Below are 144,179 nucleotides of genomic sequence, written 5' to 3'. Positions count from 1 at the left end.
TAGACTTGAAGGAATGAATATGCAACGCGTTTCCTTTAAAATCCTAAGCCACCGCCGTTAGAGAGTTCCCACCATTTCTCATTGCCGCATCCGAATTCAACTTGATTGTTCCTGCTGATGGTCTTTTACCTCGAGTTGTGTGTAAAATGTTTAAAATTTTGCAAAAGAAGCTCTATATGCTTTGCCTTAGTGTGAGATCTACTTCATATAATGTGTTACTGATTCTTGAGAAAGCTAAAAATACAAGTAAAATTTTGAAACAATTAAACTCAGTCTATTTGATATGTCAATATATCACATTATGTGATAATGGTTTTCTTCTTTTCTCTTCTTTGAATTTGGCAAGGTTAAAAAAAAGAAAAATATCAATAAAATTAAACAATTTTTATTATTAAAATACCTGAGATTGGTGAATTCTTTCAAAATTTCTTTTCATGGATATTTATATTAAAGGATAACCAAGTTTAATAATTGACTTCCTTTTAAATTGATATAAATCAAGATAATTTCCGGAATTGATCCTTCTCAATTAGATAAGGTTTGTGTGGGACAGTAACGCTAATTTCCAGATAAAATGATTTTTAATATTATTTTATTTGATATACAAATTCACTGCTAATAAATGTCTTTTTAGAGTTAAAAAATTAAAAAAATAAAAACTAAAAAATAAAAGCCTTAGGCTCAATCTGTTAAAATGAGAATTGCTGGTTAAAGGGCCCAATTAACATCATTTGGGCCTGTTAATTTCATCTTACTTTAAAAGTTGCACAAGAATTTTCTTATGGGTTTTTTTGAAAAATAACTATTTTATAAATTAAAAATTAAAAAATAATAAAAAATTTTATTTTTTTAATAAGTAGCCATATTTTAGCCATTTCAGACAAAACCACCCTTATAAAACAAAACATCCTAAAATAAAAAACACCCAAATTCTCATTCTCTTCTCACATCTCCTTCACAGTATCCGATTGTTACTTCTTCTTCTCACATCGTTTCCTCCGCAATATCATCATGTGATCACACATCATCATTGTTCAATTTCGAGCCACTCAAGAAACAATCACGAACCCTTGTTGTCAGATCACAATCAGATCACAAGCAAGCCAGAGGTAATCTCACACCGTCGTCATCGTTACCATCACTCCGACCCAGATGTAATCACCTACTTTGTTCCTCATTGTTTTGCAGTGTATGTAGCTTTTTCTCTTATTATAATGTTAAAAGGAAAACCAAAATATATTGAAACCACACTTTTTTATATATATATATATATATTTTTCTGTAACGACAAATTGAAACCGCACTTTCTTCTTCTTTTTTTTTTTTCCCTCCTTTTTTGAAGCTATGGTTTAAAAATAAAAAAAATTTAAGAAGGACAAAAGGAGATCCAACAAATTTAAAATTTTTTAGTTTTTCTTTCATCTAATCCCAAATTGCAAACCTTGATAGTAATAGTTTCAATGGTTGCTCTTTTAACTCCAACACTAACGAGGTGGACAACCATTGCAGAAAGCATCTCCTTCTTGTTAATTTCAACAAAATTCATGTAAATTTCAACAAAATAAAATTGCTTATATAGCTCAGGATGTTGCAAGGCACATATCAAAACATCTCTTAGCCATTTTTTTTTTCTCACATACATAGGATGTCAGATATGCTAAGCAGGGCTGAAAGTTTCTTGAAATTTGAAAAGATATTAGAATCTGGCATTGGAGGATTTTTCTTTTTTCCTTGGCTACTGGGACTGACGTTTGGGTAGTGTCTTCCTTTTTATGAGTTGCATCTGGTCTACCATCTTAGGCTCTTCTTTTTTTGGAAAGTTAAGCTCTTCATCTGAGTCGCTCCTAAAGCCAACCATGTTATTGACTGGAGAGTGCAGCAAGCTTTCTATCTCCAATGTCGTCAATTCTTCTAGCTATCCATTCTTCACTTCATCCTAAAGTTTTTTGACCCGTTAGATTCGTTACAACCAACATCAGAGACCAATTTTGCCTTTAAATCCTTCAAATTTAGTCTTGTGTAGCTGTTGTCTTGGTCACTTTGTTATCAGAATTAGTCGAATCTTTGTCGAATTTTTGGATCAAATCAATATCACTCTTTGTTGGCTTCTCTATCCAATGGGAACCTTGCATGTGGTTTTAGATGGGTGTTTGGTGAGATGTCATTGCGAGTTTCGAAACTTTTTAAGTTTGTATTTCTTGCATTTCAGCTTGAATTGATTTGGCAAGTAAACGTCTCTTCCTCTTTTATCTTTTGATGATGAATCTAGCTTTCTAGTCAAGTTTTATGAGGCATGGAGTTTAATTTTTTCTTTTTTTTGGTAGAAATAACATAAACATCTAGAGCAGCTAGTCCATGCCATATACGTGTGCTTTAAACCAGCATTACTAAATTAAAACCTTGCCTCCACATCGACTATTGCTTTGTACCTGGTTTCAAATGCATAATCTTCAGTAGTTAAAGCTCAGAAATGGTCTAAATTTTGTGAACACTGCAACTTGCATCTCAAATTCAGAACTACCAAATTCCTACATAAATGTTTGACACAATATATATATATATATGTGAATAAATAAAAATCAATGTATAACTTATCAAGAAAAGACCAAAAATAAAAAGCCAAGAGGAATACATAAATAAGGAGCTTTTTAAGTGCACTTTTTAAATTGAAGAAATAGAATAAAAGCTAAGATGAGAGTAGGGAAAAAGTAAATCGTAGTAAGAAAGTCATGCTTATATGATCTCTCCCCACACTTCAATTATATTATTCGAAAAAAAGGTCAATAAACAATTATTTTTTTTCTGCTATTATTGTCAAAAAAACAATAATTTTACAGTACTTTTACTCTCTGGATGACCGTTATTATTGCAGCGACAACAATGTTTGTTCTACTGTTGATTGTCATGCAGGAGACAGATGGAAAATTGTCAGTTAGAGATGTAGTGAAAGCCATCTCCACCACAGAGTACTTGAAATTCAAAGAAATGCTATATGATGATAATGGTATTTATGTTTCTCGATCAAATCAATCTGAGTTCTTTCGTTTTTTCTTTTTTATTTCTATTGAATAAAATTTTCTAAAAATTTTGTAGTTGAAAAGGAAACCACATGAGCATATAAAAGCTTTTGGTTAACAACATTCTATCTTTTGATTTGCAAGGCAAGAGATGAAAATGCATTGGAGTTGGATTTTGCAGCAATTGAACCCGCTGTTCCTCACTTAACCCTGTCATCTTCAATAGGAAATGGACTCAGTATTGTTTCCATGTTGAGTGGAAGATTGGAAAATGCACAGCCTCTTGTGGATTACTTATTATCACTAAGTCATCAAGGAGAGGTATGATATAAATAAAAAAATTTAGTTTCGTTCTTATAAAAATATTTAATTTTTAGTTTCATTCTTATAAAATTTGTTTGGTTTCTAATTCTTGTTTTTCTAAAATTTGCAAAAATTAGTGATAAACGAAACCCTCAACATAGCATCTAAGCTGAAGTTTTTCTAGCATCTCTTGCCAAAGATACTCTATACCAAAATTTTGATTTAAGGTGAAAAACAAAAATCTATATTCTCATATTTCCTTTGCTGACCTTATTTTAAAACTTGAATTAACACTAAAATATTTCACAGATTTAAGGAGTGGGGATTTGAGAAAGGAGGGGGAAGTACTGTAGACAGAGTTAAAGAAACAATAAGATCTCTCTCTGAAGTACTACAAGCACCTGGTACTTTCAACATAGAGAACTTATTCAGCAGAGTTCCAACAATCTTCAACATTAAGAAATAGATTGTCTACCAATTATATCAAAGCATGTTATTATTATTATCTGTTATCAAGAAATAGCCACTAGCCCTTTGAAATCATGCAAGCTAAATGTCATAATGCATTTTTGTTCATAAATGTTAAAAGGGTTTATCTAGAATCTACTAGTTTGCCAGGGTCATTTGACATGAACTGTCCTTGCCCATTTCTTGTCATTATATTTGTAATAATTGTGGTATTACCTTGGCTTCCATTTATCCACCTTGGAATTTGTTAGCAGCTAACAATATGTCTGCATCTTTTTTTTTTCCCTTAATTTTTAAATTTTTAAATTTTTATTTTTTCTTCTATGGAAGGGTTGGATCTTGTAAATTCCATAGATGAGTTTATCTGTGCATTGGTAGAAAATTGCCCCCAGCAAACTAATAAGTAAAGTCCTTTAACACTTACATATTTGTTGAATAAATTTTAACTATTGAATATGATTGTAATTATGTTATTATTTTGTTGTAATAATAACTATTTTGCAGTGGTGATTGTGGCATTTTTTTGCTCAAGTGTATGTAGATTTTACATGCCAGATTACCATTGATTCCACTAAACAAGCGAAACATACATTGGCTTCTAGGGCACGTGGACTTGAAAGAGCATCATATGACTATTTATGACTCATATAAGGCTGTCAATCGAAATAGAGGAGATACGTATTTTAAGAAATTATGCATTATGCTACATTATTTATTGTAGTCTACATACTTTTATGAGGAACGGACGGATCTTGTAGACTCCGTTGATGAGTTTAAAGTAATGGGTAAAGCCCCTTAATACTTACATGTTTGTTGAATAAATATTAATTATTTAATATGGTTGTAATAATGTTATTGTCTTATTGTAATAATTGTCTTGTTGCAGTGGTGACTATGGCATTTTTACACTCAAGTCCATGGAGTTTTTACATGCTAGATTACCATTGAATTTCACACAAGATGATGTAGAGTCCTTAAGGAGGAAGTATGCTCATGAGGTTTACAATAAAGAACTAAGCATATGAGCTGAGTGGTGATGCATTTTTTCTTTACTTTTGTCATGTTTATAGATCCATCTTTTTTATTATATTTGCCTTTTAAATGTAAAGATAATGATGGCTTATAATGTTCATTTAACGAAGATAATGATGTGTTTTGATGTAAGGATAACTAATTTAGCTTATAGAAAATGTGCCATGTTTATTTATTAGAATTCTATTATGCACAAACTTCTTACATCTAGTTCAATTGCAGCTTATGTAAATTTTTCTGCTTGTCGGAAAATTTTTCTTCCAAGCGGAAACATTTTCCTACTGTCGAAAACATTTTCCTCTTGTAGAAAACTAATTTCCTCCGATTGGAAAATCTAGTTCCAATAGATGAGTAAATTAATATTGGGGTAAAAAAAGGAAAGTGGAGACAAAATACGTCACGAACCTAATGAATGGAGGTCCAATGGATTTAAATGTAAAGATAATTATGGATATTTTGATGTTTATTTATAAAAAATAATGATGGATTTTGATGTAAAGATATCTAATTAACTGTCTATAAAATGTGCCATGTTCATTAGAATTTCATTTTGCATAAACCCTTTATATGCAGGTCAATTCAAGCTTTTGGATAATTTTTCGTTTGTCGGAAAACATTTCCTCCTATTGGAAATTGTCGGAAAATATTTACTCCTATCGGAAACTAATTTCCTCCACTTGGAAAATCAATTTCTAAGAGATTATTTAAATTAATATTGGAGTAAAAAAATAGAGAGTGGAGACAAATATTATATAAGACGAATATGGATTTAACAAAAAATGTATTTCCTTTTAAAATCAATAACCAATTAAAAGAAAAAAATAATATATATTTGTTTTTCTTTTCAAAATCATTTGGACATTTTATTCTGTAAGTCACATTTGCTGCAAAATATCTGTCCAACTATAATGCTCTCACAGCTATTGAACTTCGATCAACATATGCCCATAGAACCGCTTTTGTTGCTCGATGATAAGTGGTCACTTGTAGCACGATGAATCCTAATATCATCAACTTGTTCATTGTTCATTTCAGAATGCATATCATTATTATTGTCGGACAACTCATGTTCGAAATCTACATCATTATAATCAACATCATCTAACTGAATGCTAACATCATCCCCTGCTGCATTGTAATTCTCATATTGATTAATATTATTCAACTGCTTATACTCCTCTTAGTTAGGAAACTGTTCTGCACAGTCACTTCCAACATCAACTCTTTCATGTATGTTAAATAATGTCCAAGATCCACGGACATTAACTTGATCTTGATTTCTAACCTGAGTTTCATGAACTATAATTCATGAAATGTAGCCTCAATGGGTTCAGGATCGGGAACTTATGGTACACGAACATCAATTGGAGCACGAGCAAAAGAATACTGATTACTCCCATTATCTGAAGCAAAGTCTGTTTGATGAATATTTCTAGATACACGTTTAACTTATGAAATTATCTCAACATACAATGGAGGTCGCATCATTGTCATCCCTCCATTCCTCACTTCTTGAAGAAAGTATTTCACAACCCTATCCTTGCGTATTTATATAGAATCCAACTTTTCTATACATCATCTATATATCCATTTTAGCTTTAGTAAATATTCATTTTCGTCTATCTCAATAATTGAAAATCTCATCCTCTAACTCTAATTTTGTGCATCTTTTATCGATGAAAACCATTATAGTTTTACCATTTTGATACTCCCAATGGCCACCATCACTTTGTACTAATGTTCCGTTGTATAAAACGGCAATTACAATATCATCGTTTTCCATTTTACTACAAAATTAAATTAATAACGTTAAAATAAATTAATAAATATATAAAAATATGAATAATACTTAATAAACATATTATTTGTCCCAAAAAATCGCTTCTGTTTTTTTTTTTTGGGCCAAATATAACATTTTCATACTGGCAGAAAATTAGTAAAAAACTAGAGAAGAATTAGCGGAAAATTGACAAATTGGCAGAAAATGGCGAAAGTTCATCTTTTTTGCCAATTTTTCTTCGTTTTACTGGTTTTCACGATTTTTTATTTCTACATCATTTTTCTCCCATTTTCATACTAGTTTACATCATTTAGCACCAATATTTCATCTAATAACAAAAAAGAGAAACTTTTTACCTGAGTTTTGTGTACAAAATGTCCAGTCCCAAAGAATGTTTGGGCAAATCATAATTTTGTGAGAGACCTTCAGTCCATAGGCTAGTGCAAGCTCACTGCTGTCGTGTTAAAGTCTTCTCAACTGTGACTATTTGGGCTCTATTGGGTAGTAAGATTCCAGAAAATACAAGAAAAAGGAGTAAGAGAAGATGAGATGCAAGAATTTTTTTTTTTAAGGGTGCAAAGGTTTTTTGACAAATAAGGAAAAAGAAAAAAGGTAAGAGAAAAGCTATTTTGTAATTTTCGGTTTATCTAAGGGCATTTCGGTCCACAGTTGGTTAGATTTTATAAAAAAAAAAATTTTTTTGCTATTTTTCAAGTTTGCATTTTGTTGGTGGCTAAAAAAACCCTTTTCTTATGGTGAATGATTCAAGTTATTTAATTAGATCAAGTTTACAAAGGTCCAATATAGCTTGTTTTAAATTAAATTAATTTGTATAATTAAAATTAAATAGACATTTTAATTTAGAATTAATTGGTTTTCAACCCATCAAAATAAAGGATTGTCAATTAAATTAATTTGGTATAAAATCAAATCAAATGTTAAATAAAAATATCCAATTGATTTTAAACGATTTTTATATCTGAAATATTTTAATAGTCCAATAAAATTGTAAAAATCATTAAAAAACAATTCGATAAGGGTTTTTAAAATTAGTAGTTATATAAAATAAAGGACCATTAAATAAAAAGTTGTTCAAACAAAAGGATAATTATTTTAAAAATTAAATATCAAACTATGGATTATTATTTGGCATATAATTCAAACAAATCAATAGTGTTAAATAATAAATTCAATAAATTAAAATTGTTTTACTATCTCTACAAAACTAAGAGTGGTCAAATGAATGCCACAAGATATTCGTATATGATTGAGACTTTGAAGGGTGCCAACCTAGTTGGAATATCTCTTTATTCTTGTAATGCATAAGTATTTTAGTGTAAAATTTAATAAAATTATTTCTCCAATTTTCCAAATCAAATAATGCAAGCAAATATTTTTAAGTTATTAGAATCAAAGAATCAAAATTTCAAAGTTTCCAAAATCTTTCCAATGAACTATGGTTCACTTGATTCCACAAAATATGTGTAGGTAGCTTAGTCCAATGCTTGGTGTGATTTAAATTCAAACAAATCATCTAAACTTCCAAAGTTCTAATTTTTCAAAATCAAATTCCAAATTTTCTAAATAATCAACAAAAATCTTTTGAGAACTACAAGTTTCTTGATCCCTTTGAAAGGGATATATGTATGTAGCTCAATATTTCCAACTAAGTGCAACTACAAAATATTTTTAAAACCATTTTCTTTAAGATATAATTAGAATCAAAGGGTATTCACTTTTACCAAGGGATTGTAATTAAGGGTTATACAACTTTAAATAGGTTGAATCATAATTTAATAAACTCTCATACCTCTAATAAAGTATAGGTGAAACCTTGATTTGTGGATGTTAAATTTTTCTCAATCATGGATTTTATGTGTACCATTACCTTACCATGGTTGTTGGATTTGATAGATATTGATACGAGTGCTACATTACTATCTTCTATTGATCCTATGTTTTATTAAGGTTAAATGTGAGGTTCTAACTCTATGGTGCCTTAGGTTGATAAGGGTTGTGAGACAATTTTCCCTCCCCATGGCTCTGCAACATATTAGATGCTAAATATTGATGCGAACCCGCCCGAGCTCGCACAACCGATGACTCACTGGGGTACTGATCCGATACAGATGAAGACTGGACCGATCACTAGGGCTCAAGCTAAGAGGTTTAAGGAAAACCTTGTTGCCTTTATCCAGAAAGTAATTCATTCTCAAAAGGGCTTGTCCATACCTGAAGATAAAAGATCTGTTTTAAGTATCCAAGTGGTGGAGGCTGATCCATCAGATACCATACATCGGACATTTTATATCGGACACCCTTGCCTCGGACATCTGACCTCGGACTTCAGACATCGGACGTAACTTAGCTCGGACAGACATCAGTTAGCTCGGACAGACATAAGTTAGCTCGGATAGAAATCAAATAGCTCGGACAGACATAAGTTAGCTCGGATAGACATAAGTTAGCTGGGACATCAGGCAGACATAAGTTAGCTCGGACATCAGACATAAGTCAGCTTAGTTGTCAAACTAGTTAACTCTTTTTCTGATTTGCGTTTGACTTTTCTTTTTGGGGTTTTTATTTATTTATTTTCTGGACAAATAACTTTAAGAAGGTTTTTATTTTATTCTTTCCATTTTAAATTAATTAATTTCTAATTTAATATAAAGGAATTAATTAATCAAACTTAGATTAGGAAAGGAAGTATAGTTTCGGCCAACTAGGTTTCTTTATGTGTGGTGGCCGGTCTTCTTTATGTTCTAGGGTTTTAAGTTGTCTTTTCAAAGCCTATTTAAGGGCTTATTTTTCAATAAGAATATAACTTTGATTTGATTGAGAAAATACTTGTGAGATTAATTATCTCTTTGTTCTTTGAGAACACCTAAAACACCATTAGAGAATTGGTTGTTTTAGCTTGACTTATCAATAGGTTTTCCATCCCCTATTGTGGCGTCTACATTATACCAAGGTTTTTAACCACAGGTTGGTTAGGGGTTGAGGTTAATTCCATTAAAACTTGAACTTAATTAAGATCCGGGCTAATATAATACGGGTTTAGGAGCAGGTCGTCCTAGGTTCGTATCATTTGGTATCAGAGCTAAATTTTGTTCAAGTTTCATCTATCTTTATTTGATTTATTTGTTTTTGTGTTATTCTGCAATTTTAGCATTAGGTTAAGGTTGCATCCATCCCATACACATTCTGTATCTGAAAAAAAAAAAAATTTCATTCCTAGTTGAATTAGGATTTCCTAGTTTTACCGTATTTTTTTTTTGTTTCCTAGTTTGTTGGTTGTCTTTCATCATTGTTCTTTTAATTTGGTTTTTGTTGATTTTTCTTTGCTATTTTAGTCTTAAATTTTTGCATTCATATATTCAAAAAAAAAAAAAAAAAGGTTTGCAGCAACATTTAAAAAAAAAAAAAAACTGCACATTTGTGTTTATTTGGAGGTCACGGGTTTGGTGTTTGTTTAGGAGTTGAAATTGCAATTTTGGTAATTATTCTTGCTACTGCAGTTGTTTATGGTCTGTGAGTGAAAAAAAGAAAAAAAAGAAGAAAGCCGAATATTAAAAAATATATATATATATATATATCGGTTTGTTGAAAATTGGTGTTGAAGTTTGTTGCTGGAAATGTCTTGTAATTGCTGCTGTGTTGATTATTTATTCCATATTTGGAGTTTCTGGAGAATTATTTTTGCTGCTGGATATTTGAGTTTGAGTGCTAAATTATTTGGAGTAAAATTAGTTAAAGGATTTGATACAAAAACTTGAATTGCAAAGAACAACAACCAACAACTTTTCTATATTTTTGTTCTCTTTGATTCTTGTTAGTATTTGAATTTCTTTTTCTAGAATTTTATTCTTGAACTCATAATCTATTACCATCTGGTGCAGTTTTCAAAAATTCCAACGTTTTCCCATTATTTTGTGTTTTCTTGTCTAGAAAGCCAAAAAATTAGGATTTATTGGATTCTTTCGGTATTGCCTACTTTTTGCTACTGTTTTGTTGATAGGTTTAATTAAAACATACTTGTGATCTAATGGCTATATTTAAGTGTGTTTAACTAGAACTTTGAGATAATTCTTGGAGTGGAAAAAAGGCAAGAGAGTGCGAGCTTAAAAGAGGGTAAAAGCCGAAACAAGTGTGCAAACATGAGTGTCGAGTCCTTATTTGAGTGAAAAACGTAAGGGAGTGAAATTGGTAAGGTCCTATTTTATTTTTATTGCATTATTATACTAACATGACAGAATCAAGAATGAGGAGAGGAGATCCACCCTTAAGGATCAATGAGGAGGAGTCCGTAGCATTCCATGGCGATGCCCGAGCTACCGGGAGTGGAGACCAAGTAGACATGAGAGCTGTTTTGGAGTCAATACAGCAGGTTAGTGCTCAAGTTGAGCATGTGAATCAAAGAGTGGGAAGACTAGAAGCCTCACAAGGAATACTAAATACAAGAAATAGGCAAGAATTCCATGGAGGGCAAGGCCGAGGACGAGGAGGTCGCGAGAGATCGAGAGAGGAATTTGATGAGGAACCATTCGGTGAAGACTTTGAGGAGGGTATGGATGAAACTTTTTCTGTTCAAGATAGAGCTGGCCGTGGAAGATATAGGAGGGAAGATACAGATGATGATTTGGGAAATATCAAGGTTAACACCCCACCTTTTATGGGTAAAAGTGATCCCGAAGCTTATTTGGAGTGGGAAGAAAAAATGGAGATGATTTTTGACTGCCACAACTATTCGGAAGGTAAGAAGGTGAAGTTGGTAGCAATGGAGTTTGGACATTATGCACTCCAATGGTGGCCCAATGAGCAAAATACCTGAAGGAGAGTTGGTGATGACTTGATTACAACATGGCGACAAATGAAAGGAGCCATGAGAAAGCGGTTTGTGCCATCACATTACCATAGGTTGCTGCATCAACAGCTTCAATCTTTGTCTCAAGGAAGTAGGTCCGTGGAGGATTATTACAAAGAGGTGGAGATGTTAATGATGAGGCTGAATATGAATGAGGATAGGGAGGCAAAAATGGCAAGATTTCTTGGTGGTTTGAATCGTGACATTGCCAACCAGCTTGAATTACAACAATACTTGGAATTTGAGGAGATGTTGCATGTAGCAATTAAGCTTGAGAACCAATTCAAGAGGAGGGGTGTTAGCACACGGTTAGGAGGAGTTTCTAGCAGTGGAAGGACAAGTTCAAGTGGCTGGAAAAACAATTCCACTTATGAAAGCAAGCTGAAGCCGAAACTTGGTGAAGAAACTACCAACCGGCCAAGAAGAGAAATTAAAGCCAAATCTGCATAAGCCATTAAAGGTGAGGTAAAATCTGAACCTAAACTTCAAAAGTTAAGAGAAATTATTTGTTTCAAGTGCCAAGGAAGAGAACATATAGCTAGCCAATGCCCGAATAGAAGGATAATGGTAATTAGGGGTAATGGAGAGGTGGAATCCGAAAGTGAGACTAGTGAGGCTGAAATCGAACAAGAAGATGAAGGACTTGATGATGAGGCCGAACCATTAAACACATCAAATGTTGAGCTAAATTTGGTATTAAGGAGGGTACTTGCTGTTTATAAGGATGAAGAACAAATTCAACGAAAGAACATCTTCCACTCTCGTTGTGAAATACAAGATAAAATTTGTAGCATGATTATAGATAGTAGGAGTTGTGCTAATGTAATAAGTAACCTTGTAATTGATAAGTTGGGCTTAAAAATAATAAAACATCCTGAACCATATAGATTACGATGGCTTAATGATAGTGGTGAGATGAAAGTAAACAAACAAGCCAAAGTAAAATTTTGTATAGGTAGATATGAGGATGTAGTTTTATGTGATATTGTACCCATGATTGCTGGACATATACTATTAGGTAGGCCATGGCAATTTGATAAAGATGCTACTCATTTTGGTTGAGAAAATAGTATTGTTTTCAGGTTTAAAGGAAAGAAGGTCAAGCTGGAACCATTATCTCCTAAAGAGGTTTACAAAGACCAATTACAAATGCAACAAAGGAGAGAAGCCGAAAAGCTCAAGGAAAAAGCAAGCATGGCACCAACGGTTTCACCATCCTTTCAAGAAGGTAAGAATGAGGTTGCTGATCAAGGTAAGGTTTCTAAGACTCATATTGAGTGGAAAGATCAAGGAAAAACCGAAAGAGAGGGGAAAGAAAGTGGCAAACCCGAGAGCTTGGAGAAGGAAGAGAAATTCGAAGATTTGCTCCAATCCAAGGGCAAAAAGGAAAAGAAAGAAAAGAAAGGTTAAGTAGCAATTTTTATTTGAGTTTAGGGGATATTAATAAGGCTATTGAGTGTAAGAAACCTTTGCTGGTCATGATTTATAAAGAAAATTATTTTAATGATCAAACTAACTTTGAAGAACTTGAATTGCCAAGTTCAATGATTTCTCTGTTGAAGGAGTTTGGAGATGTCTTCCCAAATGAGATTCCAAGTGGACTACCACCTATTTGAGGGATAGAACATCAAATTGACTTTGTTCCAGGGGCTACCATACCAAATAGACCAGCTTATAGGAGCAATCCCGAAGAAACAAAGGAGCTGCAAAAATAGGTAAGTGATTTACTTGATGATGCAAACCCGCCCGAGCTCGCACCATTGACAACTTGCTGTCTTTATCCAGAGAGTAATTCATTCTCAAAAGGGCTTGTCCATACCTGAAGATAAAAGACCTGTTTTAAGTATCCAAGTGGTGGAGGCTAATACATCGGATACTCATATATCGGACATTTTATATCGGACACTCTTGTCTCAGACTCGGAGCCTTACCTTGGACATCTGATCTCGGACTTCGGACATCGGATGCAACTTAGCTCGGATAGACATCAGTTAGCTCGGCCAGACACAAGTTAGCTCGGACAGACATCAGTTAGCTCGGCCAGACACAAGTTAGCTCGAATAGACATGAGTTAGCTCGAATAGACATGAGTTAGCTCGAATAGACATGAGTTAGCTCGGACATTAGGCAGACATAAGTTAGCTCGGTTGAAGACATAATTCAGCCTAGATGTCAAAGTCAACTCGTTATCTAATTTGCGATTGACTTTATTTCTTTTTGGGTTTTTATTTATTTATTTTTTGGACAAATAACTTTAGGAAGGTTTTTATTTTATTGTAAATTAATTAATTCCTAATTTAATATGAAGGAATTAATTAATCAAACTTAGATTAGGAAAGGAAGTATAGTTGCGGCCAACTAGGTTTCTTTATGTGTGTGGCCGGTTTTTCCTAGGGTTTTTAGGGTTTATTTTGTTTCTTTGAAAGCCTATTTAAAGGCTTATTTTTCAATAAGAATACAACTTTGATTTGATTAAGAAAATACTTGTGAGATTAATTATCTCTTTGTTCTTTGAGAACACCTAAAACACCATTAGAGAATTGGTTGTTTTAGCTTGACTTATTAATAGGTTTTCCATCGCCTATTGTGGCGTCTCCATTATACCAAGGTTTCTAACCACAGGTTGGTTAGGGGTTGAGGTCCATTCCATTAGAACTTGAATATAATCAGATCCGGGCTAATATAATACGGGTTTAGGAGCAAGTCGTCCTAGGTTCGTATCATTTGGTATCAGAGCCAAATTTTGTTCAGGTTTGATCTATCTTTATTTGCTTTATTTGTTTTTGTATTATTCTGCAATTTTAGCATTAGGTTAAGGTTGCTTCTATCCCCATACATGTTCTGCATCTTTAAAAAAAAAAAGAAAAAATTCATTCCTAGTTGAATTAGGATTTCCTAGTTTTATCGTATTTTTGTTTCCTAGTTTGTTGGTTGTCTTTTATCATTGTTCTTGTTAATTTGGTTTTTTGTTGATTTTTATTTGCTGTTTTATCTTAGATATTTGCATTCATATATTCAAAAAAAAAAAAAAAAAACAGAGAGAAGGTTTTGCGGCAACATATAAAAAATAAAAAAAATAAAAAAAAACTGCACTTTAATTTTTGATTGGGATGTCACAGGTTTGGTGTTTGTTTTGGAGTTGGAATTGCAATTTTGGTAATTATTCTTGCTACTGCAGTTGTTTATGTTCTGTGAGTGAAAAAGAGGAGAAAAAAAAAAGAAAGCCGAATATAAAAAAAAAAAAAATTATATATATCGGTTTGTTGAAAATTGGTGTGGAAGTTTTTTGCTGGAAATTTTTTTGTAACTGCTGCTTTGCTAATTATTTATTACATATTTGGAGTTTCTGGAGAGTTATTTTTGCTGCTGGATATTTGAGTTTGAGTGTTAAATTATTTGGATTAAAATTAGTTAAAGGAATTAATACAAAACTTGAATAACAAGAACAACAACCAACACTTTTCTATATTTTTGTTCTCTTTGATTCTTGTTCGTATTTGAATTTCTTTTTCTGGAATTTTATTCTTGAGCTCATAATCTACTACCATCTGGTGCAGTTTTTAAAAATTCCAATGTTTTCCCATTATTTTGTGTTTTCTTGTCTAGAAAGCTGAAAAATTAGGATTTGTTGGATTCTTTCGGTGTTGCCTACTTTTTGCTACTGTTTTGTTGATAGGTTTAATTAAAACATACTAGTAATATAATTGCTATTTTTTGGGTGTTTTAATTAGAACTTTGAGATAATTCATTTAGTGGAAAAAGGCAAGAGTGTGTGAGCTTAAAAGAGGGTAAAAGCCGAAACAAGTGTGCAAACACGAGTGTCAAATCCTTATTTGAGTGAAACACGTAAGGGAGTGAAATTGGTAAGGTCCTGTTTTATTTTTATTGCATTATTATACTAACATGACAGAATCAAGATTGAGGAGAGGAGAGCCACCCTTGAGGATCAATGAGGAGGAGTCTGTAGCATTCCATGGCGATGCCCGAGCTACCAGGAGTGGAGACCAAGTGGACATGAGAGCTGTTTTGGAGTCAATACAGCGGGTTAGTGCTCAAGTTGAGCATGTGAATCAAAGGATGGGAAGGCTAGAAGTTTCCCAAGGAATTCCGAACACAAGAAATAGGCAAGAATTCCATGGAGGACGAGGCCGAGGACAAGGAGGTCGCGAGAGACCGAGAGAGGAATTTGATGAGGAGCCATTCGATGGAGACTTTGAGGAAGGTATGGATAAAACTTTTGCTGTCCAACATAGAGCTGGTCGTGGAAGATATAGGAGGGAAGAAACAGATGACAATCTTAGCAATATCAAGATCAACATCCCACCATTCATGGGAAAAAGTGACCCCGAAGCATATTTGGAGTGGGAAGAAAAGATGGAGATGATATTTGACCGCCATAATTATTCGGAGGCTAAGAAGGTGAAATTGGCAGCAATGGAGTTTGGCCATTATGCACTCCAATGGTGGATTAATGAGCAAAACACCCGAAGGAGTGTTGGTGATGACTTGATTACTATATGGCGACAAATGAAAGGAGCCATGAGAAAGCGGTTTATGCCATTCCATTACCATAGGTTGCTGCATCAAAGGCTTCAATCTTTGTCTCAAGGAAGTAGGTCCATGGAGGATTATTACAAAGAGATGGAGATGTTAATGATGAGGCTGAATATGAATGTGGATAGGGAGGCAACAATGGCGAGATTTCTTGGTGGTTTGAGCCGTGACATTGCCAACCAACTTGGAATTGGAGGAGATGTTGCATGTAGCAATTAAGCTTGAGAACCAATTCAAGAGGAGGGGTGTTAGCACACGGTTTGGAGGAGTTTCTAGTAGTGGAAGGGCAAGTTCAAGTGGCTGGAAAAACAATTCCACTTATGAAAGCAAGCTGAAGTCGAAGCTTGGTGAAGAAGCTACTAATCGGCCAAGAAGGGAACTTAAAACCGAATCTGCCCAAGCCATTAAAGGTGAGATAAAATCTGATCCTCAACCTCAAAAATCCAGAGAAATAATTTGTTTTAAGTGCCACGGAAGAGGACACATAGCCAGCCAATGCCCAAGTAGAAGAATCATGGTATTAAAGGGTGACGGTGAGCTGGAATCTGCAAGTGAAGAAAGTGAAGTTGAAACCGAGCAAGAGGAGGATTGCAATGAAGATGAAGCCGAATCTGTAGATACATCTAATGCCGAGTTGAGCTTGGTTTCAAGGAGAGTACTTGCTGTCTACAAAGATGAAGAGCAGATACAAAGAGAAAACATCTTCCACACTCGCTGCGAAATACAAGGTAAAATTTGTAGCATGATTGTAGATAGTGGGAGTTGTACTAATGTGATAAGTAATCTTGTAGTTGATAAATTAGGCTTGAAAACAATTAAACATCCAGAGCCCTATAGGTTATAATGGTTAAATGATAGTGGTGAGATGAGGGTAAATAAACAAGCCAAAGTAAAATTTAGTATAGGTAGATATGAGGATGTAGTCTTGTGTGATATTGTTCCCATGATTGCTGGACATATACTATTAGGTAGACCATGGCAATTTGATAAAGATGCTACTCATTTTGGTCAAGAAAATAGTATTGTTTTCAGGTTTAAAGGGAAGAAGGTCAAGCTGGAACCATTATCTCCTAAAGAGGTTTACAAAGACCAATTACAAATGCAACAAAAGAGAGAAGCCGAAAAGCTCAAGGAAAAAGCAAGTATGGCATCAACGGCTTCACCATCCTTTCAAGAAAGTAAGATTGAGGTTGCTGACCAAGGAAAGGTTTCTAAGGTTCATATTGAGTGGAAAGATCAAGGGAAAACCGAAAGAGAGGGAAACGGAAGTGGCAAACCCGAGAGCATGGAGAAGGAAGAAAAATTCGAAGGTGTGCGCCAATCCAAGGGAAAAAAAGAAAAGAAAGAAAAGAAAGGTTAAGTAGTAACTTTTATTTGAGTTTAGGGGATATTAATAAGGCTATTGAGTGTAAGAAACCTTTGCTGTTCATGATTTATAAAGAAAATTATTTTAATGATCAAACTAACTTTGAAGAACTTGAATTGCCAAGTTCAATGATTTCTCTTTTGAAGGAATTTGGAGATGTCTTTCCAAATGAGATTCCAAGTGGATTACCACCTATTCAAGGGATAGAACATCGAATTGACTTTGTTCCAGAGGCTGCCATACCAAATAAACCAGCTTATAGGAGCAATCCCGAAGAAACAAAGGAGCTGCAAAAATAGGTAAGTGATTTGCTTGATAAAGGATACATTCGTGAGAGTTTAAGTCCATGTGCTGTTCCTGTTTTGTTGGTACCTAAAAAGGGTGGTTCTTGGAGAATGTGTGTTGATTGTAGGGCTATAAATAACATTACCATCAAATATAGGCATCCCATTCCTAGATTAGATGATATGCTTGATGAGTTGCGTGGTGCTTGCATGTTTACAAAGATTGATCTTAGGAGTGGTTATCATCAAATTAGGTTGAAAGAAGGTGATAAATGGAAAATCGCATTCAAAACTAAATATGGGCTGTATGAATGGTTAGTTATGCCTTTTGGATTATCCAATGCACCTAGTACTTTCATGAGGCTTATGAATCATGTAATGCATCCATTTGTTGGTAAATTTGTGGTTGTTTATTTTGATGACATTCTAATATATAGTCGAAATTTGGATGACCATGTGGATCAACTTAGGCAAGTTTTGGAAGTTCTTAGAAAGGAAAGATTGTTTGCTAACATTAAAAAATGTGAATTTTGCAAAGATGAGCTTGTGTTTCTAGGATTTGTAGTAAGTGGTACAGGAATCAAAGTAGACCAAGCTAAGGTGAAAGCAATTCAAGAGTGGCCGGTTCCTACTTCTATCACCCAAGTGAAGAGCTTTCATGGCTTCGCAAGCTTTTATAGAAGATTTTTCAAGGATTTTAGTACCATAGCAGCACCATTGAATCAAGTTGTCAAGAAGAATGTCGGTTTTAAATGGGGGGAAGTACAAGAAAAATCTTTTAATTTGTTGAAAGAAAATTTATGTAATGCACATTTGTTAGTTTTGCCAAATTTTTCTAAGACTTTTGAAATTGAGTGTGATGCTTCGGGTGTAGGTATTCGAGCTGTCTTAATGTAAGAAGGAAGACCCATAGCCTACTTTAGTGAAAAATTAAATGGAGCTGCCCTAAACTACCCGACTTATGACAAGGAGATGTATGCTTTGGTGAGGGCTTTGGAGACGTGGCAACATTATCTCATGCCAAAGGAGTTTGTAATTCATACGAATCATGAGTCTTTAAAGCATATCAAGGGTGAAGGAAAGCTCAACCGAAGGCATGCCAAGTAGATTGAATTTATTGAAACTTTCCATATGTGATCCGCTACAAAAAAGGTAAGGAAAATGTGGTTGCCGATGCATTATCCCGAAGGTATGTACTCTTTTCTACCTTAGATGCTAGATTGCTTGGATTTGAACAATTGAAAGAACTTTATGAGCATGATAGTGACTTTGGAGAAATTTTTAGAACCTGTTTGAAACATGGATTTAATAAATTTTACATATTTGAGGGTTATTTGTTTAAGGAGAACAAACTTTATGTGCCTAATTGTAGTATTAGGGAATTATTGGTTCGGGAAGGACATGGGGGTGGTTTGATGGGTCATTTTGGTATTTTGAAAACTTTATCCTTGCTGCAAGAACATTTTTATTGGCCTAACATGAGGAGAGATGTTGAGAGAATTTGTGAAAGATGTTTGAAGTGGCGAAAAACAAAATCAACATTGAAGCCGCATGGATTGTATAAGCCTTTGCCGATTCCTACCTATCCTTGGGTAGAATTGTCTATGGATTTTATTCTTGGGTTGCCTTGGTCAAGGACAGGTAAGGATTCAATATTTGTTGTAGTAGATCGGTTTTCTAAGATGGCACATTTTATTACATGTAACAAAACTGATGATGCATCCAATATTGCTAATTTATTTTTCAAGGAAATTGTGAGATTGCATGGAATGCCAAGAACTATTGTTTCGGATAGGGATGCTAAGTTCTTAAGCTATTTTTGGAAAACTTTGTGGGCTAAATTAGGTACTAAGCTATTATTTTCAACTACTTGTCATCCACAAACTGATGGACAAACTGAAGTAGTAAATAGAACCTTGTCTGCATTGTTGAGAGCATTAATTAGTAGAAATTTAAGAACTTGGGAAGAATGTTTGCCACATGTTGAATTTGCATATAATAGATCTTTACATTCAGCAACTAAATTTACTCCATTTGAAATTGTTTATGGTTTTAATCCTTTGACTCAATTCGATTTAACACCTTTACCTATAAGTGAGCGTGCTAATCTAGATGGAAAACAAAAAGCTGAATTTGTAAAGCAGATTCATGTGAAGACACGAGCAAATATTGAGAGGAGGACCGAGCAATATGCAAAGGTGCCTAATCAAGGCCGAAAATCAATGGTGTTTGAACCTGGAGATTGGGTGTGGCTGCATTTAAGGAAAGAAAGGTTTCCTGAACAAAGGAAATCCAAACTAATGCAGAGGGGCGATGGACCTTTTCAAGTTTTGGAGAGGATAAACGACAATGCCCACAAACTTGATTTACCGGGTGATGACTTCGATTTGAGGACAAGTCCTTTTCAAGAGGAGGGGAATGATGCAAACCCACCCGAGCTCGCACCACTGACAACTCGCTGGGGTACTGATCCGATACAGATGAAGACTGGACCGATCACTAGGGGTCAAGCTAAAAGGTTTAAGGATAACCTTGCTGCCTTTATCCAGAGAGTAATTCATTCTTAAAAGGGCTTGTCCATACCTGAAGATAAAAGACCTGTTTTAAGTATCCAAGTGGTTGAGGCTAATACATCGGATACTCATATATCAGACATTTTATATCGAACACTCTTGTCTCGGACTCGGAGCCTTGCCTTGGACATCTGATCTCGGACTTCGGACATCGGATGCAACTTAGCTCGGACAGACATCAGTTAGCTCGGCCAAACACAAGTTAGCTCGGACAGACACAAGTTAGCTCGGACAGACATCAGTTAGCTCGGATAGACATGAGTTAGCTAGGACATCAGGCAGACATAAGTTAGCTCGGTTGAAGACATAATTCAGCCTAGATGTCAAAGTCAACTCGTTACCTAATTTGCGATTGACTTTATTTCCTTTTGGGTTTTTATTTATTTATTTTCTGGACAAATAACTTTAGGAAGGTTTTTATTTTATTGTAAATTAATTAATTCCTAATTTAATATGAAGGAATTAATTAATCAAACTTAGATTAGGAAAGGAAGTATAGTTGCGGCCAACTAGGTTTCTTTATGTGTGTGGCCGGTTTTTCCTAGGGTTTTTAGGGTTTATTTTGTTTCTTTGAAAGCCTATTTAAAGGCTTATTTTTCAATAAGAATACAACTTTGATTTGATTAAGAAAATACTTGTGAGATTAATTATCTCTTTGTTCTTTGAGAACACCTAAAACACCATTAGAGAATTGGTTGTTTTAGCTTGACTTATCAATAGGTTTTCCATCCCCTATTGTGGCGTCTCCATTATACTAAGGTTTCTAACCACAGGTTGGTTAGGGGTTGAGGTCAATTCCATTAGAACTTGAACATAATCAGATCCGGGCTAATATAATACGGATTTAGGAGCAAGTCGTCCTAGGTTCGTATCACTTGACAAAGTTATATTCGTGAGAGTTTAAGTTCATGTGCTATACCTATTTTGTGAGTGCCAAAAAAAGATGGTACATGGAGAATGTGTGTTGATTGTAGGGCTATAAATAACATTACGAGCAAATATAGACACCCCATTCCTAGATTAGATGATATGCTTGATTGCATGGTACTTGCATGTTTACAAAAATTGATCTTAGGAGTGGTTATCACCAAATTAGGATGAAAGAAGGTTATGAATGGAAAACCGCATTCAAAACTAAATATGGGCTGTATGAATGGTTAGTTATGCCTTTTGGATTATCCAATGCACCTAGTACTTTCATGAGGCTTATGAATCATGTAATGCGTCCATTTATTAGTAAATTTGTGGTTGTTTATTTTGATGACATTCTAATATATAGTCGAAATTTGGATGACCATGTGGATCAACTTAGGCAAGTTTTGGAAGTTCTTAGAAAGGAAAGATTGTTTGCTAACATTAAAAAATGTGAATTTTGCAAAGATGAGCTTGTGTTTCTAGGATTTGTAGTAAGTGGTACAGGAATCAAAGTAGACCAAGCTAAGGTGAAAGCAATTCAAGAGTGGCCGGTTCCTACTTCTATCACCCAAGTGAAGAGCTTTCATGGCTTCGCAAGCTGTTATAGAAGATTTGTCAAGGAGTTTAGTACCATAGCCGCACCATTGAATGAAGTTGTCAAGAAGAATGTCAGCTTTAAATGGGGGGAAGTACATGAAAAATCTTTTAATTTGTTGAAAGAAAAATTGTGTAATGCACCTTTGTTAGTTTTGCCAAATTTTTCTAAGACTTTTGAAATTGAGTGTGATGCTTCGGGTGTAGACCAAGCTAAGGCATTAGAGCTGCTTAATGTAAGAAGGAAGACCATAGCCTACTTTAGTGAAAAATTAAATGGAGCTGCCCTAAACTACCCGACTTATGACAAGGAGATGTATGCTTTGGTGAGGGCTTTGGAGACGTGGCAACATTATCTCATGCCAAAGGAGTTTGTAATTCATACGAATCATGAGTCTTTGAAGCATATCAAGGGTGAAGGAAAGCTCAACCGAAGGCATGCCAAGTAGATTGAATTTATTGAAACCTTTCCATATGTGATCCGCTACAAAAAAGGTAAGGAAAATGTGGTTGCCGATGCATTATCCCGAAGGTATGTACTCTTTTCTACCTTAGATGCTAGATTGCTTGGATTTGAACAATTGAAAGAACTTTATGAGCATGATAGTGACTTTGGAGAAATTTTTAGAACCTGTTTGAAACATGGATTTAATAAATTTTACATATTTGAGGGTTATTTGTTTAAGGAAAACAAACTTTGTGTACCTAATTGTAGTACTAGGGAATTATTGGTTCGGGAAGGACATGGGGGTGGTTTAATGGGTCATTTTAGTGTTTTAAAAACTTTATCCTTGCTGCAAGAACATTTTTATTGGCCTAACATGAGGAGAGATATTAAGAGAATTTGTGAAAGATGTTTGAAGTGCCGAAAAACAAAATCAACATTGAAGGTTTTCCATTAGAGAACATTGGTTGTTTTAGCTTGACTTATCAATAGGTTTTCCATCCCCTATTATGGCGTCTACATTATACCAAGGTTTCTAACCACAGGTTGGTTAGTGGATGAGGTCAATTCCATTAGAACTTGAACTTAATTAAGATCCGGGCTTATATAATACGGGTTTAGGAGCAGATCATCCTAGGTTCGTATCAATGGTCATATAACAGCTTTGGTAATTGGTATAGTACAAAGGTATTGGTATTATTTGGATTATGATTTAACTACATTTTTCATAATTATTTTATGAAAGTATATTGATATTTTTTTATGCTATATTTAAATCAAGTTAATGTAATTTATAATATTTAAATGGTTTTATTCGGAAACACCTATTTTTTTATATTGATTTGGGTACAAATTGAGTTTTGTTAAATGATTTCAAAAGAGAAAATTTTTAGAAGAGTAGGATGCGAGATCTTGCGAGAAAGATGTACTAGAATAAATTATTATTTTCTTATTGTACCATATCATTTATTGAGATATCTTTATCTCATATTTTATTTAGTTTTAATCCATTCGTTTTGATCCCAAACTTTAACATATAGTCTACCTCGTCTATCACTTGTCAATTTTAATATCCTACAATAGCAGTAGTATTATATTATCTTCCGTTAATTTATCTTTATCTTTCTCTTGTCTTATCCTAATTTATCTTAACTCATTCATATCAATTGCATAACCCAAATTTATACATACTCTTAGAATGATCTAATTTAATTTACAACATAGTGACCATAGTATGTATATATGGTAATGACTTGTAGTACAATTGGATAAAGTTGTTAGTTGTATTTGAAAGGCATACTTGCGATAGTGCTTATGTATTATAAATTTATATTGAGGTATTATTTTACTTATATGCATTTGGTTTGTCCTTGATTTACATAAGGTTTTGCCTGATGGAACTTTTCTAGATGGGACCACTTGAGATTCCTAAAAGGGTCTCTGGGATTGATTCTATTAGCTTGGTATCGAAGCATTAGTTAAACATTTTCTATCTTTTTATGATTATGATTTCTTTTATTTTCTGATCATAAATCTAGACATTTGTTTGACTTGATTGTGACATTTGAGCTATAATTGCTTTTATATAAGAATTCCTTTGTGATGCGATGTGGATGAGGTAGACATAGATTTAATATGTATTTTGCTAGAAGTGTTGGAGGGTCAACTTATGGGATGATATTGTTGAGCACTTGGCTTAGTCTCTTAAAAGAGATTTTTTTTTTCTAGGTTTTCTTTTAGTCAGGCCCAAAAAGTTGTTGTAGTAAAGTTTAGTGGTTATACAAATCATAGCCTTATCTTAACTAGTAGATGTGGAAATGATCCTAAATAAGGGCATAAATTGCCCAGTTAAAGATAAGCTCAAAATAGCTAACATTTTTTCTAAAAAGAGATGCTTGGAAATGTTGAATGACATATTGGACTAGGATACATTATGTATGGGCACATTTCATAGGTGCTTTTAGTACAAAATTTTGTCCTTCAACTGAAAGAGAAATGAAAAGGTGAAAAATTGAAAGGCTTAATCAAGTTAATATGATAGCACCAAAGTACAATGGAGCATAAAAGGTTTCAGAACTCTACTCCTTTATAAACCCAGATGATGCTAAATAAGAGCATATTTGTGCTTCTTACTAGTTTTAAAGGATGCAACCTTAAAGATCAAGAGGCAAATAATTATGCTCAAATCGAGGTGCCAATCTTTTGGGAGTAAATTTTTAGTCGTATGTTTGTTTAGCTTCATCGAAGGGTTGCACCTTTTGGTAATGCAAGTCTTAGAAGAGATAGCTCTAAGTCAATGCAACTTACACGAGGGATCACAGTCAGAGATTGAGTCGACACTAACTGAAGAGTGATAATAGTTAGTATCAGAGGTCACAATATGAGAGCAATTATCAAGTTGCATGTGTTACCTATAATAGATATCACACGAGACCTCAAGAATAGATGGATGTTTTAATTGGGGACCGTTTGACCATTCTAAGAGGGATTGCCCTTTTTTGGCACATGATGACAAAAAGCTTTAGGATCTAACTTTTCTCATTAATAGTCCAGTGATGTAGGAAGGTAGGATACCTAGACATGATAGACTAAAGGTGTTTCACTTGACAATAGAGCACAATCAGCATCCATATGTGAAGGTTAAGACTTAATGAATGATCGTTGAGTTAAGCCAGAGCATTTGTTGTTTTACAGTAGGATGATCAAGCTACTAAGGACGTGGGTATACATATGATGCATACTCATTGGACTTATGCACATGTTCTTATTGTTTTTATAATAACTCATATTTCCTATGTAAATGATATGAACCTAGGACGACATGTGCCTAAACCCATGTTATATTAGCCCGGATATAATTATGCTCAAGTTCTAATGGTCACCTTGACCCCTAACCAACTTATGATTAGAAATCTTGGTATATAATGAAGACACCACAATAGGTGATGGAAGACCTATTGATAAGTCAAACTAAAATACTTATTCACTAATGGTGTTTTAGGTGTTCAAAAGAACAAAGAGAATTCAATCTCACAAATAATTTTCTGTATGAATAAAGTATTGAATGTTATTGATAAAACAAGCCCTTAAGTAAATTTAAAAGTTACAAAATAAAATCCTAATTAACTAGGTAAAACTGGCCACCAAAAGAAAAGGAAACTAGTTGGTCGAATTTTACACTAAGTTCCTAAACTAATTTGTATTAATTAATTCCTTTATTTTGAATAAGGAATTAATTAATTTACAATGAAAAATAATAAAATAATAACTTTCTTAATTTGATTTTTCCAGCCAATAAATAAATAAAAACAAAACGAAAAGTCAAATGCAAATCAGGTAACGAGTTGAATAGTTTGACAACTAAGCTAACTTATGTATGATGTCCGAGCTAACTTATTTCTGCCTTATGTCCGAGCTAACTTATGTATGATGTCCAAGCTAACTATGTCTACCTAATGTCCAAACTAAGTTATGTCTTGATGTGATTCCGCCCGAGCCCGCTCAACCGATAACCCGTTAGGGTGTTGACTCGACAGGGATGAAGACTAGGCCAATCACAAGAGCTCAAATTAAGAGATTTAAGGACAAAATGAGAGCATTTATATAGGGGGTAATCATTCTCAACAGAGCTTGTCCATACTTGAAGATACAAAGCCTATTCTAAGCATCCAAGTGGTAGAAGCCGATACGGACCCGGGTAGCAGTTTTGGTGCAAATATGGACAACGGGCAGCATGAAATGGTTCCAAGTCTTTATGGATTCAATACATATGTCTAAGAGGATATGGAATCAATTCAAGGCAGCTTCAAAGGCATTCAAAAAGGCATTGTATGGACAACTTCAAATTTGGCCTGTTTTTTACTGTATTTTGCGCTGACTTTACTGTATTTTGCTGAGTTGGCTTTTTCTTCCTCTTCCAAGCATGGGCAACGTGTGGGACTTCATATTCAGCTTATTTTTCATCCTACAAAGCATATTGAAGCTGATTTGGAGCTCAATTTGGTCAAAGATTGGTCAAAGTCAACTTAGTAAAAAAGCTAGTATTATAGTTTCCTAATTTGATTCTACTTTTTGTTTTAGGAAATTACCATTACTTTTTAGTTTTTATTTATTTATTTTTCTGGGACAATAATTTTAGGAAAGTTATTATTGTATTATTTTCATTGTAAATTAATTAATTTCTAATTCAAAATAAAGGAATTAATTAATCCAAATTAGATTAGGAAAGGAGTGAGAATTTCGGCCACCATAGGAAACTACTTTGTATGGCTGGTTTTCCCTTTGTTTTTAGGGTTTTATTTCGTGGCTTTGTAGCCTATTTAAAGGCTTATTTTTCAATAAGAAGGAAGCTTGGATTATATACATAAATTATTTGTGAGATTGAATATCTCTTTGTTCTTTTGAACACCTAAAACACCATTAGTGAATGAGTGTTTTTGCTTTGACTTATCGATAGGACATCCATCACCTATTATGGCGTCTTCATTATATACCAAGGTTTCTAATCACAGGTTGGTTAGGGGTTGAGGTGACCATTAGAACTTGAACATAATTAGCTCCGGACTAATATAATACGGGGTTTAGGCGCAGGTCGTCCTAGCTTCGTATCATGTCTGATGTCCAAAGTCCGAAGTCCGATGTCAGATGTCCAATATATGGGTGTCCGATGTATGATGTCTGATGACAACTATCAGGGTCCATATCAACCTCCACCACTTGGATGCTTAAAATAGGCCTTGTATCTTCGGGTATGGACAAGCCCTTTTGAGAATGAATTACTCCTTGGATAAAGGCAGCAAGGTTGTCCTTAAACCTGTTAATTTAAGCTCTAGTGATCGGCCCGGTCCTCATCTGTATCGGATCAGTACCTCAGTGGCTTGTCGGTTGTGCGAGCTCGGGCGGATTCGTATCATTCCCCTCCTCTTAAAAAGGATTTTCCCTCAAATCAAAGTCATCACTTGCAGCAAAAGAAGACAAATCAACAACATTGAATGTAGCACTAACATTATACTCACCTGGCAAATCAAGTTTGTAATGATTGTCATTTATCCGCTCAAAAACTTAAAAAGGTCCATCTCCTCTTGGAATCAATTTTGATTTCCGCTGTTCGGGAAACCTCTCCTTTCTTAGATGCAACCAAACCCAATCTCTAGGTTCAAACACAACTTGTTTTCGGACTTGATTAGCATTCCTTGCATATTGCTCGGTTCTCCTCTCAATATTTGCCTTAGTCTTTTCATGAATCTGCTTCACAAAATCAGCTTTTTGTTTTCCATCTAGATTAGCACATTAACTTAAAGGTAAAGGTATTAGATCTAATGCAGTCAAAGGATTAAAACCATAAACAATTTCAAAAGGAGTAAATTTAGTTGCTGATTGCAAAGACCTATTATAAGCAAATTCAACATGTGACAAACAATCTTCCCAAGTTCTTAAATTTCTACTAATTAATGCTTCTCAACAATGCAGATGAAGTTATATTCACTACTTCGGTTTGTCCATCAATTTGTGGATGACAAGTAGTTGAAAATAACAACTTAGTACATAACTTAGCCCACAAAGTTTTCCAAAAATAACTTAATAACTTAGAATCTCTATCCGAAACAATAGTCCTAGGCATTCCATGTAACTTCACAATTTCTTTAAAAAATAAATTAGCAACATTAGATGCATCATCAGTTTTATTACATGCAATAAAATGTGTCATCTTAGAAAATCTATCCACAACAACAAATATTGAATCCTTACTTGTCCTTGACCTAGGCAAACCAAGAATAAAATCCATAGACAAATCTACCCAAGGATGTGAAAGAATCGGCAAAGGATGGTACAATCCGTGCGGTTTCAACGTGGACTTGGTCTTTTGGCATTTCAAGCACCTTTCACAAATTCTCTCTACATCTCTCTTCATGTTAGGCCAATAAAAATGTTTTTACAGTAAGGATAAAGTTTTAAAAACACAAAAATGTCCCATTAAACCACCCCCATGACCTTCTCAAACTAGTAACTCCCGAATACTACAATTAGGCACACAAAGCTTGTTTTCCTTAAACAAATATCCCTCAAATATGTAAAATTTATTAAATCCATGTTTCAGATAGGTTCTAAATATTTCTCCAAAGTCACTATCATGCTCATAAAGTTCCTTTAATTATTCAAAGCCAAGCAATCTAGCATCTAAGGTAGAAAAGAGAACATACCTTCGGGATAATGCATCGGCAACCACATTTTCCTTACCTTTTTTTGTAGCGAATCACATATGGAAAGGTCTCAATAAATTCAATCCATTTGGCACGCCTTCAGTTAAGGTTTCCTTGACCTTTAATGTGCTTCAAATATTCATGATCCGTATGAAACACAAATTCTTTTGGTATGAGGTAATGCTGCCACGTTTCCAAAGCCTTCACTAACGCATACATCTCCTTGTCATATGTCGGGTAGTTTAGTGCAGCTCCATTTAATTTCTCACTAAAGTAGGCTAGGGCCTTTCTTCTTACATTAATACAGCTCCAATACCTACACCTGAAGCATCACATTCAATTTTAAAAGTCTTAGAAAAATTTGGCAAAACTAATAAAGGTGCATTACATAATTTTTCTTCAACAAATTAAAAGATTTTTCTTGTACTTCCCCCCATTTAAAGCCAACATTCTTCTTTACAACTTCATTCAAAGGTGCTGCGATGGTGCTAAAGTCCTTGACATATCTTCGATAAAAGCTTGCCAAACCATGAAAGCTCCTGACTTGAGTGATAGATGTTGGTGTCGGTCACTCCTTGATTGTTTGAACTTTAGATTAATCAACTTTGATTCCTGCAGCACTTACTACAAATCCTAGGAAAACAAGCTCATTTTTGCAAAATTCACACTTTTTCATGTTAGCAAACAACCTTTCTTTCCTAAGGATATTTAAAACTTGCCTAAGATGGTCTACATGCTCATCCAAGTTTCGGCTATACAGTAAAATGTCATCAAAATACACAACCACAAATTTACTAATAAATGGACCCATAACATGATTCATGATACGAACCTAGGACGACCTGCTCCTAAACCCGTATTATATTAGCCCGGATATAATTATGTTCAAGTTCTAATGTTCACCTTGACCCCTAACCAACCTGTGATTAGAAACCTTGGTATATAGTGAAGCTGCCACAATAGGTGATGGAAATCCTATTGATAAGTCAAAACTAAAACACTCATTCACTAATGGTGTTTTAAGTGTTCAAAAGAACAAAGAGAATTCAATCTCACAAATAATTTTCTGTATAAATTCAAGCTTCCTTTTCTAATTAAAAATAAGCCTTTAAATAGGCTTTGAATGAACAAATAAAACCCTAAAAGGATTAGGAAATTTCGGCCAACATAGAATCCAATTAGGAAATTGCCTAATTTCACATCCTTTCCTAATTTAGTTTGGATTAATTAATTCCCTTATTTTGAAGTAGGAATTAATTAATTTACAATCAAAATAATAAAATAATAACTTTCCTAAACTTATTTGTCCAGCAAATAAATAAATAAAAACCCAAAAAAAGTCAAACGCAAATTAGAAAACGAGTTGACTAGTTTGATAACTAAGCTGACTTATGTCTGATGTCCAAGCTAACTTATGTCTACCTGATGTCCGAGCTATTTATGTCTGTCCAAGCTAACTTATGTCTGCCTGATGTCTGAACTAAGTTATGTCTGATGTCCAAAGTCCGCGGTCAAATGTTCGAGGCATGGGTGTCCGATATAAAATGTCCAACGTATGGTTGTCCGATATAAAATGTCCGATGTATCAGCCTCCACCACTTGGATGCTTAAAACAGATCTATTATCTTCAGGTATGGACAAGCCCTTTTGAGAATGAATTACTTTCTAGATAAAGGCACCAAGGTTGTCCTTAAACCTTTTAGCTTGATCCCTAGTGATTGATCTAGTCTTCATCCGTATCGGATCAGTACCCCAATGAGTTGTCAGTTGTTCGAGCTCGGGTGGATTTGCATCAATTCATAAGTCTCATAAAAGTACTAGGTGCATTAGTTAAACCAAAAGGCATGACTAACCATTCATATAGCCCATATTTAGTTTTGAATGCAGTCTTCCATTCATCACCTTCTTTCATCCTAATTTGATGGTATCCATTCCTAAGATCAATTTTAGTAAACATGTAAGCACCATGCAATTCATCAAGCATATCATCTAATCTAGGAATTTGATGTCTATATTTACTGGTGATATTATTTATAGCCCTACAATCAACACACATTCTCCAAGAACCATCTTTTTTAGGCACTAATAAAATAGGAACAACACATGGACTCATACTCTAATAAATATAACCTTTATCAAGCAACTCACTTACCTGTTTTTGTAACTCCTTTGTTTCGTTAGGATTGCTTCTATATGCAGGTCTATTTGGTATGGAAGCCCCTAGAACAAAGTCAATTTAATGTTCAATCCCTCTAATTGGTGGTAATCCCTTTGGAATCTCATCCGGAAAGACATCTTCAAAATCTTACAAAAGAGAAAGAATTGAACTTGGCAATTCAGGTTCTTCAAGGTTAGCTTCATCATTTAAATAATTATCTTTATAAATCATGACCAGAAATTGTTTCTTACTCAAGATAACTTTATTTACATCTCCAAAACTCAAATAAAAATTTTTATTCTTTCTTTATTTCCTTTCTTTCCCTCTCTCTCTCTCGGCCATAACACACTTTTCCTCACTCACGAGTTTCTTGCCCAAGCTCTCGGGTTTCTCGCTCTAGCCCTCGGGTTTCTCATTTTTTTTCACTCCAATTTCAGCCTTCTCTTGGTTTTTTCCATCAAGTTGGGTTTTAGAACACTTACCTGGTTGGTCTTGCATGGCTTGGACTCCTTGGATGGGTGTTGTTGCCGTGGGGGCCATGTTAGCTCTCTCCTTGAGTTGTTCGGCTACCCTCCTTTGTCGTATTTCTGTTTGATCTTTGTACACCTCTTTAGGAGTTAATGCATCCAGCTTGACCTTCTTACCTTTAAATCTAAAAATAATACTATTCTCTCTATCATAATGAATAGCATCGCTATCAAATTTCCAAGGTCTACGAAATAAAATATGTCCTGCATGCATAGGCACAACATCACACAAAACCACATCCACATATTTATCAATGCTGAATTTTACTTTGGCTTTTTATTAACTTTTATCTCACCATTATCATTAAGCCATTGTAGCCTATATGGTTCTTGGCCGATTGGTGCTTTCTTCTCCCACCTTAGACTTTGGCTTGCTTTCATAGGTTGGATTGTTTCTCCAGCCACTTGGAATTGATCTTCCGCTATTGGAAACTCCTTCAAACCATGAGCGTACATCCCTTCTCTTGAATTGATGCTCCAATTTAATAGCCACATGCAACATCTCCTCCAATTCTATATATTGTTGCAATTCTAGTTGGTTGGCTATCTCATAATTCAAACCACCAAGGAACTTTGCATGGTTGCCTCTCTATCTTCATTCATGCTCAACCTCATCATGAGCATCTCCATCTCCTTGTAATAATCCTCCACAGATCTACTTTCTTGAGATAGGGACTGAAGCCTTTGATGCAGCAACCTATGATAATGTGATGGTACGAACTGCTTCCTCATGGCTTCTTTCATTTGTCGCCATGTAGTGATTAAGTCATCTCCAACTCTGCTTCGGGTGTTTTGCTCATTGGTCCACCATTGGAGTGCATAATGATCAAACTCCATTGCTGCCAACTTCACCTTCTTGGGCTCCGAATAATTATGACAATAAAAAATCATCTCCATTCTTTCTTCTCCAAATAAACTTCCGGATCACTTTTTCTCGTGAAAGGTGGAATGTTTACCTTGATGTTCCCAAGATCATCATCTTCATTCCTTGCTGGTCTCCCATGGATTGGCCTTTCTTCAGATTCAAAAATTTCATCAAACCCCTCTGCCAAGTCATCTCCATAGTTACTTCCTCTGAATTCCTCTCTTGGTCGCCCTCGGCCTCCTTACCTCGACCTCATCCTCCATGAGCATCTAACCTTATATTTGGCACTCCTTAGGATGTTTCTAACCTGTCCATTCTTTGATTTAAATGGTCAAATTGAGTATTCATCCACTGTACTTGTTCCAAGACAGCTGTCATGTCCGTTTGTTCACCACTCCTTGAAGCTCAAGAATCGCCATGGAATCCTACGGACTCTTCTTCGTTAATTCTTAAAGGTGGATCTCCTCTTCTCACCCTTGAATCTACCATGTTAGTATAAATAATCCAAAAATAAAATAAGGCCTCACCAAATTCACTCCCTCATGTGTTTCGCTCAAACAGTGTCTCGACACTCGTGTTTTCACACTAGTTTCGGCTTTTATCCTCTTTTAAACTCACACACTCTTGCCTTTTTCCACTGAATGAATTATCTCAAAGTTCTAATTAAAACGCCCACAAAACAGCAATTAGATCATAAGTATGTTTTAATTAAACTTATCAACAAAACAGTAGCGAAAAATAAGCAATGCCAAATGAATTAACAAAACCTAATTTTCAACGTTCTAGGCAAAATAAAGCAAAATAATAAGGAAAATTTCAGAATTAGCAAGAATTGGAGCAGATGGTAAGAGACTAAAGATTCAAGAATAAAATTTAGGAAAAAGAATTTCAAACATGAACAAGAATCAAATCGAACAAAATTAAAGAGCAGTGTTGGTTGTTGTTTTTGTAATTCTAGTTTTGTATCAATTCCTTTAACTAATTTTAATCCAAATAATTTAAAAACCCAAAATTCAAATATCCAACAACAAAAATAACTCTACAGAAACTCCAAATAATGAATAAATATGCAACAATTCAGCAACTCCAATAATTTCCAACAAACAAATCAAATTTCAACAAACTGAATTTTTTTTTATTCGACTTTTCTTCTTCCTTTCTTTTATTTTTATTTTTTAACTCACAGAACATAAAAAAACTGCAGTAGAAAGAATTAACACCTAAATTGCAATTCCAACACCAAATCATCACCAAACTAGTGACCTCCAACAAAATACAAAAGTGCAGTTTCTTTTTTTTTTTTTTTTTTTTTTTAATATATGAATGCAAATATTTAAGATTAAAACAGTAAAGAAAAATCAACAAAAACCAAAATTAACAAGAACAATGATGAAAAACAACCAACAAACTAGGAAACAAAAATACGATAAAACTAGGAAATCCTAATTCAACTAGGAATGAATTTTTTTTTTTTAAATGTAGAATGTGTATGGGATGGATACAACCTTAACCTAATGCTAAAATTGCAAAATAACACAAAAACAAATAAAGCAAATAAAGATAGATCAAATCTGAACAAATTTTGTCTCTGATACGAAATAATACGAACCTAGGACGACCTGCGCCTAAACTCGTATTATATTAGACCGGATGTAATTATGTTCAAGTTCTAATGGTCACCTTGACCCCTAACCAAATTGTGATTAGAAACCTTGGTATATAATGAAGACACCACAATAGGTGATGGAAGGCCTATTGATAAGTCAAACTAAAACACTTATTCACTAATGGTGTTTTAGGTGTTCAAAGAGAACAAAGAGAATTCAATCTCACAAATAATTTTCTATATGAATAAAGTATTGAATGTTATTGATAAAACGAGCCTTAAATAGGCTAAAAAGTTACAAAATAAAACCTTATTTAACTAGGTAAAACCGGCCAACAAAAGAAAAGGAAACTAGTTGGCCGAATTTTACACTAATTTCCTAAACTAATGTTTATTAATTAATTCCTTTATTTTGAATAAGGAATAAATTGATTTACAATGAAAAATAATAAAATAATAACTTTCCTAAGTTGATTTGTCCAGCCAATAAATAAATAAAAACCAGCCAATAAATAAATAAAAACAAAACAAAAAGTTAAATGCAAATTAGGTAACGAGTTGACTAGTTTGACAACTAAGCTGATTTATGTCTAATGTTTGAGCTAACTTATGTCTGCATGATGTCCGAGCTAACTTATGTTTGCCTAATGTCCGAGATAATTTATGTCTGCCTGATGTCCGAACTAGATTATGTCTGATGTCAGAAGTCCGAAGTCCGATGTCAGATGTCCGATGTATGGGTGTCTGATATAAAATGTCCAATCTATGATGTTTGATGATAGCTACAAGGGTCCATATCAACCTCCACCACTTGGATGCTTAAAACAAGCATTGTACATTTGGGTATGGACAAGCCCTTTTGATAATGAATTACTTCCTGCTAAAGGCAACAAGGTTGTCCTTAAACCTCTTAGCTTGTGATGCGAATCAGCCCAAGACCGTTCAACCGACAACCCGCTGGGGTGCTGATCCAATACAGATGAAGGTGGGGCCGATCACTAGAACCCAAGCCAAGAAGTTCAAGAACAATCTTGCTATCTTTATACAAGTAATAAGTCATAATCAAGAGGTGTTGCCTATATCTAAAGAACCAAGGCCTGTTTTACTCATATAAGCAATAGAAGCCAAAACGGGCCCGGATGACGTTTTTAGTGCCAATATGGATGTCGGGTTGTATGAATTGGATCCCCATTCTTATGGGTTCAATTCATATGGTGGATGAGGCATAGAAACCAGCCAAAGCAGCTTCAAAGCCGATCAACACGATGGTTTGCGCACAAGGGGAAGAAAGGCCAAATTTGCTGTATTCCTTGCTGGGTTTACTGTATTTTACTGTATTAGCCTTTTCTCATATTTCTAAGCAAGGGCAATGTGAGGAACTTCATAATAAGCTTATTTGGCATTCCAAAAAGACTATTGAAGCTGATTTGGAGTCTAATTAGGTCAAAGAAGGGTCATTACCAACATAGCCGAAAATTACCATATTTAGTTTCCTAATTTGTTTTTACTTTTTGTTTTAGGAAACTATCTTTAATTTTGGATTTGTATTTATTTACTTATTGAACAAATAAGTTTAGGAAATTTTTTATTTTATTATTTTGTTTGTAAATTAATTAATTCCTAATTGAAAATAAGGGAATTAATTAATTAGATTAGGAAAAGGAAAGGTTCGGCCAAGCTAGAATTCTTCATTGTGTGGCCGGTTTTTCCTAGGGTTTTTAGGGTTTATTTTGTTTCTTTAAAAGCTTATTTAAAGGCTTATTTTTCAATAAGAATATAACTTTGTTTTGATTAAGAAAATACTTGTGAGATTAATTATCTCTTTGTTCTTTGAGAACACCTAAAATAGCATTAGAGAATTGGTTATTTTAGCTTGACTTATCAATAGGTTTTCCATCCCCTATTATGGCATCTACATTATACCAAGGTTTCTAACCACAGGTTGGTTAGGGGTTGAGGTCCATTCCATTAGAACTTGAACTTAATTGAGATCCGGGCTAATATAAAACGGGTTTAGGAGCAGGTCGTTCTAGGTTCGTATCATTTGGTATCAGAGCCAAATTTTGTTCAGGTTTGATCTATCTTTATTTGCTTTATTTGTTTTTGTGTTATTCTGCAATTTTAGCATTAGGTTAAGGTTGCATCCATCCCATACACGTTTTGCATCTTTAAAAAAAAATTCATTCCTAGTTGAATTAGGATTTCCTAGTTTTACCGTATTTTTTGTTTCCTAGTTTGTTTGTTGTCTGATGTGATTCCGCCCGAGCCCACTCCACCAATAACCCGCTGGGGTGCTGACTCGACACGGATGAAGACTAGGCCAATCACAAGAGCTCAAATTAAGAGATTTAAGGGCAACCTGGGAGTATTTATACAGAGGGTAATCAATCTCAACAGAGCTTGTCCATACTTGAAGATACAAAGCCTATTCGAAGCATCCAAGTGGTGGAAGCCGATACGGACCCGGGTGACGGTTTTGGTACATTTTTGGAGTTCGGGAAGCATGAAATGGTTCCAATGCTTTATGGGTTCAATACATATGCCTAAGAGGTCATGGAATCAAGTTAAAGCAGCCTCAAATGCAATCAAAAAGGGCTTGTACGGACAGCATCAACAATTTGGCCGAATTTGGTGTATTGCTTGCTGGCTTTACTGTATTTTACTGTATTAGCCTTTTCTTATTTTTCCAAGCATGGGCAACGTGTGGGACTTCATATTCAGCTTATTTGGCATCCTAAAAAGCATCTAGAAGCTGATTTGAAGCTCAAAGAGGTCAAAGATTGATCAAATTCAACTTGATAAAAAAGCTAGCATTTTTAGTTTCCTAATTTGTTTTTACTTTTTGTTTTGGGAAACTACCATTACTTTTTGGCTTTTATTTATTTATTTTCTGGACAAATAACTTTAGGAAGGTTTTTATTTTATTCTTTCCATTGTAAATTAATTAATTCCAAATTTAATATAAAGGAATTAATTAATCAAACTTAGATTAGGAAAGGAAGTATAGTTTCGGCCAACTAGGTTTCTTTATGTGTGGTGGCCGGTTTTTTTTTATTTTTAGGGTTTTATTTCGTGGCTTTGTAGCCTATTTAAAGGATTATTTTTCAAGATGAATACAACTTTGATTTGATTGAGAAAATACTTGTGAGATTAATTATCTCTTTGTTCTTTGGGAACACCTAAAACACCATTAGAGAATTGGTTGTTTTAGCTTGACTTATCAATAGGTTTTCCATCCCCTATTGTGGCGTCGACATTATACCAAGGTTTCTAACCACAGGTTGGTTAGGGGTTGAGGTCCATTCCATTAGAACTTGAACTTAATTAAGATCCGGGCAAGTATAATACGGGTTTAGGAGCAGGTCGTCCTAGGTTCGTATCATTGTCTTTCATCATTGTTCTTTTAATTTTGGTTTTTGTTGATTTTTCTTTACTGTTTTAGTCTTAAATATTTGCATTCATATATTCAAAAAAAAAGAAAAAAAAAGAAGGGTTTGCGGCAACGTATTAAAAAAAAAAAAAAAAACTGCACTTTTATTTTCTTTAGAGGCCTCGAGTTTGGTGGATTTTTGGTGTGGAGTTGCAATTTTTAGTGTTGATCTTTGCTACTGCAGTCTTTTTATGTTCTGTGAGAGAAAAAAAAAAAAAAAACAAAAGAACAAAAGAAGAAGAAAAAAAGCCGAATAAAAAAAAAAAATTCAGTTTGTTGAATTTGGTGTTGCTGGAAATTTCTTGTAACTGCTCCTGTGTTGATTATTTATTCCATATTTGGAGTTTCTGGAGAGTTATTTTTGCTGCTGGATATTTGAGTTTGAGTGCTAAATTATTTGGATTAAAATTAGTTAAAGGATTTGATACAAAAACTTGAATTACAAAGAACAACAACCAATAACTTTTCTATATTTTTGTTCTCTTTAATTCTTGTTCGTATTTGAATTTCTTTTTCTAGAATTTTATTCTTGAACTCATAATATATTAGCATCTGGTCCAGTTCTTCAAAATTCCAAAGTTTTCTCATTAATTTGCTTTATTTTGTCTAGAAAAACCGAAAATAGGTATTTTCATTCCGTTCGGTATTTGTTTATTTTTGCTTACTGTTTTGTTGATAAGTTTAATTAAAACATACTAGTGACCTAATTGCTGTTTTGTGGGTGTTTTAATTATAACTTTGAGATAATTCATTGAGTGGAAAAAGGCAAGAGAGTGTGAGCACAAAAGAGGGTTAAAAGCCAAAATTAGTGTGCAAACACGAGTGTCGAGTTTTTATTTTGAGTGAAATACATGAGGGAGTGAATATTGTGAAGATTTATTTTATTTTTGCAGTATTTTACTAACATGGCAGATTCTAGAATAAGAAGAGGAGACACACCACTGAGAATTAATGAAGAGGAGTCCGTAGGATTTCATGGTGATCCACGAGCTACCAGGAGTGGTGAGCAAACGGATTTGAAAGCTATTTTGGAACAATTACAGCGGGTGAGTGCTCAAGTTGAGTACATGAATCAAAGGATGGGAAGGCTAGAAGTTTTCCAAGGAATTCCAAACACAAGAAATAGGCAAGAATTCTGTGAAAGTCGAGGTCGAGGACGAGGAGGCCGTGAAAGATTGAGAGAGGAATTTAAGGAGGAGGAGAATTTCGGTGGAGACTTTGAAGAAGGCATGGACGAAACCTTTGCTGTCCAAGAGAGAGCCGGCCATGGAAGGTATAGGAGGGAAGAAACAGATGACAATCTTAGCAATATCAAGATCAATATCCCACCATTCATGGGAAAAAGTGATCCCGAAGCATATATGGAGTGGGAAGAAAAGATGGAGATGATATTTGACTGCCATAACTATTCGGAGGGTAAGAAGGTGAAGTTGGCAGCAATGGAGTTTGGCCATTATGCACTCCAATGCTGGACAAATGAGCAAGGCACACGGAGGAGAGTTGGTGATGATTTGATCACAACATGGCGACAAATGAAAGGAGCCATGAGAAAGCGGTTTATGCCATCACATTACCATAGGTTGTTGCATCAAAGGCTTCAATCTTTGTCTCAAGGAAGTAGGTCCGTGGAGGATTATTACAAATAGATGGAGATGCTCATGATGAGGCTGAATATGAATGAGGATAGGGAGGCAACAATGGCAAGATTTCTTGGTGGTTTGAACCGTGACATTGCCAACCAGCTTGAATTGCAACAATACTTGGAGTTGGAGGAGATGTTGCATATTGCCATTAAGCTTGAGCACCAATTCAAGAGGAGGGGACTAGGATCATGGCTTGGAGGTGTTTCCAGCAGTGGGAGATTCAATTCAAGTGGCTGGAGGAACAATTCAACTAGTGAAATTAAACCAAAGCTGAAGGTGGGGGAAGAAAGCTCCAATTGGCCAAAGAAGGAGCATAAAACCGAATCTGTCCAAGTCCATAAAAATGAGGTAAAATCTGATCCTAAACCTTCAAAATCTAGAGAAGTAATTTGTTTTAAGTGCCAAGGAAGAGGACACATAGCCAGCCAATGCTCAAATAGAAGAATCATGGTATTAAAGGGTGATGGTGAGCTGGAATCTGCAAGTGCAGAAAGTGAAGCCGAAACCGAGCAAGAGGAGGATTGCAATGATGATGAAGCTGAACCTGTAGATACATCTAATTCCGAGTTGAGCTTGGTTTCAAGGAGAGTTCTTGGTGTCTATAAAGATGATGAGCAGATAAAAAGAGAGAACATCTTCCACACTCGCTGCGAAATACAAGGTAAAATTTGTAGCATGATTATAGATAGTGGGAGTTGCACCAATGTGATAAGTCACCTTGTAGTTGATAAATTAGGCTTGAAAACAATTAAACATCCAGAACCCTATAGGTTACAATGGTTAAATGATAGTGGAAAGACGAGGGTAAATAAGCAAGCCAAAGTTAAATTTAATATAGGTAAGTATGAGGATGTTGTCTTGTGTGACACAGTACCAATGCATGCCGGGCATATGTTACTAGGTAGACCATGGCAATTTGACAAAGATGTTGAAATGTGGTGATCTTGCCACAATGTGGAAGTTAGCTCGGTTACACGTGCACTCTTTATTTTGCAACATCAAAGACCAAACATTATTTATGTTTATGCATTTTATTTTATCTTGTAATATTTAAGAACAATATTCTTTTTGTAATGCCCTAAGCTCATTAACTAATCTTATGGGCTTTTTGTCTAGTTGCTGGAATTGTATTTCCAGCAACATAAGTCCACTTCCTTGGATTCTGTTTGAAGAAGGTTTGGGATTTGGATTCGAATTTTGGATATAATAAACTAGAAACGAAGAGGAAGCAGCAGCATAAAGAATGGCCCAATTTGGAGCTGGGAAGGTTGAGTTAAGCCCTAAAAAATATGACCCTTGTGCAGTTTTGTTGCCCAAAAATCTGGACAAAACTGCCTCGGGTTTGATTATTTTTGAATGGGTAAATGGACTTTGTTTTATCTGATTTTTGGCTAGAACACAGTTTAATATACAAAAAGGCTTCCCTCCAATTTTCAAATCAAATGGAGCTGGTTTTCAAATTCAAATGCCTCAGACAAGCTGAACTACCCATTAAAGAAGGTTTCTTGCATGTCCAGCACATTGATTAGAGTTAGTTGAGGTAGTTTGGCTTGGTTGGTCACTTTTAATGCTTTTGTATTTATTGCTCAATATGGCAGCATGGCTTATTGTCTTTTTTATGTATTTAAAAGTATGAAAATTGTAATGAAAACGTTGAGGAAGTAATATTCAAAAATTTTGAAAAACAACAATTTTGGCTCTCTCTCTCTCTCTCTCTCTCTCAACTACTACATTTGATATTTTCTTCTTCCCAAAAGCTAACAACCTTCTCAAGAACCCCAAACCTCCATTAAAAACCAGAAACAAAACTTTAACAAACCCAAAAACAAAATCAAGAACCAAGAACCAACAACAATCATTCTTGACTAACACCTTGAATGATAGTGCTCTAGGGTACAACAACATAAACCTACACCAAATTCCATCATGGTATCAGAGCATAGTGTAATTTCTTAGGACCTTGTGAGCTTTCAACCTAGACCATTTTATTTGTGAGAGGATCCCCCACCTAAAGCCTTCCAACCGAAACCAAAACCTCCCAAAAAGACTAGTTGAAACTCACCAAAATACCACCACCCGAGAGCTTGTTCTTGTGTCCATTTTTCAAAACTTTTCAAAAACTATTTTTTCAAATGGCCACACAATCCTTTGCAACCCCAACACCACCTGAGTTTGAAGGCCAAAACTATTCCATTCGGAGTATAAAAATGAAAGCCTACCTTCAAGCCTTTGGTTTATGGGAAGTCATAGAAGAAGGTTATGTAGTGGAAGAGTTGAGAGCTAATGCAACCCAAGCACAAAGAAATGCACATGAGGCTGAAGTTGCCAAGGGGTTCAAGGCCCTAACTGCCTTGCACTCCTCCGTGAGTGATTCCATTTTTACAAGGATAATGTCATGCACAAGTGCTAGAAAGGTTTGGATAAAGCTTCAAGAGGAGTTCCATGGAAATACTAGAACTCGGCAAATGCAAGTTTTAAACCTAAGAAGAGAGTTTGAGACCTTGAAGATGAAGGAGAATGAGCTTGTCAAGGATTTCATGGAAAGGATGCTCAAAGTGGTAAATCAAATTTGGGTCCTTGGTGAGCAATTGACCGATCAAAGGGTAGTAGAGAAAGTATTTGTGAGCTTACCCGAAAGGTTTGAAGCTAAGATTTCCTCCCTTAAAGAATCTAGAAATCTTAGTGAAATAACCTTGAGTGAGCTCATCAATGCTCTTCAAGCAACCGAACAAAGGAGAGCCATTAGAAAGGAGGAGACCATAGAGAGTGCATTCTATGGTGGCCACGGCAATAAAAAGAAGAATAAATGAAGGAAGAGAAACAACACCAACCAAACCGGTTTTACAACCAACAACAACACAAACAACAACAAAAGTGGATGGAATCAACAACAACAACAACAAAGCCATCAAAACCGAGGAGGGCATCCACCTTGCCCTCATTGCAAGAAGCTTGGACATCCACCATCTAAGTGTTTTTGGAGGCCAGATGCATCTTGTGAAAGATGTGGAGGAAAAAGCCACATTGCCAAAGTATGCAAGCAAAGGAGACAACAAGCCAATGTGGTTAATGAAGAAGCCAAGAACCTATTTGTGGCCACATGCCTTAAGGCCACAAGTAGTGGTCTCGGTTGGCTTGTGGATAGTGGTTGCTCACACCACATGAGTTTCGAAAAGGATGGTTTTATGGAGCTTGACCAAAACTACAAAACCAAAGTGAAGATTGGTGATGGCCGGTTCATGGAAGGCAAAGGGGATGTGTGTTTGAACACCAAGGAAGGTACCAAAATTATAAAAGATGTGCTATATGTTCCTAGTTTCTGTGAAAACTTGCTTAGTGTAGCACAATTGGTAGAAAGAGGCTTTGCTTTAAATTTGCAAAAGATGGATGTATTATATATGATGCTTGTGGTAATGAGCTGTTTAAGGTACCATTGAAGGACAAAAGCTATAGATTGGACTTAGTTAAGAATGAACAAGCCTTAAAAACCAAAGTGGAGTCCATTTCTCAACTTTGGCATAAAAGACTTGGGCATTCTAGCTATGGTGCCACGAAAAACACCAATGCCATTGTCAATGATATGCCAAAGATTAAGGAGATGAGAAGCGTATGTGATGTATGCCAACTAGGGAAATCCACACGGCTTCCATTCCCTAAAGCCGGTTCATGGAGAGCTAAGGAGAAGCTTGAGCTAGTCCATTCAGATGTGTGTGGACCGATGAGTTTGTCATCAATTGGAGGTTGTAAGTACTTCCTAACCTTCATTGATGGCTACTCAAGGATGTGTTGGGTATATTTTCTAACAACCAAGTCACAAGTGCTTGAGAAGTTCATGGAATTCAAGAAGATGATGGAAACCCAAAGTAATGCAAAGATGAAGTGCTTGAGAACCGACAATGGTGGAGAATATACAAGCTTGGCTATGGAGGATTTTTGCAAAGAAAATGGAATGGTGTTTATGAGAGAAAAAATAGGACCTTGATGGAGATGGCAAGGTGCATGATACATGAGAAGAACATGCCAAAGAAGTTTTGGGCGGAAGCCATATACATGGCTAGCTACATCCAAAACCGAGCATACACCAAAGCTAATGAGTCCAAGACACCCTATGAGATATGGTATGGAGAAAAACCATCCTTGGACAACATAAAAATCTTTGGAAGTGTTTGTTTTCTCCATGTTCATCCACACATGAGAGACAAGCTTGACAAAAGGGCAAATGTGGGCATCTTGGTCGGCTTTAGTGAGGTTACCAAAAGGTTTAGGGTTTCCAACTTGGAAACCAAGAAACTTGTGGTAACAAGGGATGTGAGGATTGATGAAGATGCTGTTTGGGATTGGACAAAGGATGAGCTTCTTGTCCATGAAGATAATACTCGGTTGGATGATGAAGAAGAAGAAACCAATGAAAATGACAATGAAGAAAATGAAGATGATGAGGAGGATGCACTTGAGACCATTGGAGCTGAATTGGAGATTGGAGATGGTGTTTGAGGAGAAAGGCCATTGTCCAAAATATATGAAAGGTGCAATGTTGCCTTGAGTGATCCTATCAATGCTCAAGAAGCTGTGTAAAAAAAAGAGTGGATGAAGGCCATGCAAATCGAAATGGATACGATAGAAAAGAATGAAACTTGGTCTTTGGTTTCTAAACCTAAAAACAAGAAACCAATTGGTGTAAAGTGGATCTTTAGGAGCAAGTTTAACCCGGATGGAACAATATGCAAGCACAAGGCAAGGCTTGTGGCAAAAGCTTATGCACAACAAGTGGGTGTAGATTATGGAGAGACGTTTCCACCGGTTGCAAGAATGGAGACCATAAGGCTCATCATATCCATCTCGGCCTCAATGTCATGGAAGGTGTACCACCTTGATGTAAAGTCAGCTTTCTTGAATGGTGTGCTTTAAGAGGAGGTTTATGTCAAGCAACCCGAGGGTTTCATTGTTCAAGGACATGAAGACAAAGTCTACCATCTACACAAGGCACTTTACGTGTTAAAGCAAGCACCTAGGGCTTGGTGTGGCAAGATTGATGGTTACTTGATTTACCAAGGCTTTAGGAGGGGTTCAAATGAGCCAAAACTATACATAAGGAATGAACAAGGCATGATTGTTATCTCACTCTATGTGGATGATTTGTTGGTCACGGGTGAAAATGAAAAGAACGTGGAAGTTTTGAAAAATGAACTTGAAAAGGAGTTTGACATGTCAAGCCTTGGTGAAATGAATTACTTCCTTGGAGTGGAAGTGATGCAATGCTCTAAGGGTATCTTTATATCTCAAGAGAAATATATCAAAGATCTTTTGAAAAAGCTCAACCTTGATGAATGCAAGCCAATGTCAACACCGATGAGCCAAGGAGACAAATACAAGAAGGAGGATGGCACACCAAAGGTAATGATGTGATTCCGCCCGAGCCCGCTCCACCAATAACCTGCTGTGGTGCTGACTCGACACGGATGAAGACTAGGTCAATCATAAGAGCTTAAATTAAGAGATTTAAGGACAACCTGGGAGTATTTATACAGGGGGTAATCAATCTCAACAGAGCTTGTCCATACTTGAAGATACAAAGCCTATTCTAAGCATCCAAGTGGTGGAAGCCGATACGGACCCGGGTGACAATTTTGGTATATTTTTGGAGTTTGGGAAGCATGAAATGGTTCCAATGCTTTATGGGTTCAATACATATGCCTAAGAGGTCATGGAATCAAGTTAAAGCAGCCTCAAATGCAATCAAAAAGGGCTTCTACGGACAGCATCAACAATTTGGCCGAATTTGCTGTATTAGCCTTTTCTTATTTTTCCAAGCATGGGCAACGTGTGGGACTTCATATTCAGCTTATTTGACATCCTAAAAAGAATCTAGAAGCTGATTTGAAGCTCAAAGAGGTCAAAGATTGATCAAAGTCAACTTGATCAAAAGGCTAGCATTTTTTAGTTTCCTAATTTGTTTTTACTTTTTGTTTTAGGAAACTACCATTACTTTTTGGCTTTTATTTATTTATTTTCTGGACAAATAACTTTAGGAAGATTTTATTTTATTCTTTCCATTGTAAATTAATTAATTTCTAATTTAATATAAAGGAATTAATTAATCAAACTTAGATTAGGAAAGGAAGTATAGTTTTGGCCAACTAGGTTTCTTTATGTGTGGTGGCCGGTTTTCTTTATTTTTAGGGTTTTATTTCATGGCTTTGCAGCCTATTTAAAGGCTTATTTTTCAATATGAAAAAAAACTTTGATTTGATTGAGAAAATACTTGTGAGATTAATTATCTCTTTGTTCTTTGAGAACACCTAAAACACCATTAGAGAATTGGTTGTTTTAGCTTGACTTATCAATAGGTTTTCCATCCCCTATTGTGGCGTCTACATTATACCAAGGTTTCTAACCACAGGTTGGTTAGGGGTTGAGGTCCATTCCATTAGAACTTGAACTTAATTAAGATCCGGGCTAATATAATACGGGTTTAGGAGCAGGTCGTCCTAGGTTCGTATCAGGTAAACCCGACCTTAAATAGAAGCATGATAGGAAGTTTGCTCTATGTATGTTCATCAAGACCGGATATTATGCATGCCACATGTGTTTTGTCTAGATATATGCAAGCACCTCCCAAAATCATTTTGTAGGTGCCAAAAGAATTCTTAGATACTTAAAAGGAACACAAGACTTTGGAGTTTGGTATGATAGGCAAGATGTGATGAGATTAATGGCCCACTCGGATAGTGATTGGGCTGGATGCTTGGATGATATGAAGAGCACTTCGGGGTATCTTTTCTCACTTGGTAGTGGACCATTCTCATGGAATGCAAAGAAGCAAGCAACAACCGCTCAAAGCACCGCCGAAGCCGAGTACATTGCTTGCTGTTCATGTGCAAATCAATGCATTTGGCTTAGGAAATTATTGGAGGACCTTGGTTATCCTCAAGAGGGTTTAACCATCATCAAATGTGACAACACTTCAACCATATCAATAGCCAAGAACCCCGTTCAACATGGAAGGACAAAACACATACCGGTGAAGTATCACTATTTGAGGGAGTTTGAAGAAAATGGAGAAGTAAGCTTGGAATATATCAAGACTGAAGATAACCTTGCATATTTCTTCACCAAGCCACTTCCAAAAGCAAGATTTGAGACCTTGATGAAGCTTCTCAATATTTCAAGCAAGAACACCAAGGAGGAGTGTTAAAATGTGGTGATCTTGCCACAATGTGCAAGGTAGCTCGGTTACACTTGCACTCTTTATTTTGCAACATCAAAGACCAAACATTATTTATGTTTAAGCATTTTATTTTGTCTTGTAATGTTTAAGAACAATATCCTTTTTGTAATGCCCTAAGCTCATTAACTAAGCTTAGGGGCTTTTTGTCTAGTTGCTGGAATTGTATTTCCAGTAACATAAGTCCATTTTCTTGGATGCCGTTTGAAGAAGGCTTGGGATTTGGATCTGAATTTTGGATATAATAAACTAGAAACACATAGGAAGCAGGAACAAAAATAATGGCCCAATTTGGATCTGGGAAGGCTGAGTTAAGCCCTAAACAATCTGTTGTGCAGTTTTGTTGCCCAGAAATCTGGACAAAACTGCCTCGGGTTTGATTATTTTTGAATGGGTAAATGGACTTTGTTTTATCTGATTTTTGGCTGGAAAGGAGTTTAATATTAAAAAATGCTTCTCTCCAATTTTGAAGTCAAATGGAGCTGGTTTTGAAATTCAAATGCCTCAGACAAGCTGAACTACCCATTAAAGAAGGTTTCTTGCATGTCCAGCACATTGATTAGAGTTAGTTGAGGTAGTTTGGCTTGGTTGGTTACTTTTAATGCTTTTGTATTTATTGCTCAATATGGCAGCATGTCTTATTGTCTTTTTTATGTATTTAAAAGTATGAAAATTGTAATAAAAACGTTGAGGAAGTAATATCCAAAAATTTTGAAAAACAACAATTTTGGCTCTCTCTCTCTCAACTACTACATTTGTTTTCTTCTTCTTCCCAAAAGCTAACAACCTTCTCAAGAACCCCAAACCTCCATTAAAAACCAGAAACAAAACTTTAACAAACCCAAAAACAAAATCAACAACCAAGAACCAACAATAATCATTCTTGACTAACACTTTGAATGATTGTGCTCTAGGGTACAACAACATAAACCTACACCAAATTCCATCAAAAGATGCTACTCATTTTGGTCGAGAAAATAGTATTGTTTTTAGGTTTAAAGGGAAGAAAATCAAGCTGGAGCCATTGACTCTCAAGGAGGTCTACAAAGATCAACTACAAATGCAACAATGGAGGGAGGTCGAAAAACTCAAAGAGAAAACAAGTATGGCACCAACGGCTTCACCATCCTTTCAAGAAGGTGAGATTGAGGTTGCTGATCATGGTAAGCTTTATAAAACCCAAATTGAGTGGAAAAACCAAGAAAAAGCCAAGAGAGGGGTGAGAAAAGAGAGCAAATCCGAGGGCACCAAAAATCTGGAAATTTTTGCCAATGAGAGCCAAACCGAGGGAAGAAAAAGAAAAGAAAGAAAAGAGAGGAAAAACCAGAATTTTTATTTAAGTCTTGGGGATATTAATAAGGCTATTGAATGTACAAAACCCTTGTTGGTCATGATATATAAAGAAAATTATTTTAATGATCAAACTAACTTTGAAGAACTTGAATTGCCAAGTTCAATGATTTCTCTTTTGAATGAATTTGGAGATGTTTTCCCGAATGAGATTCCAACTGGACTACCACCTATTCGAGGGATAAAACATCAAATTGACTTTGTCCCAAGGGCTACCATACCAAATAGACCAGCTTATAGAAGCAATCCCGAAGAAACAAAGGAGCTGCAAAAATAGGTAAGTGATTTGCTTGATAAAGGATACATTCATGAGAGTTTAAGTCCATGTGCTGTTCCTATTTTGTTGGTACCTAAAAAGGATGGTTCTTGGAGAATGTCTGTTGATTGTAGGGCTATAAATAACATCACCATTAAATATAAACATACCGTTCCTAGATTAGATGATATGCTTGATGAGTTGCATGGTGCTTGTATGTTTACTAAAATTGATCTTAGGAGTGGTTATCATCAAATTAGAATGAAAGAAGGTAATGAATGGAAAACCGTATTTAAAACTAAATATGGGCTGTATGAATGGTTAGTTATGCCTTTTGGATTATCTAATGCACCTAGTACTTTCATGAGGCTTATGAATCATGTAATGCGTCCATTTATTGGTAAATTTATGGTTGTTTATTTTGATGATATTTTGGTGTATAGCCGAAACTTGGATGAGCATGTGGATCAACTTAGGAAAGTGTTGCATGTTCTTAGAAAGGAAAGATTGTTTGCTAACATAAACAAGTGCGATTTTTCCAAACATGAGCTTGTTTTTCTAGGATTTGTAGTAAGTGCTGCAGGAATCAAAGTGGATCAAGCTAAAGTGCAAGCAATCAAAGAGTGGCCGGTTCCTACAACAATCACCCAAGTGAGGAGTTTCCATGGCTTGGCAAGTTTTTATAGAAGATTTGTCAAGGATTTTAGTACCATAGTGCACCTTTGAATGAAGTTGTCAAGAAGAATGTTGGCTTCAAATGGGGGGAAGTACAAGAAAAATCTTTTAATTTGTTGAAAGAAAAATTGTGTAATGCACCTTTATTAGTTTTGCCACATTTTTCTTAGACTTTTGAAATTGAGTGTGATGCTTCGGGTGTAGGTATTGGAGCTGTCTTAATGCAAGAAGGAAGACCCATAGCCTACTTTAGTGAAAAATTAAATGGAGCTGCACTAAACTACCCGACTTATGACAAGGAGATGTATGCTTTGGTGAGGGCTTTGGAGACGTGGTAGCATTATCTCATGCCAAAGGAGTTTATGATTCATATGGATCATGAGTCTTTGAGGCATATTAAGGGTCAAGGAAAGCTCAACTGAACGCATGCCAAGTGGATTGAATTTATTGAAACATTTCCATATGTGATCCGCTACAAACAAGGTAAGGAAAATGTGGTTGCCGATGCATTTTCGAGAAGGTATGTACTCTTTTCTACCTTAGATGCTAGATTGCTTGGATTTGAACAATTGAAAGAACTTTATGAGCATGATAGTGACTTTGGAGAAATTTTTAGAACCTGTTTGAAACATGGATTTAATAAATTTTACATATTTGAGGGGTATTTGTTTAAGGAAAACAAACTTTGTGTGCCTAACTGTAGCATTAGGGAATTATTGGTTCGGGAAGGACATAGGGGTGGTTTAATGGGTCATTTTGGTGTTTTTAAAACTTTATCCTTGCTGCAAGAACATTTTTATTGGCCTAACATGAGGAGAGATGTTGATAGAATTTGTGAAAGATGTTTGAAGTGCCGAAAAACAAAATCAACATTGAAGCCACATGGATTGTACAAGCCTTTGTCGATTCCTACCTATCATTGGGTAGATTTGTCTATGGATTTTATTCTTGGTTTGCCTAGGTCAAGGACAGGTAAGGATTCAATATTTGTTGTAGTAGATAGGTTTTCTAGGATGGCACATTTTATTGCATGTAATAAAATTGATGATGCATCAAATATTGTTAATTTATTTTTCAAGGAAATTGTGAGACTGCATGGAATGCCAAGAACTATTGTTTCGGATAGGGATGCTAAGTTCTTAAGTTATTTTTGGAAAACTTTGTGGGCTAAGTTAGGTACTAAGTTTTATTTTCAACTACTTGCCACCCACAAACAGATGGGCAAACCGAAGTTGTGAATAGAACCTTGTCCGCTTTGTTACGTGCTTTAATTAGTAGAAATTTAAGAACTTGGGAAGAATGTTTGGCACATGTTGAATTTGCTTATAATAGGTCTTTACATTCAGCTACTAAATATACACCATTTGAGATTGTTTATGGTTTTAATCCTTTGACTCCATTAGATCTAACACTTTTATCTTTGAGTGAGCGTGCTAATCTAGATGGACAACAAAAAGTTGATCTTGTAAAACAGATTCATGAGAATACAAAGGCAAATATTGAGAGGAGGACTGAGCAATATGCAAAGGTGGCTAATCAAGGCCGAAAACCAATGGTCTTTGAACCTGGAGATTGGGTGTGTGATGTGATTCCGCCCGAGCCCGCTCAACCGATAACCCATTGGGGTGCTGACTCGACATGGATGAAGACTAGGCCAATCACAAGAGCTCAAATTAAGAGATTTAAGGAAAACCTGCAAGTATTTATACAGGGGGTAATCAATCTCAACAGAGCTTGTCCATACTTGAACATACAAAGCCTATTCTAAGCATCCAAGTGGTGGAAGCCGATACGGACCCGGGTGACGGTTTTGGTACATTTTTGGAGTCCGGGAAGCATGAAATGGTTCCAATGCTTTATGGGTTCAATACATATGCCTAAGAGGTCATAGAATCAAGTTAAAGCAGCCTCAAATGCAATCAAAAAGGGCTTGTACGGACAGCCTCAACAATTTGGCCGAATTTGCTGTATTGCTTGCTGGCTTTACTGTATTTTACTGTTTTAGCCTTTTCTTATTTTTCCAAGCATGGGCAACGTGTGGGACTTGATATTCAGCTTATTTGGCATCCTAAAAAGCATCTAGAAGCTGATTTGAAGCTCAAAGAGGTCAAAGATTGATCAAAGTCAACTTGATCAAAAAAGCTAGTATTTTAGTTTCCTAATTTTATTCTACTTTTTGTTTTAGGAAACTACCATTATTTTTAGTTTCTATTTATTTATTTTCTGGAAAAATAAGATTAGGAAAGTTATTATTTTATTATTTTCATTGTAAATTAATTAATTCCTAATTCAAAATAAAGGAATTAATTAATCCAAATTAGATTAGGAAAAGGAAGGTTTCGGCCAAGGTAGACTTCTTCATTGTGTGGCCGGTTTTTCCTAGGGTTTTTAGGGTTTATTTTGTTTCTTTCAAAGCCTATTTAAAGGCTTATTTTTCATTAATAAGATAACTTTGAAACTTTGATTTGATAAAGAAAATACTTGTGAGATTAATTATCTCTTTGTTCTTTGAGAACACCTAAAACACCATTAGAGAATTGGTTGTTTTAGCTTGACTTATCAATAGGTTTTCCATCTCCTATTGTGGCGTCTACATTATACCAAGGTTTCTAACCACAGGTTGGTTAGGGGTTGAGGTCCATTCCATTAGAACTTGAACTTAATTAAAGATCCGGGCTAATATAATACGGGTTTAGGAGCAGGTCGTCCTAGGTTCGTATCATTTGGTATCAGAGCTAAATTTTGTTCAGGTTTGATCTATCTTTATTTGCTTTATTTATTTTTGTGTTATTCTGCAATTTTAGCATTAGGTTAAGGTTGCATCCATCCCATACACGTTCTGCATCTTAAAAAAAATAAAATAAATTTATTCCTAGTTGAATTAGGTTTCCTAGTTTTATCGTATTTTTGTTTCCTAGTTTGTTGGTTCTCTTTTATCATTGTTCTTGTTAATTTGGTTTTTGTTGATTTTTGTTTGCTGTTTTAGTCTTAAATATTTGCATTCATATATTCAAAAAAAAAAAGAAAACAGGAAAAAAAAAAAGTTTGCAGCAACATTTAAAAAAAAAAAAAAAAAAACTGCACATTTTGTTTATTTGGAGGTCACGGGTTTGGTGTTTGTTTTGGATTTGGAATTGCAATTTTGGTACTTACTCTTGCTACTGCAGTTGTTTATGTCCTGTGAGTGAAAAAAAAAAAAAAAAAAAAAAAGAAGAGGCAAAGCCGGATATAAAAAAAAAAAAAAAAAAGGAAAAAAAATATTTCGGCTTGTTGGAGTTTGATTTGTTTGCTGGGAATTTGTTGTAGCTGCTGGGTTTTTGTTTATTTATTCAATATTTGAATTGCTGGGAAATTATTTTTGCTGCTGGATATTTGGATTTTGGGTGTTTAAATTTTTTGGATTAAAATTAGTAAAAGGAATTGATACAAAACTTGAATTACAAGAACAACAACCAACACTTTTCTATATTTTTGTCTCTTTGATTCTTGATCGAATTTGAATTTCTTTTCCTGGAATTTTATTCTTGAACTCATAATCTACTACCATCTGGTGCAGTTTTCAAAAATTCCAACGTTTTCCCATTATTTTGTGTTTTCTTGTCTAGAAAGCCGAAAAAATTAGGATTTGTTGGATTCTTTCAGTATTGCCTACTTTTTGCTACTGCTTTGTTGATAAGTTTAATTAAAACATACTAGTGATCTAACTGCTGTTTTGTGGGTGTTTTAATTAGAACTTTGAGATAATTCATTGAGTGGAAAAAGGCAAGAGTGTGTGAGCTTAAAAGAGGGTAAAAGCCGAAACTAGTGTGCAAACACGAGTGTTGAGACCTTGTTTGAGTGAAACACGTGAGGGAGTGAATATTGTGAGGATTTATTTTATTTTTGCAGTATTTTACTAACATGGTAGATTCTAGAATAAGAAGAGGGGATCCACCCTTAAGGATCAATGAGGAAGAGTCCATAGCATTCCATGGCGATGACCAAGCTACCGGAAGTGGAGACCAAGTGGACTTGAGAACTATTTTGGAATCAATACAGCGGATGAGTGCTCAATTTGAGCATGTAAACCAAAGAGTGGGAAGATTAGAAGCCTCACAAGGAAGGCCGAATACAAGAAATAGGCAAGAATTCCATGGAGGACGAGGCCGAGGACGAGGAGGTCGCGAGAGGCTGAGAGAGGAATTTGATGAGGAGCCATTGGACGGTGACTTTGAGGAAGGTATGGACGAAACCTTTGCTGTCCAAGATAGAGCTGGCCGTGGGAGATATAGGAGGGAGGATACAGATGAAGATTTGGGAAATATCAAGGTTAATATCCCACCTTTTATGGGTAAAAGTGATCCTGAAGCTTATTTGGAGTGGGAAGAGAAAATGGAGATGATTTTTGACTGCCACAACTATTCGGAAGGTAAGAAGGTGAAGTTGGCAGCAATGGAGTTTGGCCATTATGCACTCCAATGGTGGACAAATGAGCAAAGCACCCGAAGGAGAGTTGGTGATAACTTAATTACAACATGGCGACAAATGAAAGGAGCCATGAGGAAGCGGTTTGTGCCATCCCATTACCATAGGTTGCTGCATCAAAGGCTTCAATCTTTGTCTCAAGGAAGTAGGTCCGTGAAGGATTATTACAAAGAGATGGGGATGTTAATGATGAGGCTGAATATGAATGAGGATAGGGAGGCAACCATGGCAAGATTTCTTGGAGGGTTAAACCGAGACATTGCCAACCAACTTGAATTACAACAATACTTGGAATTGGAGGAGATGTTGCATGTAGCCATTAAGCTTGAGAACCAATTCAAGAGGAGGGGTGTTAGTACACGGTTTGGAGGAGTTTCTAGCAGTGGATGGACAAGTTCAAGTGGCTGGAAAAATGATTCCACTTATGAAAACAAGTTGAAGCCGAAATTAGGAGAAGAAACTACCAACTGGCCAAGAAGGGAGGTCAAGACCGAATCTGTCCAAGCATTTAGAGGTGAGATAAAATCTGATCCTAAACCTCAAAAATCTAGAGAAATAATTTGTTTTAAGTGCCAAGGAAGAGGACACATAGCCAGCCAATGCCCAAATAGAAGGATCATGGTATTAAAGGGTGACGGTGAGCTGGAATCTGCAAGTGAAGAAAGTGAAGTTGAAACCGAGCAAGAGGAGGATTGCAATGAAGATGAAGCTGAACCTGTAGATACATCTAATGCCGAGTTGAGCTTGGTTTCAAGGAGAGTACTTGCTGTCTACAAAGATGAAGAGCAGATACAAAGAGAAAACATCTTCCACATTCGCTGCGAAATACAAGGTAAAATTTGTAGCATGATTATAGATAGTGGGAGTTGTACTAATGTGATAAGTAATCTTGTAGTTGATAAATTAAGCTTGAAAACAATTAAACATCCAGAACCTTATAGATTACAATGGCTTAATGATAGTGGTGAGATGAAAGTAAACAAACAAGCCAAAGTAAAATTTAATATAGGTAGATATGAGGATGTAGTTTTATGTGATATTGTACCCATGATTGCTGGACATATACTATTAGGTAGACCATGGCAATTTGATAAAGTTGCTACTCATTTTGGTCAAGAAAATAGTATTGTTTTCAGGTTTAAAGGGAAGAAGGTCAAGCTGGAACCATTATTTCCTAAAGAGGTTTACAAAGACCAATTACAAATGCAACAAAGGAGAGAAGCCGAAAAGCTCAAGGAAAAAGCAAGTATGGCACCAACGGCTTCACCATCCTTTCAAGAAGGTACGATTGAGGTTACTGACCAAGGTTAGGTTTCTAAGGTTCATATTGAGTGGAAAGATCAAGGGAAAGCCAAAAGAGAGGGAAAAGGAAGTGGAAAACCCGCGAGCTTGGAGAAGGAAGAGGAATCCGAAGGTTTGCGCCAATCCAAGGGAAAAAAAGAAAAAGAAAGAAAGGAAAGGTTAAGTAGCAATTTTTATTTGAGTTTAGGGGATATTAATAAGGTTATTGAGTGTAACAAACCTTTTCTGGTCATGCTTTACAAAGAAAATCATTTTAATGATCAAACTAACTTTGAAGAACTTGAATTGCCAAGTTCAATGATTTCTCTTTTGAAGGAATTTGGAGATGTCTTCCAAAATGAAATTCCAAGTGGACTACCATCCAATCAAGAGGGAAAGGGTGAGCTTGCTGTCCAAGGTAAGTCTTCTAATACTCAGGTTGTGTGGAAAGATTTTAATAAAACCAAGAGTGAAAAATTTGGTGCAAAAGCCGAGAGTGAGGCAGGTGAGATGGCATTGAGTGAGAAAGGAAAAAGAAGACAAAAAAGGAAAAATATAAATTTTTATCTTAGCTTTGGTGATGTTAATAAAGTAATTATGAATAAGAAATCATTGCTGACCATGAATTTTAAAGATACTTATTTAAAGATGTCTTTATTGCATAGAACTTTATCTGCATTGTTGAGAGCTTTACTTAGTGGTAATTTGAAAATTTGGGAAATATTGTTTGCTAACTTTAAAAAGTGTAATTTTTACCATAACGAGCATGTATTTCTAGATTTTGTTGTAATAGTGTTTGACCCAGGAGAATTGATTTGGTTGCACTTACGAAAGGAAAGGTTTCCTAAACAAAGAAAGTCAAAGCTCATACCGCCTATGGATGGACTTTTTCAAGTTTTGGAGCCGAATAACAAGAATGCCTACAAGCTTGATTTACCGGGTGAGTATAATATGAGTGCTGCAATTAATGTTGCTGATTTAACTCCTTTTACTGCAGGTGATGATCTTGATTTGAGGACAAATCCTTTTCAAGAGGAGGGGAATGATGTGATTCCGCCCGAGCCCGCTCAACCGATAACCCATTGGGGTGCTGACTCGACATGGATGAAGACTAGGCCAATCACAAGAGCTCAAATTAAGAGATTTAAGGAAAACCTGGGAGTATTTATACAGGGGGTAATCAATCTCAACAGAGCTTGTCCATACTTGAAGATACAAAGCCTATTCTAAGCATCCAAGTGGTGGAAGCCGATACGGACCCGGGTGACGGTTTTGGTACATTTTTGGAGTCCGGGAAGCATGAAATGGTTCCAATGCTTTATGGGTTCAATACATATGCCTAAGAGGTCATGGAATCAAGTTAAATCAGCCTCAAATGCAATCAAAAAGGGCTTGTACGGACAGCCTCAACAATTTGGCCGAATTTGCTGTATTGCTTGCTGGCTTTACTGTATTTTACTGTTTTAGCCTTTTCTTATTTTTCCAAGCATGGGCAACGTGTGGGACTTGATATTCAGCTTATTTGGCATCCTACAAAGCATCTAGAAGCTGATTTGAAGCTCAAAGAGGTCAAAGATTGATCAAAGTCAACTTGATCAAAAAAGCTAGTATTTTAGTTTCCTAATTTTATTCTACTTTTTGTTTTAGGAAACTACCATTATTTTTAGTTTCTATTTATTTATTTTCTGGAAAAATAAGATTAGGAAAGTTATTATTTTATTATTTTCATTGTAAATTAATTAATTCCTAATTCAAAATAAAGGAATTAATTAATCCAAATTAGATTAGGAAAAGGAAAGTTTCGGCCAAGGTAGACTTCTTCATTGTGTGGCCGGTTTTTCCTAGGGTTTTTAGGGTTTATTTTGTTTCTTTCAAAGCCTATTTAAAGGCTTATTTTTCATAATAAGATAACTTTGAAACTTTGATTTGATAAAGAAAATACTTGTGAGATTAATTATCTCTTTGTTCTTTGAGAACACCTAAAACACCATTAGAGAATTGGTTGTTTTAGCTTGACTTATCAATAGGTTTTCCATCTCCTATTGTGGCGTCTACATTATACCAAGGTTTCTAACCACAGGTTGGTTAGGGGTTGAGGTCCATTCCATTAGAACTTGAACTTAATTAAAGATCCGGGCTAATATAATACGGGTTTAGGAGCAGGTCGTCCTAGGTTCGTATCAGTGTGGCTGCATTTGAGGAAAGAAAGATTTCTTGAACAAAGGAAATCAAAACTCATGCCGAGGGGTGATGGACTTTTTCATGTTTTGGAGAGGATAAATGACAATGCTTACAAACTTGATCTACCCGGTGAGTATAATGTTAGTGCCACCTTCAATGTTGCTGATTTGTCTCCTTTTTCTGTAGGTGATGACTTTGATTTGAGGGCAAATCCTTTTCAAGAGGAGAGGAATGATGCGAATCCGCCCGAGACCGTTCAACCGACAACCCGCTGAGGTGCTAATCCAATACAGATGAAGGTGAGGCCAATCACTAGAGCCCAAGCCAAGAATTTCAAGGACAATCTTACCATCTTTATACAAGGAATAAGTCATAATCAAGAGGGGTTGCCCATATCTAAAGAACCATGGCCTGTTTTACTCATACAAGGAATAGAAGCCAAAACGGGCTCGGGTGACGTTTTTAGTGCCAATATGGAGGTCGGGTTGTATGAATTGGATCCCCATTCTTATGGGTTCAATTCATATGGTGGATGAGTCATAAAAACCAGCCAAATTAGCTTCAAAGCCGAACAACATGGTGGTTTGCGCACAAGGGGAAGAAAGGCCGAATTTGCTGTATTCCTTGCTGGCTTTACTGTATTTTACTGTATTAGCCTTTTTTCATTTTTCTAAGCAAGGGCAACGTGAGGAACTTCATAATAAGCTTATTTGGCATTCCACAAAGACTATTGAAGCTGATTTGGAGTCTAATTAAGTCAAAGAAGGGTCATTACCAACATAGCCAAAAATTACCATATTTAGTTTCCTAATTTGTTTTTACTTTTTGTTTTAGGAAACTATCTTTAATTTTGGATTTGTATTTATTTACTTATTGAAAAAATAAGTTTAGGAAAGTTTTTATTTTATTATTTTGTTTGTAAATTAATTAATTCCTAATTGAAAATAAGGGAATTAATTAATTAGATTAAGAAAAGGAAAGGTTCGGCCAAGCTAGAATTCTTCATTGTGTTGCCGGTTTTTCCTAGGGTTTTTATGGTTTATTTTGTTTCTTTCAAAGCCTATTTAAATGCTTATTTTTCAATAAGAATACAACTTTTATTTGATTAAGAAAATACTTGTGAGATTAATTATCTCTTTGTTCTTTGAGAACACCTAAAACACCATTAGAGAATTGATTGTTTTAGCTTGACTTATCAATAGGTTTTTCATCCCCTATTGTGGCGTCTACATTATACCAAGGTTTCTAACCACAGGTTGGTTAAGGGTTGAGGTCCATTCCATTAGAACTTGAACTTAATTGAGATCCGGGCTAATATAATACGGGTTTAGGAGCAGGTCGTCCTAGGTTCGTATCAGCTTGAACCCTAGTGATCGATCCGGTTTTCATCCGTATCGGATTAGTACCCCAGCAGGTTGTCGTTTGTAGGAGCTCGGACAGATTTGCATCAGTAAGTCCATCTAGGAGCATGATACTAAGTGCGTTGACTTGATTTCACACACTCACACACATTGGAGATAATAGCTTGTAGAATGGAAAATGGGGTATTAGGTTGCATATATACCTTAAAATTATTGTTTAACACCAATGATTGAACTCTTTGAGGCCATCATAATCATATTGCTTGCTCCTTATTTTTAAATTTCAAGTTTTTAAATTCTTTTAAAGTTTTTAAGTTGGTTTTAAGTTTAAGTTTTAGTTGATTTTCTTTAGTAGTTTAATGTTTCTATTTTGAATAAGTGGTATTTTATTTGAGGACAAGCTAATGGCTAAGTTTGGGGGTGTGATTAACGAGCTTTATACTCACTAATCTAGCCTAGTTTAGCTTAATTATTTATTTATTTGCTTAAGTTTCTTATGATATTTTATGTGATTTGTTCTCTTCTATAGGAAAAGCTTTAATAATAGGTTTTGGAGATTATTTGGTTGAATATTGAAGTTTTTGTGCATTTTGGAGTATTTTTTGAGAGTTAAGTCCAAGAGTTGAAGAAAATCCTCAAGTTTGAAGAGAAAATGTGTGCACACTCTCACTAGGAAAGTGTACACACTGCTTTAGGCTACAATTAGGAAAAAACCAACATTGCCAACATGTAAGAGTCTACACACCACTCATTAAGTCTTATATAAGAGAGTGTGGCGTGCACACTCTTATTTGGAAAGTATACATGAGAGTGTGCACGCCAACTGTGGAGATTTTCTCCTTATGTCTTCAAATTTGGTAAGTGTTAGAAGATGAAGGGTTTTTAATGAAGCATATGACTTGTATGTGCCCTTTTACAAGCCATATGATGAAGATTTAAGAGAGAAGATCATGTTGAAATGTGGTGATCTTGCCACAATGTGCAAAGTAGTTCGGTTACACTTGCACTCTTTGTTTTGCAACATCAAAGACCAAACATTATTTATGTTTATGCATTTTATTTTATCTTGTAATGTTTAAGAACAATATCCTTTTTGTAATGCCCTAAGTTCATTATCTAGCTTAAGGCCTTTTTTGTCTAGTTGCTGGAATTGTATTTCCAGCAACATAAGTTCACTTCCTTGGATGCCGTTTGAAGTAGATTTGGGATTTGGACCTGAATTTTGGATATGATAAACTAGATATGCAGAGGAAGCCGCAACAAAAAGAATGGCCCTATTTGGAGCTGGGAAGGCTGAGTTAAGCCCAAAACAATCTGACCCTTGTGTAGTTTTGTTACCTAGAAAACTGGGCAAAACACTCTCGGATTTTATTACTTTTGAATGGGTAAATGGACTTTATTTTATCTGATTTTTGGCTAGAACGTATTTTAATATTCAAAAAGGCTTCCCTCCAATTTTCAAGTGAAATGGAGCTGGTTTTCAAATTTAAATGCCTTAGACAAGCTGAACTGCCCATTAAAGAAGGTTTCTTGCATGCCTAGCACATTGATTAGAGTTAGTTGAGGTAGTTTGGCTTGGTTGGTTACATTTAATGCTTTTGTATTTATCGCTCAATATGGCAGCATGCCTTATTGTCTTTTTGATGTATTTAAAAGTATGAAAATTATAATGAAAAACGTTGAGAAAGAAAATATTCAAAAAACAGATTTTGAAAAACAACATTTTTGGCTCTCTTTCTCTCAACTACTACATTTTGGTTTCTTCTTCTTCCCAAAAGCTAACAACCTTCTCAAGAACGTTAAACCTCCATTAAAACCAGAAACGAAACCTTAAAAAACCCAAAAAAAAAAAAAATTAAGAACCAAGAACCAACAACAATCATTCTTGATTAACAACTTAAATGATTGTGCTTTAGGGTACAACAAAATAAACCTACACCAAATTCCATCATGGTATCAGAGCATAGTGTAATTTCTTAGGACCTTGTGAGTTTTCAACCTAGACCATTTTATTTGTGAGAGGATCCCCCACCTAAAGCCTTCCAACCAAAGCCAAAACCTCCCAAAAACACTAGTTGAAACTCACCAAAACACTACCACCCGAGAGCTTGTTCTTGTGTCCATTTTTCAAAACTTTTGAAAAACCATTTTTTCAAATGGCCTCACAATCCTTTGCAACCCCAACACCACCTAAGTTTGAAGGCCAAAACTATTCCATTTGGAGTGTAAAAATGAAAGCCTACCTTCAAGCCTTTGGTTTATGGGAAGTCATAGAAGAAGGTTATGTAGTGGAAGAGTTGAGAGCTAATGCAACCCCAGCACAAAGAAATGCACATGAGGCCAAAGTTGCCAAGGGGTTCAAGGCCCTAACTGCCATGCACTCCTCCGTGAGTGATTCCATTTTTACAAGGATAATGTCATGCACAAGTGCTAGAGAGGTTTGGATAAAGCTTCAAGAGGAGTTCCATGGAAATACTAGAACTCGGCAAATGCAAGTTTTAAACCTAAGAAGAGAGTTTGAGACCTTGAAGATGAAGGGGAATGATCTTGTCAAGGATTTCATGGAAAGGATGCTTAAAGTGGTAAATCAAATTCGGGTCCTTGGTGAGCAATTGACCGATTAAAGGGTAGTAGAGAAAGTATTGGTGAGCTTACCCGAAAGGTTTGAATCTAAGATTTCCTCCCTTGAAGAATCTAGAAATCTTAGTGAAATAACCTGGAGTGAGCTCATCAATGCTCTTCAAGCAACCGAACAAAGGAGAGCCATTAGAAAGGAGGAGACCATAGAGAGTGCATTCTATGGTGGCCACAGCAACAAAAAGAAGAATAAAGGAAGGAGAGCAACAACACCAACCAAACCGGTTTTACAACCAACAACAATATAAACAACAACAAAAGTGGATGGAATCAACAACAGCAACAACAAAGCCATCAAAACCGAGGAGGGCATCCACCTTGCCCTCATTGCAAGAAGCTTGGACATCCACCATCCAAGTGTTTTTGGAGGCCGGATGCATCTTGTGAAAGATGTGGAGGAAAAGGCCACATTGCCAAAGTATGCAAGCAAAGGAGACAACAAACCAATGTGGTTAATGAAGAAGCCGAGAACCTATTTGTGGCCACATGCCTTAAGGCCACAAGTAGTGGTCTCGGTTGGCTTGTGGATAGTGGTTGCTCACACCACATGAGTTTCGAAAAGGATGGCTTTATGGAGCTTGACCGAAACTACAAAACCAAAGTGAAGATTGGTGATGGCCGGTTCATGAAAGTAGAAGGCAAAGGAGATGTGTGCTTGAACACCAAGGAAGGTATCAAAATTATAAAAGATGTGCTATATGTTCCTAGTTTGTGTGAAAACTTGCTTAGTGTAGCACAATTGGTAGAAAAAGGCTTTGTTTTAAATTTTGAAAAAGATGGATGTATCATATATGATGCTTGTGGTAATGAGCTGTTTGAGGTACCATTGAAGGACAAAAGCTATAGATTAGACCTAGTTAAGAATGAACAAGCCTTAAAAACCAAAGTGGAGTCCGTTTCTCAACTTTGGCATAAAAGGCTTGGGCATTCTAGCTATGGTGCCATGAAAAACACCAATGCCATTGTGAAGGACATGCCAAAGAATGAGGAGATGAAAACCCTATGTGATGTATGCCAACTAGGGAAATCCACACGGCTTCCATTCCCTAAAGCCGGTTCATGGAGAGTTAAGGAGAAGCTTGAGCTAGTCCATTCGGATGTGTGTGGACCGATGAGTTTGTCATCAATTGGAGGATGTAAGTACTTCCTAACCTTCATTGATGACTACTCAAGGATGTGTTGGGTATATTTCCTAACAACCAAGTCACAAGTGCTTGAGAAGTTCATGGAATTCAAGAAGATGGTGGAAACCCAAAGCAATGCGAAGATGAAGTGCTTGAGAACCGACAATGGTGGAGAATATACAAGCTTGGCTATGGAGGATTTTTGCAAAGAAAATGGAATGCTGCATCAATTCATAACACCATACACACCACAAAAAAATGGTGTTTGTGAGAGGAAAAATAGGACCTTGATGGAGATGGCAAGGTGCATGATACATGAGAAGAACATGCCAAAGAAGTTTTGGGCCAAAGCCATATACACGGCTAGCTACATCCAAAACCGAGCATACACCAAAGTCAATGAGTCCAAGACACCCTATGAGATATGGTATGGAGAAAAACCATCTTTGGACAACATAAAAATCTTTGGAAGTGTTTGTTTTCTTCATGTTCATCCACACATGAGAGACAAGCTTGACAAAAGGAAAAATGTGGGCATCTTGGTCGGCTTTAGTGAGGTTACCAAAGGTTTTAGGGTTTTCAACTTGGAAACCAAGAAACTTGTGGTAACAAGGGATGTGAGGATTGATGAAGATGATGTTTGGGATTGGATAAAGGAGGAGCTTCTTGTCCATAAAGATAATGCTCGGTTGGATGATGAAGAAGAAGAAACCAAAGACAATGACAATGAAGAAAATGAAGATGATGAGGAGGATGCACTTGAGACGATTGGAGCCGAATTGGAGATTGGAGATGGTGTTAGAGGAGAAAGGCCATTGTCCGAAATATATGAAAGGTGCAATGTTGCCTTGAGTGATTCTACCAATGCTCAAGAAGCTATGCAAAAGAAAGAGTGGATGGAGGCCATGCAAATCGAAATGGATAGGATAGAAAAGAATGAAACTTGGTCTTTGGTTGCTAAACCTAAAAACAAGAAACCAATTGGTGTAAAGTGGATCTTTAGGACCAAGTTCAACCTGGATGGAACAATATGCAAGCACAAGGCAAGGTTTGTGGAAAAGGCTATGCACAACAAGCGGGTGTAGATTATGGAGAGACATTTGCACCGGTTGCAAGAATGGAGACCATAAGGCTCATCCTATCGATCTCGGCCTCAATGTCATGGAAGGTGTACCACCTTGATGTAAAGTCGGCTTTCTTGAATGGTGTGCTTCAAGAGGAGGTTTATGTCAAGCAACCCGAGGGCTTCATTGTTCAAGGACATGAGGACAAAGTCTACCATCTACACAAGGCACTTTACGGGTTAAAGCAAGCACCTAGGGCTTGGTATGGCAAGATTGATGGTTACTTAACCTACCAAGGCTTTAGGAGGAGTCTAAATGAGCCAACACTATACACAAGGAATGAAGAAGGCATGATTGTTATCTCACTCTATGTGGATGATTTGTTGGTCACGGGTGAAAATGAAAAGAATGTGGAAGTTTTGAAAAATGAACTTGAAAAGGAGTTTGACATGTCAAGCCTTGGTGAAATGAATTACTTCCTTGGAATGGAAGTGATGCAATGCTCTAGGGGTATTTTCATATCTCAAGAGAAATACATCAAAGATCTTTTGAAAAAGTTCAACCTTGATGAATGCAAGCCAATGTCAACACCGATGAGCCAAGGAGACAAATACAAGAAGGAGGATGGCACACCAAAGGTAAACCCGACCCTATATAGAAGCATGATAGGAAGTTTGCTCTATGTATGTTCATCAAGACCGGATATTATGCATGCCACATGTGTTTTGTCTAGATATATGCAAGCCCCATCCCAAAACCATTTTGTAGGTGCCAAAAGAATTCTTAGATACTGAAAAGGAACACAAGACTTTGGAGCTTGGTATGATAGGCAAGATGTGATGAGATTAATGGCCTACTCGAATAGTGATTGGGCTGGATGCTTGGATGATATGAAGAGTACTTCGGGGTATCTTTTCTCACTTGGTAGTGGACCATTCTCATGGAATGCAAAGAAGCAAGCAACAACTGCCCAAAGCACCGCCGAAGCCGAGTATCTTGGAGGACCTTGGTTATCCTCAAGAGGGCTCAACCATCATCAAATATGACAACACTTCAGCCATATCAATAGCCAAGAACCCCGTTCAACATGAAAGGACAAAACACATACCGGTGAAGTATCACTCTTTGAGGGAGTTTGAAGAAAATGGAGAAGTAAGTTTGGAATATATCAAGACCGAAGATAAACTTGCAGATTTCTTCACCAAGCCACTTCCAAAAGCAAGATTTGAGACCTTGATGAAGCTTCTAAATATTTCAAGCAAGAACACCAAGGAGGAGTGTTGAAATGTGGTGATCTTGCCACAATGTGCAAGGTAGTTCGGTTACACTTGCACTCTTTGTTTTGCAACATGAAAGACCAAACATTATTTATGTTTATGCATTTTATTTTATCTTGTAATGTTTAAGAACAATATCCTTTTTGTAATGCCCTCAGCTCATTATCTAGCTTATGGCCTTTTTTGTCTAGTTGCTGGAATTGTATTTCCAGCAACATAAGTCCACTTCCTTGGATGCCGTTTGAAGTAGATTTGGGATTTCGACCTGACTTTTTGATATGATAAACTAGATATTCAGAGGAATCAGCATAAAAAAGAATGGCCCTATTTGGAGCTGGGAAGGCTGAGTTACGCCCAAAACAATCTGACCCTTGTGCAGTTTTGTTGCCCAGAAAACTTGGCAAAACTGCCTCGGATTTTATTACTTTTGAATGGGTAAATGGACTTTATTTTATCTGGTTTTTGGCTACAACATATGTTAATATTCAAAAAGGCTTCCTTCATATTTTCAAGTGAAATGGAGCTGGTTTTCAAATTCAAATGCCTTAGACAAGCTGAACTGCCCATTAAAGAAGGTTTCTTGCATGCCCAGCACATTGATTAGAGTTCGTTGAGGTAGTTTGGCTTGGTTGGTTACTTTTAATGCTTTTGTATTTATTGCTCAATATGGAATCATGCCGTATTGTCTTTTTGATGTATTTAAAAGTGTGAAAATTGTAATGAAAAACGTTGAGAAAGAAAATATTTAAAAAACAGATTTTGAAAAACAACATTTTTGGCTCTCTTTCTCTCAACTACTACATTTTGGTTTCTTCTTCTTCCCAAAAGCTAACAACCTTCTCAAGAATGCTAAACCTCCATTAAAACCAGAAACAAAACCTTAACATACCCAAAAAAAAAAACAAAATCAAGAACCAAGAACCAACAACAATCATTCTTGACTAACAACTTGAATGATTGTGCTCTAGGGTACAATAACATAAACCTACACCAAATTCCATCAGATCAGTCCTAATAAGTCAGATGTTATGAAGGTTCTTGAGAAAATAGCTATATTATCACAAAAAGGCAAAGCTTTAAAAAGAAGATGCAACAACACAATTAACACCATTACAAAGGAGTTTAGTAAGAGAAAGAATATTTCATATAGAGGAGCTCCAGGTTTTGGAGAATTTTTTAAAAACACAAGGTTTTAGGTGCTTAGAGGAGCCATCTCTACCTAAGAGTTCTCTTCCCCTTAATCTCTACTCATCTTTTATTAGAGTTCTGTAATAGGATTCTTGGATATTTGTATAAGACAATGGTTAGATCTTTGAAATTCTATCTTGTTTATGTATTTGTTATTTCTATAAATATAAGTAGATGGATCTTTATTTAGCAAAAAAAAAGGAAGTAGATAGATCTTTGATCTAGGACTTTGATGTAGCTTAAATATTGATTGTAATGACTTAATTTGGTTTATTAATGGTTTAATTTCTCTCCAGTTATTTGTATTTCCTTGCATTAATGGATTTGATTGGGTGTTGTTTAGATCGAACAATTTAAGTTTAGGTGAGCCTAATTTAGTAAATTAAGCACTAGGAAAACACAATTGAAGTGTTAATTATAGCTTTGGGGAGCAAATTAGGCTTGAGCAACCTTAATCTAGGCTTCAATTAAGTTTTAGAGAGCCAATTTAATTTGGCAATTGAAAAAGACATAATTTCATAGTTAATGTGTAGAGTTAGGAAGAGATTTGATTAGTGAGCATTTTACTCACCAAGCTAGCCCATTCAAGCTTAATTATTTGTTTGATTTATCAAACTTTTTGTTATTTTTTATATGTTTTATTATTTTTTTGCAAGCAAAGCCTCATTAGAGGATTTTGAAGATATTTACTACAAGTCAAATTTTTAGAGCATTTTAAAGCTATTTCTTGAGAGCTAATTAAGATAAATGAAGTAAAGACTCTATATAAAGATTGTTAGGCATGTCCACACTTCCAAATAAAGGGTTTGTATACAATTTTGGTCTCGAAATGGATCAAAGATAGTAAGCTTAGTGTGCACACTTCACTAAGGAAGTGCACATGCGAGCTTTGGTTGATGTATCAAATAGAAATGGCATGCACATTTAAATCCATGAAGTGCACAAGCTTGGGGTCAAATTTTTCTCTTAATGTTGGCTAATTGTCGATGTGTAGAGCTCAAAGCTTGGTCTTTAATGAAATATGTGACTTGCAAATGCTACTCCTTTTGTCAGCCATTTGGTGAAGATCAAAGAGATGAGTTAGGCTCGACAAGTTAAGGATAAGAGAGGCTCTTGTGAAGGAGGCTATATATTTTTTCAAAAGAGATAAGACTAATATCTTAGATTACACGTTCATTTATCATATCTACATTACAATTTAAAGTGAAAATGGTCTTTATAGAGAGAGAAGTTTTAAGGATTTGGAGATATTTAAAGAGCCCAAGCCTTTGGGTTTACTTGGAGGAGTCATCATCTATTAAGAATTCTCTTCTTCTTAATCTCTACTCTAACTTTCTAGTATTTTGTAATATAATTTATGATATTTTATAAAGACAACCTTTACATCTATAGAATTCTATTTGACTTTTGTTTTTATTTCTGAGAGGTTAGATCTTTGATTTATGACCTTAATGTAGCTTGGATCTTTATTATGATGAATTAATTTTGTTTGTTTATTTATGGTTTAATTTCTCTCCAATTATTTATGTTTCATTAGATTAATTGAAGAACAAACTTAATTAGAATGCGAATTTGATTTGGTATTGTTTAGATTGAAAAATTCGAGCTTGGGTAAGCCCAATGTAGTAAATTGAAAACTAGATAAATGCAATCTAAGTGTTAGTTGGACCTGAGAGAGCCTTTTTAGGTTTTCAGAAACTTTAATCTTGGTTTTAATTGAGTTTGAGGAAACCAATTTGTGTTGGGTAATTGAAATGTGAGTTAATTGAATGTTTAATTTGTAGAATTAGAAAAAGATTCCAATTTGAATCAATTTTCCATGTATTTTACTTACCTTGAGAGTGATTGAATGAAATTCAAAATAGTTTATGATAACTGAGAGCAATTAGTCATAAATAACCAAAGTGAGTAGTCATATACTTGGTCCAAGTGATGTTATGATCCTAGAGCTTTTATTTCTAGAATTGAAAATACATATGTGTGGAGTTTGTTCAAATTTTAAATTTTAATTGTAAAATTAGTTTGGATTTTATTTTGTATTGTTCTTGAATTTTGATTTCCTAGATAAAATTAATTGATGAGAATCTTTAGTATTTAGTCAAAATAGAAATTACACTTTTTGAAAAATCAATCATCATAGGATGATACTCTTGCTTGCTCTTCTTTATTATTTGAACAATTCATGCACTTGTGGGGGTTTGAAACAATCAAGTTATTAGTTCTTTTCGTTTGAAACAATCAAGTTATTAGCGCTTTTGCCAAGAACTTGACATTTCTTTGATCGATCAATTCAAGATCCAATTTGATTAAATTTTCCATATATGTTGTTTGCCTTGAGAGATAATATATGTGAATATAGAAACCCTTTGTTTTGCATATTTAGTTTTAAATTTATGTTAGAATTTACTTTTGATTTGTATTTTGCTCTTAAATTTGGTTTCTTAGATAAAATTAACTAGTGAACATCTTTAATACTTAGCTATTAGGTTAAAAAGCTAAAATCAATCCTTGTGGAAATGATACATGACATTTATTTTCTCTTTACTACTTGTACAATCCATGCACTTGTGGTTGTGATTAAGATCATCCACACACATGTCCACATTTTGATTGTTCTGAATTCAAGGAAATAAGCAGAGCTTCTACTATTTAAAAGCCCCATTTCTGGACTGATTTGTTTGAAAAATAAATAGATAACTATACTATCTTAATTCTAATGTATTTGAAATTCATAAATTTAACAAGATCTGCTATATTTATGAATTCTAAGATTATATAATAGTCAAATAGTTTGACCATCCACAAAAAATAAAGGGAGTAAAAGTTCAAAATAAGTTAAAAAATTGGGGCAATAGAAGAACCAAGTGAAGTAGCTACTAATTAGCATAGGTAGTCTATTTAGATTATGTTGAATTAAGTATTCATAATCTCAAAGAAAATATTAAAGTAGAATAAAAAATGGAATTATACATTGTTGGAAAAGAAAACATAACGAAATCCCTCCCTTTAGGCAAAACAAATCACTTCCTACCATATATTCCATCCACATCAAGTTCTTAACTATACCCTGCAGTCACGAGACTAATCTTTTATTTAAATGTATTTTATTATCCACAGTCACAAGACTGAACTTTCATTTAAATGTATTTGATTATCCACATCTAAATCCTTGTTATACCACACTAAATTGAGCTTATTGTTGAAGGCCATTAAAATTTAAGTCCCAGAATATGATATGATAATAAACTCCCTTAGACGCACATGGTTTTATACAAGTGAAGTTTCATTTGCTCAAGATTTCATGTTAAAGGGCTCTATGATCTTGACTCCAAGGAACCGGTATCTTTATTTGAATGGTCATTTGATTCCTCAATCACAACAAGTGCATGACATATTGGAAAGCAAGACACTAGCTTTGTGGCTCAAGTTACAAAATTGTAGGATATGGAATTTAACCATTTCTACCCAAGAGTAATTCAAATAACAAAGCATTATTTTAAAAAAATCCATCCAATGGCGTGTCTCAAATGGAAACTATAATAAATTTATACAGATTGTAATGAGACAAAGCATGTACAACTAGCAAAGTATAAGGTATGGGCATGAGTTCCCCTAAATAGGGTCTCAAGTTTGTTGTTAAGGCAAGCTATCAATTTTAAAATTAAACTCTTATGAGTTTTGGAATAAAAGATAGGTTCATTCTCTCTTCTTTGTTCATACAAATAAAGTTACTAATAAAAATGAATTTATTTACATTTTCAAAATGAATAAAAGCTTATTATCCTTTAAATAGGTCATTATATGGTTAGAAAAAGAAAATTAAGGCCATAATGATCTTAAAATTTGATAACATGTCTTATGACAATGAAAGGCAGAACCTTTTAAAAGCTAATCAATGGTGTAGATTCCAATTGAGCCACACCAAATACTTAGTACCAGTATTTACCAACTCCATATATCCAATAAACCGAAACTTTTAAGCTCAAAACCATAACTAAACTTAAACCTAAAAAATTTAAGCCCTTACCAACGTTCTAAATTGACCACATACCCTTTTTCCTTTGTCTCCCACAATACAAAAATTATAAAACACATGGAGATAGCCTAGCATGCCAAATGACATAAATAATATCTTTATCTCAAAATTGGATAATGCAAAAGTACCTCAGATATAAGTCTATTATGTTGCTTAAAGGAAAGAACTACAAAAACTCTTATGAAAAGCTCTTTATATCAAACCTAACCAATACTTAGATTAACTTCAGGAAAGTAAACAAAGAGTAAAGTCAACATTAATTATATTCTTATAGGTGTCTTATGCTAATGATGTTTAATTCTATATAATCAAAATGCGATAATACATCACATAAAACTCTTCTAATCTAGCACCATACTCCAAATTTCAATAAATAAATAAAAACCCAAAAGAAAAAATTAATAATAAGACTAACCCATTAATTTTATTTCTTTCAAGTACGCATAAACATGGAAAACATCATCACCCAATTAACCCTTATCTTTCTTCATTTATATGCAACCATTTTAAAAGCACCAATGACATTTAAATGTGTGATAAGTATCTATAAGTACAACATATACATGCTAAGACAGCAAGTTATAAGATTTCTCATTTCAGTCATTTAAACCTTACTAGGAAATCATAAACTAGCTAACTTTTCAATAATACACACGATAATCACAATAATGTTCACTTGTAGCCAACTCAGTTTGTAATACCTCGCCTCCACTAGCGGATGTGTCACTATCTGCCAATATTATTCCTAATTTAACCACCATGCTCGATATGAGATTTTTTTTATAGAGCTTCCAAGGAGGTTACCCAAGAATATTACATTTGAATCATCACTTGATCTTTACCCAGGCGATATGGTATTGGATACCAGCTAGCTTGCTAGTACCTGCATTCGCCGGCACTGATTGTCATAATCAACCCTCTTGGGATGCACTGGTGAAACCTATTACTCTCTGCCAATATTGTTCTTAATTTAGCCACTGCACATGGCATGAATTTTTTGTTTAGAGTTTCCCAAGAGGTCACCCATCCCAGGATTGCTTTAGCCTGAGCACACTTAATTTCATATTTCTCTCGAACCTTAAAGCTAAATGCTCTAAAAAGGCCTTAGCATTATAAAAGTGATTAATATCATATTTAAATCATCCTCTGATTTACATTTAGGCAATATGGGATTAGACACCAGGTAGCCTGTCAATGCCCCACAATCGTGTACACTGGTCACCACAATTCTCAGCCCTATCTATAATTTTTTCTTCTTCATATTTCAAACCATCTTTCAATGCAATTCCACCCAAAAACTCTTGCTACTGCACCTATTACCAATCTTGTTCCCAACTTCATTTTCCCACTTTTAAGCTTTTGATCTGATGGCATGTAGTCTGCCAAAGTTGAAGGACCATTATAGCTAATTAACCAACAGAAGAACAACCTTGATGGTGGAAGAGGTTACGGTTTTGAGTAGTACTCTAAGAGCAGCCCGTTGGGTATGCAGGATAGGTCTAGATCGGACTGCATCAGATATGATAGGTTTCGATCGGACATGATAGAAATAGTCCAATTTTGTATTTGACACAGTTCCGGACTGAATGGTGGATTAGTTATCTCATGTTTGGTGCAGGATTGGACTAGAATGGACCATTTTGTAATTATTTAAAATAATTATTTTTTAAAGTGAAAGAATTAATTCATATATTTATATTTACAAAAAAGATATTATATTTAATTAAAGTTTTAAATTTGTATACTTATATTTACATACAAAATTTTAATATTTCTTTACACCCACAAATTGTATTAATATATTGTTTTAGAAATGAATTAAAATTAAATTATAACATAGTATTTCATAAATAACAATTAACTAAAAATAAAAATATTTTAACTTCATATATAACTAGAATTATAAATATTATATATTGATATTTACAGACAATTGTAATTTTTTTACACCCATAAATTATGTTAACATATTGTTTTAAAAACCAATTAAAATAAAATTATAACATGGTAAGTCACAAATAACAATTAACAAAAAATTAAAAAAAAAGTTAACATTATATTTAATTAAGAGCTTGTTGATAATATACGAATATCCATCTCCACTTCATACATACATATACATATACATATATATTTATATGTATTTTACATGTAGTTTTAGTTTTAACAAGTACTGCATGCATAATATATATTGGATTTTATAAAGATAATTTACTTATATAACCACTAAGTAAATACACCAATTGATAATAATCCAAATAAACAACCTAGTATGAAACCATTACTCCACTCATTGTTCAAGTAAGCACATATATGTGTGATTGTATTTTGTATTAGATTTGCCTCATTATGATTTTTATCATTCGTTCTACATACAAAACATATGCAATTTTAACTTCTTTAATTGTATTATATGTTTGATATAAATTATATTTAAATCCTTACATTTGCTGGTAATATTCAGACCAAGAATTATATATCCTTGGTTGTCTACCTTTTAACATAACATAAATTCTTTTATTTGCTGTTCAATATTCCTCCATATAATAATAAATGAGAATATAATTAGACAAAATAACAATTAACTAAATCAATCAAGTGCATGATAATACACTAAAACATAACATATAATCATAAATATGTCTTCAAATGTATAATAAGACACCAACATCCACTAACATATAACATATGTCCATAAGTTTTAATCCAGTTGTTATAAATGTCATCCCCTGAGCATAGACATAAATATATAATCCATAACAAAACTAATTTAGTTATCTAAAAATCCAATAGCAAATTCAATCTTCTCCACATCTGTTTTAATAATCTTAAAAACCCTTATGTTTGATGGATCCGATCTCATTACCTTTGAAATTTAGAGATTGTCAATTACAAATAATCCTAATCTTTTGAGCTCCACAGCTAAGCATTTTGGATAATTGGCCTCAAATTTTTCAAACTGCTTTAGTCAATTGATTAAACAATGAAGATGTTAAGTCGCCAAACCCTCTTATAAGGTCATCATCTTTTAGTCTGGATTTCCTCTTACCTCTTGATTGAGATTGTATGGACAGTTCACTATGTATGGTTTGATTCACAGATGTCAGAGAACACACATCATTAAAGTGTTTATTTGCACTCTCCATATTGATATCATTAACCATATCAATTTAAGTTTGTGCTCCAAGTCCTGTTGCATGATCCTTCCCAAATACGTTAGTAAGCCTTTCATACACCGAAAAATGTTTACCTCTCTAACCTTTTGCATTTGGATTACTTTAAAATAAAGAAAAATAAAATTTAACTAAAAAAAAAAGTAGTTCGTATATTATGAAAAAAAATTAAGAAAACAGTCCAAAAATAAATAAAAGTATATGTAAAAGAATTCAAAACCTGTACATATGATTTTCAAGCTTTGTCACTATCAAACTCCACACATTTAAGAGCGTCATTCCATCCAAATTCACTTTTTGTTTAGCATATCATATATTATACCATATTTCTTCTTCCACTTTTTCATCTTTGATTCAATATGTTGATTTACTCATAGCCCCGAGTTAGGATACATTTCAGACAATCACTTCTCAATCATATTAACTGTGCTAGATTTGAATGATCCTATATCACAACATTGACCACTAGCTACAGCCTCATTTGAAATTATTAGCAAAGAATCTTCCTCACTGTTATCCCATGCATGCTTAGATTCAATACCCTGTTATCATTATTGCTACCTCCAACTTCCATTGCTATTCAAATGAAATTTTTTTGATTTCAACAATACCATAACATCAAACAAAATATAATAAGAACCTAAAATATTGAACACAAAAATATTGGTCTTCATACAAATTATCCAAAAGGTTTAATAAACAATATAAAATAAAGTAGTTACAACATAGTATTCTACAAAACAATCAACTACTAACCACGACGACCTCTCCACTCATCAACCATTTGTTTAGCTAAATCATCTCTTCTGTTAGTTCGTTAATCCGAGGAAGTAATTGATCCTATAATGTCCTTCTCTCTACTAATGTCAACATCTTCACTCATATCAAACTCAACTTCCCTAGAATCAAGTGACATTTCTCTTCTAATAAAATTATGTATAAGACAACATATGGCAATGATATTGATTTGTGTTGAAATTGGATAGAAAGATGGACTTGTTTAAATTGCCCATTGCATTTTATGAACCCCAAAGACTTTTTCATGATATTCCTAGCAGATGCATGCTTCAGGTTGAAATATTTTTCATGATTTATGGGTGCACAATCATCTCTCTATTTGAAAAGTTGATATCTTGTTCCTCTATATGGTGCAACAAATCCTTCACTATTAGTGTAACTAGCATCCACTAAGTAATAATAACCTAAAAAATAAAAATGCCTCCTATTAGTTTATACAATGTTGGACTACTACAATGTACAATTTGAGAATTCGTCTTACCAGTTGATACTTTTAATCCATTTAGCCTACTTAATGCATCTCAGAGTACTTTTGAGTTTGAAGCAAAACCTTTCCAACCAAGTAATACCAATATGAATTCCATATTTAGGTTACATACATCTAAAACATTTGTGGCTATCTCACCCTTCCTTGTTCGATATCTTGGCTTATCGATTTTAGGTATATTGACCTTAATATAAGTTTCATCTAATGCTGCCAAACAATTCTACGTCACAAACAAAGTTACTTATGTTAAATAATGTTACAAATAATCTACGTATAATATTATAACCAAACTATTTCATAAACGTACCTTCAACATTTTCCATCTATCATTCGAGCAATTATCTGACACAGGTTCTAGATGTCTCAATAAAATCTCATGTAAGAGTAACACTCCATTCAATACTGAATTGAAGTATCTACTAATTGTCTCCCTCGATATATAGAATCTAGTGATAATTGTATTATTCTTTGCATGATGAGCAATTATATATAGAAATATACACACTTACTCTTCCAATGTAACAGTACCATTTTTTTTTAATATATCTATATAATAACTAATATAAAATACCAAATGTTTTCCTATTCATTCTAAGTTGACTAATACAATTCTCATCATTATCTAACAAACTATTTACAAAACACAAATGCAATTTTGTAGTCCCAATTTGTCGATTCCTAACACCTATATCATTTTTCATTCGCTACGATACATACATGTACATAAACAAAACCATCATAAAACATATACAAAAAGATTCTAATTCTAAATCATTGGCATGCAATAAGAACACAGTGACTTTTCTTTGATCCATATCTACTACATTGAAAAAAAGAAAAGAAAAAGAAAACACATTAAATTAAGTTGCTATATGATGTAAATCAACATTATAGAACTTTTAATAAATGCATATAAAAATATTAGCAAAAATAGAAGATGTAGTCATAGAGTATTACTACAATATAACAAAAACCATCAAACAATTCCTGCATATAATTTGAACCAAGAAGCATGAGATTAGGATGAATATATGTATATATATTTATATATAATATAGTCTTTAAAATTTCTATATGGCCTGCATCACCATCGATAATAACAATAACCAACTAGATATTGAAACTTAATCAAACAGAGAAAAACAAATATAAAACACAACAATATAAAACATGCCTACTATATGGAACCAACCCGCTTGCCCACTTGTGGGCTCGCCTAACATGACTCGAGAAAAAGGAGCCCAATTAAGGGTTGGTTTTTTTTTTTTGGGGGGGGGGGGGGGGGGGGGACTACAAGAACAAAAAAAAGAAAATCATTTACCTAATGCAGTCCAATTTAAATATAATACTTTATTTTATTAGATATCAAAAGCACATTTATTTCCAAATAGAAGTTCAAAATTTTCTTCTTTGCTAATTTCCTTTTTTTTTTTCCTCTATCAATCCTTTAATTATGTTTTACTCTTTTTAAAACAAATAAATTTGGTTGAGACATCAAACACTAGTACTACTAATGGGAATTAATTAAAAAACTGTTTTACAAAAAATTATAACAATAGCAATTGGACCAAAAATTTAAAAGTTGCTAGTTTTTTAGGCTTCTTTTTTTTGGAATGTGCATCTTAATTTCCTTCAATGAAAATTATTTTATTTTATTTTTTATTTTCTGATAATTAAGTATGGACCATTTCTACAAATGTAGGAAAACCAAAAGGATTATATACAATATTTTGCATAAACTTTAAACACGCCAATATAATAAAACTTGTATCTTATTATACAGTTAAAGTATCTACATTATTGTTTTGCATTGTAAAGGAAACAGAAAATAGAAAACAAAATAACCATAGCTACTAATTATTTTCAATTTAAGACAGTTATATTTAAAGTGATAATCTATTGATCCGTAGTCTTACCACCTTCATTTAAGAGTCATGAATTGTAGTGGCAATTGTGGAAGCAAAAGAGTATTATCTGATGTGCATCCACCGGAACCCCGCACAACTGACAACATGTAAGGGTGCCGACCCAATACGGATAAAGACTAGACCGATCACTAGAGCTCAAGTCAAGAGGTTTAAGGACAACCTAGAACCATTTATACAGAGAGTAGTTAATTCTCAAAAGAGCTTGTCAATACCTGAAGATACAAAGCCTGTTCAAAGCATCCGAGTGGTGTAAGCCGATACGGACCTGGGTAGTTGTTTTCGTGCAAATTTGGACTCCAGGAAGCAAAGAATGGTTCCAACACTTCATGAACTCAATGAATATCATTAAGAAGTCATGGAATCCAGCCAAGGCAGAATCAAAAGCATCTAAAAAGGACTTGTATGGATAGCATCTCAATTTGGCCGAAAATATGCTATTTAACTACTGGCTTTAACTTTTCTTCTTGTTTGATTTATTCCAATCAAGGGGCAACGTGTGGGAATCATTATTAATCATATTTGGCATCCTACATAGCATATGGAAGTTGATTTGGAGCCCAAAAAAGCTGGAGATTGGTCAAAGTTAGCTTAGTTAGAAAGATAGTCAATTTGTTTCCAAATTTGATTTTAACTTTTGGTTTTAGGAAATTAGTCTTTTATTTGGTTTCCATTTATTTATTTGCTGGACAAATCAACTTAGGAAATTTATTATTTTATTATTTTCATTGTAAATTAATTAATTCCTATTTCAAAATTAAGGAATTAATTAATCCAAATTAGGTTAGAAAATGAGGTGATTTTCGGCCATCATTAGGTTTCCTATTCTACGTGGCCGATTTTACCTAGTTAATTAGAGTTTTATTTTGTAAATTTTTTAGCCTATATAAAGGATTATTTTATAAATAATATTCAGTACATTATTCTTACAGAAAATTATTTGTGAGATTGAATTATGTTTGTTCTTTTTGAACATATAAAACACCATTAGTGAATTAGTGTTTTAGTTTGACTTATCAATAGGATATCCATCACCTATTGTGGCATCTTCATTATACCAAGGTTTCTAATCATAGGTTGGTTAGGGGTTGAGGTGCCATTAAAACTTGAACATAGTTAGATCCGGGCTAATATAATATGAGTTTAGGTATCAAAGCCAAATTTTGTTTAGGTTTGATCTATCTTTATTTGATTTATTTATTTTGTGTTAATCTACAATTTTAGCATTAGGTTAAGGTTACTTCTATCATCATACACGTCCTGCATCTTTTTTAAAAGAAAAAAAACTCATTCCTAGTTAAATTAGGTTTCTTTGTTTTGCTGTATTTTTTCTTCCTAGTTTGTTGGTTGATTTTCATTATTGTTCTTGTTAATTTAGGTATTGTTAATTTTTCTTTGCTGTTTTTGATCTTAAATATTTGTATTCATATATTCAAAAAAAAAAAAAGTGAGTTTGCGGCAACAAATACAAAAATTCACAAATTTTGCAAATTTGTATTTTGTTGTTAATGGACATGGGTTTGTTGGATGTTTTGTGTTGGAGTTAGAATTTTATTGATGATTCTTGCTACTGGATTTGTGTTTGCTAATCAGTGAGTGAAAAAAAAAAAAGAAAAAGAAGAAGAAATATAAAAAAGAGCCAAATTAGAAAAAAAAAATTGCACAAAAAGGCCGGTTGTTGAATTTGGAATTTGGAATTTTGTTTGCTGGAAAATTGTAATATTTGGAGTTTCTGGGAATTTTTTTTACTGCTGGATATTTGAATTTTGGGTGCTTAATTTATTTGGATTAAAATTAGTTAAAGGAATTGATACAAAAACTTGAATTACAAGAACAACAACCAACACTATTCTTTAATTTTGTTCGAATTGATTCTTGTTCGTGTTTGAAATTCTTTTTTTAAAATTTTACTCTTGAATCCTAAATTTCTTACCATCTGGTCCAGTTCTTATTGATTCTGAAATTTTCCTTGCTAATTTGCCTTATTTTTTCTAGAAAAGCTGAAAACTAGGTTTTATTAAATTCATCGGTATTGCTTACTTATTGTATTATTTTGTTGATAAGTTTAATTAAAACATAGATAAGTTTAATGAAACATACTTATGATCTAATTGTTGTTTTAATTAGAACTTTGAGATAACTCTTTGAGTGGAAAAAGACAAAATTGTGTGAGCTTAAAAGAGGGTAAAAGCTGAAACTAGTGTGAAAACATGAGTGTTGAGACTTTAATTGAGTGAAACACGTGAGGGAGTAATTTGGTGAGTATTTATTTTATTTTGCATTATTTATACTAACATGGCATATTCAAGGTTGAGAAGAGGAGAGCCATCACTAAGAATTAATGAAGAAGAATCCATCGGATTCCATGTTGATTCCCGACCTAAGAGGAGTGGTGACCAAACGGACATGAAGGCTGTTTTGGAGCAACTACAGCGGATGAATGCTCAATTTGACCACATAAATAAAAGGATTGATAGATTAGAAACATCTCATGGTGGACCAAATTTGAGGCAAGAGTTCCATGGTGGTCGAGATCGAGGTCGAGGAGGAAAATTTTTTAGATGACTTTGAAAAAGGAATGGATGAAACATACGCTGTCCAAGAAAGGCTACACCGTGGGAGGCATAGGAGAGAGGGGATAGATGATGATCTTGGCAACATCAAGGTAAACATACCACCTTTCATGGGGAAAAGTGACCCGGAGGCTTACTTGGAATGGAAGGAGCATAAAGAGATGATTTTTGATTGTCACAATTATTCGGAGGCCAAGAAAGTTAAGTTGGCAGCAATGGAGTTTGGACATTATGCTCCAATGGTGGACCAATGAGAAAAATACCCGAAGGAGAGTAGGTGATAAATTGATTACTACTTGGCAACAAATGAAAGGAGCCATGAGGAAGTGATTTGTACCATCACACTATCATAGGTTGCTGCATCAAAGACTTCAATCTTTATCTCAAGGAAATAGGTCTGTGGAGGATTATTAAAAGGAGTTGGAGATGCTTATGATGAGGTTAAGCATGAATGAAGGTAGGGAAGCAACCATGGTAAGTTTTTTGGGTGGTTTGAATCATGATATAGCCAACCAAGTGGAGCTTTAACAATATGTAGAATTAGAGGAGATGCTTCATGTGGCCATCAAATTTAAAAATCAATTCAAAAGGAGGGGAAGCTCATGGTTTAGAGGAGATACAAATAGCAGGACATCAATTCCAAGTGCTTGGTGAAGCAAACCCATCTATGAATCAAAGTCAAAACCGAAGCAAAGTGAGGAGAGCACCAATCGGCCAAGGAGAGATGATAGGGCTGAACCTACTCAAGCACATAAATATGAAGATAAATTTGATCCTAAACCCTCTAAAACTAGAGATACTCCTTATTTTAAGTGCCAGGGACGAGGCCATATTGCCAACTAATGCCTAAACCTAAGAATCATGCTATTGAAGGACAATGGTGAGTTGGAATCCGATAGTGATGATGCTGAAATTGAGACCAAGCATGAAAAGGAAGAAATTGAAGATGAAGCCGAAACCCTAAAAGCTTCAAATGCTGAATTGAGCTTGGTGGCAAGGAGAGTGTTAAGAGTATACAAGGATGAGGATCAAGTTCATAAAGCAAATATCTTCCATATCTGATATGAAATTCAAGATAATGTATGTAGTATGATAATTGATAGTGGAAGTTGTACAAATATAATTAATAATATTATGGTTGATAAATTAGGCTTAACAACTATTAAACATCTCGAATCATATAGATTACAATGGCTTAATGATAACGGTAAGATGAAAGTAGATAAACAAGCCAAGGTAAAATTTAGCATGGATAAATATGTGGATGTTGTTTTGTGTGATGTTATGCCTATGCATGCCGGACATATTCTAGTAGGTAGGCCATGGCAATTTGATAAAGATGCTATTCATTATGGTCGAGAGAATTGTATTATTTTTAGATTTAAAGGTAAAAAGGTCAAGCTGAAATCATTAACTCCCAAGGAAGTGTATAGAGATCAACTACAAATACAACAAAGGAGGGAGGCCAAAAAGCTTAAAGAAAGGACTAGTATGGCACCCACGACAACAACACCAATCCAAGGAGGCAAGGCTGAACAAAACCAACTAGGTAAGTGTCCTAAACTCAAACTTGAGGGGAAAGAAAGAGAGAAAGCTGAAAGAGAGAAAGAGAGAGTAAAATCAGAGAGTGAGAGTGGAAAAAGTGGTTCCATAAATGGGAAAGAAAAAGAAAGAAAAGAAAAGAAAAATAAAAAATTTTATCTTAGCTTTGGTAATGTTAATCAAGCAATTTTGAATAAGAAACCATTACTGGTTATGATTTATAAAGATGCTTATTTAAAGATGCTTTTGTTGTATAGAACTTTATTTGCATTTTTTAGAGCTTTACTTTGTAGAAATTTGAAAATTTGGAAGAGATTATTTGCTAACTTTAAAACGTGTAATTTGTATCACAATGAGCATGTATTTCTAGATATTGTTGTGTTCGTGTTTGACCCAGGAGATTTAGTTTGGTTGCACTTAAGGAAGGAGAGGATTCCCAAACAAAGGAAATCCAAGCTTATACCTTGTGGAGACGGACCTTTTCAAGTTTTGGAGCGGATTAATGAAAATGCTTACAAACTTGACTTATTGGGTAAATATAATGTTAGTGCTACATTTAATGTTGCTGACTTATCTCCTTTTTCTGAAGGTGATTTAAGAAAAAATCCTTTTTAAGAGGAGGGGAATGATGCGAATCCACCTGAACCTGTACAACCGACAACCCGCTGGGGTGCCGATCCAATACGAATGAAGACTGGGCTGATATAGATCCGGGTAGCTGCTTTAGTGCAAATTTGGACTCCGGGCAATAAGGAATGGCTCCAAAAATTCATGAACTCAATGAATATCATTAAAAGGACATCGAATCCAGCTAATTTAGAATCAAAAGTATCTAAAAAGGACTTGTATGGATAGCATCTCAATTTGACCGAAAATGTGCTGTTTAACCGCTGACTTTGACTTTTTTTCTTGTTTGACTTATTCCAATCATGGGGCAACGTGTTGGAATCATTATTAATCATAGTTAGCATCCTACATAGCATATGAAAGCTGATTTAGAGCCTAAACAAGCAGGAGATTGGTCAAAGCTAGCTTACTTAGAAAGATAGTCAATTTGTTTCCTAATTTGATTTTTAACTTTTTATTTTAGGAAAGTATTTTATTTGGTTTCTATTTATTTATTTGCTGGAAAAATCAACTTAGGATAATTATTATTTTATGATTTTCATTGTAAATTAATTATTTCTTATTTCAAAATTAAGGAATTAATTAATCCAAATTAAATTAGAAAAGAGGTGATTTTTGGCCATCATTAGGTTTCCTATTCTATATGGCCGATTTTACCTAGTTAATTAGGGTTTTATATTGTAACTTTTTTAGCCTATTTAAGGGTTTATTTTATCAATAATATTCAGTACATTATTCATACAAAAAATTATTTGTGAGATTGAATTCTCTATGTTCTCTTTGAACACCTAAAACACCATTAGTGAATGAGTGTTTTAGTTTGACATATCAATAGGATATCCATCACCTATTGTGGCATCTTCATTATATCAAGGTTTCTAATCACAGGTTGGTTAGAGGTTGAGGTGATTATTTGAACTTAAAGATAATTAGATCCGGGTTAATATAATACGGGTTTAGGCGCAGGTCGTCCTAGGTTCGGATCATTATCCAATGGCTTATAACGACTTTAGTAATACTTATAGCAAAGACGAAGAGAGAGAGGAAAAAAAGAACAAAGTATGAAAACAGTCAAATATCAGGAAAACATATTTAGAAAATGCAATCCGAGTTAAAACATTATCATCTTTAGAGAAACTCACATAGAATCCCAGCAAAATCACATTCAACAAAGTTGATGAACTAAATTCTATACCTGCCATATTGAAATAATAATCACAAAGTTACCTTTAGCAAAAACTAATAGTCACATTCAATAAGATGTCCAAAGGTTCATGCTGTCACAACTCACAATGGAGATGATAGCAACATATAAGGAGCCGAATGTCCTCAGAAAACTAATTTACAAGTTACATGTCCAATTAATATTTAATTAAGATCATACACATAACTTGGACATTTTTTAAGTGACATGACACCATGTGTTTAATGCTTTTAGTGCCATAACTTTGGAACATACTTCAAAAGTGATGAATTCTACTTTTCTCTAAAGAAGGCTACCCTTTAAAGTAGTTAAAGGGAAACTTTAACTATTACAATGTTCCATTTATTATAGAAATTGTTTTCAGAGTCAAATGTATAATGATTCTTTAATGGTTATAGAAAAAGATAATGCAATCCCTTATTTGCATATATAGAATAAAATTTTCTTCTAATATGGATAATTACAATTTCTACTGTCATCAGTGTAAGACTGAATGATCTGCCTTCATTCCTCTCCTGAAGCCCTTATAATTCCATATAGACTCATTGACTCCTTTAACCTTCTATAATGAGTATCAAAAATGCAAAGTATCACTTATTGGCTACTAACTGATAGATTACATTTGGATGGAGAGCATTTATCTTTAGAGGAGATGCTACCTCGCACATACTAGTTTCAATTATTTAAATTCTATGAGTAGTAGATGTGTAAGGAAGTTCTTAAAGTGATATTATTGTAATTGCAAACCCATTTCTTGAATGAATCATCAATTTAGAAAGAACAAAAGTAAGCAAATAGGAACTAGAAAGTAAGGATGCAAATTAGATGTACATTGGTTCAACAATGCTTACATCCGTCGTCACAAACTTGAAATTTCATGTGAGTCTCACAACATCACTTCAAGTCTCTCAGAAAAAAAAAAAAAAAAAAAAAAAAAAAAGAAAAAGTCTTTCTTAGGGGAAAGCTAATCCCAATACCCCAATACATCTAAAAGATAGAATGAATTTCGTTGGCAACTAACTCCCACATTCTAGTTTACATAGGTCACAAGAATTGTTTTTATTGGTTGACTTATAATTACACAATAACAGATAAGCAATGACTAACTAAACTATCATGCTATACCAATTGTTCAGTTGACTGCTCTCAACTTGCTTTCAAACCAAATCTGCAATAGATTTGTTAGCCATTTTATGGCTAATTTACATTTAGGTATAGGATATAAAATTGACAGGAAAAAACCATTCATAAGTTGAAAATTTGTTGATTTCATGCTTTCAAATTCATGCTTTCCTGCTTTCCTGTGTTTCTGCTTCAGTTTTGCATACCAACATCCTATAATGTTGTTGTTGTTATTATTATTATTATTATTACTACAAAACATAGGTTAAAACTCAAAAGAGCATTGCTCCGAATTTCACCAAAATTTGAAATAAATGTTACACTTGGGTCATAGGTGTTCCAATTTGTAGATAAGTATAGAGGACCCTACAACTGTGGATTGAAGAAGATCATGTGCATTTCTATTTTCTTCTAATTTCCTTTACAATTTTAGTTGTTTTTTTTTTTTTTTTGAGGTTGCTAAAGGTAACATTTTCTATGGGTCTCAAAATGCTAGGATGAGCTACTATGGGGTGTTGCTTGGCTACATCACCAACAACCCGACATACCTTAACTACATCCAAGTTAATTGGATAGATTCTTAGTGCTATAGAGTATGACAACACCTTCAGGTGGGACAACAAGCATGCTGGAGCGAGAATTCTTCTTTCCAAAGTCCTATTCTAATCCATTCTTTACCATTGCTTAGATAATGTAAGTTTCTTAAATTTGAAGGCTTGGGCTTTTGCCTATTTTGCAGGCATTTCTAGTCCAATGGTAAAATCCTTCCACTATTACAAAGGCCATGCAGATAATGTCATCTGTTTTATTATCCCTGGAGCCCCTTTTTCTTCTACCCAATACACACCATAACAGAATGCACAAGGATGGCAATATGCACTAGAACCAAGGCACTTTCAAGCACATCTTTGGAAATGTAACCAATAGTATGGGTTTCTTAATCTGTAAAAACAGTTTATCATGGAAGTCCTGGGTGCTATAAGCCTATAAAATACGAAACCACAGTAAACCAATATCACATCAAATCAACCAACCTCGGATTCCTAAAACAGGAATAAGTATAAGACAATTCACCTATCCTACTCCCAGCTGCATATTTGTAATCAACTTTGAAATTAACAATGTTTTACCAGTCAATACTAAGAAATTCTAGCCATGGCTGAACACTAAACAGAAAGAAATTAAAACAAACTAAACAATATGTAGGTGGATAAGTATAGAGGACCCTACCCTATAGGTGGATAAGTAAAAAGTAGACTGCAAATACATTCAAGCACATTCAAATTGACTATTTTGCCTTTCAAATTTGCAATTGTTTGAGATGCCTCTCCTTATCCTGGAGCTGTAGATCTAGACCATAAAATAAAGCCTCCAAATTCACAAATTAAAGCTCTAATTTTGTAGGTAACGAAAGTAATGATTTAGAACTCACATAAAAATAACATAAAAAATTACATAAAAATCACATGAAAAATCACATCAAACAAAGAAATCATATAAAAAATGAAAAAAAAGAAAAAAGAAGAAGAAGAAGAACACAAATCGAAGGAAAACAAGAAGAAGAAGACAAATTGAAGAAGAAGAAGAAAAAGAAGGCAGATCAAAGGAGAAGAAGACAAACAAGCGGATCGAAGAAGAGGAACACTAGGCTTTGAATATAACTCACCATGGTTTTCAAATTGGAGAGTTTCTGAGAGATGACATTCTGGCGAGAGACCACATGATGCGAACCCACCCAAGCTCGCACAACCGACAACTCACTAGGGCACTGATCCAATACGGATGAAGACTGGACCGATCACTAGGGCTCAAGCTAAGAGGTTTAAGGACAATCTTGCTGCCTTTATCCAAAAAGTAATTCATTCTCAAAAGGGCTTGTCCATACCTGAAGATAAAAAACCTGTTTTAAGTATCCAAGTGGTGGAAGCTGATACATCGGATACCTATACATCGGCCATTTTATATCGGACACCCTTGCCTCGGACATCTGATCTCGGACTTCGGACATCGGATGTAACTTAGCTCGGACAGACATCAGTTAGCTCTGCCAGACATAAGTTAGCTCAGACAGACATCAGTTAGCTCGGCCAGACACAAGATAGCTCGGAGAGACATCAGTTAGCTCGGATAGGCCATAAGTTAGCTCGGACATCAGGCAGACATAAGTTAGCTCGGTTGAAGACATAATTCAGCCTAAATGTCAAAGTCAACTCGTTACCTTCATTTATTTTCTGGACAAATAACTTTAGGAAGGTTTTTATTTTATTCTTTCCATTGCAAATTAATTAATTCCTAATTTAATATAAAGGAATTAATTAATCAAACTTAGATTAGGAAAGGAAGTATAGTTTCGGCCAACTAGGTTTCTTTATGTGTGGTGGCCGGTCTTCTTTATGTTCTAGGGTTTTAAGTTGTCTTTTCAAAGCCTATTTAAAGGCTTATTTTTCAATAAAAATACAACTTTGATTTGATTAAGAAAATACTTGTGAGATTAATTATCTCTTTGTTCTTTGAGAACACCTAAAACACCATTAGAGAATTGGTTGTTTTAGTTTGACTTATCAATAGGTTTTCCATCCCCTATTGTGGCATCTACATTATACCAAGGTTTCTAACCACAAGTTGGTTAGGGGTTGAGGTCCATTCCATTAAAACTTGAACTTAATTAAGATCCGGGCTAATATAATACGGGTTTAGGAGCAGGTCGTCCTAGGTTCGTATCATTTGGTATCAGAGACGAATTTTGTTCAGGTTTGATCTATCTTTATTTGCTTTATTTGTTTTTATGTTATTCTACAATTTTAGCGTTAGGTTAAGGTTGCATCCATCCCATACACGTTCTGCATCTTTAAAAATAAAAAAAAATATCATTCCTAGTTGAATTAGGATTTCCTAGTTTTATCATATTTTTATTTCCTAGTTTGTTGGTTGTCTTTCATTATTGTTCTTTTAATTTGGTTATTGTTGATTTTTCTTTGCTGTTTTAGTCTTAAATATTTGCATTCATATATTCAAAAAAAAAAAAAACTGCACATTTGTGTTTATTTGGAGGTCACGGGTTTTGTGTTTGTTTTGGAGTTGGAATTGCAATTTTGGAAATTATTCTTGCTACTGCAGTTTTTTATGTTATGTGAGTGAAAAAAAAAGAAGAGGTAAAGTCGAATAAAAAAAAAAAAAAGAAAAATATTTCGGTTTGTTGGAGTTTGATTTGTTTGCTGGAAATTTGTTGGATCTGCTGGTTTTTTGCTTATTTATTCAATATTTGAGTTACTGGGGAATTATTTTTGCTGCTGGATATTTGGATTTTGGGTGCTTAAATTATTTGGATTAAAATTAGTTAAAGGAATTGATACAAAACTTGAATTACAAAGAACAACAACCAACAACTTTTCAATATTTTTGTTCTCTTTTATTCTTGTTCGTATTAGAATTTATTTTTCTAGAATTTTATTCTTGAACTCATAATATATTACCATCTGGTCCAGTTCTTCAAAATTCCAAATTTTTCTCATTAATTTGCTTTATTTTGTCTAGAAAAATCGAAAATAGGTATTTTCATTCCGTTCGGTATTTGTTTATTTTTGCTTACTGTTTTGTTGATAAGTTTAATTAAAACATACTAGTGATCTAATTGCTGTTTTTTGGGTGTTTTAATTAGAACTTTGAGATAATTCATTGAGTGGAAAAAGACAAAAGTGTGTGAGCTTAAAAGAGGGTAAAAAGCCGAAACAAGTGTGCAAACACGAGTGTCGAGTCCTCAATTGAGTGAAACACGTAAGGGAGTGAAATTGTAAGGTCCTATTTTATTTCTATTGCATTATTATACTAACATGACAAAATCAAGAATGAGGAGAGGAAAGCCACCCTTAAGGATCAATGAGGAGGAGTCCGTAGCATTCCATGGCAATGCCCGAGCTACCAGGAGCGGAGACCAAGTGGACATGAGAGCTGTTTTGGAGTCAATACAGCGGGTTAGTGCTCAAGTTAAGCATGTGAATCAAAGAGTGGGAAGGCAAGAAGCCTCACAAGGAATGCCGAATACAAGAAATAGGCAAGAATTCCATGGAGGACGAGACCGAGGACAAGGAGGTCACGAGAGACCGAGAGAGGAATTTGGTGAGGAGCCATTCGGTGGAGACTTTGAAGAAGGTATGGATGAAACTTTTGCTGTCCAAGATAGAGCTGGCCATGGAAGATATAGGAGGGAAGATACAAATGATGATTTGGGAAATATCAAGGTTAACATCCCACCTTTTATGGGTAAAAGTGATCCCAAAGTTTATTTGGAGTGGGAAGAAAAAATGGAGATGATTTTTGACTGCCACAACTATTCGGAAGGTAAGAAGGTGAAGTTGGCAGCAATGGAGTTTGGACATTATGCTTTCCAATGGTGGACCAATGAGCAAAATACCCGAAAAAGAGTTGGTAATGATTTAATCTTGACATGGCGACAAATGAAAGGAGCCATGAGAAAGTGGTTTGTGCCATCCCATTACCATAGGTTGCTGCATCAAAGGCTTCAATCTTTGTCTCAAGGAAGTAGGTCCGTGGAGGATTATTACAAAGAGATGGAGATGTTAATGATGAGGCTGAATATGAACGAGGATAGGGAGGCAACAATGGCGAGATTTCTTGGTGGTTTGAACCGTGACATTGCCAACCAGCTTGAACGACAACAATACTTGGAATTGGAGGAGATGTTGCATGTAGCAATTAAGCTTGAGAACCAATTCAAGAGGAGGGGTGTTAGTACACGGTTTGGAGGAGTTTCTAGCAGTGGAAGGACAAGTTCAAGTGGCTGGAAAAACCATTCCACTTATGAAAGCAAGCTGAAGCCGAAGCTTGGTGAAGAAGCTACTAACCGGCCAAGAAGGGAACTTAAAGCCGAATCTGTCCAAGCCATTAAAGGTGAGGTAAAATCTAAACCTAAACCTGAAAAGTCAAGAGAAATTATTTGTTTCAAGTGCCAAGGAAGAGGACATATAGCCAGCCAATGCCCGAATAGAAGGATAATGGTAATTAAGGGTAATGGAGAGGTGGAATCCGAAAGTGAGGCTAGTGAAGCTGAAATTGAACAAGAAGATGAAGGACTTGATGATGAGGCCAAACCATTAAACACATCAAATGTTGAGCTAAATTTGGTCTCAAGGAGGGTACTTGTTGTCTACAAAGATGAAGAGCAGATACAAAGAGAAAACATCTTCCACACTCGCTGTGAAATACAAGGTAAAATTTGTAGCATGATTATAGATAGTGGGAGTTGTACTAATGTAATAAGTAATCTTGTCGTTGATAAATTGGGCTTAAAAACAATAAAACATCCTGAACCGTATAGATTACAATGGCTTAATGATAGTGGTGAGATGAAAGTAAAATTTAATATAGGTAGATATGAGGATGTAGTTTTATGTGATATTGTACCCATGATTGCTGGACATATACTATTAGGTAGACCATGGCAATTTGATAAAGATGCTACTCATTTTGGTCGAGAAAATAGTATTGTTTTTAGGTTTAAAAGGAAGAAGGTCAAGCTGGAACCATTATCTCCTAAAGAGGTTTACAAAGACCAATTACAAATGCAACAAAGGAGAGAAGTCGAAAAGCTTAAGGAAAAAGAAACCCTTATTTCATTCCATTCCTTCTTACCGTCACCTTCACCTCACAAAGACAAAGAGCTGTTGCCGCACCAATCCATTCACCAAGTTGCCGCTGATGCTACCAAGCTGCCGTCGGTGCCACTAAGCTGCCACCAAGATTGCTTGTCGCTTATATCGGTGGCATTTCTCTGCTTCACAAGCTTGCGCTTTATTTCTTATGGCTCAGTCATTCAAAGCCAGGTGAGTTTTCCTTTATTGGTTCTTCTTTTTCTTCTATCAATTGAGGTTTGCTTTCTTGGTTCTTATTTTTGCTATATAAATTTTTCAAAATGCGTTATTTGGATTGCCGCACCAATATAAAATTTAAATATGCAAGACCATTAGCTTCTCTAGGTACGGGTACCCACTTAATCTTCCACTATCTACTTTCCAATATATGGTTCTAAACTGAACAAAATAATTTTGTTTCTGCTCTCCCAGTTGCATGGGTCTTCCTTTGCCAAAAATTTCAATAACTACGTTCTTGGCATCACTACACCGAATAATCCTTTCCCAATTTAGTTCATAAGCTATCTCAACCTCCTATGTTTAAGCCTTGAGCTCAGCTATCTTTGGAGATGATTTAGAACCCAAGCAGGTCTTCAAAAAAGAAAACAAGCCTCTCTTCAAAGTCACATACCACCATTTCCGAAGCTGAATATCCACCTCGAATCCCTACATCAGTGTTTATCTTCAACCACCTTGATGGTGGGGCTCTTCAAGTAGCCTTTCTATTCGCCACAATCTCAATTCCTGGCTGATCCTGACCTCATCTTCAAAAACTTTCTTAGAAGTCAGGCCTTAGAACAAATGTGAAAAAAAAAATAATAAATATGTGTAAACAATAAATATGACTTTATGCTTAAAATGATTGAGTAATTAAAATGAATAAACTTTCAGATTTTTTTTTAAAATTCATTAAATTTCCCTGCATCCTCTTTACTATGCCATCATGGTTGCAAAGATAGTTCTCTATTTGGCTTTGATTTTAGTTTATTATTCTTCATTTTCTGACCATAGAGGGGTCCTCTTAGTTCTCTGTGTATATAAAAGTTCTTTACCTTCGCTGTCACCAAAAGTCTAAAACTTTCAAGGCCCATCTTTGCCGAAATGTTTATCAATAAAAATATAAAAATTTTAAAAAAATAAAAGAAAAGAAAAAGAGTTTTCTTTAAGAACAAGTAGAGCAAGCCATTTTCATCCGGTATGTTGCATATTTACTCATTATATAGAAGTCTGGAACTCTTTACCTTTGCTATCACCAAACTATGAAATTAACGTTTGACCCAAACATATGTGACCCAACTTGCAAGAGTGTGGAACTCTCAAGGCCCATCTTTTCTGGAGTGTTTATCAATAAAAATATAAAAATTAAAAAATAAATAAATAAAAGAAAAAGAGTTTTCTTTAAGAATAAGTAAAGCAAGCCATTTTCATTTGGTCTATTGCATATTTACTCATTATGCTATTTTTTTTTTTAAGGTAAATTATGGCCGAAGCTAGTGGTATGATAGTAAATGTCAATCCACCTTCAATTGGAAGCAATCCATATGACAAGGATCAAGCGTCATTAACACCTATTAGCAACAGTTCGACTCCAATTAATACTCCTTAAGAAATACCTAGTCAAGAAGAGAAAACTTCAATAAAGGTATGTGATGAGGATAATAGTGAAGTAATTGGAAAAAGAAAATTGATTTTGGTTGTATGGAAACATTTTAAAAAGGTAAAGATAGATGGGGTGGATAAGGCCTTATGTAATTATTGTAGTAAGAAGCTAGGAGTAAAGAGTATAAATGGAACAAGACATTTACATGATCATTTTAAAAGGTGTCCTCTTCGAACACAAAAGGATATTAGGCAATCAATATTGAATCCTACTAAAGATGCCCGTGGGAAAGTTAAAGTTGGCACATACACTTTTGACCAAGAGAGTTATAGAAAGTAACCTGCAAACATGATAGTTTTGCATGAGTATCATCTTTCAATAGTTGAGCATTATGGATTTAGGAGGTTTATAAATACAGTTCAACCACTGTTTAAAATGGTTTCTCATAACACAATTAGGAGTGATATCTTTAAATTATATGATTACGAAAAATCCAAAACAATGGAATTGTTAGAGAAGAATGATGGTAGAGTTACAATTACTATGGATATGTGGACATCCAACCAAAATAGAGGCTTCATGGCTATTACGGCACATTTCATTGATGATAATTGGACATTTCAAAGTCGAATTATAAGGTACTTTAAAAGGTTATATATTAAATTTCATATTTATCAAATTATTTTTTATATATAAGTCAAATTAGTTTAGTTTACTATAACTATCTATTATTATTTTTTGTAGGTTTGTATATATGCCTTGTCCACATACTTTAGAGGTTCTTTGTGAAGTTTTTATGGATTGCATATTGGATTGGAATATAGATGGTAAGCTTTCCACTTTGACCTTAGACAATCGTGGCACAAATGATGCTTTGGTCAATCTTCTTTTGCATAAGTTTCCAAATTCTTCACTTTTTTTAAATGGTCAATTTTTTCATATGCGGTGTGGTGCACATATATTGAATTTCATTGTGAAAGATGGTTTGGAAATAATTTGTGGAAGTATTGAAAAAATTTGTGAAAGTGTTTATTTTTGGACAGCAACACACAAAAGAGAGAAAAAATTCTTAGAATGTGTTTGTCAATTAAAAATTTCTTGTGATAAGAAGTTGGTACTTGATTGTAAAACTAGATGAAATTCTACATATTTGATGCTTTATACTGCTTTGAAATATAGGACTATTTTTCATCATTTGAAACAGGAGTCACTATATAAATGTTTTCCTAGTGATCAAGGTTGGGATTTAGCCGAAGAGATTTGTGAAAAGCTAGAATTGTTTTATGAAGTGACTGAAATGTTTTTAGGAGCAAAGTATCCTATAGCTAATCTTTTTTTTTTTTCTGCATATTTATGAGATTAGGATGTCAATTTGTGATTGGCTAACATCTTCTTGAGAGGAAATTAGATTGATGGCCTCGGTTATGATATCTAAATTTGAAAAATATTGGAGTGAAACACATGGAATAATGGCTATAGCAACTCTTTTAGATCCAAGGCATAAAATGAAAGTGATAGAATATTACCTTCCTTTGATATATAGGGATGAAGGTGTGCATAAGATATCAATTGTACATCAAATTTGCTATGATTTGGGGAAACAATATCAATTAAAGAGAAAATTGAGTACAAATGTTCCAAATGTTTCATCTTCCCAACCCAATGTGCTTCCATCTGTAAAAAAAGATCGTTTGGAAAAATTTGATTTATTTGTTTCAAGTTCCACTAATGTTGATCATGTTAAATTTGAAATTGACCATTACTTGGAGGAGCCGGTTTTGCCTAGATCTAATTTACTGGTGATGAGAATCTGCCCGTGCCCGTATAACCGACTACCTGTTGCGGTGCCCATCCAATACAGATGAAGACCGGGCCAACCACTAGACTGGTACAAAGTGATTTAAGCACAATATGGATGCCTTTATATAGGGAATACTTAATTCTCAAAAGGTCTTGACAATATCCGAAGGTACAAAGCCTGTTTTAAGCATCCAAGTTGTGGAAGCTGTTACGGAACTGAGTAATTGTTTTAGTGCAAATATGGACTCCAAGCAGCAAGAAATGGATTCAATGAATATCTCTAAGAGGCCATGCAATCAAAGGTAGAATCAAAACCAACTAAAACCAGCTTGTATGGACAGCATCTCGATTTGGCCGAAAATGTGATGTTTAACCGCTGACTTTGATATTTCTTCTTGTTCAAGAAAGTTTGACTTATTCCAATCAAGGGGAAATGTGTGGGAATCATTATTAATCATATTTGGCATCCTACATGGCATATGAAAACTGATTTGGAGCTCAAACAATCTAGAGATTGTTTAAAATTAGTTTAGTTGTCAAACTAGTCAACTAGTTTCCTAATTTAAACATTGTCTTTTGTTTCGGGAAACTAGCTTTTATTTATTGTTATTTTTTGGACAAATCAACTTAGGAAAGTTATTATTTTATTATTTTCATTGTAAATTAGTTAATTACTAATTCAAAATAAAGGAATTAATTAATACAAATTAGTTTAGGAAAGTAGTGTGAGAATAGGCAGACATGTTTCCTTTTCTTTTTGGTGGCCGGTTTTAACCTAAATTTTTAGGGTTTATTGTTTTATGACTCTAGCCTATTTAAGGGCTTAATTTTGAGAAAGAACACACCTTCAATATTATTCAAAAATTATTTTTGTGAGATAGAATTCTCTTTGTTCTCTTTGAACACCTAAAACACCATTAGAGAGTGTGTGTTTTAGTTTTGACTTATCGATAAGTGACATCTTCATCTACACCAAGGTTTCTAATCACAATTGATTAGGGCTTAAGGTTGTTGAAATGTGGTGATCTTGCCACAATGTGCAAGATAGTTCTGTTACACTTGCACTCTTTATTTTGCAACATCAAAGACCAAACATTATTTATGTTTATGCATTTTATTTTATCTTGTAATGTTTAAGAACAATATCCTTTTTGTAATTCCCTGAGCTCAATTAACTAAACCTTAGGGCCTTTTTGTCTAGTTGCTGGAATTGTATTTCCAGCAACATCAGTCCACTTCCTTGGATTCCGTTTGAAGAAGGTTTAGGATTTGGATCTGAATTTTGGATATAATAAACTAGAAACGCAGAGGAAGCAGAAACAAAAATAATGGCCCAATTTGGAGCTGGGAAGGCTGAGTTAAGCCCTAAACAATCTGACCATTGTGCAGCTTTGTTGCCCAGAAATCTGGACAAAACTGTCTCAGGTTTGATTATTTTTGAATGGGTGAATGGACTTTGTTTTATCTGATTTTTGGCTAGAACACAGTTAATATTCAAAAAGACTTCCCTCCAATTTTCAAGTCAAATGGAGCTGGTTTTCAAATTCAAATGCCTTAGACAAGCTGAACTACCCATTAGAGAAGGTTTCTTGCATGCGCAGCACATTGATTAGAGTTAGTTGAGATAGTTTGACTTGGTTGGTTACTTTTAATGCTTTTGTATTTATTGCTCAATATGGCAGCATGTCTTATTGTGTTTTTGATGTATTTAAAAGTATGAAAATTGTAATGAAAATGTGAGGAAGTAATATTCAAAAAATTTTGAAAAACAACATTTTTCTCTCTCTCTCTCTCTCTCTCTCTCAACTACTACATTTGTTTTCTTCTTCTTCCCAAAAGCTAACAACCTTCTCAAGAACCCTAAACCTCCATTAAAACCAGAAACAAAACCTTAACAAACCCAAAAAAAAACAAAATCAAGAACCAAGAACCAATAACAATCATTCCTGACTAACACCTTGAATGATTGTGCTCTAGGGTACAACAACATAAACCTACACCAAATTCCATCATGGTATCAGAGCATAGTGTAATTTCTTAGGACCTTGTGAGCTTTCAACCTAGACCATTTTATTTGTGAGAGGATCCCCCACCTAAATCCTTCCAACCGAAACCAAAACCTCTCAAAAAGGCTAGTTGAAACTCACCAAAACACCACCACCCAAGAGCTTGTTCTTGTGTCCATTTTTCAAAACTTTTCAAAAACCATTTTTTCAAATGGCCTCACAATCCTTTGCAACCCCAACACCACCTAAGTTTGAAGGCCAAAACTATTCCATTTGGAGTATAAAAATGAAAGCCTACCTTCAAGCCTTTGGTTTATGGGAAGTCATAGAAGTAGGTTATGTAGTGGAAGAGTTGAGAGCTAATGCAACCCAAGCGCAAAGAAATGCACATGAGGCTGAAGTTGCCAAGGGGTTCAAGGCCCTCACTGCCTTGCACTCCTCCATGAGTGATTCCATTTTTACAAGGATAATGTCATGCACAAGTGCTAGAGAGGTTTGGATAAAGCTTCAAGAGGAGTTCCATGGAAATACTAGAACTCGACAAATGCAAGTTTTAAACCTAAGAAGAGAGTTTGAGACCTTGAAGATGAAGGAGAATGAGCTTGTCAAGGATTTCATGGAAAGGATGCTCAAAGTGGTGAATCAAATTTGGGTCCGTGGTGAGCAATTGACCGATCAAAGGGTAGTAGAGAAAGTATTGGTGAGCTTACCCGAAAGGTTTGAAGCTAAGATTTCCTCCCTTGAAGAATCTAGAAATTTTAGTGAAATAACCTTGAGTGAGCTCACCAATGCTCTTCAAGCAACCGAACAAAGGAGAGCCACTAGAAAGGAGGAGACCATAGAGAGTGCATTCTATGGTGGCCACGGCAACAAAAAGAAGAATAAAGGAAGGAAGAGAAACAACACCAACCAAATAGGTTTTACAACCAATAACAACACAAACAACAACAAAAGTGGATGGAATCAACAACAACAACAACAACAAAGCCATCAAAACCGAGGAAGGCATCCACCTTGCCCTCATTGCAAGAAGCTTGGACATCTACCATCTAAGTGTTTTTGAAGGCCGGATACATCTTATTAAAGATGTGGAGGAAAAGGCCACATTGCCAAAGTATGCAAGCAAAGGAGACAACAAGCCAATGTGGTTAATGAAGAAGCTGAGAACCTATTTGTGGCCACATGCCTTAAGGCCACAAGTAGTGGTCTCGGTTGGCTTGTGGATAGTGGTTGCTCACACCACATGAGTTTCCAAAAGGATGGTTTTATGGAGCTTGACCGAAACTACAAAACCAAAGTGAAGATTGGTGATGGCCGGTTCATAGAAGTAGAAGCCAAAGGAGATGTGTGCTTGAACACCAAGCAAGGTACCAAAATTATAAAAGATGTGCTATATATTCCTAGTTTGTGTGAAAACTTAATTAGTGTAGCACAATTGGTAGAAAGAGGCTTTGCTTTAAATTTTGCAAAAGATGGATGTATTATATATGATGCTTGTGGTAATGAGCTGTTTAAGGTACCATTGAAGGAAAAAAGCTATAGATTGGACCTAGTTAAGAATGAACAAGCCTTAAAAACCAAAGTGGAGTCCATTTCTCAACATTGGCATAAAAGGCTTGAGCGTTCTAGCTGTGGTGCCATGAAAAACACCAATGCCATTGTGAAGGACATGCCAAAGATTGAGGAGATGAGAAGCCTATGTGATGTATGCCAACTAGGAAAATCCATACGGCTTCCATTCCCTAAAACCGGTTCATGGAGAGCTAAAGAGAGGCTTGAGCTAGTCCATTCATATGTGTGTGGACCAATGAGTTTGTCATCAATTGGAGGTTGTAAGTACTTCCTAACCTTCATTGATGACTACTCAAGGATGTGTTGGGTATGTTTTCTAACAACCAAGTCACAAGCGCTTGAGAAGTTCATGGAATTCAAGAAGATGGCGGAAACCCAGAGCAATGCAAAGATGAAGTGCTTAAGAACCAACAATGGTGGAGAATATACAAGCTTGGCTATGGAGGATTTTTGCAAAGAAAATGGAATGGTGCATCAATTCACAACACCATACACGCCACAACAAAATAGTGTTTGTGAGAGGAAAAATAGGACCTTGATATAGATGGCAAGGTGCATGATACATGAGAAGAACATGCCAAAGAAGTTTTGGGCCGAAGCCATATACACAGCTAGCTACATCCAAAATCGAGCATACACCAAAGCCAATGAGTCCAAGACACCCTATGAGATATGGTATGGAGAAAAACCATCTTTGGACAACATAAAAATCTTTGGAAGTGTTTGTTTTCTCCATGTTCATCCACACATAAGAGACAAGCTTGACAAAAGGGCAAATGTGGGCATCTTGGTCGGCTTTAGTGAGGTTACCAAAGGTTTTAGGGTTTTCAACTTGGAAACCAAGAAACTTGTGGTAACAAGGGATGTGAGGATTGATGAAGATGCTGTTTGGGATTGGACAAGGGAGGAGCTTCTTGTCCATGAAGATAATGCTCGATTGGATGATGAAGAAGAAGAAACCAATGACAATGACAATGAAGAAAATGAAGATGATGAGGAGGATGCACTTGAGACCATTGGAGCCAAATTGGAGATTGGAGATGGTGTTAGAGGAGAAAGGCCATTGTCCAAAATATATGAAAGGTGCAATGTTGCCTTGAGTGATCCTACCAATGCTTAAGAAGCTATGCAAAAGAAAGAGTAGATGGAGGCCATGCAAACCAAAATGGATACGATAGAAAAGAATGAAACTTGGTCTTTGGTTTCTAAACCTAAAAACAAGAAACCAATTGGTGTAAAGTGGATCTTTAGGACCAAGTTCAACCCAGATGGAACAATATGCAAGCACAAGGCAAGGCTTGTGGTAAAAGGCTATGCACAATAAGCGGGTGTAGATTATGGAGAGACGTTTGCATCAGTTGCAAGAATGGATACCATAAGGCTCATCCTATCCATCTTGGCCTCAATGTCATGGAAGGTGTACCACCTTGATGTAAAGTCGGCTTTCTTGAATGGTGTGCTTCAAGAGGAGGTTTATGTCAAGCAACCCGAGGGCTTCATTTTTCAAGGACATGAGGACAAAGTCTACCATCTACACAAGGCACTTTACGGGTTAAAGCAAGCACCTAGGGCTTGGTATGGCAAGATTGATGGTTACTTGATCTACCAAGGATTTAGGAGGAGTTCAAATGAGCCAACACTATACATAAAGAATGAAGACAGCATGATTGTTATCTCATTCTATGTGGATGATTTGTTGGTCACGAGTGAAAATGAAAAGAATGTGGAAGTTTTGAAAAATGAACTTGAAAAGGAGTTTGACATGTCAAGCCTTGGTGAAATGAATTGCTTCCTTGGAGTGGAAGTGATGCAATGCTCTAGGGGTATCTTAATATCTCAGGAGAAATACATCAAAGATCTTTTGAAAAAGTTCAACCTTGATGAATGCAAGCCAATGTCAACGCCAATGAGCCAAGGAGACAAATACAAGGAATATGGCACACCAAAGGTAAACCCGACCCTATATAGAAGCATGATAGGAAGTTTGCTCTATGTATGTTCATCAAGACCGGATATTATGCATGCCACATGTGATTTGTCTAGATATATGCAAGCACCAACCCAAAATCATTTTGTAGGTGCCAAAAGAATTCTTAGATACTTAAAAGGAACACAAGACTTTGGAGTTTGGTATGATAGGCAAGATGTGATGAGATTAATGGCCTACTCAGATAATGATTGGGCTGGATTCTTGGATGATATCAAGAACACTTCGGGGTATCTTTTCTCACTTGGTAGTGGACCATTCTCATGGAATGCAGTAAGCAACAATCGCTCAAAGCACCGCTGAAGCCGAGTATTGCTTGCTCTTCATGTGCTAATCAATGCATTTGGCTTAGGAAATTATTGAAGGACCTTGGTTATCCTCAAGAGGGTTCAACCATCATCAAATGTGACAACACCTCAGCCATATCAATAGCCAAGAACCCCGTTCAACATGGAAGGACAAAACACATACCGGTGAAGTATCACTCTTTGAGGGAGTTTGAAGAAAATAGAGAAGTAAGCTTGGAATATAGCAAGACCGAAGATAACCTTGTAGATTTATTCACCAAGCCACTTCCAAAAGCAAGATTTGAGACCTTGAGGAAGCTTCTAAATATTTCAAGTAAGAACACCAAGGAGGAGTGTTGAAAAGTGGTGATCTTGCCATAATGTGCAAGGTAGTTCGGTTACACTTGCACTCTTTATTTTGCAACATCAAAGACCAAACATTATTTATGTTTATGCATTTTATTTTATCTTGTAATGTTTAAGAACAACATCCTTTTTGTAATGCCCTAAGCTCAATTAACTAAACCTTAGGGCCTTTTTGTCTAGTTGCTGGAATTGTATTTCCAGCAACATAAGTCCACTTCCTTGGATCTGAATTTTGGATATAATAAACTAGAAACGCAGAGGAAGCAACAACAAAAGAAATGGCCCAATTTGGAGCTGGGAAGGCTGAGTTAAGCACTAAACAATCTGACCCTTGTTCAGTTTTGTTACCCAGAAATCTGGACAAAACTGCCTCGGGTTTGATTATTTTTGAATGGGTAAATGGACTTTTTTTTATCTGATTTTTGGCTAGAACATAGTTTAATATTCAAAAAGGCTTTCCTCCAATTTTCAAGTCAAATGGAGCTGGTTTTCAAATTCAAATGCCTTAGACAAGCTGTACTACCCATTAAAGAAGGTTTCTTGCATGCCCAGCACCATTGATTAGAGTTAGTTGAGGTAGTTTGACTTGGTTGGTTACTTTTAATGATTTTGTATTTATTGCTCAATATGGCAGCATGTCTTATTTTCTTTTTGATGTATTTAAAAGTGTGAAAATTGTAATGAAAACGTGAGGAAGTAATATTCAAAAAATTTTGAAAAATAACGTTTCTCTCTCTCTCTCTCTCAACTACTACATTTGTTTTCTTCTTCTTCCCTAAAACTAACAACCTTCTCAAGAGCCCTAAACCTCCATTAAAACCAGAAACAAAACCTTAACAAACCCAAAAAACACAAAATCAAGAACCAAGAACCAACAACAATCATTCTTGACTAACACCTTGAATGATTGTGCTCAGGGTACAACAACATAAACCTACACCAAATTCCATCAAAGGTGACCATTAAAATCTGAACTTAATTTTTGATTCGGGCTAATATAATACAGGTTTAGGAGCAAGTCGATCTAGGTTCGTATCATTTGGTATCAGAGCCAAAATTTTGTTCAGGTTTGATCTATCTTATTTATTTTATTTTGTTTTGTGTTAATCAAAAATTTTACCATTAGGTTAAGATTGTTTCATACTCCTACATGTTCTGCATATTAAAAAAAAAAAATCATTCATAGCCGAAATTAGGTTCCTTGTCTTACCGTATTTTTTCTTCCTAGTTTGTTGGTTATTTTTCATCTTTGTTCTTAGTAATTTAGTTTATTGTTAATTTTTCTTTGCTGTTTGATCTTAATTATTTGCATTCATATATTCAAAAAAAATAAAAAAAGAGAGTTTTGAAAGCATATTGCATAATAACCTAAGATTGTGCAATTGTTTTTCTTTTTGTTGGAGAATTGGGTTTGTTGAATATGGCATTGAAATTTACGAATTGTATTGTTTTTGGCACTGCTCAGATTTGTGTTTGCCTTATTCTATTTGTGATAAAAAAAAAAAAGGAAGAACAAAAAAAAAAAGTGTTTGTAGTAATAAATATAAATTTACAAAATTTGCAAATTTGAACTTTGTTGGTCATGGGTTTGTGGAATTTTGGTGAATTTGATGAGGATTTATTATATTTTTGCAATATATTTACTAACATGGTAGATTCAAGGATGAGAAGAGGTGTAGGAGATGGCTCATTGAGAATTAATGAAGAGGATTCCGTAGAATTCAAAGATAATTCCCGAGCTATGGGGAATGGAGATGAGCATACAGACATGATGGCAGTTCTGGAGTAGCTACAGCGGATAAATGCTCGATTTAATCATATAGATCAAAGAATGGACAAGTTAGAGACTTCATAAGGTGGGCCGAATTTTAGGCAAGAATTTTATGGTGGCCAAGGTCGAGGTCGAGGATGTTGTGAACGCCATAAGGAGGATTTTGAAGGAGGTAATTATGGAGATAATTTAGAGGAGGATTTTGAAGACATCGATGCTCTCCTCCAAGCAAAATCGTGGGAGGGTAGAAAGGAATGAGGATGATGATATTGGGAATATTTAGGTCAACATACCACCTTTCATGCAAAAAAGTGATCCGGAGGCTTAGTTGGAATGGGAGGAGCGCATGGAGATGATCTTTGATTGTCACAACTATTCAGAGACTAAGAAGGTAAAAGTGGCAGCAATGGAATTTGAACATTATGCACTTTAATGGTGGACAAATGAATAAAATACCTGAAGGAGAGTAGGTAATGAATTGATTACTACTTGGCGACAAGTGAAAGGAGCCATGAGGAAGTGATTTGTACCGACCCATTACCATAGGTTGCTACATCAAAGACTCCAATCATTATCACAAGGTACAGGTCCGTGGAGGATTATTACAAGGAGATGGAGATGCTTATGATGAGATTGAGTATGAATGAAGAAAGAGAAGCAACCATGGCATGGTTTCTAGGTGGATAGGATCATGAGATAGCTAACCAATTGGAATTGCAATAATATGTGGAATTGGAAGAGATGTTGCGTGTGGCTATCAAACTTAAGAATCAATTCAAGAGGAGGGGAACAAGTACACGGTTTGGAGGAGTTTCAAGTAGTGGGAGGTCAAATCCAAGTGCTTGGAGAAGCAATCCCACCTTTGAAGGAAGACATAAGCCGAAACTTGGAGAAGAAAGCACCACACAGCCAAAAAAGGAGTCCAAAATCGAATTTGTCTAAGCACACAAAAATGAAGGTAAATCTGAGCCTAAACCTTCTAGAACTCATGAAATTGTGTGTTTTAAGTGCCAGGGATGAGGACACATTGCCAATCAATGCCCGAATAGAAGAATCATGGTATGGAAAGGTAATGGTGAAATAGAGTCCGAAAGTGAAGAAAGTGATGCTGAAACTGAAATTGATGGTGGAGAAATAGGAGATGAAGAACTTAAGGAATCCAAAACACTCAAAGAATCTAGGGCTAAATTGAGCTTGGTGGAAAGGAGGGTTCTAATTGTGTACAAATATGAGGACCAAATTCAAAGCGAGAACATCTTCCGCACCCGATGTGAAATTCAAGGTAACATTTGTAGTATGATAGTTGATAGTGGGAGCTGTGCAAATGAAATTAGTACTTTGGTAGTTGATAAATTAGGGTTAGCAACCATTAAACATCTAGAACCATATAGATTACAATGGCTTAATGATAGTGGATAGATGAAAGTAAATAAACAAGCCAAAGTAAAATTCAGCATTGATAAATATGTGGATGTTGTATTGTGTGATGTTATTCCTATGCATGCGAGTCATATTTTATTGGATAGGCCATGGCAATTTGATAAGGATGCCATACATTATGGAAGAGAGAATTCCATTGTATTTAAATTTATAAGGAAAAAGTTTAAGTTGGAGCCACTAACTCCAAAAGTAGTAATTAGAGATCAACTTCAAATGCAACAAAGGAGGGAGACCAAAAAGCTTAAAGAAAAGGCTAGTATGACACCTAATATGAACCTAGGATGACTTGCACCTAAACCCGTATGATATTAGCTCGGATCTAATTATGTTCAAGTTTTAATGGTCACTTTGACCCCTAACCAACCTGATTAGAAGCCTTGGTATATCGAAGATGATACGAACCTAGGACGACCTGCTCCTAAACCCGTATTATATTAGCCCAGATCTTAATTAAGTTCAAGTTCTAATGGAATTGACCTCAACCCCTAATCAACCTGTGGTTAGAAACCTTAGTATAATGTAGACGCCACAATAGAGGATGGAAAACCTATTGATAAGTCAAGCTAAAACAACCAATTCTCTAATGGGGTTTTAGGTGTTCTCAAAGAACAAAGAGATAATTAATCTCACAAGTATTTTCTCAATCGAATCAAAGTTATATTCTTATATAAAAATAAGCCTTTAAATAGGCTTTGAAAGAAACAAAACAAACCCTAAAAACTCTAGGAAAAACCGGCCACACACATAAAGAAACCTAGTTGGCCGAAAGTATACTTCCTTTCCTAATCTAAGTTTGATTAATTAATTCCTTTATATTAAATTAGGAATTAATTAATTTACAATGGAAAGAATAAAATAAAAACCTTCCTAAAGTTATTTGTCCAGAAAGTAAATAAATAAAAAACCCAAAAAGAAAGAAAGTCAATCGCAAATTGGGTAACGAGTTGACTTTGACATCTAAGCTGAATTATGTCTTCAACCGAGCTAACTTATGTCTACCTGATGTCCGAGCTAACTTGTGTCTGGCCGAGCTAACTGATGTCTGTCCGAGCTGAGTTGTGTCTGGCCGAGCTAACTGATGTCTGTCCGAGCTAAGTAGTGTCTGGCCGAGCCAAGTTACATCCGATGTCCGAAGTTCGAGATCAGATGTTCGAGGCAAGGCTCCGATGTCCGAGGCAAGGGTGTCCAATATAAAGTGTCCGATGTATGAGTATCCGATGTATCAGCCTCCACCATTTGGATACTTAAAACAGGTCTTTTATCTTCAGGTATGGACAAGTCCTTTTGAGAATAAATTACTTTCTGGATAAAGGCAGCAAGATTGTCCTTAAACCTCTTGGCTTGAGCCCTAGTGATCGGTCCAGTCTTCATCCGTATCGGATCAGTACCCCAGTGAGTTGTCGGTGGTGTGAGCTCGGGCAGGTTCGCATCAGAAGATGCCATAATAGGTGATGAATTTTTTATTGATAAGTCAAAGTAAAACACTTACTCACTAATGATGTTTTAGGTATTCAAAAGAACAAAGAGAAATTCAATCTCACAAAATAAATTCTGAATATTATTAATGGTGTGTTCTTCCTAAAAAAACAAGCCCTTTTTATGGGCTAAAAGAAAACAAAATAAAACCCTAAAAGCTAAAACAAAAACCGACCATGCCTTGTTGTTTCCTAATGTGGCCGAATTTTCTCTCTCTTTCCTAATCTAATTTTGATTGATTAATTCCTTTATTTTTGAATTAGGAATTAATTAATTTACATTGAAAATAATAAAATTATAAATGTCCTAAACTTATTTGTTAGCAAATAAATAAATAAAAACCAAAAGTAAAGGTAATTTCCTAAAACAAAAAGTAGAAATCAAATTAGGAAACTAAAATACTATCTTTTTTACTAAGTTGACTTTGACCAATTTTGATACGAACCTAGTACGACCTGTGCCTAAACCCGTATTATGTTAGTTCGGATCTAATTATGTTCAAGTTCTAATAGTCACCTTAACCCATAACTAACCTGTGATTAGAAACCTTAGTATAATGAAGATGCCACAATAGATAATGGATATCCTATTGATAAGTCAAAATTAAAACACTCATTCACTAATGATGTTTTAGGTGTTCAAAGAAAACAAAGAGAATTTAATCTCACAAATAATTTTTTATATGAATAAGGTACTGAATATTATTGATAAAATAACCCCTTAAATAGACTAAAAAGTTACAAAATAAAACCTTAATTATCTAAGTAAAACCGGCCACCAAAGAATAGGAAACCTAGCTTGGCCGAAATTCATTTGCTTTCCTAATCTAATTTGGATTAATTAATTCTTTTGTTTTGAATTAGGAATTAATTAATTTACATGAAAATAATAAAATATTAACTTTTCTAAGTTGATTTTTCCAGCAAATAAATAAATATAAACCAAATAAAAGACTAATTTCCTAAAACAAAAAGTCAAAATCAAATTAGGAAACTAGTTGACTAGTTTGACTAGTTTGACTACTAAAGTATCTTTGACCAATAGCCAGCTTGGTCAGGCTCCAAATCAGTTTCCATATACCATTTAGGATGCAAAATATGATTAATAATAATTCCCACGTGTTGCCCCCTGATTGGAATAAGTCAAACAAGAAGAAACGTCAAAGCTAGCGGCAAAATAGCACATTTTCGGCCAAATTGAGATGTTGTCCGTACAAGTCCTTTTTAGATGCTTTTGATTATGCCTTGGCTGGATTCCATGTCCTCTTAATGATATAGGTTTTATTTGGATTATATTATATGAAAATGTTAATTTACTTATAGAATTTTGAAACTTTTGATACTGTTTACTTTATCTATTGCAATATGGAAACTATTAAGTTTATGGGAATAATTATGAATTCTATGAAAAATGGTTTTGAAAATAGAAAAACTTTCAAAGATTGAAAGTGAGGCCTTAAGATAAAAGAATTTAAAAGGATAATAATTATTTTCATATTATACTTTTTATTCACTCATTGAGCTTATTTCATAACTTTGTTTTTTAACGTTTTCCTTAGGCTTTAGTTGATAGGTTATGTATATCACGTTCACACATCTTCACTGTTCTTAATTTTTGCTACATATTTATTGCTCTTTTCCTTTGACTGTGATGACATTATATATTTTTCTTTCACCAGTTTTCATATATAAATTATATTAAGCATTTTTTATATTTTGTGTTTTTTCATTTGTATTCCTTAAATTGCTCTGGTGGATTAACTTAATATGTATGACTTTTATATGATGATATTTTATGATACGAACCTAGGACGACCTGCTCCTAAACCCGTATTATATTAGCCTGGATCTTAATTAAGTTCAAGTTCTAATGGAATTGACCTCAACCCCTAACCAACCTGTGGTTAGAAATCTTGGTATAATGTAGACGCCACAATAGGGAATGGAAAACCTATTGATAAGTCAAGCCAAAACAACCAACTCTCCAATGGTGTTTTAGGTGTTCTCAAAGAACAAAGAGATAATTAATCTCACAAATATTTTCTTTATCAAATCAAAGTTGTATTCTCATTGAAAAATAAGCCTTTAAATAGGCTTTGAAAGAAACAAAATAAACCCTAAAAACCCTAGATAAAACCAGCCACACACATAAGGAAATCTAGTTGGCCGCAACTATACTTCCTTTCCTAATCTAAGTTCGATTAATTAATTCCTTTATATTAAATTAGGAATTAATTAATTTACAATAAAATAAAAACTTTCCTATAGTTATTTGTCCAGAAAATAAATAAACAAAAACCCAAAAAGAAATAAAAGTCAATCGCAAATTAGGTAACGAGTTGACTTTGACATCTAGGCTGAACTATGTCTTCAACCGAGCTAACTTATGTATGCCTGATGTCCGAGCTAACTTATGTCTATCTGAACTAACTCATGTCTGTCCGAGCCAACTTATGTCTGACCGAGCTAACTGATGTCTGTCCGAGCTAAGTTGTGTCTGGCCGAGCTAACTAATGTCTGTCCGAGCTAAGTTGTGTCTGGCCGAGCTAACTGATGTCTGTCCGAGCTAAGTTACATTCGATGTCCAAAGTCCAAGATCAGATGTCCAGAAAATAAATAAACAAAAACCCAAAAAGAAATAAAAGTCAATTGCAAATTAGGTAACGAGTTGACTTTGACATCTAGGCTGAATTATGTCTTCAACCGAGCTAACTTATGTCTGCCTGATGTCCAAGCTAACTTATATCTATCCGAACTAACTCATATCTGTCCGAGCCAACTTGTGTCTGACCGAGCTAACTGATGTCTGTCCGAGCTAAGTTGTGTCTGGCCGAGCTAACTGATATCTGTCCAAGCTAAGTTGTGTCTGGCCGAGCTAACTGATGTTTGTCCGAGCTAAGTTACATCCGATGTTCGAAGTCCGAGATCAGATGTTCGAGGCAAGGCTCTGATGTCTGAGACCAGATGTCCGAGGTAAAGCTCCGATGTCCGAGACAAGGGTGTCCGATATAAAATGTCCGATATAAGAGTATCCAATGTATTAGCCTCCACCACTTGGATACTTAAAACAGGTCTTTTATCTTCAGGTAAGGACAAGCCCTTTTGAGAATGAATTACTCTCTGGATAAAGGCAGCAAGGTTATCCTTAAACCTCTTAGCTTGAGCCCTAGTGATTGATTATATCCAAATTACAGGGATGTTTTACTAAATTTTTAATGGGAAATACGATAAAGTTTTGTCAACTTGGTATCAAAGCATTAGGTTTCTTATTCCTATAGATTCGTACTTATGTGTGCTTCCTTTTCCTTGAGATATTTATTTTATCATTTTCAACATTTGTTCTCATTCTTGATGTTGGTTTGGTGGCAAAGTGACATTTAAGTTACATCATCATTTCATTTCAATATTATTTTATCCTTATAACATTTGCCTTTTATCTTGATATTTGTTAGGCTTAGTTGCGATATTTGAGTTGCAACATCGGTTTTCGATGTTTCATTTTTCTTTCTATACATGTGTATATGTTACAACTATATTGATTTGTTCGGATGTGACTTTAAAGTTCACTTTTCTTTTATATGAAGTGTATTCGACACTTATCTCTTATCTTGGATGCTTGAAGATCTTGATTCAGTTTGTGACTTTATAGATAAGGGTGTAATGATCTTTTGAGTTGCTATCAACATGAGAAAAAAAAATTTACTAGAAATATTCTTTTATTTATATGATGTTAATATGTGAGGAGCAATTAGTAAGAACTCGCTACAAAAAAGACTATATATTACATACCAAGATCTTGCCATTGAGAAAAATATTGTGAAGCAATCTTACAAATGAAGAAGCTACATAGAAACTTGAAGACCAGATGTGAGCTCAATATCCATAATTTTGATGTTTCCATAGTTATGAAATTTTGAACACAGTTTAAAGATGTTCTTCGTGTTTCCTGTAGTTCATGTGGCAAACATTAGTCTAAGATTGCTAAAAGCGAGAGAATCATTTCTATTGTGTACAGTTGGGCCATTACAAGTGAGATTATCCTCATTTGATGCATAGCAATATTGGAGTTCCTAGATTTAGCAATGGATTATTAATACTAAAATATATAAGGCATAGGCAAACCTAATTGTAAAAGATTCGAATAATACTGGGTAGCATTATAAAGCTATACCTAAAGGTGGAGGTCAGAGAGGATGACATGTAAGCAAAGGCAAAATGTTCGTCATAACCTAGCAGATACCCAAATCATTATCAATTTGATTTCTATTTTATTATGAGATGTATACTTCATAAGCAATGCATTAGATACTTTCTCTTATGGTTAATATAGCATATGTGGTTAATACGTTTCGATGATTTTTCTATATGTTAAGAAATAATTGATTTGGAGAATATAAAAAGACTATAAAATGTAAGATGAGTACCTTTTAATAATTTGAGAATCTACCATTTAGTTTCTTAGTATTAGGATGTGATACTAGGATTAAAACTTAAATTTCTTTGTTGATGTATTATTGGAAACTACTCAAAAATTGGGGATGTAGTTTTCTCAAGAGTATATACTGGATTTGTGAGAGAGCTAGGACTTGATCTTTTGGATTTTGTTCCCTTTTGTGTTTTATTTGGCAGTTGATGGTATCTTTTGCTACTTGTGGGTTGATAATTTTGAGGATTATATTAGGTTTTATGAGAGTTTTGAGGTTTTTTATTAGAATAATTGTGGAAAGTTTGTTCCATGATTTTGGTAAATTAATGAAAAGGACTATATCGTTCAATGATAGGAAGATTAGAGAATCAACGATGATTATGGACAAGAAAGGAAAGAAGTTGAGAGGTTAAGGAGAAAGGCAAAAAGAACGATCTCAAATTTAATTTGGATCACTAGTATTTGGTTTGGGAGATTAGATCTAAGTTATAAATTTTCCTTTGGGTGACAAATGGATAAGAGTTAGTTATAATTGGTAAATGATGTGATTTTTTGTAAGAGTAATTAATGGTTTTGAGATAGCTTTGGAATTGATCGTTGGAAGATAGATTCTTATTCGATTTTGTTTTAGGAGTTAATAGAGGTCTCTTGTTACTGTTATAATTTTGGTGGAGTTGTTGTTGATCACTGTTGGTTGATTCTTGTATTTGGACTATTTGTGGAGATATTATAGTTTTTTATAGTGGTTATTGTATTAAGGGGTTGACTTTTATTTCGTGAAGTTAAAAGTGTTATCGTTTTAGAGTTAGAATGTTAGTGCTTTATGGTTTGCATTATGCTAATAGTGTTCTCCAAGTGTGAGCTCGGTTTGAGTCAGATCTCATGGACAAGTAGATTCTGCTAATGGAAAACTTGTGGTTTCTCAAGAAATTAAGCTATATTAGATTGAGCAATTAGACCATGCGGGTTGACTTTCTTGCATGTTCCTATAACAAAGTATGAAATTTCACGGACCAAATTTTCATAAGGGATAAGGTTGTAACGACAACTCTCGAAAAACACCATGAATTTGAATTTTTGAGTGTCTTGACTACAATTGACCAAGTTTGACCACATTTTACTTTTAAGTAGGACCAAGTTTGACTTGTTTAGAAATGGAATTTGGCTTTGACTTTTATATCATTACGTAAAGCCCATCGATATGAGTTCGTCGACATGTGGAATGCTAAAATTGGAGTTACTGTTTGAAAGTTATAGTCAAAATAATTTAGTAATATTTTTCTAAATATATGGCATGAAAATTAAGTTAAATTGGGTCATCTTCTTTCTTGGGTTATATTCTTTCTCTTTCCACCTCAAAATGGTAGCCACCATTGTTATCTCTCTATAAGGATTTCTTTCTGACCTCAGAAAGCTTGCATGACAAGGAACTTTTTCCAACAAAAATATGACCGAATAGTCTCTACAATCTCATTGAAATATCATTGGAAAGTTCATTGATTCCATTACCTGATATCCACAATTCGAGCACTTTTGACTATGGAAAAGGTTCTTTCCACATATTTTTGACCTTGTGAGTTCATTTTTTGCATCCTTCAAGCTAAAAAATGTCTTCATTTTTCTTAATAGCAAAATAATATTTCAACAACACTTTATCTTTGATTTTCCAAAAACCTATGGTCATCATTAGTTTCATTTGAAGATAGTTTCTTACTCTAAATGTCTCAAACTTTGTTTTGATATATGAATTGCATATTTTAGTTCAATTTTGAGAAAATTAAATTTTGAGGGTTTTGGGGTCAAATAGGTTTGACTAAATTCGGATCATAATTACAATTTCCGTTGACTTGACTTGCTATTTTAGATTCCAATTGTTTTATAGATGCTTTCGAAAAGTTTAAATGATTGAAATTATGGAAATAATTAAAAACACCAATTTTGAGGTTTATGAGTTTCGGGTATTTTGGTGGAGTTAAACTATTCAATGCTAAATATTAGGATTTTTGGGTTTATGGTAGTGAATTAGAAAGTTTAGAATGCATTTTTTGAGTTGTACATCTTCATAGTGAATTAGAAAGTGAATCAACTAAGGAAATTTATTATCTTATTATTTTCATTGTAAATTAATTAATTTCTAATTCCAAATAAAAGAATTAATTTATACAAATTAGTTTAGGAAAGTAGTGTGAGAATCGGCCAACATGTTTCCTTTTCTTTTTGGTTGCTGGTTTTAACCTAAGTTTCTAGGGTTTATTGCTTTGTGAATTTAGACTATTTAAAGGCTTATATTTTATGAAGAACACACCTTTAATAATATTCAGAAAATTAATTGTGAGATAGAATTCTCTTTATTCTCTTTGAACACCTAAAACACTATTAAAGAGTTAGTGTTTTAGTTTTGACTTATCAATAGACTTCCATAACCTATTGTGGCGTTTTTATTATACCAAGGTTTTTAATCACAAGTTGGTTAGGGGTTAAGGTTTTTCCATAAGAACTTGCACTTAATTGAGATCCGGACTAATAAATAACGGGTTTAGGTGTGAGTTGACTTAGGTTCGTATCATTTGATATCAAAGCCAAGATTTTGTTCAGCTTTGATCTATCTTATTTGTTTTATTTCATTTTGTGTTAATCTATAATTTTAGCATTAGGCTAAGGTTGCTTATATCTTCATACAAGTTCTGCATATTTTAAATTTTTAAAAAAAAAAAAATTCATTCTTACTACTGGATATATGAATTTTGGGTGCTAAAACTATTGGATTAAAATTAGTTAAAGGATTTGATACAAAAACTTGAATTACAAAGAACAACAATCAACAACTATCCTATATTTTTGTTTGATTCGGTTTTTGTTCGTGTTTGAATTTCATTCTCTATATTTTATCCTTGAATTATTGGTTCATTCATATTCTAGACAGCTTTTATTTCATTCCAAAAATTTGCTTGTTGATTTACCTTGTTTTTGCTTAGAAAAGCCAAGAACTAGGTTTTATTAATTCATTCAATCTTGCTTACTTTTTGCTACTGTTTTGTTGATAAGTTTAATTTAAACATACTTGTGATCTAATTACTGTTTAGTGGGTGTTTTAATTAGAACTTTAAGATAATTCTTTGAATGGAAAAGGGCAAGGGAGTGTGAGTTTAAAAGAGGGTAAAAGCCGAAACTAATGTGCAAACACGAGTGTCGAGACCTTATTTGAGTCAAACACGTGAGGGAGTGAATTTAGTGAGGATTTATTTTATTTTTGCAATATATTTACTAATATGGCAGATTCAAGGATGAGAAGAGGAGTATGAGATGGCTCATTGAGAATTAATGAATAGGAGTCCATGGGATTCAAAGGTGATTCGCGAACTACAGGGATAGGAGATGAGCACACGGACATGAGGGCGGTCTTGGCGCAATTATAGCTGATGAATGCTCGCTTTGATCACCTAAATTAAAGGATGGACAGGTTGGGAACATTACAAGGTGGGCCGAATCCAAGGTTAGATGTACATGGAGGCCGAGGTCGAGGCCGAGGTCGAGGTCGAGGTCGAGGAGGCCAAGGCCGACCGAGAGAGAAATTCGAGGAAGGTAATTTTGGAGATGACCTTAATGAAGGGTTTGATGAAATTTTTGCTTACCAAGGAAGGCAAAACCGTGGGAGACTAGCAAGGAATGAGGATGATGATCTTGGGAATATTAAGGTCAACATACCACCTTTCATGGGAAAAAGTGATCCAGAGGCTTACCAAGAGTGGGAAGAGCGAATGGAGATGGTATTCGATTGTCATAACTATTCAGAAACTGAGAAGGTAAAAGTGGCAGCAATGGAATTTGGACATTATGCACTCCAATAGTGGACAAATGAGCAAAATACCAAAAGAATAGTAGGTGATGAATTGATTACTACTTGGCGACAAATGAAAGGGGCCATGAGGAAGCAATTTGGACCGACTTATTATCATAGGCCGCTGCATCAAAGACTCCAATCATTATCACAAGGAAATAGGACCACAACCGATTACTACAAGGAGATGAAGATGCTCATGATGAGATTGAGCACGAATGAAGAAAGAGAAGCAACCATGGCATGATTTCTAAGTGGGTTAAATCGAGAGATAGCCAATCAATTGGAATTACAATAATATGTGGAATTGGAAGAGATGTTGCATGTAGCTATCAAACTTGAGAATCAATTCAAGAGGAGGGATACAAGTACATGGCTTGGAGGAGTATCCAACAGCGGGAGGTTAAATCCAAGTGCTTGGAGGAGCAATCCCACATATGATTACAAGTCAAAACCGAAACTAGGTGAGGAAAGCACCAATCGACCAAAAAGGGAGTCCAAAGCCGAATTTGTTCAAGCACCAAAGAATGAAGGTAAATCTGATCCTAAATCTTCTAGAACTTATGATATTGTGTGTTTTAAGTGCCACAGATAAGGACACATCACTAGCCAATGCCTGAATAGGAGAATCATGGTGTTAAAAGGCAATGATGAATTAGAATCTGAAAGTGAAAAAAGTGATGCTGAAACTGAAATTGATGGTGAAGAAGTGGGAGATGAAGAACTTAAGGAATCCGAAACACTTAAGGCATCTAGGGCCAAATTGAGCTTAATGAGTAGAAGAGTTTTGACCGTGTACAAAGATGAGGAGCAACTTCAAAGAGAGAACATCTTTCACACTCATTGTGAAATCCAAGGTAAGATTTATAGCATGATAATTGATAGTGGAAGTTGTGCTAATGTAATTAGTAATGTTATGGTTGATAAATTAGGCTTAGCAACAATTAAACATCCAGAACCATATAGATTACAATGGCTTAATGATAGTGGTGAGATGAAAATTAATAAACAAGCCAAAGTAAAATTCAACATTGATATATATGTTGATGTTGTATTATGTGATGTTGTTCCCATGCATGCGAGTCATATTCTATTAGGTAGACCATGGTAATTTGATAAAGATACTATACATTATGGTCGAAAGAATGCTATTACTTTTAGATTTAAAGGTAAAAAGGTCAAGCTGGAACCATTGACTCCCAAAGAGGTATTTAGAAACCAACTTCAAATATAACAAAGGAGAGAGGCCGAAAGGCTCAAGGAAAGAACTAGTGTGGCACCCATGGTCACAACATCAATCCAAGGAGTCAACGCTGAGCAAGACCAACTAGGTAAGTGTCCTAAACTCAAGATTAAGGGTAAAGAAAGAGAGAAGGTTGAGAGGGAGAAAGAGAGGACAAAACCTGAGAGAAAAGGTGAGAAACCCGAGAGGAATAGTGAAAAACCAGAGAATGAGAGTGAACCCATGAATGGGAAAGAAAAAGAAAGAAAAGAGAAGAAAAATAAAAAAATTTATGTTAGTTTTAGGATGTTAATAAAGCCATCTTGGGTAAGAAACCATTGTTGGTCATGATTTATAAAAATGTATTTTTAAATGATCAAGCTAATCCCAAAGAACTTGAATTGCCAAGTTCTATTTCTTCTCTTTTGCAGGAATTTGATGATGTCTTTTTGGAGGAAATTCCTAATGGATTACCACCAATCTAAGGGATTAAGCATCAAATTTATTTTGTGCCGGGCGCTGCAATTCCAAATAGGCCTGCATATAGAAGTAATCCCAAGGAGACAAACGAGCTACAAAGGCAGGTAAGTGAGTTGCTTGATAAAGGATACATTAGGAAAAGTATGAGTCCATGTGCTGTTCCAGTTTTATTAGTTCCTAAAAAAGATGGTTTATGGTGCATGTGTGTAGATTGTAGAGCTGTAAATAATATTACCATTAAATATAGGAATCCAATTCCTAGGTTAGATGAGATGTTAGATGAATTGCATGGTGTATGTATGTTTACAAAAATTGATCTTAGGAGTGGATATCATCAAATTAGAATGAAAGAGGGGGATGAATGGAAAACTGCATTTAAGACTAAGTATGGATTATATGAATGGTTAGTGATGCCTTTTGGTTTAACTAATGCACCTAGTACTTTCATGAGATTAATAAATCCTGTCATGCATCCATTCATTGGAAAATTTGTGGTTGTTTATTTTGATGAGATTATTGTATGTAGTAGGCATCTAGATGAGCATATAGAACATCTTAGGTAAGTTTTAAATATTATTAGGAAAGAAAGATTGTTTGCTAACTTGAAAAATTGTGATTTTTGCAAAAGTGAACTTGTTTTTCTAGGATCTGCTGTAAGTGCTACAGTAGTTAAAGTTGATCAATCCAAGGTGAAAGCAATCCAAGAGTGGCCGAAACCTACCTTCATTACCCAAGTGAGGAGTTTTCATGGTTTGGCTAGTTTTTATTGAAGATTTGTTAAGGATTTTAGCACTATCGTAGCACCTTTGACCAAAGTTGTAAAGCAGAATGTTGGCTTCAAATGAGAGGAAGTACAAGATAAATCTTTTAATTTGTTAAAAGAAAAATTAATCAATGCACCTTTACTAGTTTTGCCAAATTTTTCTAAGACTTTTGAAATTGAGTGTGATGCTTCAGGTGTAGCTATTGGAGCTGTTTTAATGCAAGAAGGAAGGCCCATAGCCTACTTTAGTGAGAAACTGAATGGAACTACACTAAACTATCCGACATATGACAAAGAGATGTATGCTTTGGTGAGAGCTTTGGAAATGTGGCAGCATTACTTAATGCCGAAGGAATTTGTGATTCATACGAATCATGAATCTTTGAAGTACATTAAAGGTCAAGGAAAGCTCAACCGAAGGCATGCTAAGTGGAATGAGTTCATTGAAACTTTTCCTTATGTCATCCACTACAAAAAAAGATAAAGAAAATGTGGTCGCCGATGCATTATCCCGAAGGTATGCATTATTTTCTACCTTAGATGCTAGAGTGCTTGGATGTGAACAATTAAAAGAACTTTATGAGCATAATAGTGACTTTCGAGAAATATTTAGGACCTGTACGAAACATGATTTGAATAAATTTTACATCTTTGAGGGGTATTTGTTTAGGAAAAACAAACTTTGTGTGCCTAATTGTAGCATTAAGGAGTTACTAGTTCGGGAAGGTCATGGGGGTGGTTTAATAGGTCATTTTGGTGTTTTAAAAACTTTATCCTTGCTGCAAGACTACTTTTATTGGCCTAACAAGGGAGAGATGTGGAGAGAATATGTGAAAAATGCTTGAAGTGCTGAAAATCCAAGTCAAGTTGAAGTCGCACAGTTTGTACCTCCCATTGCCGATTCCTTCCTTTCCTTTAGTGGATTTGTCTATGGATTTTATTCTTAGTATACCTAGATCAAAGATAGGAAAGGATTCAATTTTCGTTGTTGTAGATAGAGTTTTTAAGATGGCACATTTTATTGCATGTAATAAAACTGATGATGCAACTAATGTTGCTAACTTATTCTTTAAAAAAATTGTAAGATTGCATGGAATGCCTAGAACAATTGTTTCGGATAGGAATGGTAAGTTCGTAAGTTATTTTTGAAAAACTTTGTGGGCTAAGTTAGGAACTAAACTTTTATTCTCAAATACTTGTCATCCACAAACTGATGGACAAACTAAAGTAATAAATAAAACTTTGTCTGCATTTTTATGGGCTTTAATTAGTAGAAATTTAAGAACATGGGAGGAATATTTGCCACATGTTGAATTTGCTTATAATAGGTCTTTGCATTCAGCCACTAAATATACACCATTTGAGATTGTTTATGGTTTTAATCCTTTGACTCCAATACCTTTAAGTGAACATGCTAATCTAAATAGAAAACAAAAAGCTGATTTTATGAAGCAAATTCATGAAAAGACAAAAACAAATATTAAGAGGAGGACCGAGAAATATGCAAGGAGTGTTAATCATGGCCAAAAATAAGTTGTCTTTGAACCTAGAGATTAGGTTTGGTTGCATTTAAGGAAGGAGAGATTTCTCGAACAAAGGAAGTCCAAGCTTATGCCGCATGGCGATGCACCCTTTCAAGTTTTGGAGCGAATTAACAAAAATGCTTACAAACTTGACTTACCAGGTGAGTATAATGTTAGTGCTACATTTAATGTTGCTGAATTATCTCCTTTTGTTGAAGGTGATGATTTTGATTTGAGGGTAAATCCTTTTCAAGAGGAGGGAAATGATGAAAATCCGCCAAAACCAGCACCACCGACAACCCGCTGGGGTGCTGATACGATATGGATAAAGACCGGGCCAATCACTAGAGCTCAAGCCAAGAGATTTAAAGATAACCTGACTGCCTTTATACAAGAATTAATTAATTCTCAAATGGACTTGTCAAAACTCGAAGATACAAACCTTATTTTAAGCATCCAAGTGGTGGAGGCCGATAAGGACTCGGTTAGCTATTTTAGTGCAAATATGGACTCCAGACAATAAGGAATGGATCTAACACTTTATGGATTCAATGAATATCACTAAGAGATCATGGAATCAAGTCAAGACAGAATTAAAAGCATCTAAAATGGGCTTGTGCGCATAGAAGGAAGACATGGTCGGTTTTGCTGTATTATCTGCTGGCTTTACTATATTTTGCTGAGTTGGCATTTTCTCTTTGTTCCAATCAAGGGAAATGTGTGGGACTCAACAATAATTTTATTTGGCATCCCAGAAGGCATATGGAAGCTGATTTGGAGCTTAACTTGGTCAAAGATTGGTCAAAAACAGCTTAGTTAGAAAGATAGTTGAATAATTTCTTAATTTGATTTTGATTTTTTGTTTTAGAAAATTAGTCTTTTATTTGGTTTCTATTTATTTATTTGCTGGAAAAATCAAATTAGGAAAGTTATTATCTTATTATTTTCATTGTAAATTAATTAATTCCTAATTCCAAATAAATGAATTAATTAATACAAATTAGTTTAGGAAAGTAGTGTGAGAATCGGCCAACATGTTTCCTTTTCTCTTTGGTGGCCGGTTTTAACCTAAGTTTCTAGAGTTTATTGCTTTGTGACTTTAGCCTATTTAAGGGCTTATTTTTTAGGAAGAACACACCTTTAATAATATTCAAAAAATTAATTGTGAGATAGAATTTTCTTTGTTTTCTTTGAACACCTAAAACACCATTAAAGAGTGAGTATTTTAGTTTTGACTTATCAATAGGACTTCCATAGCCTATTGTGGCATCTTCATTATACTAAGATTTCTAATCACAGGTTGGTTAGGGGTTAAGGTTTTTCCATAAGAACTTGAACTTAATTGAGATCTGGGCTAATATAATGCGGGTTTAGGGGCAAGTCGACCTAGGTTCGTATCAGATATAGATTTTATTTAGATTATATTATATAAAAATGTTAATTTAGTTATGGAATTATGTAAATTTTTTGGTACTTTTTTTATCTGTTGCGATATAGAACGATTAAATTTATAGAAATAATTATGGATTTTGTGAAAAATTATTTTTTTAAGCAGGGAAACTTTTAAAGAGTGAAAGTGAAGTCTTGAGAGAAAATATTTTAAAAGGATAATAATTATTTTCTTATTATGCTTTTTGTTCACTCACTAGGCGTGTCTCATAATTTTGGTTTTAAACTTGTCCCTTAAGCCTGAGTTGACAGGTTATGTACATCATGTCCATGGATCTTCATTGTTCATATGTTATTTCTACCATTGTCGTATTATTCTTTTCCTTTGACTTTGATGATATTGTATTCTTCTTTCACTTGTTCTGATGTATAAATTATGTTGAACACTTTTGATATTTTGTATTTGTTCATTTGTACTTTTTAAATTGCTTTATTGGATTAACCTAATATGTATGACTCTTATATGATGATATTTTATATGTATTTTTGAATTATATCCAAATAATAAGGATGTTTTATTAAATTTTTGTTATCCTGTTTATCTAATTATTCTCATTTTTTAAGTTGGGAATATATATAGTAAATTTCATAACTTGTTGTGGATTCCAATTTGTGGTTCAATCTGGTCCTGTCCTTCAGAAGGTTTTATGAGCTTTTCAGCTTTCTCTGTTCTTTCTTTTTGTCGAAATCATCATCTACTTCAGGTACATATTATATATTACTCCTCCCTATCGTATATTGCATGGAAAAGTTTTTAATATAGTCCTTGAGTATTGGATTGTTTCTTAATTTAGTTTTTTGTTTATGTTGCAGCATTTCAGGCGCCCTCAATGGCTTACCATCAAAGGGCGGTCACATTGTTATGTTAAGAAGGTAGTAATTTGTTATATTGGTTCTTAGGACATTGAAGTTTAAGGTTCTTTCATTGTCCACTTATAATTAATGTTTCTTTTAGGTAAGAGAAGTATTGGAGAGTAAAGGTTGCCAAATAAGAACTTCTTGTGAGGTACATAAGATTTCGACAACTGATGAGGGTAAGTAGTAAAACACACTGATGAAGTTGATGGACAACCTTATTAAGTCCAGGATGAACTAAATCTTGAAATTTCTGGCCATTTCTTTGCTGCATATGTGATATAAACCATGCAGTCTATGTGTTTGTGTTTATGTGTAATTCTAATGATAAGCTTTACACATCTTGATTTATCAGGCTGTAGGGTTTTCTCTGGAGATGGGTTTGAAGAACTATATAATGGATGCATAATTGCTGTCCATGCTCCTGATGCTGTGTGAATACTAGGAGAGGAAGCTACATTCGATGAACTCAGAGTCCTTGGTGCTTTCCACTATGTCTACGGGTATGCTTCCATTCGATTATCAGTTACACCATTTAAAAGTATATCCTTTATCTATTTTTTTGTAGTAAAACAAATTCAATAATCTACTGATACATACAAGGCCTAATTTTTATCACAGCTTTGGTTAGTTCTCATGTCTATGGCATAGAAATTAGGCCTAGGCATTTGGAGCTGAAATGATTGTATTGCCTTTTGATAATTCACTTGTGCATGTTATGTTTCTTGTAAGTACATAGAGTGCATGGAATTTTCTTGGAAGTACAGACAATAAAGTATGTTTGACATACTGGCTTAATGTTCTTCAGGTTAGGACAGACCAAAAAATATATGCATTGAACTGGTGGCCTACTATCTGCATTAACAGTAATTTTGATAAAGAATTAGGTAGTAAACGAATTAACAAGTCACTTCCTGCCTTTCTACTCTTTCAATAATTTTAGTTATCCCCAAGATAATGGTTTTCTTTTCTGCAGTATATTCATCTAACCCAGCCCTGAAATCTCTGAACCTGCAGAACATTGATGGAACAGATCTTCCTTTTCTTGTGACTCTCACTCCAAAATCCAAAACAAACCTTGCTTAGGTGGTCTACTGGCCACCCCGTTCCATCTATTGCTGCATCAAAAGCTTCACTTGAACTTCATCATATTCAAGCTTCACTTTCCTGCTTTTTAAAGATAGCAAACGTTAAAATCCTGAAAATAAGACCTGAATGTTTCCTAGCTAAGTCACAGCTTTATCTTGGTATAACTTATTTAAAATATTAAAATCAGAATACGTAGAATAAGTAGGGTTATAGGTCTTCAATTCTTTAACTGTTCACATTGACTTTACATTTTCTAACTCTGAGAATCTATTTTATGTTTCGGTCAGGTTATGGCTTCCATGAGGATGGATTGAAGGTAGTTTACTAGAGGTTGTCTATTTTTATAACTTAATGTAATGTCAATAGGTATAAAAAAATGATCAATTTTATTGTTTACTTTCCTTTTCCCAATAGTCTAAGAAAACTTATTTCAATGAGGTAGTTTTAAAATTCAAACCTCTATAGTTCTCAGGTCTCTTCAGGAATTTATAGTTTGAGAGTAAGGTTTCATTTGCAGGCCAGAATGGAAGCTGCACATGGTATACTTGGAGAAAGTTGTGCCCTTCTCAGCAACCCAAAGCACATGGTACCTTCGTTGATGGAAACAGGAGTACGCCTATATGTAATATTTGTTTATTGTGTTCATCATTATTAGGGGGATAACATGCCAGAGATATTTCAGTTGGGACAAAAAAAAAGATATAATATTCTCTCAACTTAAAGAAAGAGCCAAACATGAATTTTCTATTAGAATTTTATTGTTATAAATGAATGAAATTTCACCTGCCACTAACATGCAGTATAATTTTTATTTGTCAGATTATGACACAGGCTGATTTAGGCCTTGCAGATGCATATGTCAATGGGGATTTTTCTTTTGTTGATAAAGATGAAGGTCTACTAAATCTTAATATGGTAAAGATAATTCATAGGATTCTAAGGAAAGTAATTTTTTCTTCTGGTGCTTAATTCCACTAAAATGCTTGTTGCAAATTCATTTTTTTGCAGATTCTCATTGCCAACAGCGACTCAAATCCTGCTGTTGCAAAATCAAATAGGGAAAGGTATACATTAGACTTTATACGCTAGATTGTGATATTAATAGTAATCATTTCCTAGATCTCATTATTTGAGGGTTCACATTTTGTTAGCTTGAGGGGATGGTGGACACCAATGTTATTCACAGCTGGTATAGCCTCAGCAAAATATTTCTTTCAGCACATAGCAAGGGAAGATACTCTCACACAGGCTCGTAGGAACATCTCTTGTCATTATTATCTGGTCTATGACTTTGAACTTAGAAATATATACGAACCAATTAGTCCACCATCACAAGAAACTTATTAGTTTTGTTTTGGTGTTGCAGAGTAATGAGCTTTTAGAGGTAAACAAGTTAAAATTAAAAGAGTTCAGCGTTGAATTGTATTTAAGTAGTGTTATATAAAATATACATGGGCAAATTATGTTTTGGACTTTTTGAGTTAGCTACTATGGGGGTCAAACAGCATGTAAACTTTGATTACATGGGAAGGTTTTCTTCGCGGGAAGTGCTTATATAGTCTTTTGAGCCTTTAGGCTCCCTTTCATATTACAAAAATAATAAATAATAAATAAATAAGCATACATTATTAACGTAGTGTATGCTTATTTGTATAATTGTGGAGGGTGTAATGTAAATAGCAGTGATAGATTTTTATTTTTTTTTCCTTTCTATTTTTCCTTTTTATTCTTTCAATGCAGTAGCATGTGGTAAAAACTGTATTCTATGGTGTTTGACCAAAAAAACATAAAAGGCCTTCTTTTTAGTGATTCTTTTTCTGATTCGTGTTTCTAAGAAATCATCTATATTTGGTAAACTTGGAATTAAAAAAAAAAAATACCAATTCGTTGCTTACTTAGATATCACTTTCTAGTAGAGAAAGATTCCTGAATAATTCCCAAACAGACTATTGCCAATTTCTAATTCTCTTATCTAACAAATTTCTCAAACTATTGGACTCTAAAATTTTGGATATGTATAGGTAAACCAAACTAGTAATTTTGTTGGTAATCTTATATAGCACTAATATTAATCATCACTAATAATACATCAATATTTATCCCAACAAAGAAACAATATGCCAAATAAAAATAAATAAAAAATAAAAAACTCATTCGTCATGAAGCATAAAAGTCCACAAAAATAAATAAATAACATGGACATGGAGTTTCTTTTTTTTTTTTAATGAACATTAGAATATGATAAAAAGAGAGTTTCTTAATGAAATCTATCATTATTTCCCTCCCTCATGCTCAACTACCATGGAAACATAAATATGTCCTGCATCAACTTTGCATCCTGTTTCTTCATCAACCTTGACAAGTGCATACCTTCTATGTTCCTTGACGCCGACTTTCTTCGGCAATGGAATATGAGCCCTACCCACAACTAAGGTTCCGGTGGACGTCCCGACGATGTCGGAGCGGCTACATAACCTAACCACTTCCAGCTGAAAGAATTCGTACATTCCCATCCTGAATGGTACTGACCATATTTTATCCCATACTGGATTACGTTGAGATGAACCTCTTTTCGCCATCGACCGACCTTCTTTACCTTCTTCTAGTGAGCAAATAACCACATAGTTGAGAGCAGAAGTTTTACTTCCCACGTCGATGTTCTCTGCATTTCGTATCATTATGAACAGCGTTAATAATTCTTCAGGTTCTGGTCGCTTTTCTGCTTTCTTCCATGAATATCTGTTTTTTCGTTTAAACATTTTTTTTTTTTGGTACTACGTTTTTACTGCAGCATAATAAAAGTATAATTTGGTTGTGATGAAGTTTATGTATACAAGACACAAAAAGAGATAGAGAATAAAAAAGAAGGTGGGGAAGAATAGAATTCTCTTCATCTTTGAACAGCTTTTTTGATTATTAACAAATATATGCCACCTTGCTTTCCTATTGGACGTAAACTTTGATTCAGGTTATTTTATTTTTATTTTATTTTTTGATAGAGAAGAAGACGTTGGGTGGTTGATTGCCAAAAACCTAGAAACTTAAAAAGTGAAAAATGAAAAATAAATAGGTATTGTATAAAAAGCCCAAATAATTGGGTATTGCACCTTCAAATTGAGGCCCAAGATCAAAACGATTCGATTAGCATAAGACAAAAAATTTTACAAATGAAAAGCCCGAACTGTTAGTTGGTAGTAGACCAAAATTAAAAAAGCCCAAAAACGGCTCGTTGAGCCGAAGACAGGAAAGAATACAAAGCACGAAACAATCTGACATTTTGTGTAGGGGCAAAATGGTAAAAATGCAAACAGCTTTCTTGAACGTAACAACCAGGCAGGAGAGAAAGACATGGAAATGGAATGGGGGGTCTGACGTGCATGATTGTGAATAGCCATCAGCATCAGTTATTTAGTTCGCTACCTCCCAAAGTCAGAGATTAGTCTTCTCACTTTCTCTCTCTAAAAAAAAAGAAACTCTCTCTCTCTATCTTTCTCTCTATAATATTAGGTACTTTTTTATTTTTTATTTTTCCCTCTATGTCTGCCTATACATTCCCGAGAAAATAAGGAAAAACCATTTTCCCGAGAAAAAGAAAATGTCAGACGCTTTGATCAATGGACTCGCCGGTGCTGGAGGAGGGATCATCGCTCAGCTTATTACTTATCCTCTTCAAACTGTATAATTACAGATCTCCTTATGCCCCTTTTTTATTCGTTTCTTTTTCTTTTTTTTAAGTTTTTTATTTTTTTAATTTTGTGCTTTTATTATTTTTTTTTTTTTGTGGGTTGTAATCTGTAGGTGAATACTCGTCAACAGACGGAGCGTGATCTTAAGAAGGAGAAGAGGAAGCTTGGAACTATTCAACAAATGTGTCAGGTTTTTTTCTTCCGGGCTCAATTTTTTTATTTTTTTTCCTTGTTGTTTTTCAATATTTGTTACTTTTTAGTTTTATTATATCCCATCTCTCTGTGTGTAGGTTGTGAAACAAGAAGGATGGGGAAGATTATACGGAGGTTTGACGCCATCGTTAGCAGGCACAGCTGCTTCTCAAGTGAGCATCCTTCAGCTCTCATCAAAAGCAAAACAATGCAAATCTCAATTTTCATTCTTAATGATTCATGTTCAGTAATCTCTTATTAGGAATGCTATTTCTGAATTCAGTAGCTAGTGAGAGTCTCTTTACGTATTGCTTTTGTGTCTAAACTTTAAAAGTCCCAAGTCACTGCTTGATATCTAAGAATTTGATAGGAAAGTGAGAAAATATTTTAGATTTCAGAATTTGATAGAGAGGGAAAGCAGGTTAAATTTAAAAGGGTTCAGGGTTGTTTTGTATTTAAGTAGTGTTATGTAAAATATACATAGGCAAATTATGTTTTAGACGACATCATTCCTGTAATGTATGCTTATTTGTAGAATTGTGGAGGATGTAATGGTAAAGAGCAGTGATAGAATTTTTTTTCGTATCTTTTTATTTTTCTGTTTTATTATTTCGGTGCAGTAGCATGTGGTCTCATGTCTCTGAAATTCGTGCCATTGATGGATTCATTTTTCGTTACTTATTATCCGCACAATTTTAAGTTAAAGTGAACTGATACAGCTCTTCTCGTGATTTATTTACTAATGGTGGGCTTGTGTTATCTTGAAATTTTCTCCCCTCCATTAGGTTTCTTACCAATATGCACAAAAATATATTTGTCTCTGATTCTCCTCCTCTGGGCAAAAGTTTAGGCGAGCTTAAGCTGATATGTTTTGGATATGCGGATGCCTTGGCAGTTTTACATTGACCCCTTTCCACTATTCTGCCAGTACTCTTTGCTTGAGCGAATTTTAATAGTTGTGTGCTCAAGCTACCAGGGCTTCTTGAATGTTTTAAGACAGATTAAGAAAATATAAAATTTCTTTGTATGTGGGACATTTTTAAATTACATTATTACACTGTTATTTGGTGATGTTGACATTACATCCTCAATGGACCAATTTCAGAACTATTTTGAAACCAGAAATAGTTGTTATTCTGGTTTATAAATCATGTGAATTAAAATACAGTTTATAAGAATTATATATAAAAAATGAAAAATAAATAAAAATAAAAATAAAAACTAAGCTCAAACCATTGCTTAGTTCATGTCATTAAACAGTTATTATTATGCTCAAGTTCAGCAATGCCTTTAAATAACAAAGTAAATAAATTGTCAGCTTTAATTTGTATCTAATATGGTTTCTCTATTCTCAAAACAAGCTAGACGAGTTGTATGCTTCTTTAGATATGTTTGCCTTAGAACTTCCTTTACTTACCTAGATGGTCCAGAATCAGCTTAGTTCTATGACAATTTGTTAACCTGCATTGCATAGATCTAAATTATATATGATTTGTCTAGCTTTCTGGTTTCTTATGTACTTGCAATTTTACTGGTACAGGGTGTTTACTATTATTTCTATCAAATATTCAGGAACAAGGCTGAAGTTGCTGCACTTGAACGAAGGAAGTTAGGAATAGGTGATGGATCAGTTGGAATGTTCACCTCACTTCTGGTGGCTGCTTTGTCAGGGTGATTTACTTTGTCAATGCAACCTTAGGTCTAGTGGCTTTCATTATTTCTTATTTTACTTCAACATAGCTGCAATTGGTTTTACTACTCAAATTTGTTGTATCAGCTTCTCATAAAAGCTTTTTAATTAATAAATTGCAATTTGAGTGGACAGAGAAAACTTTTAGTGACTATGTTTATCCTAATATATGTCTTATATTTAACTTTTTCTTTTAAAAATCATGTGACATGCTGCTAAGAATTTCCATAAAATTTTCTTGTTATAGGTGTGTGAATGTGCTGTTGACAAACCCTATATGGGTAGTTGTTACCCGCATGCAGGTAACAAGCTAACTGAAATTAGCCACAAGCTTCACTAAATCTCGAATGTGTCAGAGGCATACTAAATGTTTTTCCTTGCATTATTTACATTTATTTTACAACCATGTTTTATATTGGTAATATGCGATTTGACACGTCTGCAATAGTTTATATATGGAAAGTCCTGTTTTGTTCTTCTAAGATGGGTATTCCATGCGAACTTAAGTGGCTGAAAATTTGAACCAAATTCTTTGGCCATAATTCTATCATGGTTCCTTGATTTCTTGGACAGAATTATGCTGTGTCTGGTACAGAGCTCTTTTAAGCACAGATTTATTAATAATTTGCTTTGAAACCAATTTCACTAAATATTTTCTCCTGTTGCACCGAGGGTCAAATTTCCCAAATTGAATAATAAGCACTGCTCTCCATTTTTCTCTGCAGTTTGCAATTTGATCTTCTAACGTTTTCCATTGGAACACTAATTTTTGTGCAGACTCATACAAAAATCTCAACGAAGCCCACGCCTGGTGAGACACCATTGATTACTGCAGATGAAGCCGTTCTTGCTGCAGCAGCTGAGCCTCCTCCCTATGGGACTGCTCATGTGGTTGGTGCAATCGCATTCTTCTTTCTCTAAATTTTAGATTCTGGGGAGGGAGGATCTAGGGATACTTACTTTTTTATTATGTTTGTCAAGGTAGCTCATAAAACACTCCTTAAGCAGCTCTGTCTAAGGAGCGTTTAAATAAAAGTAAATAAGTTATCTTAGCTTAATGTTTCTATGGTTCCTCACTTCCTATGACAGAATTACTTGATTGCATGGTTTTTACCTAAATTAACTTTTACTTTGCTGCAACAAATTTTTGTTCGGATTGTGAGTTGCGACACTGTTTCTGCATTGATTGACTACAAGAGCAGGTTGTTGGATTGGACTTGTAAAAATCTGTTGCTGGTCCGAGACATTTGAAGCAGATTGATCAGCCATTTGGTCAATGAACTGATCATTTTTTTGATGAATGAAATTTTTTTTTTTTTTTTTTTTTTTTTTTTTTTGTGTTGGGTGGGGGGGAGTGAACATGAAATTTAAATGCTAATTGTAGAATTTAAAATAAATTTGGTTATTAGATGTGATTATTCAATTTTTGTAGACAGTAAAATGATTGATTGGTTCTTGGAGTCATACGTTCCAGGCTTAAAGGAAATGAGAGGAGTTAGAATTACTTCAAATGAGCTCATCCTTCGTGGATTTTTATGTGTTAAATATGTGTTTAATATTGGTTAGAGGCATACTTGTGTTGCAACTACTTATTTTCTTTGTTGTTGTAGGTTTTCCCATCATGCAATTTCATTTGATACTCAGAAATTTTTCCCCCCTTATTTTATGATGTAAAATATTTACAGGTCCAGGAAGTTTTTGATGAAGCTGGAATTTGGGGTTTCTGGAAAGGTGTATTACCGACATTGATTATGGTACGTGACAAGTAACCCTTGTATGTGGTAAGAGAATACCACTAATTGTTTCTCCTCTTGATCACAGGTTAGTAATCCTTCCATACAATTCATGCTTTATGAAACCATGTTGAAGAAGCTGAAGCAAAGCCGTGCCTCGAATAAGAATGGTAACAGTGTGGTTACTGCTTTAGAGGTTAGGTTTCATTTAGTTCTCCAACTTTTCAGCATTGCTACAGTTTTTCTGGTTTTTTATTTTGAAAATCTTATATGTTGACATTCAGCACTTGTGCATTGTTATTCACCCTCTGATTGAGCTAATAAGTTTCTTGATTTTGGTAGATATTTCTTCTCGGTGCTCTGGCAAAACTAGGGGCTACTGTTGTGACATATCCTCTTTTAGTTGTGAAGGTAAATGATGGATCCTGTACAATTAAATATTTATAAATATTGACAGATAACTTGGTGCCCTGAGCTGAAATTGTTGACTTCTTAAATTCCTTTGAAATTGATAAAAATAGCTAATGACATCAGTTATTTTAAAAACATGATCTCCTGCTATGATTTTCTGTATTGTCAACATGTTAATTTTGTCTGGTTGGAATAATTAGTTTCTTTACATCAATATTGTAATATATTTGTTGCAAATACCTTGGATTATCTGGTGGGAATCTTTGCTGAGATTTGGTTCTATGGTTGGATTATAAGTCAAATGCTAAGGGAGAGCATGGGGCTGTGGAGAGATAATGATATGTGAGTTGGGCCAGATAATAAACCATTGAAGTAGAACCCTTGGCCTGCTTCTTTCCTTGATTTCATTACAATATTAATATTTTTATCTATTTCGCCATGATATTTGGATATTCACTGATTTTTTAGCTTAGCATGTTTCGGTCAGTCATTTTAGTTTCTTCTGTTACAGTCGAGGCTTCAAGCAAAACAACTTACAACTGGTGACAAGAGGCATCATTACAAAGGTTTGAACAGTTACAAAGTCTTCTTTTTATAGTGCCATCCTATATTTGGAGTTCGGATTCCACAACGGCCCCCCTCAAAAAAAAAAAAAAAAAGAGAGGCATATGAATTCCTCACTTGTTTTCATGGAAATTCATTTGTTATTTTTATAGTTTCTATATAATTTTCTTATTATAAACAATGAAGACTGAAATTTCTTTTCTTTTCTACCCCTAGTAAGTTCTAACTACCAAACATGGCCTAAAATTTAAAACTAGAATTATTGCCATTTTGTTCCATCAAAGCATGGTCCAAGGAGTCCAATGGTATACATCCATATGTCTCACCTGCAATATTAGCTTTTACAAATATTGATCAACTGAGAAGCTAGTTGAGGGATACAGGGATCTGTGAAGGAAACTAACCCTTATTATGCTTAAATCATCGTCTTCTTCAAATATTAACTTAATGTTGGAATATGAATGACACCTTTTCGTTGTTAAAAAATTCAGGCACATTGGATGCTATTTTGAAGATGATTCACCATGAAGGATTTTATGGGTTTTACAAAGGGATGAGAACCAAAATTGTACAGAGTGTTCTTGCTGCTGCTGTACTGTTCATGGTCAAGGAAGAACTTGTTCAAGGTGCTCGGTTTTTGCTTACCAAGAATGCCATTAACACAGTGAAATCAAAGCCATCATGATTACAACTCTTAGTTCATTTCATTCATATATGATACGATCTTACTAGAAATTCTATTGTCAATTGCTGGCTTATTATGTGATTCAGCATTTGCAATTGGCAAACTCGGACCCCAAAATAAAATAGGATGTAAGGGGATAAATTGAAAGCAAAATGATTGTTGTACTTGTACCTCTTCTGTTAGTGGATTTTTGTGAAAACGTATTTTTTTAGTGGGATTTTCTTTTTTCTTTTCGTTGCTTTGGCTTTGTCAGAGTTTTGATGAATGCCGTGATGTGCCAACGATTGTTTTATATATTAAAACAGCCTACATAAGGATAGTTTAAAAACGTTTTTCTCAATCTCATTCTCTTAGTTTGCAAAAAAATTAAAAATCTCATTCTTATAATTTTTTTCTTTTTTTACAATAATTTCTCTTTTTGTTTTAACACATGTAGAGCATATTTTCTAAGTTTAAAAATCCTTCCAATTTTATATTAAACATATTTTTCAATTTTACCAATTTCCATAATTTGAAATTATGATTCTATGCGCCAGCTCGTTCATTTAGTCGGTTTGCGATCTTTTAAGCAATCCTTTTTGCAGAGAAATAGAATATGTAAATATATAAACAATAATAAAACTATATGGAAGTTGATATCTTCAAAATGTTATTAATCAAAATATGTAGTTCTTTCTATTTTATTAACATCAAAACATAACTTATGTAATCTTGCCCTATTAAAACTTTTTAAATTTTTTGGGACGTATGACGACCAAAAATAAAAGTTTTCTTGGAGTTTTCCCTTTTGGGGAATTTTTATTTTTATTTTTGTTTTTTGGTTTTTAGTCAACCCCTTTTGGGGACTTCATAAGTTGAGTGTTTATTCATATATATTTTTAATTACGTCAAAAATATTAACTTCTTCCAATCAGAAAATTCATAACTCGTCCAAATACCTCCAATCACCGAGTAGTACACCTAAACCGCATCACTTATTAATTAATTGGACATTTAATTATTTATTTTTTGGATAATATAAGCTTTTAGCCTTTTACCTTATTCTTGAGCGCGCATTACGCACACACGGCGTATGGTAAGAGTCATTCAGCTGCATAATCCATTAAACTGCACCAGCAACGCTCAAATTCCACTCTCTCTGAATCATTTTCGCTTTCGGACAAAACCTCAAAACAAAGCACCAAAACACAGAGTCGTTTCAAGTCCAAAACCCCCTCAACACCTCCTTCAAGCTAATAGAAGAGAAAATGCAGGAAACGAAAGCAGAGACGACGACCAAAAACCCTAAGAAGGCCAATCTCTTGGACCACCACTCCATCAAACACATCCTCGACGAGTCCGTCTCAGAGGTCAGTATAATTCCTCCCGATCTAAACCAAATTTTGAGCCTTTTTTTTTCTTTCTTTATAGATTAATTTTGATTTTCGCTTAATTTTCATTTTCCTGGAATTTCGAATAGATCGTGACGGGTCGTGGATATGTGGAAGATGTGAGGCTGAGTAATGTAAGATTGCTATTGGGAACGGTTATTATTGTTATTGCACTGTTCGCTCAGTTTTACAAGAAGAAGTTCCCTGAGAACCGCGATTTCCTCATCGCTTGCATCGTGTTATATCCTTTTTATTTTTCCTCTTTTTTTTTCTTTTTCTTTTTTTTTTTTTTCTTTCTTCTCTCTGTTTGTGGTCTCTGTCTGTTTGTTTGATGAGAAATTGGAGGGAAAAAAAGGGAAATTGTTTTTAACAGAACCATAACTTTGGATTATAGCAACGAAAACTGTTTTTTTTGGGGACTTAAGTAAGATATTTTTGTCGTTTTAGTGGAATGATAGCAATACTTATATTTCTTCGTTAAGAAATAAGCTGAAAAAAAAAAATTATGTTCGGTTTAGATTTTATTAGTGTTTAATTAGGGTGTATTTGATCCAACCTTGACTCTGGCAAGTATATAGTCTTCAATGGGTTGTTGCAGCTGATCATAATCACTAAGGAGAAGAATGCAATCCTTTTCACATATCCTCCGGCGGTATGTTCCTCTTAAACCCCCAATCTTTTTCTGTCTTTTATTTTTCCTTGTACCTCAAAGTATGCTTGTCGTTTATGTGAATGTGTATGATTTAGGTATTGGCACTATGATGCATATATGATGATCTAATAGGTATAAGGAACTGGTTGGTTCAAGGTTGAAACAGGCCACTTTCCTCTGGTTTTGATTTTTCTTTTTTTTTTTTTTAATTATAAATAAGAATGCTTATAATTGATCATGTAATGCTCTCTGGATGATGTATTTGTTGGCTTCAGATAATCTTATTGGAAAATGTAGGTGACATAATTTGGTCTTGTCGCTATTTCTTTTATTAGTCCTTGAGGCCCCAGATTTATTTGTAAAATGTTTATCGTGTGATTTATATCTGCTTGTACTGTCATGGGACTTCGATTTTCCTTTTGCCTGTAAAGGAATCAATGTTGAGGATTATGTGCCAAGGTTAGGTAAGGTTACATGCATTCAGTGAGACTTGAAAGATGTCATGGATGCATAGCTCAAATGGGATTGATATGACTACCAGTTCTATTTGTGACAAGTTAAGCAATGATCTTTTTCTTAATTGCTTGGTGGCTGGAAAGCTTTCAGATTTCATTTTCTCATTAGCTGGGAATATGTTGGTTAACAATGGAATTGTGAGTTTCTATGGGTGGGGGTGGAAGATGGTAGTTTAGGATTTGTCGCCACTTTGTTTATTGGCATATCACATTTAGAATTAAAATGTAAGAGACGATATATAAGAATAAGGGGTTATCTTTTGATATTATATCTTTATGCTGAGTAATATGGAGGTTTCCTTGTTGGAATCTTTTGATAATATATCTTTATGCTAAGTCTCTGATACCTCCTGTATACTAGATCAAGGCCTTCTCTTTTTCAATTACTAATAAATTACTTATTATGGGGAGAAGCAGGGGAGGAAAAATTAAGGACCACAAATTATAGAAAAGAAAATTAAAGGGAAAAAAAACTATGGCAAACTATGGCACATATTATAGTCAGCTTAATTACTTTGCCCGTGTATTAACTTAAAACTCTCATGTTATTATATTCTAGCATCTAATGTATTGAAAAGAATTGTGACCAAAATTTTTAAGGTTTGTTGTTCTATTGTTATGAAATTGGTTCATTGTTTAGCTTGAGAAAGGTTACCTTTTAAAAAGGCAAGCTTCGGACGGTAGGCATATCTTCAACGCATTGAACTACTTGTTTTTCTCATTCGTTCAGGCTTCAAGTAACCAATTAGTAAATGAACTATTGACAAAACATGCATAAGCCTCCAATGAGGTTTTGCCACTTGAGCTAGTTACCTGCTCATTTAGAATTGAGTAATATAAGGAAGGTCCTCCAAGGTTGAGCTAGCCAATATTATCTTTAAAAACAGTTTAGATTTAAAAGCAAAGTATGAATTCTTGTTCTTTGTTCCAAGGAGTGGTAAACAAGAGGATGTCTACCACCATTTTCTTGATTGAGCAAAGCAACGAGCTACTTGGCAAATTGTATGGTTCATTGCTAAATGAAAACTAGTGCATGATTTCTAGTCTTGTAGTGGTTGTGATGGTTGAATTTTTTTTTTGTTTTTTTTTTTTTTTTTTGGTTTGAAATATTATTTTTGCAACGTGAGCTTTCTGCTGCTGCCCCATAATTCTCTTTCCTCATGTACTTGTATAAATTATAGGCTTTCTTCTTGTTTATATATGGAGTTCAGCCTTGGAAACAATAACACCCATGCTACAATCAGTTTGGCTTTAGTAGTATTCCTTCATGAAATGCCATTTTGTGTTGCCATGAACATTTTATTTTGCTTATGTGCTTTAAGCTATACAAGCTTCAAAGAAATTCAAAATGTATATGCCTATTGTGCCCTACTTTTTCTGAATCAAATGTGAATCTCAGAAAAGCTTTAATATGCTGCTGGAAATGGAGATGTATCATGAAGTATTATATTCTCTGTCTCAGTTTGCATAATTTTTCTGTGCAGGGATCCTTCACAAGCACTGGATTGGTGGTATCTTCCAAATTGCCAAGATTCTCTGATATGTATACCCTTATCATAGCTAGTGCAGATCCAAAATCAATTTCTGCACACCAAACGGTGCAGTTCACCAAAAGTGTTACTCAGTGGTCTCTCTCTCTCTCTCTCTCTCTCTCTCTCTCACACACACACACACACACACACACACGCACAACTGCACACATACAAATATATGTATCTTATTGCTTCATTTTAGGTGTTAAAAGCATCAATGCCCCCATCTCGCTCTCGCCTCTAGAGCCCTATTTTTTGATCGCCTATAACGTTGCAGGTTCACCAAGGATGGGATTTTGGTGGAGGGGCTGTTTTGGAAAGATGTTGAAGCATTAATAGATGAATATGTGAGAGAACCAAAAAAGAGCAAATGATTTGAAGCTTCAGATTAGCATTTGATTGGACACACCGCAGGTTGGATAGGAGCTTAGTTATGCTGTCATGTGATCTTAACAAAAAGATGTTGCTCATCAATGTGTTTTCTTCAGAGTTAAACCAGTGGAATTAATATTTTTCAACAAAGACAATATGTTATGAATGATAGAGACTGTGCTTCTCAGCTAATGAAATATGGAACAGTTAACTTTTTTCCTGCATTTTAATTTTAATCAAGTCTTTATGGATTGCGTAACATTACAAATAAGGTTCTTGCATTATGCACACCTTGTTTGATATGTTTCTCGACACCAATGGTGATTGTGGCAATTCCCTGATGTGCTGCTCGTTTGGTGTGCAAGATTATTGACAGGTGATGTTTTGGGCATGTGGTGTTCGTATTTGTCTTATGCCAGCTTGAACCTGCAGGAAGCGACTTCTTGTTGTTCCTTGTTTACAATTCAACCTGGTTGATCGGGTATAATATTCGTTAGAATTTCTGTGTAAGGTCAGTTTTTGGCTAATCAGGACTAGGAAATGATATTCTGCAGTATTGCTTGCTTAAATGCATTATCCATTCTCCATTCTGTGCTTGATGGCGAAGATTCTTCAATGCACTTGTTTAAATTATTTTCACCTTGCTGCGCAAATGTTGCCTCTACGATTTCCCATTACTTGGTATCGAGCAACGTTCTTATTGTTTACATATTTGGTTAACCTTTTGCTTTCATCTGGGATTTTTGAGCCATATCTTCAATCCAGTTAAGACCGGTAATGGCAGAGCCCTATATCAAGTGTTTCTGCTAGCCTATTACAATTATATACGTGTATATATATATAGATGAACTTCTTTTTTCTTTTTTCTTTTTTCTTTTTTCTTTTTTTCTCTTTTCTTTTTTTTTTTCTTTTTTTAAAAAAAAAAAAAAAACATATCCCTTTTAGTTCGTCTTTTTTTCACTTACACCCTTTAAGTTTTTAATAATTTCGTGTACATACCTTTAAAGTTATAGTTTTGTTGCATATTCTACCCTTGTACCAGTCCAACTGTTGGAAAGCCTGACTAGAGCTACATTCTTTTTTAAAGACAAAAATACCCTTGCCTTCACTGCCAGTGCCTGTTATTCAACTGTTACTCTAACTTTCAAAGAGATGAAAAGAGGTGATCGGCCAAATAGACGACATCCACAAAGTTGAGCTCATGGATGGAGCGTACAGACTCGCCTATGGGGAATGACTGGGTATGATTGTCAAATACCGCGAATTTGAACTGTTGTAGTCTTTTTCTTTCTGGTAATATGAACTGGTAGGGCCTGTTTGTTTTTTGCCAGTTATATCTTAATATGACTTATTTTAAGTCATAAGATATTTTTTGTTTTTTATAACTTATTTTAAGATTCTTTTATCTTAATTGAAAAGTAAATTTTTTTTGCTTGTCTTATTGCTAAAAAATTGTCTTATTGCCTTTTCCATATTGTTTCTCCAAAAAAAAAAAAAAAAAAAAAGAAGAAAGTATTTTTACGGGTGATTCACCAAAAAACCATATATATATTTTTTTGCCTCATCGTCTCGTTTTCTGATAACATAATGCAATAAAAAAAATAAAATTAAAAGTCAAGAATATATGTTTGGCTGCTGAGAAACAGAGGAAGAAAAAACCACAACGATGACCATAGGTCATGGAACCGGTTGGCTACCTGCCTATGAAACAAATCCAGGTTTCCAGCGCTGGTGCCAGCTCCGGTGTCGTGATGATGATTGTTGTTTAAGGTCTCTCTCTCTCTCTCTCTCTCTCTCTCTCTCGCCACTAAAAGAATCGAATTCTTAAACAGCGGATCGTCATTCACCGCTGTAAATTCTCCACTGTCCAAGTTATAATTTTTTTGGAAATCCTAGTCCTATTGAATTTAGCTAAAAAATATTTATCTTCGCTTTGCTTTTTTTGTTTGGGTGATGAGAAAATGGAGGAAAATTAAAAGAGAAAAAAAGAAAAAAAAAATTTGTTTGTGCATTGCTACCTAAAGAAAAGTTTCAATCAGATATATATATATATATATTTTTGCGCTGAAAATACGGTTTTAAAACAACCCGAAAATCCGAAGGAAAAAGCCTTCAGTAGGAGTTGGCTATCAAGCCACTCCCCCGGGTTACAAAAATGGAGAAAGGATGAGGTAAGGAGTTAATAGATACATAACCGGAAATATCATTCTTTTGACACCATTTACAAACAAAGTGAGCAAGAAAATTGTTTTCCCGGGGGGACCAAGCAAACTGAGCACTCTGCAGCATCTTTGCCAACCTCCCAATGTCTTTAAATATTCCTTCTGCAGCCCAGTGAGTATTTTGAGAGTTGGGGTTGTTTATTTTTGCAATCACGTTCCATGAGTCTGAAATACAACAGACCTTGGTCCATTTTTCTTCTTCAGCTAACTTTAAAGCCTGCAAAACTCCATAAGCTTCTGCCACTTCTGGATTATCCGATTGAAAGTGCACTGCCATAATTTTTTGCACTTCACCAAGATGGTTTCTGGCAATCACTCCAATCGTACTTCTTCCTTCTTTAACTGCAGCATCTGAGTTGATTCTTTTATGCATTGAAAAGGGAACTTTTTCCGGATTGAGGAGCTTGCTGGAAACAGGCGTGAAAGGTTTTGGACTGGGTCGACACTTGCGTCCTTTGCCTCTTTAAATCTGTGGTTTAGCCATACGATAGTGCTGTCCAGAGAAAAACTAGCTTTGTCGTAGATGATGGAGTTTCTAATTTTCCAAATGTGTTCTAAAATGATCGTGGCATAGCAAAAGAAATCTTCTTTGTCATTTGGATGAACCGGAAGCACTCCTGTAGGATTAGCAGTCAATCTCAACTTCTCTTGAAAAGATTTATCACTCAGTGACTCCCATTTGATACTCCATGGCATGTCAAACCATATTGCTTTAGCCACCTGACAATGAAAAAACACATGCCACTCAGATTTCAATCAGATATTACTCTTCTAGTTTTTGCTCATATCAATAAACAGTGAAAACAATTTTTGCTCTATAGCTTGAACGATCATCAAAATCAAAGTGCTTTTCAAAGGCTATTTGGCCTTTCAATAAGATATAAAATGATGTGTCATTTTTTGTGTGTGGGTAGTTTGTTACGATATAAAATTTAATAATCATAGTATATTTTAATTATTTTTTAATATTTCAAAAATATTATTTATTAAATCACAATTATTTTCAAACGCATAAACAGAATAATGTACATTACAATTAAGTTTTAGGAAAAATAATAAATTTTAAAAACAATAAAGTTCAGCGATAAAAAAAAAAGAAAAAGAAATACAAAAAAAATGAATGTTTGACAAATTATTTCTTTTAACCCTAATTTATGTAGTATTTAGCTTTTATGATCTATTTATTTTCTTCGTATTTTTATTTTTTCTTTTTTGTATATTTTTATAATTTTTTGGTTTAAATTCTATTGGATTTCCTTATCAATTGTTTTAATTTTCATTGTATATACTTTGAAGTCATTTAGTACAGTAGCTTGAATGCTATAAATAAATATTAAATCTATATACAGAAAAAAATAATTGTTTCAACTACAAATGTAGTCATCCCATATACCTAATGTAAATGATTTGTTATTTGGATTCTGTTTACTCGATATATCAGTTTTATTTAACTTATAGAGTCTAGATAGAAAAAAATAATACGGGAAGAGATATTTAATACATATAATCCTAGATTCTGTATATTGAGGATATTTGTTTTATAAGGATTTTATAACCCGAACAATTTGAATCCTTCCAAATTTTTTAAACTAAACATATCGTGTTTCAACTGGGTTATATAATTCAAGTTGTCTGATATATATGACCTGGATTATTTGAACATTTTCGAATTTAATTACCAAAAGTATCTAGTTCATCTAAATTATATAATCCGAATAGAAGCAAACTATATGCTAAATTGATGATTGCGACCATCTACTATAATGTACTTGGCTAATTGGCATATCCCTGGTGGACTAATCACCAAACTCCTCATAAATCGATTTAGGGATTAGGACAACTAAGGAAATTAGTGGTAAAAATTTATAGTGCATTAATTTCATTTTATTTAAAGATAAATTAGTTATTTAAAGGTAAATTAGGCATAAGATTTTGGTGTATGTAGTAAAAATGAATTAATAGGAATGTGTATATAAAGAAATATTCAGTAGGATGGACCTATCATATAGGATAGAGAGTCGTCCAATTAAAATTCACCACTTCAATAAAAAATTCCAAATTAGCCTCATTTACCATATGTATCATTAACCCTTTTCTAACACTGTTAACCTAAGATTACATTTTGATCTATTACCAAAAGTACTTTTTATGGAAATTTCTTAGATCTTATAGATATCTCCAATTAAATTAATTATTCAATTGATATCAGTATCTTGTTACCACCAAGGTTACATTGTCTTTGGTAAGATTCCTTAAATCTCTCAAATTAAATTATTTGTTATAATTGAGCATCTTTGTTTCTTTTCTCCTGCTGCAAACTTTTTTGCCAAACCATCATGCACGAGTTATTTCTTACCTGTTCAATATGATGGTCTCCTTGATATTTCTTGAGTAGTCAGGAACATTCGTTAGAAAATATTTGATTATAACCCAAACTTTGACATGCCGATGCTCATTGTCGTTATTTTTATTTGTTTGAGGTATTCAAAAAGTTTTAATTAGTGGTTGTTTAAAAAATGCTTTATATTTAAAAAAGCTTTTCTTTAAAATATATATTAAAAGTCACTTATAATAATTAATTTAATTGGAGAGAAATACGGGATCTAAAAAAATTTTATCAAAAATATTTATGGTAATAGATCAAAGTGTAATGGGTTAACAGGGTCAGGAAGGGGTTAATAATATGTACGATAAATGAGGTTGATTTGGAATTTTCTATTGAGGTGGCAAATTTTAATTGAGCGGATCTATATCCTATGTTTTGGGTCCGTCTTACTGAATAATTTTTTATGTGCTGAATAATTTTTTATCTAAATATAATATGGTTATTAAATTTTATAATGTGAATAGGACTATCATTTGTATTTAGATGTTCAAAATGATAAAACAAACATATCATTTAAGTCTTTTTAGTTAATCTCAATTAAGTTTAAAGATGTGATTAGATCTTCTAACATCTAATATAAAAAACAAACAGGACCTTGGCCTTTGGTAGATCTATGGGCGGAGTTAATTGTCCTTCAAATATCACGATTGGAAGTTATTGTTAAAGATCAATTTATCAACTTTTTTTATAGCTCTAATTGCTGTGATATTTTCTCTTCATTTTTGTTTGGTAGACAACAGTTAGTTAAAAGTAAAAAATAAAATAAAAAAAATAAAATAAAAAGAAAAAAAGAAAAAAAAGGTCTCTTGGAAGTTCGAACCACTTTGTGGCCTTCCCCAAGATTTCAAGATATTAAGAGAAAACAAAATACAATTTGTGTTTTAAAAGAGGGCTAATGACTTAAAAAACATGTGTGTGTTTATACATAGATATATATATAGTCCACGGGGAGAAAGCTTTCCCTGGATGCTATTTAAAAAAAACTATAGCTGATTGTATTGCTTTTTTGCTTTTATACCTTTGGTTTGTCTTTAGAAGAGAGAGGGATTATTTCACATAGAAAAAATCTATAGCTTCACTCCACTAAAGAGATTAGGGCCAATCTTTTTCTTCTGATAGAAGATCTGATCGTATCAATAAATAAAAAGGTCATCATGGTGGTATATAAAAATCGAGGATAATGTCACATCAAATCCCTAAATTATATGGTATGTACCATTTTAAATTTTATTTTGTGACAATTAAGTTCTTAAACTTTATAAAATTGTGCATTGTAAGAACAAAATCAAATTTCCATCGAAATGTCCAACAAAAGATGTATGAAAATTACATGATCATTTGATAGAAGCATTGAAAATTACTTCAACCATAACTCTCAAAACAAAATTGAAAAATGTTTGAATAACGGAGAGAAAAATTGCATAAAAACATGGATTTTCATTATAGAGTCGATGGAAAGGAAAGAAGAGTGCAGACCATGTATTTGGGAGTCTTCTAACGAGCTCACAGTAGTGAGGTAACAATTTTCTTCTTCTTCTTGATCTCTGGCATGGACATCTAGAGAAGCTAACAAGAGTGTGATTTTGTAACCAAGTAATTTTTGAAAGAAAATAAGGATTTGTTTTTTTTAATTTATTTTTCTTTTGCATATAGTATCTCTTACTTTATTTTCCAGCTCTTTAAAAAAAAAAAAATTACTGTGTTTTCCAATCTTGTAGCAGAGCAAACCAGTGCTAGCTTTTGGCTGTAAGGCCTTTGGTGGACTTGTTTTGGCTTAAATCCAAAATTTGTTTAGAAAAAAATATACATAAATAAAAAAGACTTTCAATGACCTTATCAAACGGTACACGACTTTCATATATATATTCTATTAGGCATTTAAATAGAAAATTTAATTTTTGTTTATTAAAAAAAAAAAAAAAAAAAAAAGGTTAGAGACTCAAGTGATACAACCCATATAGTTTAGGGATCTAGTACGATGTTATCCCCAAAAATTGTTAAGGACACTACATTCTTCACATATTCATATTAAATTTTATTATTGTTTTCTACATTAGTAAAAGTCAATTTTACCTTTAAAAGTGCGATATATGTAAACTAAACAATAGGTCCATCCAACGTATACCGGAATGCATACATTAAAAGTATGAAATATGTAATCTGAATGATATTGGCTCATCCAACATATGTATATTGAAGTGCATACAGTCTTTCAATTTATACAACTTAGACTTATATTTTCATTATATTTTTAAGAGCGTGGTTGGGTGATCTGAACGATATAGTTCTCGTAATGATTTTTGTTTAAGTGTTTAAAGATATTTATGAATCAATAGATACCTTTAGAATATAAAAAATATTATTAAAAATAAAGTGTGCCAATAATTTTTATATTATGAATAGAATTCTCCAAAATAAAAGGCTAGTATCGGTAACAACATTAAGATTATTGAAAATATAAGGGTATGTAGGTGAAAAAAATTCAAACTAAAAAGGAAGGTTGGTGTAATTTACCTTTTTTATAAATTAAACTGGGAAATTTAGCATCAGGCTGATCGAACTATGTTAGAACCCATCCAGGATCCTTTATCAGAATTTTAGATAAGCCATGATTTCAGAGAAAACCCTATCTGACTATCCTACAGAAAATCTGGTAGCATTTCCCCTAAGAATTGAACTTACCCCAAAAATTTTCTGCACAAAAAATACTTCACTATCATACCATCTTATTTTTTCCACCTTACTACAAGATTTTCCACAAAGTGCAATACTTTAGTAATAAAGTATAAAAATATATATACTAGAAATAATTTAGTAAATAAAAAATATGTTTAAATATTCATGTCCATCCACACCATTCACTTACTACAATTTTATATTTGTATACCACTTTATAAACACATCAAGTGCATAAATGTAGATAGAAGAGTAATAAAACAACAATAACAATAATAATAATAATAATGGTAATGATAATAATATTAGTACAACTTACTCGAGGGCTACTATATTGATCTGAAAGCTACCACATTTGCCCCAAGACTATCATATTTATCCAATGGGATGTATATGATGAGTAAGCAATTGATACGAATGATAATGATAATAACAGTAACAAATTTACAAGTAGTAATAATAATAATAATAATAATAATAATAACTACAGTAATAATTAACAACGGCAACAATGATAAATAATAATAATAATAAACATAATAACATATAATAATGATGAATAATAATAATAATATTAACAACAACAAATAACAATAATAATAATAAATAATGATAATAATCGAATATCATAATCATGAATAGATAAAATAAAATTTTAAAATTTATAGATATATTATGAAATTTGCACATTCGTAGTGGAGATACGTCCGATATATCATATAACATGCTAATGCATAGTGCCATATGATCCGAGATGGTTGCCTATAGTGGTCATCTGATCCACTAGTTTGTAGACAACAAAATTACGAGGCTAAGCTATGGATGGGCTGAATTGGATCGCTGCCCCCGTACGATGTAGTACATACAGATATAATATAATATATATACACGTATACATGAAAAAGATACTTGATTCACTATACGATGTACTAGTGATGTCAGATAGTACTTGGCATCCCAAGCACTATCTAACGGGGAGGTTAAAGAGAGAAACTTGCAATCAGTTATCTTGGCATCTCGTTGTGCCAATTACTAATAACTCGTCATAGCCAAAACAATCGTCATTCGAATGAAGGAAGACTGGCTGATGCTCATTGAGCAAATATATTTGCCAATCCTTAGGCCCATAAGTGCCACAAGATGGCCATACGTACATGCATTCTAATCCATAATAATCAGCCATCTTGCAGTCAAAGAAGAGGCGGTTGATACTCACTATGCAAATATATTTGCCTACTATCTCTCACCACTGCTCACAAATGATTACCATGTATATAATTTGTGCGTTAATCCATATAATAACCAGTCATTTTATGGCCAATGAGGGGAGTGGCTGACGCTCACTGTGTGAAATACTTGCCAATCCTCATATCCATGGCTCCTACAAGATGAGTGTAATATAATAATCATTCACCGTGCGACCAAGGAGAGTGATGGCTGATACTCACCGTACAAATATACTTGCTAATCTTCAGACTCATGGCTTTCACAGGGCAATCATAGATACTTACACGCTAAACAACAAATATAGTATAAAATACTAGTATTGTATGATGTATCTAAAAACTATAAAAAATTACAATATCATAAATGCTGAAATTTGATAAAATACAACCAAGTTTATACACTTTACTAAATCCATAAAAATTTCATATTTCCTTTTAAATAACCTCATAAATCCAACGATTTTATAAAACTAAATTACTTTTATAATGGTTTCAATTTCACAATTATTCAAATACACAAATATATTTTTAACTAAAAATTATTTGTCTTTCTTAAATATTTGTAATTAATTTATGAAAAAAATCATATTAAATCACATGAAATTTCACACAAAAATAAACACATATAAATATATTTTCTTTTGCATAATAAATTTAATAATAAATTTCACCATACTTTAGCAAAATAATTTCTCTAAAACTATAAATATAATTTTATGCAACAAATATATTTAAATCATATAAGTTTTACTGAAGAAACTTAAATAACAATTTTTTTGAATTTTAAAACATATATAATAATTTTTCAGAATTTCCAATAACACAAATATATGTGTATTTATACACATCTATATCTGCGCAGCAATATATATTCATCTACATACATTCATATGTATTCACACATGTATATGTATAATCATATACATATAAACACAATCTTTTTAGTAAGCATATATGTGCTCATTTATATATTTATACAATATATATACATATAAATATATAAATAATGTATATTCATATACACTCGGACATGCATATACATATACATAATCATATGTTCATACACATGTATTCTTTTATATATATATATATATATATATATATATATAATTCTTTTAACAAGCATATATATATATATATATTTATATTTATATTTGTATGAATATATGCATCTGTACACATGCCAAAAAAGTACTATAGCTACTTATACATGTATATATATGCAAGAATATATATTTGCAAATATGCATATACATATCTATATATAAACATGTGCATACATACACAATTTAACACAATTACCATATTAAATACAAAATTTACTCAAAAATGGTAACTTTTCAAATATACACCCATAATTCACAAACAAAGTATCAATGAAAAGTTTAAGAGATAAGGAACACACTACTAACCTTCGTTGGGCTCAACACCGCTGGCGTTAGCCAAAAAGCTTCGGCCAAACTCCCCTTCAATTTATCTGACACAGGGTTAGGTATTTGGATTAATGGATTCAATTTTTGAAGCCAGGGGGTCGAAACTATGGGGGAGGACTGAACTCGCGGCAGAAATTGCCAAAAAATTGGCAAAAGGGAAGCCCCCAACCATCTACGTTAATTTGTCGATCCCGGTGCATTCATTGGTCAAATGGCCATAAACTTGGCCACGGGCATCGCCCGATCATGGGCTCTTACATCAGGTGGGGACGAACAATCGATCAATGGAGAGAGAGGGGGGGAGAAGAGAGAGAGACAGAGAGACAAAGAGAGAGAAGGGCTATTTTCCTTCCTGGGAGAAGAGAGAGGGGGTAGGGAAAAAGAAAAAAAGAAAAAATATTTTTATTATTATTTTGTGGTGACACATGACACCATCGGTTGGTGACATATGGTACTATCAGTTGGTGACACATGACACCCACTAATTAGTGGCACATGGCACCCATTAGAGACTTCTAAATATTTCATTACCTAGTAAAGTTAGTTACAGAAAAATAGATACGACTTTAAAGATCTGTAACTTTTCAACTGTGGATCCAAATTAAGTGTACCGTCAGTCTATGGACTAAACATTATCATATAATACATGAGTTAACATAAAAATCTATATAAATAAAAGGTCAACTCTGAGCTCATCAATCAGTTTGGGTTGCATTTTATTTTGACCATAACTTTCTAATCTTGGTCCAATTTTGACATACTACTAGTTTACGAACTCGTGTCGAAGAATACTTTACCATGGTACATCGATCAATATAAAATTTCTCTTGCAATAAAAAAGTCAACCGTAAGACCTACTCGGTCAATCCCGGTCAAATTTGATCAAAAATTCAAACGTTAGTATTTTTTTGAATTGGGATGTTACAAACTATGACCTATTAAAATGAACTTTAACCCTAGAAATAATTATTATCTTTAGGAGGAGATGAATTAATATTCAGAATCTTTCAATAAAGTTTTTCTATTTATATGAAATAGAATGTCAAAACTCCTATAAATTCAGCCTATTTTCATATATCCAGTATCTAAATATTTCCAAAGAAATAAAAAAAAAAGTATCAAGTATGAAAAATGCTTAAATCTCTTATCATTATCTTAATTTTAATCTCATGAGCTTATAGTCAATGGATGTATTGAAACGTACCGTCTTGAGAATCATTTATACTTAAAAAGATAAATATATATATATATATATATAAATTCATTTTTTAGCAAGAACTGAAAAATATTTTTTTTGTCAAAAAAATTATTATTATTATTATTGAAATTGAGAGGTTTAAACTTGATAAGAAATTATTGTTATTTTTTTTTTCTTTTGGATAATCGCACTTTTTACAAGGTAGTAAGTAGAAAATACTTTGTAACAGTGGAGTCAAAGAAGGGTTAAAATTTTGCAATTTTATGAATAATTTTTAGAGGTTTTGTAATAAATTTTATATATATATATATATATAATGGATTTAGTAATAAACATGCTTTATGACTCTAGGATTTGAAGTTTTTAGAAGTTTAAAGATTATGGAAAACACATAAAATAAAATTTTAGGAAACCTTTTTTTTTTTTTTTTTTTTCTAATCTGAAAAAAAGTTCCATTAATCAAGAAGGAGAAATATCCTTCCATAACAAATTTTGGGGCCATAATGGCCCTTCCTCAAGCCAAACTTTTACATGGTTACATGAAATAAAAAATGTAGCTAAAGAATGAACCACCGTATTGAAATACCTAGAATGGAAATTAGTGGATAAAGAATCAAAACAACAATACCTTTATTTTATCTATTCTATTGTATTGCCTAAACTAGCCAAACACTCTTCATGCTTGTGAATCAATTACACAGTTTGAAGGAAATCTGTGCTCACTTTACAACTTGGAGTCCAAGCTTAGGAACCTTCAATAATGGCTTTAACCCCCAATAAAAGAGGAGATAAAAGGTTGATCAATAGGCATAGATAAAGCTCCAAGCAGTTCTCCTTTACCATTCCATTCCTCACAAGGGCATGAATATTAGTAAACTTGTATTGTCAGATATTATCCATTTCTTTTTAAAAAAGTTTGTCCAAAAGAGAAAAATTTTCTTTTCAAAAAATGATAATTTCACAAATTTTTTAGTTTGCAATTTTTGAACACCCGACTTCTTTTTCTTTTTCTTTTTTGTTTTTTTGCTGAAACTTTTCTTATGATTTGAATTTTTTGCATATTTACACTTGAATTTTCATTTTTTTAACACAAAAACTTCTCTTTAAAGTTTATTTTCTTGATGATATTTATTTATTTTATACAAAATTGGACCAAATCATACTCATCGGTTGACCAAAATAAAATAATTAAATTTCATGCTGACAATATTTAAATTATATCTTTAAATTTAATGCTTGAGTTTCCAGTACAATATTTAAATTATATCTTTAAATTTAATCCTTGAGTTTCCAGTTATTACTTTTTTATTCAATTGAAAATATAATTTATATAATTTTAATTATTTTTCGTTCCATCCATAAATTTTGATCATAGGTTATATTTTTACTAAAAAAGGAAAAAAATGTAAATAATATAAAATTCAAAAGGAAGTTTATGCTAAAGATAAAATTAAGGGGTAAGTACGCAAGGAATTTTAAACTATAAAGAAACTTTTTGCAATAAATGAAAAAAAAAATGAAAAAAGAAAAAACAGATAGAAATGCAAAAGTTTCAAACTAGAGAAAAGTTTCAACTAAATAAAATTTGTGAAATTATTCATAAAAAAAAATTGTGGATTTTCGATTAAAAAAAATAGACGCATATGTTTATAAACATGAATGACTCTTTGAGGAATACATTAAAGAAAACATTTTCAGATTTCTGATTTTTTTTTTTTTACCTTTTTTTTTTTTAAAAATAGAAATTTGTGTGTGAGGTTTAATATTGGGCATATGAAACGTCAATTTCCTAATATACTCCAAGCAGAAAGAGATATTCGGTGATCATCAACCAGTCCCGTTCAA

The 144,179-nt window shown here is 34.1% G+C and overlaps 2 protein-coding genes, 1 long non-coding RNA gene and 1 pseudogene across 8 annotated transcripts; all 4 read left to right on the top strand.

Annotated features, from left to right (window-relative positions):
* Positions 1–907: 907 nt before the first annotated feature.
* On the top strand, positions 908–5,001 carry LOC112490871 (uncharacterized). Of its 5 annotated transcripts, none has more exons than XR_009640266.1 (5): positions 908–1,109; positions 2,911–3,004; positions 3,162–3,338; positions 4,391–4,573; positions 4,675–5,001. It is a non-coding gene; the product is annotated as an uncharacterized LOC112490871 (long non-coding RNA). The 5 variants fall into 5 exon arrangements; XR_009640268.1 differs by having other exon boundaries at positions 4,330–4,573; XR_009640264.1 differs by having other exon boundaries at positions 4,321–4,573.
* Positions 5,002–89,943: 84,942 nt separating this feature from the next.
* On the top strand, positions 89,944–119,138 carry LOC107413748 (uncharacterized; annotated as a pseudogene).
* A 2,096-nt stretch (positions 119,139–121,234) lies between these two features.
* Positions 121,235–126,963, top strand: LOC107413740 (peroxisomal nicotinamide adenine dinucleotide carrier). Its single transcript, XM_016021785.4, has 11 exons — positions 121,235–121,467; positions 121,590–121,667; positions 121,768–121,842; positions 123,210–123,340; positions 123,607–123,661; positions 124,137–124,250; positions 125,045–125,113; positions 125,181–125,288; positions 125,435–125,503; positions 126,015–126,069; positions 126,559–126,963. The coding sequence occupies exons 1-11, from the start codon at positions 121,387–121,389 to the stop codon at positions 126,750–126,752; spliced, it is 1,029 nt and encodes a 342-aa protein (XP_015877271.2). The 5' UTR covers positions 121,235–121,386; the 3' UTR covers positions 126,753–126,963.
* Positions 126,964–127,791: 828 nt separating this feature from the next.
* LOC107413749 (signal peptidase complex subunit 2) lies at positions 127,792–131,417 on the top strand. Of its 2 annotated transcripts, none has more exons than XM_060819532.1 (5): positions 127,792–128,101; positions 128,212–128,363; positions 128,693–128,774; positions 130,774–130,916; positions 131,024–131,192. In XM_060819532.1, the coding sequence occupies exons 1-5, from the start codon at positions 128,000–128,002 to the stop codon at positions 131,028–131,030; spliced, it is 486 nt and encodes a 161-aa protein (XP_060675515.1). In that variant the 5' UTR covers positions 127,792–127,999; the 3' UTR covers positions 131,031–131,192. The 2 variants fall into 2 exon arrangements, with proteins under 2 accessions (XP_060675515.1, XP_015877277.1); XM_016021791.4 differs by having other exon boundaries at positions 127,797–128,101; positions 131,099–131,417.
* The last annotated feature ends 12,762 nt before the right edge of the window (positions 131,418–144,179 follow it).

The sequence above is a fragment of the Ziziphus jujuba genome, chromosome 8 (genome assembly GCF_031755915.1).
Source record: "Ziziphus jujuba cultivar Dongzao chromosome 8, ASM3175591v1".
Lineage (NCBI taxonomy): Eukaryota > Viridiplantae > Streptophyta > Magnoliopsida > Rosales > Rhamnaceae > Ziziphus > Ziziphus jujuba.
Note: the sequence above shows the minus strand (reverse complement) of the source record. Positions and strands in the feature narration are given on the sequence as shown.

Excerpts from the sequence above, each read along its gene's own strand:
- LOC107413740 (XM_016021785.4), top strand. The coding sequence starts at position 121,387 with ATGTCAGACGCTTTGATCAATGGACTCGCCGGTGCTGGAGGAGGGATC. Across the intron at positions 121,468-121,589 it reads TTACTTATCCTCTTCAAACT|GTGAATACTCGTCAACAGAC; the intron begins GTATAATTACAG and ends TGTAATCTGTAG. Across the intron at positions 125,289-125,434 it reads GTGTGGTTACTGCTTTAGAG|ATATTTCTTCTCGGTGCTCT; the intron begins GTTAGGTTTCAT and ends TGATTTTGGTAG.
- LOC107413749 (XM_016021791.4), top strand. The coding sequence starts at position 128,000 with ATGCAGGAAACGAAAGCAGAGACGACGACCAAAAACCCTAAGAAGGCC. Across the intron at positions 128,364-128,692 it reads CTCATCGCTTGCATCGTGTT|GTATATAGTCTTCAATGGGT; the intron begins ATATCCTTTTTA and ends TGACTCTGGCAA. Across the intron at positions 128,775-130,773 it reads TTTTCACATATCCTCCGGCG|GGATCCTTCACAAGCACTGG; the intron begins GTATGTTCCTCT and ends TTTTCTGTGCAG.